General features: G+C 47.2%; 1 protein-coding gene, 3 long non-coding RNA genes and 1 pseudogene across 6 annotated transcripts; 2 read left to right on the top strand and 3 right to left on the bottom strand.

Moving 5' to 3' along the window:
* Positions 1-30692: 30692 nt before the first annotated feature.
* LOC103548621 (uncharacterized) lies at positions 30693-32728 on the bottom strand. Its single transcript, XR_011532923.1, has 4 exons — positions 32517-32728; positions 32302-32425; positions 31101-31167; positions 30693-30985 (listed from the first exon to the last, which is right to left on the bottom strand). It is a non-coding gene; the product is annotated as an uncharacterized lncRNA (long non-coding RNA).
* On the top strand, positions 31906-42454 carry LOC139079353 (uncharacterized). Of its 2 annotated transcripts, none has more exons than XR_011532925.1 (4): positions 31906-32041; positions 39624-39737; positions 41753-41869; positions 42034-42454. It is a non-coding gene; the product is annotated as an uncharacterized lncRNA (long non-coding RNA). The 2 variants fall into 2 exon arrangements; XR_011532924.1 differs by lacking the exon at positions 31906-32041 and adding an exon at positions 32825-33146.
* LOC139079352 (protein CDV3 homolog pseudogene) lies at positions 38326-38992 on the top strand (annotated as a pseudogene).
* On the bottom strand, positions 42312-46000 carry FOS (Fos proto-oncogene, AP-1 transcription factor subunit). Its single transcript, XM_008516482.2, has 4 exons — positions 45421-46000; positions 44392-44643; positions 43878-43985; positions 42312-43753 (listed from the first exon to the last, which is right to left on the bottom strand). Exons 1-4 carry the CDS (start codon positions 45559-45561, stop codon positions 43112-43114), a joined length of 1143 nt encoding a protein of 380 aa, XP_008514704.1. The 5' UTR covers positions 45562-46000; the 3' UTR covers positions 42312-43111.
* An 11612-nt stretch (positions 46001-57612) lies between these two features.
* Positions 57613-76296, bottom strand: LOC103548617 (uncharacterized). 2 transcript variants are annotated; one of them, XR_544308.2, is made up of 3 exons: positions 76136-76296; positions 72524-72662; positions 57613-59689 (listed from the first exon to the last, which is right to left on the bottom strand). It is a non-coding gene; the product is annotated as an uncharacterized lncRNA (long non-coding RNA). The 2 variants fall into 2 exon arrangements; XR_544307.2 differs by lacking the exon at positions 57613-59689 and adding an exon at positions 71256-71748 and having other exon boundaries at positions 76136-76273.
* Positions 76297-112780: the final 36484 nt, after the last annotated feature.

Genomic DNA, 112780 nt, shown 5'->3' with positions numbered 1-112780 from the left:
GCCCCAGAAGCTGTGTGACCTTGGCCAAGTGATGTCATGTCTTAGTGGCTCAAAGTCTTCATCTGTAAAATCAGGAACGATGTTACCAAGTTAGATAATGCATGTGTAGAACATGAATGAGATGCACTAGAACAATGTTTAGAACAGCCCCCAGCACATAAGAAGAGTTCAGTGTGTTAATTACTGTTCCCAGATGAAGACAAGTCACCAGGTCTGGTTAATTTGGTCTGCCTCCTTTTGCTGTGTGCTCACCAACACCAGCTAGCTGTCTGGAAAGCCACGTGGCTGGTGACTTCATCTCTTCGGCCTCATGTGGCCACCAGCCATCATGTGGCTTCTGATCAACACGGCTCACCACCAGCCTGTGCCTTGTTTAGTAAGAAAGGGCAGAGAGAAATTTCACTGGACCAGGGTCCTCATTGGGCCACAGGCCTCTTGCATCCATCCCACACGGCCCAGAAGGAAGCCTCTGTAAATGTGTGCTCAGGGCAGCAGCACAGGGCAGACTGGCTGTTAAGTGAGTGCCAGAGTCTCAGAGTCTTGGAGGGGAGAACCGGTTCTGTTCTCCTAGGAGCGCTTCCCCCTAGGTTTGGAAGATGAACCCTGGGCTGAGATGGAGATAAAAAGCCTGGGAAGGGTGCAGGACCAGGACTTCATCAGGAATTGGAGGTGGTGGGGGCTTGGAGCCCCTGGGGACAGCCAGGGTACTGGCTGGCATGGCCCCTAGCGCTCTTTCCCCTAAAGGCCTGGAGGAAGCCCTCTCTGGCTTCAAAGGTTGCCTCTCCATGGGTGACAGCACCCGCAGCCTGTCCAGCTGGGAGGAGGTCAGACACGACTGCACCAGCCACGGTGGTGCCCTGCGCCTAGGCCACCACCTGCCCCCCGCCCGGGGAGCTCTGGAAACTGCCCACAGATTTACCGAAACACGAGGACCCCCTACATCCCCAGGTCTTCCTCCCCATATCTTGTGCTGCTGCCGCCCCTGCTAGCAGAGAGGCCGTGGGTGGGTGCTGGGGCGTGCCTTCTGCCGGACCCTGGGGCAGGGGCTGAGCCCTGTGCAGAGCCCGACAGTGGGGAGACAGCTCCTTCTCAGCCCCCTCCGACGCCAGGACCAACCCCTCTGGCAAGGCCCTTCTCCTTCCTCTTTCTTTCTCAGTATCAGCCCCTCTCCCCTCCCACCTCCTTCTCTCTCTGTCTCCTGCTCCATCCCTTCTTCTCCCACTTTCTCTCCTTTGGATGGATGCCTCCTGCCTGCTAGGGACACTCGGTGGGGCTGAGGGGACTCCCTTGGCCACCTCTGGGCTTCACCTGGCCCCACAGGCTGCTAACCTCTGAATTTGCCTCCTGTGCCACCGCCCTGCACTGCCCTCTGTTCACTCTGCCCTTCTCCAGCCCTGACCACCCTGGCTTGTCCAGTGTGGTCTGGTTGAAGACATCAGATCTACACCAACCTTCAGCATCCAGAATTGCTACCTGGAGTACACTTCTGCGAGATCCTGGATCATCCGGCCTTAACAGCTCGCCAGCATCTTCAAAATGCCAGCTTATGAATTAGTGTTCATTTTGCTGGGTGTGATAATGATATTGCTGTAATGTTTTTAAAGTCCTTATCTGTTAGAGATATACTCTTTGAAGTATTTATGGGTGAAATTATGTGTTGGGAGGGGAGTAAGATGATGGACGGAGAAGGAATGGCCTCTGGCTGAAGTTTCCTGGGATTTGGTGATGGGTCCCTGAGGGTTCATTATACTCTGCTGTCTCCTTTTTCCATAATAGAAAGCTAAAAATAATACTCTGGCCATCAAAAGAGAGAGAATTGAGTAACTGAACAAAGATTGGCAGAAAGTTAATAATTATTAAAGCTGGGTGACGCATCCATGTGGGATTCATTGTACTGTTTTCCCTACTTTTTTATGTGCTTGAAAACTTCCATTATAAAAAAAATGTTTAAAAATGTTTTTAAATGCCACCTTCTCGTGGACTCTTCAACTGCGTGAGGCCACTGTCCTGTGCTCAGCACGTCCTGCCAAGATGTTGATGCACAGGTGTTTCCTCAAAGGCCTCACGTGCAGCTGCTGCCTCTTCTCTGAGACGAACACATTGAAACGCTCCAGAAAACCAAGGACTTCCTTGGCTGGGCGATGCTGCTTTTACATCTCTGTGCCTTTGCACATGCTGTTCCCTCCGTGTGGACTGCCCTTCCCTAACCCACCTGCCTCACTCTCACTCAGCCTTGTTCCCTCTCCTGTCAAGCTTCCTCTGACACTCCCAGGCTTTGTGCCACCATTGAACCTTGTACATCCCCCCGTGTTAACTATTTGCCTTGAATTCCAATGTTCACTTCTATGCGCGGCTCCCACCCCACACTGGACTGCCAGCTACTCAAGAGCAGGGACAATTTTTTATGTAACTTTCTATCGTCATGACTTCAAATACCATCTCTATATATTCATGACTCCCAAATTAACATCACCAGCCAGACTCTCTCAAGCACGAGAGGCACAGATCCAGACCCAAACACCCCCAAACTTCTCCCCTTGGATGTTCTACAGACCCCTACAGTTCAGAGAATCCAAAACCGAACACATCATCTTTCCCCTAAACTGACTCCTCCTGCTGTTCCTAAGCAGGTGAACGAGACCGCTCTCTATCCCATAGCTGAACCCACAAATCTGAGCTCCGCGATCTTCCCTCTCCTCTCCTTCACTCCCCCTGTTGTTCCACACCCTACATTGTTCTCCACGCCACCTTTCGCCCTCAAGGCCCTTCATTGTTCAAGAGCCATCGTCTCTCACCCGATCAGTTGCAAAAGCTTCTTAACTGTTCTCTAAACTTGCCCCCTCCCCCCCCAGTCTCCACATGAGAGCCTGATCTTTCTAAGACGATCTTTTCTGAAGTGCCAATATAATCTTCTCACGCCCTAATAAAATTCTTTTATGTTTCCCTAAAGTCCAAATTCCTCAACATTTAACATGGCTTGCAAGACCCTTTGTGACTGGCTGCAGTTTTTCTCACTCCCTGCCGTTTCTCTCCCAGCCCTGCCTGCCAATCTCCAACACATGCACACAGTCACAATACACACACACAGTAACAATACACGCAGACAGTAAGCTCCAGCCGTCCGGAATGACTTGCAGCTTCCCAACAAGTTGTCCTCTCTCTGTGTGGCACAGGCAGTGACAACACGTGCTCCCCTTCATTTCTAGTCTTGTGGTAATTAGATGGAGCCATGTGACTAGTTCTGGCCAATGAGGTGAGAGCAGATGTTATGTGCTCACTCCCAGGCTAGAGCATTTAATCTCCTGTGCCCCCCTCTCTTTCTCCTCGTCTTCCCCGGCCACATGTTGAGATGATTCAGTCTTGACTTGAAATCACCCTGGATCGCGGAGTCACCCCATGGAGGACAGTAGCCCTGAACTTGCCTCGAGTTGACTTGAGTGAGAAATAAAGTTTCCTTGTGTTAAGCCGCTTAGCCGTTGGAGGGGTTTTCTTTTACCGTAGCATCTTCTAGCCTGCCTCCTCCAGTTCTTTGCACATGCTCTTCTCTGCCTGTAACACTTTTCCCTCCTGCCTCTCTACCACCCACCTCCACAGCCGGCCAACTCCTGTTTCTCTATCAGGCTTAGTTGCTGCTTCCTCCTGAACCCCGAAGTCTAGGCATGGAGTTCTTACTAAGAACATCCTTACCATCCTACGAAATCCCTCTTAGCACTTTGCACCATTCATTTGCCTCTTATTCCCCACTGGGTCTGCAAAGCTAGGGCACATGGCTGTCTCCTTCACAGCTCTGTCCCCAGCATCTGACACGGGGCCTGCATGTACGATTTGAACAAATATTTGCCCGATGAATAAACTTTGTGTTCATGGGAGCTAGCCCTTAGGTTAACAATATTTGCTAAATAAATGAGTGAATAAATGAATTTGCAACTCCTAAAATCAAACAAGCAAAAAAAAAAAAGATTTGGGTTCTAAAAAGTAGCCCAGGGGCTGGCCCCATGGCGTAGTGGGGCCACTACACCCCACTCTACTTCGGTGGCCTGGGGCTCACAGGTTCAGAACCTGGGCACAGCCCTACACACCACTCAGCAAGCCATGCTGTGACGGTGCCCACATATAAAATAGCAGAGGATTGGCACAAATGTTAGTTTAGGGCCAATCTTCCTCACCAAAAAAAAGCAGCGCAATCCTCACAAACAGCCTTGAATTATGAAAGTACACTCACAAGCAACTTTAGATATACAAATTAGCATACCCACCCTCAGCTCTGCCCAACACGAAAGGTCAATAATTTTAATGTCTTTAATCCCCCTTTTAGTGGTAAACTATTAGAAATAATTGAGGAATTGGGAGGGTGGAAAGTTCCCCTTTTTAATGACTTATACTCAGCTGAGGAAGCAAAATACAAAGGTTGAAAATCCATAGCCAGGTCCTTACTCCACCCTTGCCTCACTTTTTTCATGTTTAACTTTTCCTCCCCATTACCTATCAGAATAACAGAAGGCCCTGCTCCAGGCATTAAAACAGCAGCTACGTAGATAAGGGAAGCGTCTTAAGCTCTGGTGCCCTTTAAGGCCACAGCTGTCCCGCAAAGCCACAGGCACAAATGTCGAGTCAGGCAGCTGGGAGGGCCCAGGATGGGGTCTGAGCAGCCCCTCTCTTTAGCCGTCAGGTGCCCACGGTGGTCCTCAGGCCCTTCAGCTTCTCCATTTGTCATTTTCAGCAGAGCCAAGAGCTCAGGTCTCTGGGGACACGGGCAGGCTGCTGCAATTTTTCCCAAGAGTTTCCATTCAATCTGGGTGAAACCTTGAGAAATCAGCCAAAAAAGAGTCATCAGTCAGATGCATCTCAAGGCAGCAAAGGTTTATGGAGCATGTGCATCCATGAGTCCCTGGAAGGAACACGAAGGAAGTGTGTGTCCCAGATGGTGCCTTCGAGGAACTGAGCCTTGTGAAAAGAGCCAGCATTAAGTACATGAGAAAAAAACAAGAGGCCAATACAAGGCGGTATGTTATCAAGAGCTTCGTTATGCCGTGCAGGCTTTACAAGGACCAAAAGGCAAAAGAGTGATGTGACCAGAAGAAGGCAAGGAGGAGTTCATTATAATATTTGATGTTGGATGCCTGCTCCGGGCCAGATACGACATGCATTAGGGCTTAGTCTTTACAAACCCCATGAGGTAGGCTCAGAGAGCCTAAATAACCTGCCTGAGCTGACAGCTGTTGAATGGCAGAACCAGAATCTTACCCCAGATCTAACCTCAAAGCCTGTGTTCTAGCACACCTCATATATGCAGCTCCATAAAGGGTATATGTTTTATTTAATATGCCCGAGACCCTGAGCTGAAACCTTCACATACATAGTTTTTCGCCTTCACACTATCCCCAGGAAGGAGGTATTACTACTCCCAACTGACACTTGGAAAAACTGAAGCCCAGAGAAGTTCACAGGCCACAGAGCAGGGAAACGGGGAGATGCCCAATGGCAATACAATTCAGGTGAATTCAGGTTCAGGAGTCCCGTGCATTTTCATTTCCCCTGCCACCGATTTTTATTTGAGCCACAAAGATTTTAGAGGGGCAAGTGTGCCATGTTAGGAGTTGGGCACATTTCGATACTACCTGTTTCTCAAAGCCAAATTCACAAGTGGTGTCACTGCAGCTCAGCATTCCAGGCCTGTCTAGGAGGCAAGCACGGCCTCATGGGGACTCGTTCCTGGCCAAGAACATAATGCCCATCAGCCCCACACCGAACGGTATTGCTGTGAAATGTCATGGAGAGCCTTTTAAAGCCTGCCATTTAAAGCCTGTGCTTTTGCAGATCCTTGACGTTTTCCAGTTGCCATCAGCATTTGGCAGTCGCATCAAACACTTCTATATGCCGGGCACAGTCCTAACTCCTCTCCCCACAGAAACCCCATATTGTCGACGAGGAAACTGACGGTCAGGGAGGTTAAGCTACTTGCTCCAGGTCACCCAACCAGTCAGTTGCAGAACCAGATTTCCTGCCTCCAAGACCAGCCCATGTGTTTACATCATTCTCAGTAAAATTCTCACCTGAGTGGGCAGCCAGGCTCTCCTTAAGTCAAGTTTGAAAAACTTTTAAACCAGTAAATGTGCACTTTGTTCATATAAAAATACAAGAACAGGGATTTGTCCATTGATTGACTACCTTGCAATTTTTGAGAAGTAACGTAACCTCTCTGAGCCTCAAGCTTCTCGTCTGTAAAGCATGACTAAGACAGCTCCTGTATCACAGGCTCTTTATAAGGACTAGATGAGAGAGCGCATGTTAGACACCTAACATTGTGCCTGGCATATGGTACCCATTTGATAAGTGATACTTATTATCAGTGTCAATATTTATTTATCACATACTATTTGGCAGGCATTATGCTGTGTATTATTAAATAGTGCGTGTAATAAGATTCCGACATGTAAATGTGGAAAATTCCTACGTGGAAATATATATATATATATATGATTGGGAATATACAGAAAAAAATGTCTGGAAGGACATAAACCAAAATATTAAGAGTGACTGTGGGAGGTTTTAATTTCCTTCTCTGTCTTTATATATTTCCCAAATTTTTCTATAAAAAACATGGACGGGATTACTTTTGTAATCAAAACAAAGAAAATCTTGGGAAATCCATTTGAAGTGCAATGCCTTTTGGAATGGGAGGAATGCTTTATTTCAAAGGAGCAATAAAAGTTGAAAACCTTTTAAAAGGTGCACTAGTTTCATGGTCCCAGGAGGGAAGAAATAGCTGTTTCCTGGCAAAGCTGAGCAAACCCAGCTGACTTCACTGAGAGTCGCTGTGACACCCGTTTCTAGAACAAGGACCTTAGGTTTGGAAAGGGAAGACTTTTCAGTGGCAGCCACCTGTCTGGTGGCGACCTGGTAGAAGCCTCATATTTTGTTGTTCTGAGGGCACGCCCAGCTAGGACTCAGAGCCTCCTGCAGCCCCGGCCCCCTCACTGTGACCTACTCCTCCTTCCCAGGCAGAGCCCTCACACGGACGCAGGTGTCGCAGCCATGGAGGCCCAAAGCTCTCCCCACCTGGGAGGGCAGATCCAGCTGCTAAGCGAGGACCCACCTGAGCAGGCTGGAGCGATGGAAGCGGTGGGGTTTGGGAAGGGGAGAGAAGGGAAGAGGAAGTGGAGGTGGGGCAGCACGTGAGACAGGGACCGAGCACCGACTGCTTCCCCAGCACTTTCTCATCCAGTCCTCATCACAGACTCAGGGGGCCACTGGGAACCCGTCTTGCAGATGCAGGGGTCTCAGGGACGTGAAGTCCCACAGCTGGTGGGAGGAGAAAAGGGGCGACATGCGCTTTACTTCAGGTGGCACCAAAGCATGGCTTGCAAGAGTGGTGAGGACCACGGCATGTGGAAGACCCGAGCTGAAACAGGTCCGCTTCTCAGCTCCGGGACCGTGCCGTGCTGGAATGCAGGACCACTGTGTCCGGGTCCTCTGAATTGTTTTGTGAAATGTCTCAGTTTCTGAATGTTGGATTCATTTTAAAAAATAAAATAAAATAAAATAAAATAAAGGTATCTGCAGGTTGGACAGAACCCCCCTGCAGGCTGAGTGTGGCCAGCCTTTCCCGCCAGCCACAGCGGCTACCTGGACTGGAATCAGCAGCCCGGCCTGCCCCGTGGCGGCCCTGGTGAATGCTCTCTGGCAGCGGTTATGGGGTTTCAGTCTCCCCTGGAGGGGAGGTGACACTTCTCCCTGGGCTGGGGGCTAACCCCAGAGAAATAAGAAAAGATACACTGGCTTTCAGATTAGCAGTCAGAGAAGAACATGGGCTGGGACCAAATTAGCCATAGGAGACTAGAGAGCCGGATTTGGTATCTAGTTCTCTCTGACAATAGACCCTTTATTTCAGCAGACTTTGCTTAAGTGTTGACTTTACAACCACTTGTATTATTCTAGGTCCTGAGGACAGAGTGAGGACCAGAACAGAAAGAATCCTGCTCTCATGGAGCTTACAGTTGAGAAAGAAGAAACAGAAAATAACCAAGTGCATGATCCCTCAGTGGGGAAAGGCCCGTGAAGCAAGTTAGGCAGGATAAGGAAGTCAGGGCACACTCATTGAGGGCCACACTGGTCAGGAAGGCCTCTCTGATAAGGTGAGATTTGGACAGGAACCTGACTTCATTGACAAGCTTTTTAGACTTCTGGGGAGGAGCAGTCAGGGAAGAGTAGGTGCAAAGGCCCTGAAGCAGGAGGACGAAGGACCTGCTGCAGGAAAAGCCATGAGCCAGTATGGCTGGAGCAGGGTGGAGGGAGAGTGGTGGGGGTTTAGGTCAGAGGAGGTAAGCAGAGGTGAGCAGAGAGAGGAGTAGGCTCCACACCTGTAGAGCAGCATTGGCCATAATCAGGACAGGTTCTGGAGATGAGACAGTAATGGGATCTGCCCCCAGCCCTCAAGGGGCTCGTAGCCTGAGCCTGTGAGCCACTGCATCCCGCTCACACCTACCTGTGTGAGCTCAGCCTCCTGAACTCTCCTCATGCCTCTGTTGGCCTCAGAGCCATCTGGCTGCAGGTGGGACACTGCAGGCAGCCCACTCAGCACTGGGCCACTCCCTAGCTCTGGACAGAGGAGCCAGGGGACGGGAAAGCCAGTGCGGGCTGCCCCTCCAGGACCAGTCCTGCAGGACTCCACCGTTAAGCGCCCACCTCCGCTTCACAGGTTGACCCAGAGAACAGGAATCATTGCCTTACCAGCAGGACCCAGAGTTATTTTTGCATTAACAAATTCATGCAACAGGTATTTATTGAGTAACTCCTGAGCACTAAGTCCTGACAAATACTTGGGGATCCATAGTTGAACAAGACGACCCTTGCCACCACAGAGCCCACAGTCCGGAGGGGATGCAGGCAAACAAACAGGCACTATGAGCACAGCAGGTGAGTTCTGTGATGGAGGTGGACAGGAGACTCCAGGCAGTCATTTGCTGGTAAATGTTTAACAATTGGGTCTCCAGGAAAATATGTGTGTGATATACATATTTACTTTATTGATATAAAGGATGCATAGCACATAATTTGTAAATGATAACAAAATACACAATATTCTTTAGTGGAAATTCCATATAACCTATTGATTTTCACAGAATGCTTTTGTTGATTTTTGCTGACACTTGGGCCTGGAGTCAACCTATGGTTGGAATTGATGAACAGATGTAGTCCCAACAGAATATTAGATATTGTTGATTATGTTAATAAGTAAGACAAGTGTGAGATAAAAACGTATGTTGGAACTTCACTCACTTGTCGATGACACGAACAACTTCTTTGCTGAGTTGGATAATGGTTTTTGAATACTGAATTAACATTTCCTCAACTTTTTGTGCTATCCACAACGTAGTGACTACAACACACTTTTAAGTTTAACCTGCATTTTTTTAAAAAAGATTTTATTTTCTCCCCAAAGTGCCCCTGATACATAGTTGTATATTTTTAGTTGTGGGTCCTTCCAGTTGTGGCATGTTAGACGCCGCCTCGGTGTGGCCTGATGAGCGGTGCCATGTCCACACCCAGGATCTGAACCAGCGAAACCCTGGGCCACCGAAGCGGAGCGTGAGAACTTAACCACTCTGCCACGGGGCTGGCCCATAATCTGCATTATTAACATTTTCTCCATCACTTCCTTAAATTCAGACAACCAACACGACAGCAAACTAATCCCTGATTTATAGCATTTGCCTGTTTTCATGCTGTAAATATATCCACGAAAGCTGGCTTCAAACTACCCATGTGTCTGAATGTTTGTGTCCCCCAAAAAGTCATATGGTGAAATCCTAACTCCTAAAGATGATGCTGTTAGGAGGTGGGGCCTTTGGGAAGTGATTAGATCATGAGGTGGAGCCCTCGTGAATGAAATTAGTGCCCTGATGAAAGAGGCTCGGGAGTGATCCTTGCCTCTTCTGCCACGTGAGGACATGGAAGAGAGAAGATGCCAGCAATGAACCAGGAAGAGGCCCCTCACCGGAAGACAACTGGATTGGCTCCTTGATCTTGGACATCCCCACCTCCAGAACTATGAGAAATAAACTTCTGTTGTTTATAAGCCACCCAGTCTGTGGTATTTTGTTATAACAGCCGGAAGGGACTAAGAAACGGAATGTAATACCACTGAAGAAGATTTGGGAGGAGATGCACAGTAGTTTACAAAATATAAAGTATCTCCATCATATGGATACAAGAGACATAAGTAACCTCAAGAGCAGAGGTAACAGTAAAATGTACTAAAGTAACTAGGAAGTAGCGAATTTTGAATACTTATTACCATCTTTGAATTTTTTTTTTTTCTTTTAAAGATTGGCACCTGGGCTAACAACTGTTGCCAATCTTTTTTTTTTTCTGCTTTATCTCCCCAACCATCCCCCCCCCCCACATACACAGTTGCATATCCAAGTTGCACGTCCTTCTAGTTGTGGGATGTAGGACGCCGCCTCAACGTGGCCTGACGAGCGGTGCCATGTCCGCGCCCAGGATCCGAACCCTGGGCCGCCGCAGCAGAGCGCGTGGACTTAACCACTCGGCCATGGAGCCGGCCCCATCATCTTTGAATTTTTAATAATGGCTGAGTTTAACAACCAGCTCACAAAAATCCTGAAAATTTAAACATCAGTTCTTGTGAGGCACATGGATGAGGCCAGCTGAAACCAAAGGGGTGGGACTTAGCAAGGCCAAGTGGGACCAGGTGTCTGGGCAAAGGGAACAGCATATAACGAGGTGGAGAATGAGTTATCTCAGCAGCTGAGCAGAGAGAGTCATTTCTTTTTCAAGCAATGGCCTTGAATTTGGGCAAAAGCTGAACCTCTAAGTCCAGGACATCTGGTAGCCCTGAGGCTGTAAAGGAAGTGGGGAGTTACTGTGCATGATGGAGGGAGGGGCACCGGGGGCTTGCAGAGAACCCAGGTGGGGAGGAAAGCAGAGAAAAAGGAAGGGGTGAGCTGGGGGCTGGGGACTGCACAACAGGACCTGCCCGAAGACAGTCCCCTCCCTCAGACTTCAGGAAAAGCCACACTACAAAGAGGCAAAACACTTGGAGTGTTTAATTTCTTGTGAAAAATGCAGTGAAGAGACCGAGGTTGTGTCTGGGTTAGTGGATACATAGGCCCAGAAGTGAGAGAGCACAGGGTATCCTGAGAACTGAAAATGATGCATGCCCCGGAGCCCAGGGTGTGAGGCGGGGAGTGGGAGGAAGATGGAGCACCAAAGCCAGGTGGCCAGCGATGGATCCTGCCTTGTTCTGCTCAAGGGCCCATGGACTTCACTCCCACACACGGTTCGGGGCCTCTTTGCCTCTCCTCTGTGGTTACTCCATGTGTAGGCACCCAACAGGTGACCCAGACCCTGCAGAGCCCCACATCAGAGTCAGGCTGATGCCCTTGCCAGACAGGCCTTGATCCCCTGTTCTTGACCCCAATAGCCTTCCCCAGCACCCAGAGGCTGTGGTGTGACAGGACCCAGGCAAAGTTCCCTGTGAAGAGGCCACTAACACCTGCCCCTTTGCAAACAATGACCTTTAATGGGCATCGGGGGCCCAGAGCAGGACAGCAAGGATTTTCCCCCAGCTGCAGAATGTCCTTCCCTTGGGCTCTTGAAATTCACCCTGTGGTGACACAGCCAGCTCCAGGCAGTGACTAATTTGTGTTTGAGGTGACTCTTTCCATGATGGGGCAATGAAGCCTTGGAAAAAGCCCCCTCCTGCAGGGGATTTTTCTTCTACCATCTGCGGTTGGCTCATCCTGAAGTCACAGAAGACTTGACTTCCTCTTCTCGATTTTCTAAAGCCCCTAGATATGCTGTTTCTGTGAGGAAAGGTGGACAGGTCCCGCAAGGCCCAGAATCCAGCCTTTAATCACTCTGATCTTCTGCCCCTGAGCTCCTGCACAGCTCCTGCCTTCGAGGGGCTCGATCTGCAGGGCTTGTTCCTACCACACATTCCATCTCCCAGAGCCCCGTGGGCTGGGGCACAAGTAAACCGACGGTAGCAATGCAACACAACATGCGCCCGAACAGAGATAAGGCCAAGGCCCTCGGGGGCCTGGAGACTGGGGCACCTAGTCCAGCCTGGCAGGTTGGGAAAGGTCACCCAGAGCTGGTGGCAGGGGAGTCTAGCATTAAACACCCAGTCGAGTTGGCCTGGCTGCGAAGCCAGGACAGGACATCTCCAACAGATGCAACAGATGTGCAAAGACACGAGAAAAGAAGGTGCACTCAGGGCCTTGTGAGTGGGTTGGTGTGGTGAACTATTCCTGTTTACATTTCTACACCCCTATGAACTCAGGCATGGCCAGGGGACTGACTTGGCCAATGAAATTTGAGCAGAAGTGACACCCATGTCTTTTCCAGACAGAAATACATGGTTCAAGAGCCTGTGTCTTCTGTCAACGAAAATAATCCATAACCAATCTATAAATGAAAATTTGGGTGAGTTTATTCTGAGCTTAAATCTGAGGATTATAACCCGGGGCCTTTCTTCCTGAAGGAAGAAAGGGCACCAAAGAAGTGGGGTGCACAGACTGGTTATATACCCCCAGAGAGGATGTTTCACATAGGATTGAAATGTCCCTTTCACAATAGTCGCGAGACTGCTCTGTCGGCACAGCGATTGATGGAAACAGCAGGTAGGTCTTCTGTCTCAGTGAACACAGCAGGGTGGCAGTCTGTTGTCTCCAGCTGGGTGGTCACAGGTGAGCTGGGTGGTCACAGGTGAGTGCAGCAATCAGTTCCTAGCCTAAGGAAAGATGCTTATCCCTAAGGAAATGCCAATGTGGGAGGGGGAGGGAAGTTGCACCTTTATCTCAAGGGCCTTTGTTCTGGCCATAGGAAATGTCTAAGCAGATATGCAATGCGAGCTCAACAGCCACAGTCAGGCCCTTTTGAAAAAAAAAAACAAAGTCAGGCCGAATTAGGTTTATACCAAATGGCTTCCTCATATACTCCAATATATCCTATTGCTTGCCATTTTTATTTGTCACTTCTTTCCCTACCTCTCCAGTAGTGGAAATATGTCAAGACAGAGCTTCCATCAGCCCGGATCCCTGAGTGACCACAATGAAGAGAGCCTCCTGCTGGTCTGAACATCCATGTAGTAGGAGCAAGAAATGAACTTGGTGACTCATTCCTTCCTGCAGCAAAACCTAGCCTGTTCCTGACTGATGCCATTGGCCTGGCTGAAGCGGAGGGCTTAGACCAGGAGGTGTCAGGAGACAAGCCTGCCTACGTGTGCAGTCAGCTAGATCTGCCATGCTTCTTTCTCCAGATCTCGGAGAGCAGCACAGGCTCTAGTTAATCGGGTCGGAAACCCAGCTCTGCCACTTACTGGTTCTGAGACGTTGGGCAGTTTAGTTAAACCCTTTGAGCATAAGTTTATCCATCTGTAAATTGAGAATGATGAAAATAATATTACCTACTTCACAGGGCTGTTGTGTTTCCTGAATAAACAAATGCTGGATCTTCCCTATCTGGACCACCTGCTCCCATCACCAGAGTGCTTATTTAAAATGCAAATTCCTCGCCCCAATCCCAGACCTCCTGAGGCCGAATCTCTGCAGGGGGTGCCCAGGCATCTGTGCTTTTAGAAAGCATTAGTGCTTTTGGAAAACAGTAGTGTTTTTGCATGCTAGAGTTTAAGACCACTGCCCTTAAGGTTTTGATACATAGTCAAAACCTCACCCTGAGGGAGAATCTTGCAGGGAGGCTGGCTTGGTCTGAGGCCCAGAATCTTCAGCGGGCCTGCTGACCAGGTGGATATGCTGCCCCACAGCCAGAGGCTTAAAAGCTCTTTTACTCAGGGATCAGGTAGCTCGGAGCCAGCTCAGCTTGTGCAACCCCTGCGTTCCTCAGCCCTCTGCAGCCAGCCTAGCTCTGCTGTGGAGCTTTTTATGAGGTATTCTGCTCTGAGCGGGAGCCTTCAGCAATGCACCTCTCCCCTCCTTTGCCCACCCCCAGCCCGGCTTAGTGAGGCTTACCTCTCAGGGATGTGGTACCAGACCCTCCTCCTTCAGGACAAGGCTGACTCTTTTTTTTTTTTTAAAGATTTTATTTTTCCTTTTTTTCTCCCAAAGCCCCCCCTCCCCCACCCCGCCCCGGTACATAGTTGTGTATATTTTCAGTTGTGGGTCCTTCTAGTTGTGGCATGTGGGACGCCACCTCAGCATGGCTTGATGAGCGGTGCCATGTCCGTGCCCAAGATTTAAACTGACAAATCCCTGGGCCGCCAAAGCAGAGCACACGAACTTAACCACTTGGCCACGGGCCTGGCCCCAAGGCTGATTCTTAAAAGAACGTAGACTCCGTAAGATTGAGGCCAGCGAGATGGCTGCAAAACTAGACTCTGGGGAGCAGCCTTCTGAGTCTACAGAGCTGCCCGAAGGCCACAGAGGAGAAAGATGCTTTAAGCTGGCTGTATTACTGCCCAGACCAGGCCCATCAGCATTCCTTGCCTGCAGCTTCCTCCCAGCGCTTGCCTCTGCCATTCGGCTCTTCCTAAGCACCACTCCAGATCACATGTGTGCTCCAGAACACACCGTGGCTCCCTATGGCTTCTAAGAATCCCCATGTCATCAGGGCTTAGCTTCTTGCTCTGGCTTTCAGACCCCTCCAAGCCATCCTGCACCTTGACTTGCCAGTCCTTTCCCCACTACCTTCCCGACCTTCTAAGTTCTCTCTTCCCTCGCTTGCCCCTGTAACTTGCCTGGGAGAGGAACTCAGACTGATTGCCTGCAGCAGATGCTGCTGGTGCCTCACCCGGGCCCCATTTGGTAGGCTGCTGAACCCCTTCTCAGATACAAGGTACAAAAGGAGGGCCCTCTTGCCTCAAGGAGGCCAAACCCAAGGTATCGTCCCCGCTCCAGAGCTCCCCATGGGATGGGGCTGAGGTCATACTTCACTGGAACCTCATCGTTGCTTGGCCTCCTCCCTTCTCCCAGCCTGTTTTCCTCACCTCCTCGTGGACTTTTTCTCCAGAGACAATTCTCTCATAAATCACTTGCACCAGAATCCCTGTGTCAGGCTTCGCTTCCAGCAAACCTGATCTAAGACTCCCCCGGTGTTTGGGAAGTTACCTTGAGGCAACGGTAGCCTCCGAGGACACTTCCAGGCAGGCTGTCCCAGAGGTCACAGAACAGAAAGGCTCACAGTCAGATCAAGATGTTTGAATGACACCGTTTATTTAATCAATGCAACACACAGTGAGAAGCAAGGACAGAGATGGGACAGGTGAACACACTTAGGACAAGTGCAAGCAGGTGGAAGGACACCCTCCCGAATCCCGGGTTACACAACATTCACGTACCTTGTTCTCTCTGCTGCATCCACCTTCACTCCTGACAGTGCGGCTGCAAGGACCAGGGCTGAGCGCAAGCCAAGGGGAGCCGCTGGAAGGTGGTGCCTGGAGTCCACGCACAGACTGCCTTTAGTGGGGAGACTCGGGGCAGGTACACCTGGTCACACTGCAGCACCCCAATCAATCTGCGGAGCACCTACGGATTTTACCTATATTTCTTGGATGTAATGAGTGTCGCCGTTAGGTGGCCAACTTGGGAGTGACATTGCTTCAATCTGGAAAAGACATGATCCACGCCTTATAAATATTTAAGCCTTACTTAGTCTTTTCATTCCCATCTATGAGTAACATTCTCATATCTTTCATCATTTTATCTATATTCAACACATGCAAATTCTATTTATTCTATTTGTGTCTAAGATCTCATCAGCTACTTGCTTCTATACTTAATTTCTCTCCTTTTCTGTAGCAGAATTGAATATTCTTAAATAACACAGCAAACACGTGATACTTCCCTTTTCCAGAATTATCGTCTCCTATCCATTGGTCCCCACAGCTCTTTCTGTGACTCCTAATAAAACCCACATCCTTGTGTAGGAGAACTAGATGTCTAAATCTGGAGCACCCTCCACCGTGCCATGTGACACGTGTTTTGGGAACATAGCTCATCTCCCCTGCAGACAGTTGGGACCCTGGTTTCTTATCTCTGTATTTCAAGCCACTTCTCTTTCTGTCACCTTCTCTCTCTGTCATACACACTCACGCACAGACTGCTTGCCCATGGTGGGCATTCAAATGATGCTTGTGGGGTTCAAGTGATTCCATTAGCATTTAAGAGAGAGAAGCCTGCTTTCCTGTGTCACCATCGCTTGACTTAAAAAGCCAGATGACAGAAGCAGGCTTCCCAGTCCAGCAAAGCTCTAAGCACGGCATGTGCAAGATCCTGGTTTTCATTTGCCACATACAGACTGTGAACACCAGGGTCCTGACGTCTCTCTAGATGGAGAAAACAAACTCCTGCCCCCATGCGACTGTAAAACCAGGAGCCTCCATCCCTTTCCAATGGGTCCACCCATCACAGCACTGAAGCTGAGCTTTCATCTGTGACAAGTGCCTGCCAAATTCCCAGAATAGCCATGGCAAAAAAAACCTGAATAACAGGGCAAAAGTGTAACCTTGTACTACACCCTTAACGCTGGAGAGGAGGAGATGCTACAGTCCATTAAGAAGGGAAAACCTGACTGTTGGCTGGTCAAGCTCATACACAGAGCTTTTCCTCAGGTTTAAGTCAGCAATTCCAGCCCACACAGAAGGCCCTGGAGACAGGGGTTTGAAGACTCCTCTGCTCTACTGAACACCCCCTCCAGCTTCCCTAAAGGAGTGGGGTCTACGTTTCTAGACTTTCTGTCCCATGTGGTCACCCTCTCCCAATTAGCAGGGAAACCTCTCCCCTCTGCACCCTTTCTCTTATTTTCTCTATCGCTTGGGATGCTTTTGCGTCGTGATGATGATGATGATGATGACGATGACGATGACGATGATCGCAGCTAACATTTATTGAGTCATGGGTTGGGTTTCTGGGAGGCAAACTCAGAGACCAGCATGCAAGATGTGCTCTTTGGATCAATATCTGTAGAAAGGGAGGGAAAAGAAGCAGGGGGCAGAGGGAGAAGTTGAGCTGAGACGGAAGCTCAAGCAAGGCCTCCATCAACCCCATGGAGAGCTCTAGAACTAGGGTGACCTTTCCAAGTTGCCCTGAGTTGAGGTAAGTGGTCCAGCCTTTACAGCTCCTCATGAATCAGTCACTGGATGCCGACTGCTCCCAGAAAGAGGCTGTGAGTTTGCACAATGTGGTTCTCTTCAAGTGGGGCATCCCTGTAAAGGACTGACAACCGTCCACTCCCGGTCGCCAGGGGAAATAAGTCCTCTGTTCCCAAAGGGTGATGTGGGTGGGACATCACAGCTCCCACCACAAGCACATACTGTAGGTATTGTCCTCGCCCTTCGTTATCTCATTCAATCCTCACAACAATCCTATGAGGTAGACACTGGAATTAGCTCCTTTTTGCATGTGGAAACTGATGCACAGAGAGGTTAAAGAACTTGCCTGATGTCAGACAGCCAGGCAAAGGTAGAAACAGGATTTAAACCCAGGCAGTCGATTCTGACGAACATCTGCCCGCCACTCCTCACATGCTAGGAAAAGAAAAGCCAAGAAAAACTGGACAGGGATTTTTTCCCAAGCATGTAGAACAGTATCTAGCACATAACAAGCACTCAAATTGTTTTGAATGAATGAATTGGTTCACAAAGGGAAAAATCCAGTACAATGGGTTTCAAGAGCACTTGGGACCCTGGCTCTACTCCTCTGCTCTCTGCCCTCTTCCATGTGTTGGTTTTATTGTCAGGATGGCTTCCATCAAGGCCACAAGATGGACTGAGAGGGGCCAGCCCCGTGGCTAAGTGGTTAAGTTCGTGGGCTCCGCTTAGGCGGCCCAGGGTTTTGCCGGTTCGGATCCTGGGCACGGATGTGGCACTGCTCGTCAGGCGATGTTGAGGCGGCATCCCACATGCCACAACTAGAAGGACCCGCAACTAAAATATACAACAATGTACTGGGGGGATTTGGGGAGAAGAAGAAGAAGAAGAAAAAAAGATTGGCAACAGATGTTAGCTCAGGTGCCAATCTTTAAAAAAAAAGAGAGAGAGGCCAAGAGCTGCCTGTATTCGTGTCTACACCAGGAGGGGAGAGAACTTCTCTTTGTATCCATCAGGAGACTCAAGCATCCCACTTCACACTTCCCAACCTGCACCAATCACTTAGGCAAAGGATTGGTATTATGCTGATTGGCTAAAGACGGTCAAGAACCCCCTGGCATCCCACCCAAACCCGGAAGGAGAATCTGGGTTAGGAAGTGGGAGAAGAGGAATGCATACTGAGTAGGAACCAGTGAACACCCACTACACTCTTCACCCCGTGAGCCTCCCAGCCCTTCAACCCCTTGGCTCCCCTGCCCAGGGCCTGCCTCCACCCTCTCCTCATGCCCTGCCTAAATGTCCATCATGCCCCCCCATTCTGCAGCTGAGGGTTTGGGGAAGTGGGTTACCCTCAGATCCTGTGGGAGGAGAAGGGGGACAAGAAGAAAGCAGCCCGTGGAGAGAGGGGCCTAGGCTTGGGATGGAGTATGTATAAGATAATCAGATTTTTTATGTAATTGGATTAACCTCTTTGCAGAGCCTCAGATAAACCCCTGTGGCCACACTATCTAAAATATGCCTCTACTCCCATCCCAGTTGCTCTCTCTCCCCCTTTCCCTGCTTCATTTTCTTCATAGCCCTTATTTTTTATCTTGACTTGTATGCATTTTGGGGGGATTTTGTTTGTTTGTTTGTTTTTGGTGAGGAAGACTGGCCCTGAGCTGACATCTGTGCCAATCTCCCTGCATTTTGTATGTGGGATGCCACCACAGCATGACATGACGAGGAGTGTGTAGGTCTGTGCCGTGGATCCAAACCTGCGAACACCGGGCACCAAAACAGAGCATGGGACCTTAACCATTACTCCACCGGGCCAGCCCCTGGACTTGTATGGTTTTTATGTTTACTCAGTTGTTTGATGTCTCTTTTCTCCACTGAAATAGATGCTCCACAAGAGCGACTACTTTATTTCATTTATCACTGAGTTTTTGACATCTAAAACAGCGCCTGGCAAATAACAGGTTCCCAATGAATATTTGTTAGATGGAAGGATGGATGGATGGAAGGATGCATGGATGGATGGATGGATGGATGGATGGATACCCACCTTCTTTATGTTACTATAGTGACAGGCTCAGTCTCCTTCTCTGCCTTGAGTGGCATTACCAAAGACCTCCTTCTGTTATCCTCAGCTTTAATGTGACAGGCGCTGAAAGGCAGTTGGAGAAAGACAAGAGGGGAAATGCGATCCTGTCTCAAAGAAATCACACGCTGTCGTCATGCCCTAGAATATCTGATCCATACATACTGGTCATCTCCAGGTGGCCCCCAGGTTAGAGGGAACAAGTTAATGAAACCATTTTGTTCATATACATTTCATAAATGTGAAATGTAAGATTTTGACAGCATTCCTTTTTGATTCTTCATAATCATTAAGTTGATAGCAATCACACACGCACTACCAGGTCAGCAATGGCCAGCTCCCCCCAACTAATGTTTAACGAAGGGGTGCTGTCTCAGCCAACATGTGTGCACGTTGTCCACACGCTCTCCAGAGAGGAGAACAATTCTATCATTTCTCACATAGTGATCTGCGATCACCGATTAAGAAAAGAATAAAAAACACAGAATTTGAAGCCAATCTCCCTGGGTTCAACCCCCAGCTCCACCTTTTACTCTCTGGGGGGTCTAGGGCAAGTTATTGACCTTTCTGTGCCTCCATTTCCTCATGCATAAAGTGAGGGCACTATTACCAGCCACTGCCCAGCACTGTTGGGCAGAGGAATGAGTTATTAAACGCGAAGCACTGAGAGGAGTGGCTGGCTCAGAGTGAGCGCTGAGTAAGTGTCGGCTGTTGGAATACCTGGTGTTCAGTGTTGAGAAATCAGTCATCACGCAAGTCTCCCTCACTTACACACCCCACTCCCATACACGTAATACACGCTGAACACACATCCACACAAAACTAAACACACATAACACATCCACAACACATGCAACACACACAGAACAAAACATACAAGACATACAACACACACCATACATATGTAACATGGCCAAGCATTGTTTCAGACTCTGTACTTGGTGGTTTCATCCATCTTTGGAGCCAAATCCCTGATAAATACACACTCATGATGCTTATTGCCCTTCCCCTTCGTATGTCATCATGACATCATGCAATGTTAGGATAAAGCAACTTACCAAGTGCTCGTTCTAATTGCTCTCAGAGCAGAATATTCTGTACCAGTTTTGTTTGACAAGCTTCTCAGCAATAGTCTTCTCCAGCATAGTGTGGGGTTCCACCGCAGACCTTTGGAATCAGATAGACATGAGTTCAAATCCTGACATTACTACTTAGCATCTGTGCGACTTGGGGCAAACTGCACGACTTCTCTAGCTGTAACGTGATTCTCGTTTTAGGGATGAGGAAACAAGGAACCAGAAAGAAGAAACTGCTAAACAGGAGCCTCATGTGGTCATTTATAAAAAAGTTTCATCTTGCACGGTTCTTATAAGGAGTGAAAAGATAAGGCAGGGACCACATTTAGATCCAAGCTTGGCACATGCTAATATATGCTAATATGTTATATCCTATATATCAATGCTATATATGCCAGTATACCATACGCTGGGTAAGTGATGGTGGTGATGCGTGGTGTATTTCTTTAAACAGAAAAAAAAGGTGCTTTGAATAATTGTTGACAGTTAATAGGACTCTGATGGTGATTTGAGTTCCACCCAGGCATTTGGGTTCCAGATCCCAGAAGCTTCGACCCAGCACCGTGTTATAACTGTAACATTTCCCTTCATGAAATTTGAGAGCTGACGTTTTGACATTGTTTCATTTCGTTTCATTTCCTCCTGATGGGTGGGTTTAACTTGTTTCTCAATTTAGGCAGAGCAAAAGGGAGAACTGTTTTCATTGGCTGTGATAGTCTAAGTTGGATCTTACCTTCTGGCCCCTGAGAAGAGCCCAAAATTCTCTTCTACTCTCCTAAGGCATTTCGGGCTTTTTCCAATTCTTTTTTTTTTTTTTTTTTGAGGAAGATTAGCCCTGAGCTAACTACTGCCAATCCTCCTCTTTTTGCTGAGGAAGACGGGCCCTGAGCTAACATCCATGCCCATCTTCCTCTACTTTATATGTGGGACACCTGCCACAGCATGGCTTGCCAAGCGGTGCCATGTCTGCACCCGGGATCCAGGCCGGCGAACCCCAGGCCACCGAAGCAAGAACGTGCGAACTTAGCTGCTGCGCCACCGGGCCAGCCCCTCCAGTTCTTCTAATTGCCAAATATAACCCTTTCCTTAGTTTCCTCCAAAGCTCCCCCTTTCTCCTTTCACCTTGCCCCTTGGCATTTGGTACCTTAACAATGAATTCTGAAATATCATCTTAATCACCCAGCGCTTCTTGGTTCACCTCTCTGAGCCTCAGCTGTGTCTCCATAAAGTGGACTTTAGCAAATAATGGAGAATGGACGTGAAAGCAGTCTGGGTGTCAGCCTTCAAGCATATGCCCCTGAGTCCTCGTACAACAAGAAGACAGTCTTTAACTGATGGACACTTTTTAAAAAATTGTGGTAAAATATACATAACTTAGAATTTGTCATTTTAACCATTTTTATGTGTACAGTTCAGTGGCATTAAGTATATTCACATTGTTGGGCAACTGTCACCACCATCCATCTCCAGAAGCCTTTCCATCTTCAAACTGAAACTCCATACTCTCGAAACACTCACTCCCCATTCCCGCCTCCCACGGCCTCTGGCTACCACCATTCTACTTTCTGTCTCTACGAATGTGACTGCCCCAGGAACCTCACATAAGAGGAATCACACAGGATTTGTCCTTTTGTGTGACAGACACTTTTGCAGCAAGATTTCTGGAGGAAGGTACCAAGATTCTTTCCTCCACGGCATTTGTTTTGGCCAATGTTGCGCATTAGCCAGAAAGGGGGTCCATTCTTTACCTAAAGTCACCCACCCTCGTGGACACGAACACCTCTCAGGCCTGCCCTGCAAAGCAGTTTTCCGACGTTTTGTTTTACACTGGATGCTGTTCATTCCTCTTGTCCTCCAGGTTATTACCTGAATTGTGGTCATCAGCAAAAAAAAGCTCCTGGAGAGGGACATAAAATATTTTCACGTTTCACCTCTGAGGTTCCCGAAGGCCCCTCTCTCCACCACTGGCCACTGTTTTTTTGTCTTAGAGAACTCTGTGATCCACTTCAACTTATGCTTTGCCCAGAAAGCTAACACACCTGCAAATCCTTTCTGCCCGGAAAGCCTTCCAGCCTTTCCAGAGGCCTCTTTGCTGGTTCAGGGGCCACTTCCCTCCTGCTCAGGCCGGCCAGCCTCTCCGAGCCCACTGCCCCCCAGACCACCTGCCTGGCTCCTCAGAGAAGGCACTGCTCTCTGGAAGTGGCTATGCCTTCTCTGTGAGTTTCTCTTACTCGGAGAAGTGCAGGCCCCCTGGGAACCCCAGCCCCCTTCCTTGGGCTTCACCCTCAGAGAACTGGCTCTGCTGCCCGCTGGTAAACGGACTGGCCGTCACCATGACAACAGCCTGGCCCAGAGCCTGGATGACGCCAGACCTGACTCCCCTCCCAGCCTCACCCAAGTCTGTTTGTTTGGATTCCAGCTGCTTTTGTTGGGCTTCATTTTGCTTGTCAGTTTGAGGCAGCTCCCTTGCCGATGGGCTGCACGGGGCTGGGCTTGGAATCCCTGGGATACCGGGAAGTCAGCTCCCTACTCGGGCAGGAATTTCCTGGCAGCGTGGGGTATTTCCCCATCACAGTAACGAGATCTAGAAGAGCTCTTTGGGCAAGACAGAGCCCACAGGAAGCAGGGGCATCAGATAACCCGCTAATGCTCTGACCCCACAGCCGACTTCAATCAAGGGCACTATTACTAATCCATGTTGGCTTCTTGATGCCACATTCACGACGAAAGGCCAGCCTGTTGTTTGAGAAAACCAAAGAAGCAGTGTAACATGTTGACGGAACAGTCTAGCTGTGCAGAAACATCAAAAAGAAATAAATCTAGGAAGAAGAAGAAACAATTATGTGGATTTTGAGGAAGGCTTAAGTTTATATGGTGATGGACAGCCAAGCGAATTTTCACCTCAACATTTGGGGTGGTTTTGCTCCTACTATTTGGATAACTGTAGAAGGAAGAATCTGGAACATTGTATATGACTAATGTGAAAACACGGCTTCTAGCCTTTTGTCACTTCATCAGGTTTTTACCTCCCAAAGAACTCATCTTAATAACATGGCTGGCCTCTGGGGCTCCTGAATTTACCCCACATGCTCTGACTTATGATATAAAAGATGCTTCTCGTTCATTACCCTTTGAAGGTGTGTCGGGGCAGCCTCAGCTTCTCATCTATAAAATGGGGGTAAGTGATGCCGACCAGCCAGGTTGCAGAGTCCTGGCACTTACTGAGCTACCATCTCCATCACTGACTCCCACCTATGCCTTTTTTCTGAGGATCCTGACACTCTTCATTAGAATTACATCACTGACTAATTTAACAAATATTTACTAAGTCTCAGTGGGCCAGCCAGTGCACTAGCCACTAGGGATAAAATGACAGACACAAACAGACACGGTTCCAGCCCTTTGGTAGCTTCTGGACTTGTGAGGGAGACAGACATTAGTCAAGTAACCACACAAAATGGAAAATTACATCTGTGTCACATGGGTGAAGCCATTTCAGACCCTCTAGACCAGCCCATCCCCCAGCTAAGTACCACGGAGGACATCAATCTTGGCCATACTGAGCAGAATTTCCCAGCCAATTCCTGTCTTAATTCCTGACCCACAAAATCATGAGATATAATAAATTGGTTGCTGTTTCAAACCCCCTCAAAGGAAAAATAATTACATCTGTATGTAGTAAGTGCCTAAAGCATCAAGAGAACATGAAATAGCGGAAATAAACCACATTTTAGCCTCTTTTCCTGGTTAGGATACTTGACTTAAGGTAGGTTTAGATATAAGCATTTAGAATGAAATGATTTGACTTCCTAAATCCTAAAGCTTAAAGCAAAGCCCAGGGATGCAAATTCTCCACGATCTCACAGAAAGATCCTGGTGGTTCCTCTTATCAAACCTCATTTCACTGAAGAGCGCCCTCTTCTGGCTTGGGGACCTTTCTCCAGCCACGATGCCTCCTCTTGCTGCGGCTTTTAAAGGGACTTCTAGAAGATGACATCCATTCCCTCATTAATGTGTGCTGAGCACACAGGCCCTGGGGATACAGTTGAATCAGACACGGGCTCCCCACTCTTATGGGGCTGACAGTCATGTGAACTTCCTGACATCTCCGAGAGTGGAGGGCAAGCTTCATAATTCCTATCTGGTAGACAAGAAACTGAGACAGGGAGGGTGGACAAAACTTTGCTACATCATTGATAATTTACGACTAGGTTTTAGGGCTCAAAGAAACAAGAACCTACCACTGATTGGGCCCCAATTCCTCACCCTCCATAGCCACACCCTTTGTCCTAACTTGCGTTGCCTTGTGCTTGGGAAGATTCTCTCCTCGTGGTCCCTGAACCAGAGGACGCCACCTCCACGTGTTTGTGGTCTCAAGTGTCTTGCCCTGCCATTTCATCTCTGCGATGACTGTTTCTCCAAAGCCAGCCTCCAGTCTCCCTCTTCCCTAAGACACTCCAGCCCCCCTGACACGTTGCCCCTGGGAGCCCTGACATGGTAACACACATTGGGAACTTACATCCAGGCTGCACCTCATTGTCTATCCTGTCACATCAAGGGCCCGGCCTTTGGAGGGGATCACACAGACTCGGGGTTCAAATCTCAGATCTGCCACCTGCAAGTCCTGTCATGTAAAGGAAGTGACGTCACCTTCTCCACTCTGGTTTTCTCATGGGAACAACATGGATAGTAATTCCTACCTCACGGGGCTGTTCTGAAGCTTGAAAGATGTGTTTCAAGCACTTGGCACATCAGAAACACTCAGGACATTATAGGTCTAAGTCATGTAACATGTCCAATCTGGTTTCCTGCTTACAAAGCAACATGGCCCTCGAGGCATCCAGTACAGCCTTGGGTATGTGTAGGGAGATGTAACTCGGCGACCACACAGAGAACAGGACTGATGCCGGAGGCACAGTGCTCAGGGCCCACAATATTTTTAGGAACACATGGAAACGTTTTAATTTCTTTTAAAAATCAGAAGAAAACAATTAATTTTCCATCAAGAAAAGACTTAAATATTATATATTAATATATTCACCTGTATACCAATGCAGTCATAAAATATAATCTTTAATAAATTTTTGTAGAGTAAGGGGCCCAGAAAGTTCAAAGTTCCTAGGGCCCACGGAAGTCATACTGCAGCCTGGATGAAGAAAGGCTTGATATTTTTTTTTTAAAAGAGGTAGGAAAAGGGGCTGGCCCCGTGGCCGAGTGGTTAAGTTCACGCGCTCTGCTGCAGGCGGCCCAGTGTTTCGTTGGTTCGAATCCTGGGCGTGGACATGGCACTGCTCGTCAGACCACGCTGAGGCAGCGTCCCACATGCCACAACTAGAAGGACCCGCAACGAAGAATATACAACTATGTACTGGGGGGCTTTGGGGAGAAAAAGGGAAAAAATAAAATCTTTAAAAAAAGAAAAAAAAAGAGGTGGGAAAAGCAAACAGTGACAAAAGAAGAAAATCTCTGACTAGATGAGTGTGAGTTCCTCCCAACCCTAGCATCCTTCAGTTTCGGGAAGAATCCTTTACAGAGTGTATTCTTAAGAATAAGTTTCCTAACACTATCAGAATCTGTGTGCCTATCTGCTTTTAGAAGGAGATCTTGTCCCCCAAGAATTTTGTGTGAATTTTAAAATTCATGCATGCTGCCTTCGTCAACCTGGTCAAAGATTGTCATGCCCTGCAGTGGTCAACAGAGGGCGCAGCGACTCAACCCTAAGCGTGGGAATCACAGTGAGTGTAGAACAGGAGGTTGCAGTCTGGAAGCCTTGCTGCTCAGAGGGTGGTCCCGGGACCAACAACATGGGCATCACCTGGGAGCTTGTTAGAGATGCAGAATCTTGCACCCTACCCTAGACCTCTTGAATCAGAATTCTCACGTTAAGAAGATCCCCAGTTAATTTATATACACAATAAAGTTTGAGAGGCACTGGTTAAAATTTCTAGTCTTAGAAAGGGAAGCCTGCGTCCACAAGGGAAAGGAGGTGGGAGAAGAGCTGGCCAAGGCATTCCTCACAGCTCCCAAATCTCCTGTTCCTCTCTCTTTTTTTTTTTTTTTTTTTTTGAGGAAGATTAGCCCTGAGCTAACTACTACCAATCCTCCTCTTTTTGCTGAGGAAGACTAGCCCTGAGCTAACATCCATGCCCATGCCTACCACAGCGTGGCTTTTGCCAAGAGGTGCCATGTCCGCACCCAGGATCTGAACCGGTAAACCCTGGGCCGCCGAGAAGCAGAACGTGCGAACTGAACTGCTGTACCACCGGGCCAGCCCCATCTCCTGTTCCTTCAACCAATCAGCCAGCATCAACCAAGATGGAATTGAAGCCACAGGAGGGGATGTAAAAGCATTTTGCAGATCACAAATCGACTGCCTCATTCTTCTTCCGTTCAATAAGTGCTTATTGAGTGTCTACTATGTGCTGGGCATCGGGGATACAACAGTGGACGAAAACAGATCCTGTTCCTGCCGTCGTGGAGCGTTCAGCCTCGTGGGGACACCAAGGGAGCATAACCACAAACACATAGCTACAAACCTGGATATTGCTATGCGGGGAAAAGAGGGCCATGAGACTAACAGGAGTAAGGGGGGCTGGTTTATCCCAAACCGTCAGGGACGGCTTCTCTGAGGAAGTCAGCCTGAAGATCTCTTGACATCTGAAGGGTGCATAGGAGTTAACCAAGAAAGGAGTAGGAGTTCCTGGCAGAGAGAAGAGAATGTACAAAGGTCACACAACAAGAAGGAACGTGGCGCACTCAAGGAACTGAAAGAAGACAGGCATGGAGTGATGCAACAGGAGGCTGAATGGCAGAAATCAGCCTCGAGGGGCCCAGGGACCAGAGGACACAGGCCCCACCTCAGATTTTACAGACGTGGCCTCCCAGGCTCCAAAGTGACTGGCAAGTGGCTCTGTTTCCAGGGGTCCCTGCTCCAAACGGTCCACGTGGACATCTCACCCCTGTCCACTGAGTTCTCGTTCTCCCCCACAGCCCACCCTCCCTGCTAACCTCTCCTCGCCCTCCCCAGCATCAGCCCCTTGTCCACTTCTTGTCCGTGTCTGCCTTCCACTCTCCAGCGTCTTCCCATTCACCGCGGAAACCTGCTCAAGTTCTCCCCGCAACTTTCCCAGACAACCAGACTTAATTTCAAGACAACTTCTCCTCCTGAAGAGAAGGCGATCCCTAAGCGAGAAACAACCACCATTTGTCGAGGCTCATCACATGCTGTGCCAGGCATCACTTTACACATCTTTTGCATCCAGTCCTCACAATCTTATTGGGTAGCTACCGTCACGCCAGCTTTACGGTTGAGGAAATTGAAGGGTAGAGAGGGTAATTTCCTCAAGATGACACGGCTAGAAACTAGTTGAGCCAATAGTACCTTCCTGTTTGCAACAGGCGCTGCGCACTGTACTCTGACGCTGTACCGACGGCACAGCTACATTTCAAAAGACTTAAAAAGGAGCATGCCCTTGGCCTGCCTCGAAAGAAAGAATCTTGGATGCACACAAAAATTTAGCTGCAAAGATATCTGCAGCCTTGTCTATAATAGCAACAAAATTAGAAATAACCCAAAGATCCAACAACACAGGATTGGTTCAATTGTTGGGTGTTTATAACAAGAATCCTATGTGACTAGCTGTTAAAGTGATCGTGTAGAAAAATGTTTTATGTTCGTGATGTATGGTGCAGAAGAAGAAGTTGCAAAACGCTATTATGACACGGTCCTATTTTCATAAAAACTGCTGCATATAAACTCAAGAGTATAAAACTAAAGTGCGTATTGGAGAGGGAGAATGAAAAATGTTAACAGTGGTTATCTCTGTGATGGAATTGAAGGTGATTGTTATTTGTTTTTATTTTGGTTATCTGATTTTTCAAAGGTTTCACCATGAGCATCTATTTCTTTTGCAAAGAGGAGGGAAAGAAAGAAAAAAAAGAAAATCAGGAGGTGTTGAGCCTTCCCATTTATTATGTTCTGTTATCTATTAAAAAAACAAACATACTGCTCTGCTGGGAACATTTAAAAACATTTTTCCTGGGGCCGGCCCCGTGGCCGAGTGGTTAAGTTCACACGCTCCGCTGTGGCAGCCCAGGGTTTCGCTGGTTCGGATGGCACCGCTCATCAGGCCATGCTGAGGTGGCATCCCACATGCCACAACGAGAAGGATGTACAACTAGAAATATACAACTATGTACTGGGGAACTTGGGGAGAAGAATTAAAAAAAAAAACCACATTTTTTTCTTATTACAAAAGCAGTATGTGCTTGCCAAAAACAAAAAATCAGAAAGTACCAACAAGTAAAATGAAGATAAAAACACCTTCTAGTCTCCCCAGAGACAACGGATATTAGCACCTTCGTGACTGTTCAGAAGCCACATTTTTTTCCATATTTCCATTTCTGGAAACACAACTTTGGAATGAGGCTCACAGGTCCTCTGTGATCCCCAAATGCTCCTAAACTGGATTTGTCCGGATCTCGGACTGCATCTGGGATCCTGGAATAACAACTTACTTGGTGTAGACCCTGGCCTGATGGAGAGCACACGAGTCCCCATGGGTCACGGAAGACAAGAGCCATCAAGTGCAAGGACGGTTGGAGTGATTCCCACCGTGTTTGGGATTGCAACACCTGCCATTGTTGGATTTTGCAATCCTCCTTCCCCCTTGAAAGAGAACTCAAAGGAACATACAGTATTTGCATACTCTCTTTAGTACTTTTCCACACATGCAGCTGAAGGGAATTAAGCTTAATTTGGCTTTAAGACTGTCGTAACCCTCCTTTCCCCAACCCCTTGGACAATTGTTGGCAATCAGCCTGGAGCGTCCTTGGTCAGGGATGGGAATGGCAGCTTTGAGGCGCTGTGCAGACAGGTTCTGCCATGAGGGAGGCTACACTGGGCCTGGGAGTCCAGCTCCTGGGGCAAGATGTCTCTGGGCCATTCCCACACGTACACACTCAACAACAACGGGTTTCCAGGGCCCACCCTCCCCACGCCCTGTCCTCCTAAAGTCCCCCCTCCTGGGAAGGAGAGGAGGGAAGGCCCACAGCTGCTGGCACCTGGCCCCACTGGGTCCCCACCCTCCCCGCAGCCCTCGGGCAGAAAATGTTCCTAGAGCTGATGTGTGAGTCACACCATTCCTGGTTTCTTCTGATGTTGTGCTATCTGGTCAGGGCCCAGATCAGGGCCCACCGTCCCACCCCCAAACTCCGTGAATTGAGCTGAGCTCATTGCTATTCAATACGTTCAATCTTTCTTGAAACCTCAAAGATTTTAGAGACTCTATTCTCCTTTATCTACAGCTCTCTTCTCATAGATAATAATAATCAGAGCTTCTGTTTATTGAGCTTCTTACATGCCAGGCATTTTACAAGCACGGAATGCACACAAGTCTTTTGAGGTAGACACAATTATCCCCACTTCACAGAAGAGAAAACTGAGGCTCCAAGGAGAGCCATCTGCCCCAGGTCATGCAGGTGCTAAAAGAGACAGGAGTCAACCCAGACCTGTCTGACCGCAAAGCTCATGCACTGCCCCGGAAGGTCAGCACGGGAGAGAACTGAGAGATCATATAATCTTCCCCCATTCCATTTACAAGACAGCTAAGCTGGAAAACTCATTTACAAACTGTTATATAGCACTTACTATGTGCCAGACACTGTCCTAGCACTTTGCAAATATCAAGTCAATTTATCCTCATCATATCGCGATAGGATGGGCACTTATTTTTACAGAGGAGAAAAGCGAGGCACAGAGAGAAGAGTAAACTTGTACAAGGCCACACAGCAAGTGGTGGAGTCTGGATATAAACCTGGCTTTAGAGGCTGTGCTGCGTCGCTGAACCCTGGAGCAGAGATCCCCTCTCCTAATTCTTCATCCTTCCCACATCGCCACCCTCCTCCTCATCTTTCTAACAGACCACTCCAAACTTCCTCATCCCTCTCTGGGTGGTGGTGGTGTTCTCTTGTGAAACTGCTTTGTGAAACTACTTATTGTGCAAGGCTATATTGAATTACATCACTATCTAGATTCCCCCAAAGAGCTAAGAGGAAGATTTATCAAAGCAAAGGCTTGGAGTTGCTTCCGTAGAAACTAATTGATTAATTAATCCATTAATCAACAAGGGCTTGCCAGCAGGTTTCATCCCCAGCTCTGTGCTGGACCTTACGGGCGGGGTCTGTGAACACAAAGGCCACACAAACCTGGCCCCCACCCTCAAGGACACAACAGTAAAGCCAGTATGTGAGTGTGCACTCCGTGGGCCGGGTCTGTGCATAGCTGTATTTCAAAACATTCACATAGGAGAGGAGAGTCAGAAAGGGCGTTTTGGAGGAGGTGGACTCTGAAACAGGGCTTGAAAGGGGCCGGGTTTGGCTAGCAGGAAGGAAAAAAGCCGTCCAGGCAAGAGAAACAACAGAAATGTTTTCTGCATCCAAATAGATCAGATCCTCAGAAATAAACTAGAGAGAAAAAAAACCTGGGATTTTTATTCCGCCCAGTTTTGCTGTTTCCATCAGAGTGAGCCAAAAAATCTCTTCCCCCCAGCACCACAAGGGCGCTGCATCTGGAACAGGAAAAGTGCGGGCTGCCTCACGTGTCCAGCAGGGGGCAGAGCTGCTGCTTCTGCAGCTATGGCTCCGCACGATCAGAGAGAGAGGCGAAGGATCCCAGACTTCCCAACTCCGCCAGGAGGGATGCCCGGAGGCGAGCGGTGGGCACCAGTCTTCTCGGTCTGAGCTGCCTTCATATTCAGCCTAGAAGTTAGGGAAGAAATAGAGGAGAGCATGTAAGAGGAAGTTGGGTGAGACTGAAAGGGAAGCGAGCGCGACATTAAAGCGCATTCTCCCACAGGATCTAACCTCTATGTACCATGAAAAGACGTTCCAATGGGGTTTCCATGGCTTCAGGTTACTCATGCCTTCTGCTGTCGACTTGGCTGAGAAAAGGTTAATGCAAGGCTTGGGTAATTGAAAAAGGACCAACTGATCGTCTAAGACTGGTTTCAGGACAGCCAACTCAGGTTCTCTGGACAAGGGTAGCCATTCCAGCCACTACAGTCCTTCAATACAGGAGGAATGCTGGTTGTTTGGGGAGGACACCCCTCCTGGCCATCACCCCAGGCCCTAGTGTCATGCTGTGGGGCTGTGTATGGCTGTAGACGTGCCACTCGCATCCTTTAGGAGCCCTGAAGTCAGTATTTAGCTTCATTGTACACCCCACCATCTGAGCCAGGCAACAGGGTCCCGCAGCCACAAGAGCACAGGGAGTTAGAGGTGAGGTGCAAGGGACACTAATATGAAGCCCGGAAACCTGGCTTTCACCTGTCTCTAACTAGCTATGCAAGTTTGGAGGGGTGAACCAACTTCTCTGGGCCTTAGTTTCTCCATTTGTGAAACGGAAAGGCTGAATTAGAGAATAGTATGATGTGCGTTCCAGCTCTGAAATTTTGAAAAACAGACACTCCTCTGGCCAGAAGAACGGGGTAACGGGCAGGGGGATGGGGGCAGTGAGCCCGCGAGCCAGCAGCTTGAAGAGTTAACCCTCCGCCCGCAGTCGGCTCCCCAGCTGAGGCCACTGCGGCACTGCCCGCCCCGCCCCCGCCCTCCTGATCCGGCGGCACACACCCACGGCTCCCTCGGAGACTTCTGGAATCTCGCTGGATTCCTCCTAGGAATGCTTATTGCCCTTTACATCTGCAAATCGCTTTACATCAGCAACCCTGCTGCGCGATTATTAATCATCGCAATATTCCTCCTTCCGCCTATAAAAGGAATTGCGGGGGTCCGGATTTATGAAGGTGAACTCCGAAGGTAATTTGCCTGGGATTCATTCAATAATCAGTTACCTAAAGTTAATTAAACGCCTAATATGAGCAAGGCGCAAAGAGACACAAATCCAGTTACTGGGGGTCAGAATTGTAGGGGTCCTCAAAGAACTTCACTAACATTCCAACTATGTCATGGGGTAGGGGGGTAGTTAGAAGGTGAGGGACGGTCTCCCCTCACAAACCTGATGACACTGCTGCAACCATTACGCCTCCCCCCACCTCTCCATCCCCAGTTCATTTTACCAGGCTGGGTAAAGGGAAGTGACCTTTCCAAGGTCACTTATCCCCCGAGGGGGCAACTCTGATCCCACAACCTCGGACTTCAAAGCTTTCCACTGCGCCATGGGCGAGAATTTTATGTTCAAGCCTATAAAATATAAAATAGAGTTCGATGAGGGATGGCTGTTTTCATGATTTCCGGGCACAGAGTGGGAAAATCGTGATCCCAGCTCACCCACCCGGAAAGACGAGACAGCCCCAAATCTCGACTGCAGCCTCAGCAAGCAGTCCGAGTCCGGGAATGCTGGAGATCTCAGCGCTCCTCCGTCAATCCCCCACGCCCTCTCTCGGGGTCCCCAGCGCCCCCGCCCCTCGCCTCGGCTGGGGAGTCCGGGAAGGGGCGGGGGTCGCGCGGAACCGGCCGCCCGCGGCATTCCACGGGGGCGTGGCCGGGGCAGGGGGCGGGGCGGGGCGCGCGCCGGGCTCCCAGCCTCCTCCCGACGGGCGGCGCGGCGGCGGCGCCGAATATGGGCAGAGCGGAAGCGGCGGGCAGACGTCACGGCGCCGGGTGGGGGCCGCGCTGCTGGGCCGATGACGGGAGGCGCTGACGGCGCCGACGTGTCACCATGGAAACCAAACAGTAAATAGCAAACTCGCGAGCTCCTGGCACAGCCTGACCCAGCGACCTGGCCTGGAGCAAAGGGCCGGAAGCTGGGAAGGGCCAGGAGAAAAAACCTGGGCCTGGTAGACGGGGGCAGGGGCGCGGCGAGGGTGCCGAGAGGGCAGAGGAGGCGACGGCGAGGGAGCACCCTTTCTGGGAGGTCCCTGGGAAGCCAGCTCTCCCTCAGCCCGGGATCCAGCAGGGGCAGGTCAGGAACAGAAAGAAACCCTCCTGGATGGAAAGAAACCTTCCTCTCCTTTTTGAAGGGCTTCCTTCGGGCTGCAGGGGTGTTGGGGATATTGGTTTTGCTTCCTTTTTGCTTATTAGTGGCTAAGAATTCAGGCATTGGAGCCACACTACCCTGGACTCAAATTCCAGCTCCCCCACTCTACATGGATGGTCTCAAGGCGATCACAGTCCTTCCGTGCCCCCATATTATCTATGAAATAAGGTTGATAGCAGGACTTACCTGCGAGGTTGTTTTAGTGAATTACTATAGGCGTGTGTCTATGTGAGTGTTTTTGGAACAGTGTCTAGCACATTGTGAGCCCAAATTAGTGCTAGCTATTTATTTTTATTCCTAAGCACAGCAGTGGCTTACCTAATATTAGGCAACTACTAAATCATGTGACTGATGTAATGTTTTGTTTTTTGATTCATTTTTTAGTTTTAAAATAAATAATTTTAAAAGAATTTTCCATTTAAAGTTAACATTAAAATTTAATTAAATGTTTCCTGTATTCACTGAAATGTGCACTTACCAAATAAAAACATTACATGTCTCAGTTTGCACTGCTTCACTGTTGTAGATATTAAACATAAAAACTCTAAATGGTCGTATAGAATAACAGAACTGAAGTGACTCAAGGTCAGTATCTTTGTCTTTACAGTCACTGTGTTGTCTTCGTTTGTTTCAAATCTGCTGTTCAAACACAGTATTGTATACTCCCTACCATAGGGTTGGAGACACACACAGCCCCCTAAAAGATCTCAAATGATTCTGAACCATTACAAACTCACCCTTAAAATGAAAGGACATAGTTAAGTCCATGGTTTGGAGACCAACTGTTAGTAGAACTGGGCGTTTACTTCCATGTAGAATACAATGCCTTAAAAGATAAGTCATTTTTTAAATGGAGCTTACATATACATTGTGAAAACTCAACAGTAACCCCAGCAACTGTTGAGAACTTAAAACAACCAAAGATTTTTTCAGGAAGGAGTATTTTGTCACTGACAATGTCTAGAATTTCCAGCTCATGGTCTTAATAAAAACTAGATCAACTTTAGCTGGTTTTATTATTACTTTTAAATTCTCAGCAGTTAATGTGACCCCTTGTGGATGACAGACCCTAGGGTGACCCCCAATAATTCCTGCCTCCTGATGTCTATGCCTTTGTATAATTCCCTCCCCTTGAGAGCAGGTGGAAGCCGAGACTTGCTTCTAAGCCATAGAATATGGCAAAGGTGATGGGATGTCACTGCTATGATTGTGTCACGATACATAGAGAGATATATATAAAAGACTCCATGTTGCTAGCACACACTAGTAGGTTCTCTTGGCGGGCTTGATGAAGTGAGCAGCCGTGTTGAGGAAGCTCACATGGCAAGGAACTATGAGCAGCCTCTAGGACCTGAGGGCAGCTTCCAGCCAACAGTCAGCAAAAAGCAGGGCCTTAGTTAACAATCATAAGGAAGTAAAGTCTGCCGACAACAGGAAGGAGCTCAGAGGTAGACCGACCGCTTCAAGCATCCAGCTGAGAAAGCAGCTCAGCTGACACCTTGATTGCAGCCTTGTGAGACCTTGCATAGAGGACCGAGCTGAGCTGTGCCCAGACTCCTGACCCACAGAGACTGTGAGATGATAAATGTGCGTTGTTTCAAGCTGCGGAGTGTGTGGTAATTTGTTATACAGAAATAGAACTTTAATCTGTCCTCTTTGCCTGCACCTGGGCCAGACTGCTCCCACCTCATGGCGCTTGGTGGGCTGCCGCACAGTGCCTGCACAGCTTAGGCCTTCCCCCAAAGGATGCGGTGTGGGCCCTTTCAGTGCGTCTCCACAGAAGCCATCTGATGTCAGAGTTTTGAAGCTGGATAGGGAGCTTTGAGATTTTTGAAGCCCACTCCTGATGTGGTAGAGGAAACAGTCTCAGAGAGGTTAAAGTCTCACCCTAGGTCACATAAGTACATATTTAGGGGCAGATTTTAACATTCTAGCCAAGCAGTTAAGCACTTTGGCCTTTAGAATCACAAAGAGCTGATTTCAACTCTCAGATCTGCTAATTACCAGTTGTGTGACCTTGGTTAACCTATTTAACCTTTTCTAGATCATTGTCCTATCTGTAAAATGAAGATCCTAATAATATCTGCTTCATAGGATTGTTGTGAGGACTAAATGAGAGCATCCATTCAACAAAAGAATTATCGTATGCCCATTATGTGCCAGTTACTAGAGGTAAAGTGATTAGCAAAGCAAATATGGTCGCCAATTTAGCATTCCCTGTAAAGCACGTAGCACAGCCTGACCCAGAGCAAGTGTGTGCGAAATGTTAGCCTTATCAATATTGTGTCCTAAGGCTCCAGCTTCTATCCCAACCACATGCCTCCAGACAAACTCAATAAATTCACATCATAGAACCTCTATCATGTAATTCCAGCTGCTTACATTGCCCCCCTGGGTATTCCACAGGTGTCGCAAACTCGACATGTGCAACACAGAACTTATCTTCTTGTCCCCCAACCCGCTCTTCTTCCTATGATCACAAAGTCATTGGTGGGACCACAAGCGTCCTTGTGTGTCAAGCCTGGCAAACCTGGGAGTGAGCTTGGATTCCTCCCTCTCCCTGACCTCCCACATCCACTCAGTCACCAAGTCCCGACAGTCCTACCCCCTAATTACCTCTTGTTCCCTCTCCATTCCCACCACCACTGCCTTGGTTCAGCCTACACACAACTGAACTAAGTAAATACCAGGCCCTTCATGATCTGGCCGCAGTTACCTCTTCTTGACCCGTCTCCAGCCCCCTCTGCTTTGATGCTGCAATATTGATGTAAATGAAATCAAATGTACTTGTGTGATGCTCTATAATTTACATCTCCCACCCTCTCCTCCTCCTGCCCCCACGTTTTATAGTCCAGCAAAACCAAGTGCATTGTTTTATGAGTCTGTGCCTTCACAGTGCTATCCCTCTGTCTCCTGGAGTTCTTCCACGTGCCACTTGCTCATCTAGCAAACTCCATCTATCTTTGAAGCCCAGCTCAGAAGTCACCATCTCAGAGGCTCCCCCAGATGGAGTTCATCCCTCCCTCCTTCGTGCACGCCCTGCGCCTTGTGTCAGTTTACATTATTTCAGTGTAGTACGATGGATATGTTTATGTGTCTTTGTGCCTTACTAGACCATGAACTCTTTGAGGACAGGACTGTGCCTTCCTCACATCTGAATCCAGCACCTGATACATAGTAGACATCCAGAAACTTTCTGTTGAATGAGATGAAGCCCATGCTTGCTCCAGAGGGTATATGTTTTCTCCCCTGACCCCCTTCTCCCTAAATTATAAAGATGATAAATAACAGCTAACACTTCTATAATACATCTGTGTGCCCAGGCACTGTAATAAGTACTCTATGCATACTAACTTATTTAATGCTCACAACCCTAGGAGGTGGGTACAATTATTATCCCCATTCTACAGATGGGGAGACTAAGGTACAGAGAGGAAAAGTAACTTTCCCAACGTCGAGGAGCCAGGATCCGGAGCTGAGTCTACGCTCTGATTACTCTCCGCTATTGGAGGCAATTCCTCAAATCCAGATTAACTCGTCATATTGTTTTGATAAGTTTGGCTATGATGACAGTCTCATGATTGACTAAAAAGCCTGAAAACAAGTCATTGTTTCTGTAGATCTGACCACGAATCGCTCCCCAAAGTAAACGTGGCAGCATCTGGGGGCTGTGCCATTTACCCTTCGGATGATGGTGCTGCCCCTGGTTCCACCGCCTTTCACAGAGCTCCCCTCCTATGGGCCTGCTGCTAATGGAACCGACGGTCAGACCCCTCTGGGTTCTTATCCAAATCAACTGATTGAACCAAATCTAAGTGCCATGTCAGTGTGAGCTGAAAGTATAAAGGGCTTATTAATTAAGAAGAGCTGATGGCCACCGGGCCAGACAGCCTCCTTGGGACAATGACCGGAGCCCTTTCTGCTCTTTGTCCCCTTAGACAGCTGAACAATGCTTCTTGGGCAAAGGAAAGGTGGCTTAGTTAAGTCCTTGAGTGGGTGTGTGGAGCCATTGAAATGAATTCTGTTGCAACTAAACCGGTTTATGCTTCTGTTGCTTTCTCCTGTGTGCAAAGAAAGGGGAAACCTCCCCTGCCAGCACCCTTCGGGCACTTTGAACTCATTCATTAGGGTTCACTACACTTTATTCCCGTCTGCTTTTCCTCAGGTCTGGGCATATGCTTGGTAAATAAGGGTTATGATAATGACATTGATATTGATAACGATAGTGATAGCAGCTAACCTTTATTCTTCTATTCTAATGCAGACCAAATTGTAGGTTTTATAATTTAGCACACCAATTGCTAGGAACCCATGAATTCAAATGGATTTGTGTGGTAGTCTGAAAATTTTATAGCCATAAGAATGAAAAATATAGTTTTGTTTGTTTCTTTGAAGATGATTATACCTATATTTACATATGCATCCATTCTTCATTCGATATTGAAACAAATTTCTCAATGTAATTAGTCGAGAAGTGTGACTGATCTGCAGTATATTTGTATTTTTTGTACCCCTTAAAATTCCTTCCCAAGCTAGCTGGTTCCTCATCTTAATGTTGTAGAACTCTTGACGAGAATTTTTTTTAAACAAGGGGGCGTGCCCTTCCACTCAGGAAGAACTCTATAAAGTGAACAGTCGTATTCACTGTTAAGTTCTAGTTACCTCCCTTTAGACATTTTTGTAATTTTTATCTGCCTTCATTCACTCGTCCATCTTCATTCACTGAACAAGCATTTGAATGCCTAGTAGGCATTGGGGATACAGAGGTGATCAAGACAGAAAAGGTCCCTGCTCACGTAGAATTTGCGGTCCAGTGGTGAAGCACAGAAATTTGTTAAAACGGAAAAGAAAAGCTATATTACGTGTTGCAGGTAGTGAGATGTGCTGTGAACAATGAGGCAGGATAATGAGACAGTCATGGGGCAAGGGTGTATGCAGAAGTTACTCTAGATAGAATGGCCTGCGAAGGCTTCTTGGAGGGACTGTCCTTGACGCTGAGTCCTAATGACAGCAAGGAGCCAGCCTGAGAAAAGGGGCCCCAGCAGAGGTACAGTAAGTACCTGCAGCAGCAACACTCGTGCTCTGTGTCAGGGATGGAAGGAAAGCCATTGAGCAGAGTGCCTGTAGGGGAGGAGGCATGAGTGGAAAGAATCTGAGCAAAAAGAGGTTGATTACGTTGGCCTCAGAGTTCAGGTAATGCAAATAAGTGAAAAGGAAGAAGACGACAATGAGAAAAGAGAAGATCCAGGTGATAAACTGGGAAGAAGGTGGAGGTAGTGGGGTGGTGTAGAAAAATCTTCAGGTCCCTGGAATTAAATAGCTCCAGTCTGAGCACCTCCTGCTCCAGGAATTGTTACAGAAACCCCAGAACCAGCAATGACGTGACGGTGTGTATAGACCTCCTGGGGCCAGGTTAACCACAACAAGGAAAACACCACAAGGACCACTAGAAATATATAGTGATGCATAGTTCCCCTCCCTGCCGTTCACTGCCAAGCACATAGAAAGCCAGAAGGATAAAGAAATGGAGGAGAGCTTTGTAGTAGTCAGCCATAAAACGAGAGGTAGGAATGAGGTTTCAAAAAACCAGGCCTTTACACTTCAGCTAGACAGCCAGTATGCTGTGCTTGAAAATCAGAAAAGCAGCCACACACAGTACAGTTAAGGAATGGTCTTTGCTAACCCTTCTAAGATACCTAGACCACAGCTAACCAGCATGAACAGCCATTTGTTTGTTATCTGATCTCTGCTGGACCTACAACCAAAGCAGACCACTGCATATGAGTGACCGGCCCTATTGCACTACGGAAGTTTAACATGTCACAACTGCTCTTGATGTATATTGGATATAGGGCGGGGTTCATTGTTATGTAAGTATGTGAGCTAGATTCAGCAGTCTTCTTTCATAATTACTCTGCAAATGCAAAAACAACAAAAAAGAATTAACTCTTTAATATTTACAGCCAAACAACACGGCTTAAAGGACTCTGATAGTCAACATTCAAGTAATGCTCATATCTCATTTATTTTTTGAGGAATTTGATTATTCTGTGTTTGAAGGAGGTCTCATACACAGTTTAAAGGTTGATTTTTTGTTTGACTTTTTTTAATTTAAAAAACATTGAAACTTTAGATATTTCCTTAGAGTAATCATTTAAGAACTTTTACTTTGCTTCCGTCTCTTCTTTGTCCATTAATTAAAGATAGCATAATTGATTTACTTTCATTCACACGTGGAAAGTTGTTGTTGATGCAAAATTACTGTTATGAGAACAAATTGTTAAATGCTACCCTTTAATTTTGATAATTATGCAAGATGCAGGAATGTGCAAAGATGATGCAGGATCTACAATCCACTGTCATATGGAGATAAATATTTATTTTCTTCTACCCCTTTTCCAGCCAAAATTAATTAGCCGGAAGCACAATGGCAGTGCATTCACTCTGAAGTTGAATTGGCAGAAGAAAGCCAGAGGAGGCAGAGGAGGAATTCCAGGAGCCAAAAATGGAAGTGGGGTATGTGTTTGAAGCCAGATATAAAAGATATGAACTCGCTATTGCTCAATATCCTAACAGGGCCTGGAATAGGAGAATTTTGAGAATACCTGAGGAATATATTTCTGCTTGTTGAAATAGTACAGAATTTATTCCTTCATCCACCCGGCAAATATTCATTAACCTTGTATTATATACCAGGCACTGAGCCAGGTGTGGGGATCAACTGCTGAGCTAAACTAGACATTCTACCCATCAGGAAATGACCCCCTTCCATCCTTATTCCCATCCCCTGCTGTTATATGTGCATCTTCTGCATCAGTCTTGAACATGCTGCCCTGAGACAGTTATTTTGTTGAGACCAGTGTAAGGCCATATCTTGTGGGTGGGGATCAGAGTCTTTCCCAAAGGAAGTTGAGGTTCCCAGTGTCAGTCATCCATGGGGCTTGTTGAATCCTGAGTCAGGAAAGGAGGATTTGGAAGAAGCCCTTCAGCTGGAAAGATAGGCAATTCCTTTTTTATCTTGATCCCATAAGAATGGTCAGCAGGGGGCTTGATGGGATGTCAACCCTATGGGGGACCCTATAACAGGCCTCTGAGAACACTATTAAAGAGATACCCTGTGGGGGCTGGCCCCGTGGCCGAGTGGTTAAGATCGCGCGCTCCGCTGCAGGCGGCCCAGTGTTTCGTAGGTTCGAATCCTGGGCGCGGACATGGCACTGCTCATCAAACCACGCTGAGGCAGCGTCCCACATGCCACAACTAGAAGAATCCACAACGAAGAATATACAACTATGTACCGGGAGGTGTTGGGGAGAAAAAGGAAATAATAAAATCTTTAAAAAAAAAAAAAAAAAAGAGATACCCTGTGAACAAGTCCCTCTCCCTGGACCTTTAATGCAGTCTTGTTGATTCAGCAGGCTGATCTCAGCCGGGCTATGGTGAACCAGAGGAAGGGTCTGGGTCCAGGTCTAGACCAGGGCTGTCAAATAGAAAGTGGCTGACCATGGCCATTAGTCAGGTCCTCAGGAGCAGTCCAGTGTCCAGGGCTAGAGGTCCAGCCTCCCTTCTCCACCTGGGAAATCTCCTTTCTTGGGTTGTTATTACCATACATGTAAGAGAGCCAGCTGGTTCCCTAACAGGGTATATCACCTTGTTATTTCAGATCTGGGTGTTAGTTACAGTAACTCCATATTTAGTTGAGGTCATATTTAAAGGCTACAGAAAATTTACCCTCTGAACAGCAAACAGGCATCTAAGGCCACGTTCGTTAATCCCAGACAGACAAAAACAATATGCAAATGGTGTGCGATCTTTCAGTGCTCTTAAGAGTCTAAAGTAAGTTGCTTTCAAATGTCAATTACTAAGTGAGGAGCAGGGAGAGCACAGGTGAGAACATCAACCTCCACGGAACTGTCATTTTAAATTAAAACTTTCAGCTGGACAGAATGTGACACCCCATAGCCACTCGGTGATTTTCATTATCACCAAAGCATTAGAAGGCTGGCACTGAAGCTCCTTGCCCACCTAGCATGTGTTCAGACCTGGTCTCTGGCTTGCAAGCCTGGAGCCTGCAGGAGACCTGAGAGCAGGGCAGCAAGGGCGCCCCCTCCTTTCTTGGCGGTTTGTACATGTGCGTGTAAGTGCCCCATTATCAGAGGTGTCCAGACAAAGGTCATGTTCTTCTTTAAGATGATAAACTTTCTAAATTAAAGCTTATTCCGAGTTGTGTTGACTTCTTATTGAGCTATTATGTAATGTTTTATTTACTGAATGATTAACCATTATTTGTACTGTTTGAGCTCCCTTTCCACTTCTCAGCACCAGCGTTTTCTTCTCCCAGTAAAAACTGAATGTCAGGCATAGGATGTTAAAGAAACTTCAGAAATTACAATGCATTTGTCACTAAGGGATGGGACAATAACCCTCCTTTCCTCCTGAGAATGAAAATAACCCAACTAAATGTATGTATGTTAGAGTTAAGGACTGAAAAGTTGCTTTTTTTCTAACCAAGTAAACACTTTCTTTTAACCAAGACGCAGGTCAGCCTGATGGATGTGATAATAAGTGAGGAAGTTACGATTCCAATCCTAATAGTGAAATATTGAGAGAGTCTTTCATTCTAACCATTCTTCAATTTGCTCACCTTTAAGGTAGGAGGAAACCTTCACTTGACTTTGTGGGAACAAAAAGTTACAATGTGGTTTGTGCAGAGCTTAATTCTGTTTGCTAAAAGGATTTCTCTAAGATCAAGACATTTAAATTTAATATTAGCACGACTAGATTTAAACATTCCCCCCTTTGACTTTCCAAACAGAAAAAGAAGCAGGAAGACGTGTTCCCGCAAAAGCTATTGTACAGCGGGTTCCCGCCCCCACAATCTCTAATGAATCTCAGCATGAGCATTGCAACGTGAAGACACGTATTCATAAAATATTCCAGCATCAGCTCTAGAGTTTCCTTCTCTTTGATAAGGCATCCAACAAAGGGTGTGTCTCCCTCTAGGAGCTGCCCTTCTTGACAAACTGGTCTGCAACAAATACCTTTCCGAATCTTGCAACACTTCCAGAATGAAAAGAGCATGAGTTGATCGCATTCAACTTAAATGCTTTTATTGACAATGTCTTTGAACAATAAGCAAACAATGCTTAAATTTTTCATTCAAATTCACTTTCCACATGTCAAAAGACCTCAAGGTAGAAAAAAATAAAATAAAAATATAAATATCTGAGAATCCATCTTAATAAATAAATTAAAAACACAATAAAACGTTTTCATGGAAAACTGTTAATGTCAGAACATTCAGACCACCTCAACAATGCATGATCAGTAACATTACAATGGACATTGATGTTGAAGAAAAACTACAGTACATGGATATAGCTATTTATTTCTATCTACTAGAAAATAAAGTCATATCTTTTCTTAGTTTAATATTGGTCATTGCTAATCAGAACACACTATTGCCAGGAACACAGTAGTTATTGTTAAAATCAGCTGCACTAGATACAATTTGAAAATATCCAGCACCAGGTTAATTCCAATAATGAACCCAATAGATTAGTTAATGCTATGAGAAGACTAAAGAGAAAGAGAAAAGAGACACAGACCCAGGCCTGGCTCAACATGCTACTAACTACCAGCTCTCAGATGTGTCACTGGGAACAATACACACTCCATGCGTTTTGCTACATCTCCGGAAGAGGTAAGGACTTGAGTCCACACGTGGATGCTTTCAAGTCCTTGAGGCCCACAGCCTGGTGTGTTTCACGCACAGATAAGGTCTTCCCTAGGTCTACCGGAACCCTCGAGGGAAGACGTGTTTCTCCTCTCTGTAATGCACCAACTCGGGCAGTGGCGCTTGTGTGTGCCTGCTGCCTCCCCTCCCTGCCTGCTCACAGGGCCAGCAGCGTGGGTGAGCTGAGCGAGTCAGAGGAGGGCTCATTGCTGCTGCTGCCCTTGCGGTGGGCAGCCGCACAGCTGGGGAAGGAGTCAGCCTCGGGGTAGGTGAAGACGAAGGAAGACGTGTAAGTGGTGCAGCTGGGAGTACAGGTGACCACCGGAGTGCACAGGGGCTCCAGCTCTGAGGCCAGGGGCCCCATCCCCAGGGAGCCACCGTGCAGGGGCTCCCAGTCTGCTGCATAGAAGGAACCAGACAGGTCCATGTCTGGCACAGAGCGGGCGGTCTCAGAGCCACTGGGCCGGGACGATGCTGGGAACATGAAGTCATCAAAGGGCTCAGCCTTCAGCTCCATGCTGCTGATGCTCTTGACAGGCTCCACTGAGGGCTTGGGCTCAGGATCGTTAAGGAGGGGCAGGGTGAAGGCCTCCTCAGATTCAGGGGTGGCAGCCTCAGGCAGGCCCCCACTCAGATCAAGGGAAGCCACAGACATCTCTTCTGGGAAGCCCAGGTCATCGGGGATCTTGCAGGCAGGCCGGTGAGCTGCCAGGATGAACTCTAGTTTTTCCTTCTCCTTCAGAAGGTTGGCAATCTCGGTCTGCAAAGCAGACTTCTCATCTTCTAGTTGGTCTGTCTCCTGTAGACAGAGGGAGAAAGCAAAGCATAAGACACAGTCTTACTCAAGGACACTGCACCTCTGTGCCCCATCTCCAACTTTCCCCTTAAGTTTTAAAAAGGAGTGACTCCTGGGCTCTACCTACCGCTTGGAGTGTGTCAGTCAGCTCCCTCCTCCGGTTCCGGCATTTGGCTGCAGCCATCTTATTCCTTTCCCTTCGGATTCTCCTTTTCTCTTCTTCTTCTGGAGACAACTAAAAGAAAAAAAGACCAACATTCAGTAACAGTGTCTGCCATCAGCTCCAATCACCCGCCCCAGGGAAACTGGCTCCTGCAGCTTCCCAGCTTCCTGGCACTTTTTCTGTGAAGCCATTTCTAACCTGCAGTTGCAGGCTGGGTGTGACTTGCATTTCAAATAAGATCCTCAGCAAGAGAAGAGAAGGAAGAGCCCAGGATAAAAGCATGAGATAGGAACCTATTAGGGCATTTCTCAGGGTGCGACTATCAGAATACGACTTGGGATGGAAAGGGCTTGAAGCCAGTGTTCCCTGTTCAGGATGTGCGGTCAGTTCCATCCGAAGCTTCACCCTATCCACTGTGCTCCCCATCTCCACCAATGCCTACCCCTCTGCAGAGAGATGGTGCAGAAGAACTCCTCACCTGTTCCACCTTGCCCCTTCTGCCAATGCTCTGAGCTCTGCCTCCTGTCATGGTCTTCACGACTCCCGTCCTGGAGTAAGCCCCAGCCGAGGGGGTGGGGACTCCATAGGGGTGAGGAGCTCTGGTCTGGGATGGGGCTACCGAGGAGACCAGGGTGGGCTGCACCAGCCACTGCAGGTCCGGGCTGGTCGAGATGGCAGTTACCGTTGGGATGAAGTTGGCACTGGAGACGGCCAAATCCGTGCAGTAGTCCTAGAACGAAACAGAAGGGGAAAGCTGATGTGAGCAAGCAGGTGCCAAACACAGGTGGAGCGGAGCGAGTTGAGTTCCCAGTGCCGCATGCAGCAGGGAGAGAGAGGGAGGAGAAACGGTCCTGCCAGGGACTGCTCATGTCTTTTTATATGCCCCTCATCCTGGATGAAAGGTCTCCCCCTTTCCACCCAAGAATTCCGCAGCGCAGCGCCTTTCTCCTCCATCCCGCTGCCGCGTTCCCGTTATCCCTTCAGCATCACTCGCTTGAAAGGGGGTTTGTTATAAATATCCCTGACGTCTGCGCTGACGCAGGCGCCGCTCCGGAGTCTCCTGAATGAACTCGCTTTTTATCAATGAAACTGCCTTACACACCCGCCTGCTTCACCCTCCTCCCCCGCCCCTCCTCCCTGCTCCAGGCTGCGATGGGAGGGGGGATTGCCGCTTTCTGCCGCCTCCCCGGAGGAGCCAGGCTCTAGTTAGCGAGTCTTTGCTCGGGATACGTTTGCCCCAACTAATGTCAGAGACCAGCCAGAGAGCACGGGCCGGCAACAGCTCAGAAGGAGCCTGCCGCGGGAAAGGAGAACCAATTCCTACTATGACAAGCGTGCCTGCGCTCCGAACGAGTCCCGCACTCCCGAGATAGGGCTGCTCCAGCCGGGGCAGACTCCCTCCCGAGCGAAAGGGGTCCCTGACTCGTCTTCCTGAGCGTCCCGCCCCCGAGTCTCCTCCCCGGTAACCCCGAGGCCGGGCCCGGCCGGTGCGCATAGCCAGCCTTACCTGCGCATTGACCGGAGAGCCCATACTGGAGAAGGAGTCGGCCGGCGAGTGGTAGTAGGAGAGACTGTCCCCGGCCGGGGAGGCGCTGCTGCAGCGGGAGGATGACGCCTCGTAGTCGGCGTTGAAGCCAGAGAACATCATGGTCGCAGTTAGTCAAAGCCGGGGCGAGGGGCTGAGGGGCGGAGACAGGTAGGAGCGGTGGGGCAGAGCTGGGTAGGAGCGCGGTCACTGCTCGCTCGCTGCGCCGCCGCCGCCGACTCTGTCTCAGCTTCTCGGCTGCTCACTGCAGATGCGGTTGGAGTACGAGGCGCCGCAGCCACTGCTTTTATAACAGCATTTTATGAATGAGCCCAACACGTCATGGGCGCAACCATCGCGGCGCCGCAGGGGTGGCTGGCGGACCTGGACACTTCTGCCACCTCCTTACTGCCTTCGCCGCCCTCGCAGCCCTCTGCCCCCCGTCTTGTTGTGTTTCTTTATCTAATGGGCGTTTAACAATCTGGGTCTTAGGGGTCTCGTGGACCCCCCGAGATGAGGGATTTCGGGGATGTCTCCCCCCACGCCCGCAGGGAACGGCCGTGGAAACCTGCTGACGCAGATGTCCTAATATGGACATCCTGTGTAAACGGGGGGAGGATATTGACGGGAACTGCTTGCCGGCTGCAGCCAACACCAAGGGTGCAGCGCGGGGGGAGGCGGGGGCCGCGGCCGGGGGAGGGGAGGCGGGAAAGGCGGAGAACGCGAGCGAACATTCGCACCTGGTTCAATGCGGACCCTTGTTCCCCCGTGGGGTGGGGGATGGGGTGGGGGGTGCCTTTTTACCAGTGTACAGAAACCAGAGAACAGTTCTTGAGGCTCAGGTATAGGAGAAACAGGTACACCGCCCCGAGGGCTTAAGCCTCGGCCCCCGAAGGAATGCGCCTCCACCCTCATTCCCAATTCTAGCCCTAATTCGGCGGCGCAAACCGTGGAAGCAGATACTTACGCCCTTCCCTCAAGCCCCCGGGCTCGAGCAATACTGGGACTGTCAACTGCGTTTGGAAGCAGAAAGTCGGGGGATTCAAAATAAGAGAATACGATAACCTACTTTATCTACCATGCTGGGTATTTTAATTTTAATTTTTTTGTTTTTAAGGAAAAAGGCGCATTTTTTTTTCTCGGCCTTATACGGGATATTAGTGTTACTGTCAAATGCTTGAGACTCTGGCCAGTAAACATTGTGCAGAACCTCCATGCAAGGATGTCTGAAGGGTTCGTCTGCCTGGTTGTGAGGGGGGCCCGGGGCATGGGGTGGGGGTGGGGGTGTTATGGTGACAAGGTCGTCAGTTAGGGGTACCAAGTGAAGTGAGCTCTTGGGGGCCCGCAAATCTGAGCTGGGGGGGGGGGGTCAGTCCCCCAAGAAGCTGGACTTACACTGAGCCCGCAGCGGGTGATTTTCCAGCGCGGACTTGGAGGAGGGAGGACCGGGGGCGCTGGAAGGACCGTGCCCAGCAGCGCCCAGGCCGGAGACCTGGGTCACTGAGATCTCAGGCGCTGCTCCGTGGCCTGGAAAAGGGGGCTTTGGGGCGGCAAGGTGCTCGAGGAGTGAGCTGCGCCCCCAGACACCCCCAGACTCCCCCAGCTTCCTGCTCCTTGCAAAGGACAGCAGGGGTCACACTGCCCCGGCTGGATCCTAGCGCCCCGGCCACCTCCGGGGTGCGAAGCCGCAGGTTTCCGCAGAACCTCTGTGTCCCTTCCCCCACTCTTCGGGCCCCGTAATCACGGTGGGCACCTGGAGAGGGCGAGGTGGGATTAGGGCAGCGGACAGATCCTTCGGGACGCGGGGGGAGCGGGACCGCCGACCTGCCTCCTGCCGCCGCACCCCGGAGCCAGGCGATCCTGCTATAGATAGTAACAGGGAAGCGGCTGTTTACAGCAACACTGCGCCGCCAGGGCCGTCTCCAGGCGACGCCGCCCTCCCTCCTCGCTCCCCCGGGGCCTTGGCCTCCCCGGCCGGGCTGCGGCCACTCCCGCCGCCTGACATCATCCGCCGGGTCCGGGGGCTGAGTGCGGTTCGCGAGCTGCTGTGCGCTACCCTCCATTCTTAGAGATGCGAACCCGGCAGGAGCCGGGAGCTCAGGGAGGCGGGGATCCGTGGAACTGGGCCACTAGCTATTTTTGCACTCCCTGTCACAGGCAGAGGTGAAAACAGAATTTCATCATTGTATGTCACTGGTTTATGTTGGTGGGAATTAAGGCCGGTTTTTTCTCCTCACTTTAAAAAGGGGGAAAAGGAAAAACACATAATATATAAACACAGACTTCTCAGAGCTGCTCTGAATCCTAAACAATTCTGTGGCCTTCAGTTCTGTCATCTGCCAGGCCTCTTTACTGTCCTTGATTATTTAAGGAAAAAAATCATAAAGGCAAATCTCTCTCTCTTATTATTAGCTTCGGACAAAGTAGGTCAAGCTTTGAATTCCTGGGTCTCGGTTTGCCTTCCATTCATAACTGGATCTCAGGCCACTTAAGAGAAAACCCAGAATGATTTCATTTACTTCCCCTTCAGAGTCTGGAAGCAGCTCAGGCCAACACCTAAAGGATGTGTCGAGATTTTATATGCAGGATTTCTCTCATATATCACTTGTCCTGCCTTTGCCAACACATAAAAAGGGAAAGGGTGTTTGGGTGAACCTGTCTCCTGGAGAAAGCTTAACTCTTTCCTTCCTGGCACCATTATGACCAGAGAGTTGGAGACAATAAATCCATCCTCTGAAAAGGACAGAACCATTCTTTCTTTCATTCATTCTTTCTTTCTTTAACAAAGGACTGTTGAGAGGCTCCTATGGCCAAGCACTGTGCTGGGGGCTGGCACTCACTGTCATGAACAGGGTGGACATGTCCCTACCCTCAGAGAGACTCCAGCCTCTCGGAGAAGATGGACAAATCACTAGACAGTTGCAGGGCAGCAGGAAGTGGTTTGACAGAGGTAAGAACACAGAAGAGGGCTTGGAGACAGGTACCAGAGGAAGTGACTGAAATACGGTGATGAGACCTGGATCCACTGTCCTCTGGGAAATGACGTGATAAAGATTGAACTGCCAGAGCATTATTTAGGGAAGCAAGGGCTCAACCGGAAGCAGTAGTATTAGAGGATACAATCTCAGACTCCCTCTCCTGCCCCACTAACATTTGAACCTGTGATCATTCTAACGTATGCTCACATCTCAATCTACTTGTGGTATCCGTGTCAGGACTGCAAAATCACATTTTTGATATAGAGCTCACATGATGTAGCCTTAAAATAAAAGGAAATCAGAACCAACATGTGAAATTATCTTTGTTATTTGAAAGGTCAGGGTTGTTACCAGAACATTGGGTTCTTGTTGTCCCCCAGGATAGAAATCAAGAGAGACAACAAATGGGAGTAGAACAGTAAAAGTTTATTAGCTTATGCACAGGAGAGGCACAAGGGAGCCAGTGCGGAAAGGAAAGGGGCAGGTGACTGGCTTGTTAGAGAACATGATTTTGGGGTTTTTATTAGGCAAAGGCTGAGGAGGAGTGCCTTGTCACGGCACGTAGAGGTGGGGTTGTGCCTGTGCTTGTGCTGTTGTTCAACGTGCCACCTCAGGCGACGCATGTATCGTTAGCATGCTAGCTCTCCACCCCTGGGTGTGATTTTTACTGTGCTGATTGGGCTAGGGTCACCTTCAGTGGACTGCTGGGTGCTAGGGTGCATGCGTAAGTCCAAGCAAGTCCAGAGGCAGCGGAATGTGGACCTTAGGGGCCTCTATCTGATTCTCCTAGCTTGCCGATTGGTTAGGAGCCTTATCTTGTTAGGCCAGGGGCCTTGCAGATGGCCCTGTCTTGTTAGGCTGGTTCCTGTCTCAGGGCGACTACGAGACAGACGAGTGTGCCTCTCTGAACATAGTGCTGCCTTCCAGCAGGGTGAGGATTCCGTGTTCTGGACGAGTCTGAGCATATAAAACCAAACTTACACAGTTGGCAATTCTCTGTGTGATGAGTTCCTCCTATCTGGAGATCCAAAAGTGAAAAGGAGGGTAGCATCCCACATCTAATTTTAACCCAAATTGAAAACAAATTCCTTTTTCCTCAGCAGGAGTTCCTTATCAGATAGAGGCTTTTCCTATTTTGCACTTCTCTGGCATTTGAATTAAGAGACCTGATCCGCGTCGAGTATTTGTTCAATAATGCTGAAAGTCAGTGCACGTTGTTTAGCCTGATGTTATTGCAACATTAAGTGAAAGGCTGCTGTCTGTGCCACCTACGTAAATGCTGCCGCACACAACCCGCCCCCAGCATGCAGCAGTAGTTATTTATTTGGGGAAGTGTAGTCTAGTGGTGAAGCATTGTGGTCAGAGCACGGGACCAGAAGTCAGGAAGATGCGTATAGCAAAATCAACTCCTTCAGGGACTTGGGGAATTCACTTCTCAGACTTATTCAACATCTACATATTTCTAACCTTTGTCTTTTTCATGTACTGATGTTCACTTAGCATCTAGCACAGTGCCTGGCCCATAGTAGGTATTCTCTAAATATCTATTGAAGGGATGAATGAATGAATGAATGCCCTCATCCAAGCAAGGTGAATATATATTCTTGTCCTTTATGGGCACTTTGAAACCAAATAGATAATGTTCTTTAAATCTTTGGAAAGGCTGAACAGGCTGAGTCTTTTATTCTTGGGTATGAATAGGCAAAAATTGGGGAAGAGAAAATAACAAGATGTTAGGGCTATTTTCAGCTGGTGCAGTTTCTGCGTATAAAGAACACCCCAGTGGTTCGTGATGAAAGATCAAACTTACCCTTGTTTTTGAGCCCCATGAGAAAGACAGCCAGTGCCCATACATAAATGCCACATTGTCTGCAATGACAATAACCGTGTTACCACCACCCTCTAATTTATTCATTCTAAATGTCTGGACCCAAGGGGGAGAAGCCTTCCACAATTTTTGCAGGACTCACACACACGTGAGCCCAAGGAAGGGTCTTAGAGGTCGAAGTTACTCACCCTGTGGCTCAGACAGCGAGCAAAAAGACTGCCCCTATTTTAAAACAGTGGAGGCTCGGGATTACCACCACCATCACCATCCACACACACACACACACCCTACCACCACCACCACTAATCAGTACTAGGGATTTACCCTCTTTAGGAAAAACTGTTTTCATTCTGAACAGCTCTTGGCTTTTTGACAGGAGATGATGATTCAATGGGATCCCCGTCCTTCTGCTAATGCGAGCATTTAAACAAAGCTCTGTGTGGTCCCTGGGACACACTCCATCTGGAACTGAGGAAACTGGGGAACAGCTACGGTGCCTAAGAAGAATACATTTCAGCCCAAGCCCGCGGCATCTTTCACCACAACCGGCAGCATCGGACCCTCATTCTGTCAGTCATGTTGAACCTTGCTGCAGAAACCCGAGCTCCCCATCGGCAGACCAGCGAGTCTTCTCCAGGCTGTCAGCTCCCCAGATGTCCTGAGCTGAACTTCTTCGGCTCTGGTGGACTTCTTAGCTACTGGAATTCCAAAGGAACCTCATCCACGTCACTAAGCCTACAGGACAACAACACACCCTCACTAAGAAAAACCTCAATTGCAGGGCTCCCATCCAATGGGAAAACCCCACAACCGGCATGGACAGGACCAGGGATGGCTAAAATGGGCTGGCACATTATGTGCTCCGATGTGTCAAGACATCTCAAGCATAGTTTACACCATTTTATCCACCACTTGACTCAATAAGAAAGATCTTTAAAAAGAGATGTTAAAAATTATAATGCTGGGGCCAGCCCCCGTGGCCGAGTGGTTAAGTTCACACGCTCTGCTTCGGTGGCCCAGGGTTTCGCCGGTTCGGATCCCGGGAGCAGACATGGCATCACTCATCAAGCCGTGCTGAGGCGGCATCCCACATGCCGCAGCTAGAAGGATCCACAACTAAAAATATACAACTATGTACCAGGGGTATTTGGGGAGATAAAAGCAGAAAAAGAAAAAAAAAAGATTGGCAACAGTTGTTAGCTGAGGTGCCAATCTTTAAAAAAGATAATAATTATAATGCAAAAAAAAAAATTCCCCTTTCCTAAACCAGGAAAATCCTGACTGGTATGGAGGAATTCAGAGTTACGCTGCCTTCAAATCTATAGATCATAGTTTCATCCTCAGATGTGAATACTTTTTGTCTTAGTTTAATATGTGATTGTGTTGTACAAGAAAACTCAGTTGCAACTCCCAGGTGAGGTCTGATTTTCTTCCCTGATGTTTGACCTGGAGTGTCAATGAGTTACAGATCCCTTGTAAAAATCCAAAAAATGACTCTACTGAAGAATTCCACCTTCAGACTCTGACCCTCCCAAGATTGTAAAGTAATCAATTAGATAGGGACAGACCGAGACCGTACACTGAACACTCTCCCACTTAGTGGGCCTCTGACTTAAATCATAACACTAGACACTAAATCAAAAATCCTTCCAAACTTGTTTAGTGGCTGATTTACAGAAGCACATTTAGAAAAAAATCTAGACTCCTTACCAAGGTCTGCCAAGTCTGTGTGACCAGGCTCCTGCCTAGCCCTCCAACCTCATCTGGAACTACTTTCCCTCATTCATTCCATTTCAGCCACACTGGCCTTCTTTCTCTTCCTCAAATATGCCAAGCTCGTTCTGCAGCTGGGCCTTTGTACCCACTCTCCCACTCCCCCCAAGATCTTCATGTGTTGACTCTTCTGCATGATCAATATCTGCTCGAATAGCACATTCTCCAGGAAGCCTGTCCCATGCCCCATCCAATTTTGTGTCCCTTCTCCTTGCCCCTCAGTCACTTTCTGTCACATTACCCAGTTTATTTTCTATCTAAGACTTACCACTATGTTACCCTGTTTGTTTACCTATGACTCTTTCATTGTCTGGCTTCCTCTACGAAGCCATAAGCTCTACGAAAGCAGGGGCCTTATCTGTCTCGTTCAGTAGGTGTGTATCCTCAGTGCCTAAGCTTCTTGACATGAGTAGACACTCAGTAAATGTTTGTGGAATGAATGAACGTTAAACAGAAAGGTCATCAGCTTTTGTCCGTGAGGCTGAGAAGGCAGCATAGATTCTCTTTTTGGAGAAGGGGGCTTGATGGGTGACTTCTTGCCTATCCCCTCCTCAGGTGAGAGGAACCAAAATCCTGTTCAGCACCTTCTTTACCAGGCGTAAGAATTTAGATGCTCATAAACCAAGGAGCACTCCCATCTCTAGAACTGTACAAGCCCATCATATCTGCTGTCCAAAGGCTTCTGCAACATGCCATTCAAGAGGGTAAGGGTGCTGTAGTTTTAAATCCACAACCACCCCACACGGAAACAGTGATCAGCGAATGAGAAATTTCATCTGGTGTGGGTCATCCCCCAGATCCTTTCTTTTCCACAAACTCAGCCTAAAACTACAAGCAACTTTTTAGAAAATATTGGGCATAAAGGTAAAAACCTAACCAACTTTTATTTTAAAAGTGCTGGGAATAGTACTTTTATGGCCCCCCATACTAAAATGATTATGGTACCCTCCCAAGTAATTCAAAATAAAAACAATATTAAATTGCAAACTAAGTTTTTATTTGAAGAAATAAAACTTACAAGTATGTTGAAATCATGCCAGGATGTAAGTTCCATGAGGAAGGGAAAAATTGCTGGTTCCCCAGTGCCAGGAACCGTGCCTGGCACAATAGCAAGCACTCAATAAATAGAACAATGGATACAGTTTTCCTAAATCTTTCTTGAATGCCCCTTACCCCGACCCCCACCCCTGCCCCTGCCTCTGCCCCAGCACATGCTTATCTGACTTCTTGGGCAATCCAGCCATGATTGTTTGACTGTTGATTGTTTGACTTGCACTGGGCGGAAGGACTGGAGTAACCACAGGATCACCTGAGGCCTGGATGCAGTGCCTCCATCAGCCCCGTCTGGGCTGGAGCAGATCTCAGCGCTCACAAAAAGAGCACCGTGTGCCCCCGACCAGTTCAGATTGCTTAGCACTGAGGGATGGGATCAGCCCACAGAATTCCTCATTTGAATCAAGTGGCAGAACCGTTCTATTCCTTTCTCCAGATTAATCAAGTGGTTTGGACTAAATCATGGGTTACCTGCCCAGAGGGTGTCTGTGGGTGAAGAATCTTGGCTCCCCCTGTCTCTGTTTGCCCCAAATGGGAAACTCCACGGTAGGTGGGGATTTTGGAGTTCGTTTGCTACTAGTACTTCACCATCCAAGTCAAGTTTATTTGAAGCCAGGGCTTCGTCCAGCTGATGTCTCTCTGAGCTTGGAACTTAGAAAAGAGTGAAGGAAGGAGTTGTGAAATAGGCTGGGGAAATTGAAAAAACCTGATGTTCTTCAAACAGCATTCCACTCACTGGCCTGCCAAATCAACAGCTCCAAGCCACAGTGACTATTTGGACACTTCTTACTCATTCCTGGCCCATGTAGTAAAATGACCAGAGAAGCAAGTAAAAAATAATAATGGGGGCCAGCCCTGTGGCATAGTGGTTAAGTACGGTGCACTCTACTTCACCGGCCAGGGTTCAGAGGTTTGGATCCTGGGCGCACACCTACACCACTCATCAGCCATGCAGTGGTGGCAACCCACATTTAAAGTGGTGGAAGACTGGCCCAGGGCTAATCTTCTTCAGCAAAAGTAATAATAATAATAATAGTAATAATAATAATAATAATAATGGAGAAAATTGAAGAGTTTCAAATTAAGTGATTGTAGATTGTATGTTTAGATAAGAAGCAGCCCTGAGGTGTTTATATCACCCATCTGGTTTGAGACATATTTAGTTCCATTCTTATCAGATATCTTTACCCTGCTTTCTGTTTTTCCATTGGTTTCAGAATTCCCTGCAGGGAGGAAAGGGGTTTCACATACCTCAAATTATTATTACCTTGCACAAGAGCCAGAAAAAACCAACTACCTATAGATACTAGGGTATGGCCTCTCCAAAGTTAATCCTTTCTTAAATCAAACTGCACAGAGTCAGTTATCCTATTCTTTAGTCTTCATTCAACACCTTCATTGGCACCCACCAGGTGTCAGTCACTGGAATCCATAGCAAACAGACAAGCTTCTTACGAACATGAAGCTCACAGTCTAGTATGTAATGTAACAGACAAGAAAATGAACAACCAAAAATGTCAGATAAAAGTAAGCACTGGGCAGGTAATTAAAAGAGAGGGATATGTTGTGAGTGACTGTGTTCCTGCTTTGGATTGAGTGGAAGGAGGTGACATTTATCATGAGAAGTAAATGACAAGAAGGAACCAGCTTTGGAAGAACAGGGAGCAGAACATTGCGGGCAGAGGAAGTGCTTCCCAGTATAAAGTTAAGTAGTGAGAAGCGTAACTCTTGATTCCCCCGCAGCTCTGAACCGAGCCACCCTTCTTTCCTTGCAAGGAGCACCTCAAGCCCTAGTGTCTAAGTAATCAACAAGCCATCTCCCCTCCCCTAGACCATAAACACCAACTTTTGGATCAATGCCATCAAATCTGGAAATGTCCCAGCTATTTCCAGTTTAGTTCCCTCCCTAGTTGTTGCTACACTTCAAACAGGATCTGGGCAGTTCTATTTCATTCTCGTACAGTAATAACCCATATGGATCCTTCTTATAGATGGCTCCACGCTAAAATCGCTGACTGGTAAGATCTCTCTCAGTAGATTAGGGAATCTTAAATGAAAGCACTGAAAAACAGTGACGTAAATTGCCCTAAACCAGGCTTTGAGGTCTTCCAGGGCCCTTTTTCACAGGAATTTGAAAACAGGCACATTCCATTTTGCCCTTTGTTAGGGAGCTATCAACAATAAACAGAGTTCAGCTTAGAATTTGCGCTGTAAAACAGCAAAACACGGAACAACCCAAGCTTTCTCACCCAGGGCGACACTCCCCTGGATTCTGTTGATACTCACCCAGGGTTCAAGCAAGGCCATTTGGGAAGTTTGTGGGGGACTAAACTCTCAAAGTATTCGTTTCTTGAATTCCTTGTTATTTTGATTGCACTGGAGACTATCCCACAAGCCATTATCAGAATCTGCCCATCTTGAGTTCCTGTAAATATTACGTCTGCACAGAACTATGTGAACTATTTCATAGCTGGAATATGAACCAAGCTGTGAAAACTCATTAATAGGAATGACATAAGAAGAGCATTAAACCTTAAATGAGAGAAAATTTAGTCGCAAAGGAAAGCTGGCTAAAGGATTATGTATGTGTTGGGGAAAGAGTGTAGCCCTCAGAGACTGATTATTCAGCCCACGCTTGATTATTTAAATCCAGCAGCAAATGTATGCTGACACACACTTCTGGGGGCACTAGGGTGACTTTCATTACAGCAAGTAGAAGAAGCTGAGTTCAGCTCTCAGAGGTCATTCTTTCCATAGTTGATACTAATTGTTCCAGTCAATGGAGACCAAGGGAAGCTGAGGCAGTGACCGTCAACTGTCAGTGATTCCTGGGAAGGAGCAAACTATAGGCAGCTACTGTCATGCCTTCTGGAGTTGAGGGCCAAGTGCAATCCAGTTGCCAACTTCTGAGGCAGGGGCTGTCTCCCATCTTTGGCAGTCCCAGCCTCTGGAAGACTTGTAGAAAGGCATTGTAACATGGAAAGCAGGAATTAAATATGAATTACTAGTATTACACATCTCTGCCCCATCTCCCACTCTTCTCCTCAATGAAGCCGACTCTTATCCAGACCTCAAACTGGAAATGTCATATCCTCATGGAGGACTTCCCTCATAGAGGGTTCCCGTTGAATCAGGAACCCTCCAGAAGCCCTCAGTCCACCCTAGGCTTTGCATTTATAGCACTTAACACCATTTGGCATAATATATACTTACTTAGAAAGCAACTGGGCTGATATCTAAAAGATAAGTTCTGCAAGATGGGGGTCTTTGTTCTGCTCACTGATGGACCCCCCCAAACCCCTAGAGAAGGGCTGGTATTAGTAGCTGTTACTGCTGGTTGAACTTGTTTGGTGTCTGTCTCTCTACTCCAGGAAGGCAGAAACCTTGCCTGTTTTACTCATCATTGACTCTCTAGCCCTAACATAGTAGCTGACCACATAACAGCTGCTCAAAAGATGCTTCTTGATGGAATGGAAATAACAATAGCTAATATTTACTGAGTTCTTCTTCAGGGATTATGCTGGGTGCTTTATAGATATTGTTTTGTTATTTAATATTCAAATTTTAATAATATAGGTATATATTATGCCATTTTGGTTGAATAGGGTCAGTAAATTTTTTTAAATAATTATAATTTATAATATAATTATATATTTAATCCACAATGGATAACTGAGCTAAATTTCTTCCCAGTCTAGTAGGTAGTGCCTTGGTGACCTGAATAAGTGAATTTATTTCCCTAAGTGTCTACTAGGGAGTGACTGATGAGAGAGCAACTCAGTTTTATGAGCCTTAATTATGCTTAACTTGCTTAGAATTAAATTATAGCCTCAGCTTCTATTTACATTGGGCTTTGGAGGGAAAAACATACAATATATTGTACATATGTAGTGCTGGTTGCATTGGGTTCATAGGCGACCACAGAACACTTAGAGTGTTTCTACCTCTGCCAGAGAAAACTGGAAGTAGGAAAAAAGTATGGGCCAAATCTTGCCCAAGATGCTGGTTAAACTGGTTCTGCCAGTGTCTCCTGCACCTGCCTGGGGCACCAGTGGAAAGGCAGGCTTGCCCCCTCCCCTGGGAACCATGCCAATCTCTACCATTCAGCCCCATCTGATCTGGCTGAACCAGGCGTGAGGCAGTCAATAATCCCACCTGCCCAGGTAAAACCAGAAGTGTTTGGGTGGGTGGGGCATGGTCCAAACAAGCATTAGACCAGGTAGAAACAAAGTGACCTGGCCTAGAGTGGAAGTAATTCTAAGGGAATTACTCAAAGTATTATATTCCCACCACCATATTATATTCTAATCCACCCTGGTGAGATTATGTTACTCTTCTTTACCAAAGAAACTGGTGACCCAAAGGTGCACAGTGCAAGAAGTGATCCGTGATCAGTTTGATTAGGAAAATTAAACAATCCTTCAGTTAGATTTTTATCTCTCCTTGATTTCTCTGTCTTCACCACTGTCAACACCACCCCATGGAGACTGAAGAAGTTAGACTGTCAAGAGAAAATGGAAAAAATAAAGACAAACTAGGGAGTTTTCATAAAGCTACATGTATTCAATTTCAAGGGGCTGTCCTTTTGTCTTAAATTATGTCCTTTTGACTTTTTTAGTGTTAAAATGTCCTCTCATTTATGAAATGATTGTGATAAGAAGTGGTAATTGTTTGGTAAAATTAAAAGTTGGCAACCTATGTCAGTTTGCTAACTTTTAAAACATTTCGCTGGCCCGTAAAATCCAGCCGTGTGGGCACCCCTGGACTACTGCACGGAGAGTCCTGGGGGGCTTTGGGTGAGGTGGTGGGCAAGAGTCCCCCCCTGTCGTGTGAGTGGAGCTACAGGTCTGCTGGGGGCGTCCCGAGGGCCCTCTGTCAGCAACCAGCACAACCAGCACACTTGTAAGGACTGACTTTGAGGAACAGGAACAGTCTTCTCTAGGCTCCCAGCGTGCTGTTTCTCAGATCTATCTAAGAGTCCAGCGCTCCTGTACGGCGCCATCTCACCTGTCGAGGAGGAACAGGTCTGATAACCTAATTTATGGTAAACCCTAGGAACTTCCTGCTCAGCAAAGGATCTGTATTTTAAAACTAAGTCCTGAAGAGAGTAGCAAATGCTTACTCCAAAAGCATATGTTGCTAGTAATGGAATCTCAGGGACAGTGAGGGAGCACGCCTTGATGTAGGATGTATCAGATCACACAGGTGGGCATTCAACCAGCCTCTATCAATTACACCCCTCACGTCCACCTTGACACTGCTCCATGTGCAGCTCACCTCAACTTCTCAAACATTTTTAAACCTGAAAATGCCTTCTGTTCTATGTTGATTTTTTTTTTGAGGAAGATTAGCCCTGAGCTAACATCTGCCACCAGTCCTCCTCTTTTTGCTGAGGAACCCTAGCCCTGAGCTAACATCCGTGCCCATCTTCCTCCACTTTATATGTGGGACGCCTGCCACAGCATGGCTTGCCAAGCGGTACCATGTCCGCATCTGGGATCCGAACCGGTGAACCCCGGGCCACCGAAGTGGAACGTGCAAACTTCACTGCTGCGCCGCCAGGCCAGCCCCTGCTCTATGGTTCTGAAAGTCCTTTCACAAGCATTACCTACCTAGTGTGACCCTCATAACAGTCCTGAGAGGTAAGCAGGGCAGGGAGCAATGTCTTTGGTTTTAAACCGAGGAAAGCCAGACTTGAGGAGTATGAACAGGAGAGCTGAATTTGTCATGAGTGGGATGTCAGAAGAGTTTCGGTGCACCTGGGCCTTGGAAGGCCACATAGGTCACTGCTCCTCCTGGCCTGGGACAAGGCCTCTGTGCTGTGGAAACCTCCACTGTGGGTGGAGGCTCCACTCAGCACTAAGCTGGAGAGGTGTTGGGGGAAATTGTACCCGCTGATAACAATCAGCATTTATACACCACTTGGTATTTCCACAGTGCCAACTAGCAATCACTGTATCATTACAATCCTCTTAGGTCAAAGCAACCAAGTGGGATCAGTGAGTTCCCCAGACCCCATTTTATAGACGAGGAAATAGGCTAGGGAGATTAATCATATTGTAGTTTGAGGAAATCAGCAGCATAGCAGGACATCACGGTCCTGAGGTTGGTCAGCTAAATGGAGTGGCTTTGCCGAACCACAGGGCAGGGAGGGTCTGTGCATATGGGTGTGCAAGCAAACATGTACGAAACAGTCTGTTGCCTTCAGTACCATCAAAACTCTAAGTTCATGGTATTTCCTCGATTAAAAATTCCCTGGGCTACACACTGTGGCCCACGACCATGTTTGCATCATAGTCAAAAGAATAACAACAAAACTAAGAAAGAAAGAACTAAGTCTGGGAAACAGAGAAGGACGTGGAAGCTTGAGGTTAAACTGATGCCCTTGGACAGAATCATAAAATCCAGTTCATGTGCTGGAGTCAAATCCAAGCTCTTAGAGATTCTGTTGTCGTCCATCTTCCTCCCCTCTTCCTCATCCACATGGAGAAAATGCCCTCAGTCACCTCTTCAAGCTTTTCAGGTCATCTTCAATGTACAATGCAAATATTGCCTCATTATTCCTCTTTCGGTGTAACCCAGATATATTGGCTCTCAGAGACCAAGACACTCTGTGTTCCTGGAAACGTAAAGAGAGATGATAGAATTAGAAAGGGATGTTTGATGGTCTAAAAATGATCTTCTATCAGACTTTCAAATATTCCCTGGCAGTGTCAGGCCAGGAAGGGAGACTTGCCCGGCACTTTAATATATTTACTGGGTAAATAGTAAGCACTTGCAGCCTCTGTGACTTAATCAGAATGAAGTTCATTACAATAAAGAGCTGTGCCCTTTAGTCCTATTTGCATTAAGCAGGGCTCCCAATTTCGTTTAATTTCACTCACATCTTCCGAGGAAATTGTAGGCTATGAGGGGGCCGACGGAGGACAGTCAGCAAGGATATTCACCAGAGCAGATAAAGGAGAAAGGAAGTAGTGGGCTCAGATTACAGCAGAGCAAACAGATACCCTCCTTATCAACTCCAACCTACGAAAGTAATTTCACTTTCTTGTTTTTAACTTGAGGTTTGCATCAGTGTCTCTCGGTTTTGCAAACATATTATCGGGTCATCTAAACCTTTTATGAAACATTTCAGACTTGTATGTGCATGAGCTGCTGAAGATTTATTACTTTTGACACCATAACTGAAGATTTTAAGGCATTCTTTTCAGCACAACTTGACTGAAACCCCTGGGGCTAGATCACTATCTCTTGCCAGATGCTAACTTGGTTTCGCTGATGGGAGCCCAGGGTAAGGTTAAAACTGTTTCTGGAGACATTATTTATGCCTCAGAATGTTTAACTCCATCAGTACACGACTATTATAAATCAAGAAATCTGAGATTTTAAGACTAGAATTCTCCCCTACCCCACGCCCATCATCTCTGTCCTCAGTTTATTTCCCTTTCTTTTGGAGAAGGCAAATGGCCCCCTCGTTTTGAATTAAAATGGGCAGAGATGAAAGCATGAGATTCAGTGAGTCCGTGAATAGAAGAACCCGTGTCCTTTGGGATTCTTCGGTATCTGCTCAGACTACAAGAAATCTGGGCATCTCTGGTTGGGAACACGGATAAATGACGTCATTCAACAGAATTAGGACCAGACAGAAAAATGAAGCCAAATCCTGCAGAGGGTAGCACTGAATTCTGGCAGTAGGTATGAAAGGCCCCCACCTGCGCCTGAGAGAGAAAAGAGTGTAACTGTGAAGGCAACACAGTCTCTGGGATGAGGCCGAGAGGATGAGATTTCTGAGATGTGATGCGAGGAGCGGTCGGGGGTGTAACCGCAAATATTGGGCTGTGACAGACGCCGGGCCTGAGGGCCGTGTCTCCCACAATGGACTTGATCACAGTGGAACTATGTCATCTATTGGGCTGTAATCGGTAGGCACAAGCTGCACGTTGAGCACGTTTTCTCCTGGATCCCATCCTTGGCGACGGATCCAGACCTTAGCCTCCAGGATCTGTTTGAGAAATAAACAAGTGGGAGACAAACAACCAAAACAGCAACACAGTAGAGCGGGCGCGGGAGACCGAGCTCCGCCTTTGGAAACCTTGGGCCAATCAGAAGCCTGTTGCTGGGGCCGGTGTTTGGCCGCCTGACGTTCCCATGGAGACGGAGGAACGTTACACACTAAACACTGGGCGACGTTGACGTCTATGCATTATATCCATGGAGACGACAGAATAAACGTCATCCCCCTGCCTCCCCGCCCTCCTGAAGCGCCAGGGGCGGAGGGAGCGACGCAGGCGTCGGCGTCACGTGCTGCAGGCCCCGAGCGAGGCCGGGTGGGCGGGGCTTGTTGCTATGGCTGCAGCTGCGGCTGTTGATGTTTGGAGCTGGATTTAGAAAGTGCTGAGGCGGCAGTGGAGCCAGAACCCATTATGGAACGGCGGCTCCCGCCCCCGGGCCAGAGAGGGTTCCCCAGCCCCTGGAAAGCCAGGACACCCCCTAGGCTGTCCCAGCACGCCTCAGCCTCAGGTCCCGAGCCAAGATCTGTCTGTGCTGCCTGTGACTCCAAACTGAGGGCCAAACCCTCACCACTCCCTCCACCCTTAGCCGGCCATAATTGTCAGGGTGACCTCCCGAACCGCCGTCTCCTCCAGACAGCATCCCACAGGACAACCACTGCCCAAACTGCCTTGCCCATGGGACAGGAACAAGACCGGCATAGACAACTTTCCCCCTCCTGGAGTAAACTCCACAGTCGAGGGGAATCGGAAAGGAGTTTGGATTTGTTTTTATACTTTAAAGGCAGGAGAATGTTATACATTCATTCCTTAGAGCTTTGTTGAAGACTTGAGGGAGGGGTGCCTAGTAACCCCATTCAAGAACATTCCCTTCTCAAAGGAAGAGAAAATTTAGAAATCCCAGAAGACTGTGATTCTGAGAAATGGGCAAGCATGAAAAACGTAGGTCAGTAGGAAGGAAGCTTTGGTCGCCACACTGCTTAACTTTGTCTTGTCGTACAAGCTAGCGGAGCGTGAGGAATCTCAGTATGCTAGTCTCCTCCTTCACACAGCTCTGGAAACAGTCACAGGAAGATTGCGGCAACAAACTGTAAACAAAAGCAGATCCAGTAACAGAGTGGAGGGTCGGGATGACCATGTGAAGGCAACCACTGTGAACAGAACGTCACATTTGAATGATAGGGCGCAGCTGAAGGGCCCAGGACTTTGAATTTTTTCCAAATATCATCAACTTCCAGCCTGGCTGAATTTAAATGGTCTCTTATTTTTGAGAGACAGCAGAGGAGGTATTATTTGCTGGAATTAAAAATAAGCCATTGGGATGAGTACACAGCATCTGTTTCCCATGGCAGAAGCATAAAGAAGGATTTCATTAAAATGAATGGCACCTCGGGTTGGTCTGGGATCCCTCCGTTCCTCCACCAACCCGTATCCAATCCCATTTTCCATCTTGGACAAGTCAGCACCTCAGGGTTGCCTCCCTGTGACTCTCTGCTAGACCTCCCTGGGCTCCCATTCAGATGGTTTACCACCTGCCCACAGAGCGTATCTGTTTCCTTTCAATATTCCCTTGCTCCATCCTCTGACCTACCTCTTACTCACTTCCCTGACACCCTTCTCCACACAGTTCTCCCTCAACTCCCTTCCCTGTCTGTTGCCACTCCCCAGGTTTCTACCCAACTGACCAGCACTCCCCAAACCCTTGCCCCATCCGCTCATCTCCACCGTAATGTTTTTCCTGTCTGGCCCTTACTTAATGGAAGAAGGCAGCCTTCTGTAAACGTAGGCCAAATACAGGAGGAAGTGCACCGTAAGTTGGACGAAGTCGTCATCTGCACTTAAAAAAAAATTCTGGATAATAAGATTTATGCCACATATCCAAGTATTATGCGGATTCTGCTTATTAAGGACTATGGGCAAGGCAGCAATGTACTAATTCTGACATTTTCAGGGAAGTAATGATAATTTCTACTTTTTTTCTGTCGACCGATGGTCAAGTTAGACCCCTTTGGGAGTGTCAGTTGCCCTCCCCCCACCCCCAATATTCCACTTAGAGCGTAAGGCAGATGGAAAAGACAGAAACCTCAAGTTCAGGTTAATGGGAAGGCCTGACTTGAGGCTGGATTAGATTGAATCAGTTTTGGCATGGGAATGAAGTGGTTTGTGTTTTGTTTCAGATGGGAAAGTAAAAGCATTGATATGATTTATCCCCAGGCGTATAAATAACCTATTTTGCCGTCTAGAAAAAGGTGGAGCAGCAGTCTTGCTTATCTTCCCCATTTTAAGCTCAGAGTAAAGTCAGAGTGAGACAGTTTTGTTTACAGTAAGATTCTATCTCTCTCTAGGTCTCTCTTCCAATTCTTCAGGCCAGTCAAGGACCTAGCAAGCCACTGCCAGAGAGTGTGGGGGAAGGGAAAACTGAAGGCAAGATTGATCTAGTCCTTTGATGTGCCAGAGCTATGCAGAGTGCTCTCTCACATGGTGTCTCATTTTATCCTCCCATCATCCCTGAGTTAGGTCTTCTTATGCCCATTTTGGCAACCAAAGAACCTGAAACTCAAGCCAAGTAACTTCCCAAGGATGTAGGACAGAGCCAGGCTTCCAGCCCAGGTGTCCTTTTTCAGAGTTTTTGCTCTTCCTGCATCCCCACGATGGGGTGGAATGCACAGGAAACTTCCACTTGGATCAGTCACAAGTTTACGTTTCTACAGGGAACTCTATCCCCTTTTTCCACGTCTGTTAAAAAGAAAAGGTGGACGGGAGAGGGAAGTTCTTTTTGTGAGCTCTGCTAGAACTCCGTGAAAAGGCGCTGACACCACAAAGTAAGAATGTGGCTTCATCCCTGCCTCCTGAGACTAACCCAGGTTTCCTCATTGGCCCAAGATCCGAGAGGCAAAGAGAGACATGCCCCAGAGCACATGCAGCAGCAAAGTTTGGGCGAGTTCTGGGAGACTCTGACCTGCCCTAGGGTAGGGAGGGCACTGCTTGAGTTCACTGGCTACCTGGAGAGCTCTGCCCAGATTTATGTGAAGCTGTCACTTAGACTGGCCCCTCCCTCTTCCCTTCTCTCCTCCCCCATGCCTGACCCTGCAGAGAAGCACGTCCAGCACGAATTCCTCCAGCCCTCAGATGCCTTTAGGATTTTAATGTGTTTAAAGAGTTCCCTCCTTGACAAGCAGCATTAGTCAAGAGAGTGGGTGGGAAGGGCATTTCCCCGAGATCCAGGGCTTGGAGGAAGGGAGACCCTCCTCCCTGGCTGACTTGGCAAGCCGCGCCTGGAGAGATCCATGTGGGTGGCAATGAGTACAGACAAGCGAGAGGGCTTCTTGCCGGGCAGGAATGCCCACGGGCCACACCTTCTTCAGCCCTCCGAGCACTCATCTTGTCTAGACCCGCGAGGGGGGTGGCGGTGCCAGGGAGTGGGTTCTCCTGTGTCTGGCTCCAACAACGAGTTATTGTGATGATTCTATTTGTGTTCCCTGAGTTCTGTTTGACTTGGCAGCTGGGAGGGAAAGGGCAGCAGGTTCGCTGGGTTTGCACTGGGTGGTTCCCACAGCCACACCCAGGCATGAAAGCCAGCGGCTCGCACCGGGGTTGCCTTCACCTGGGGGCCCTCGGTGTGCAAAAGCAAGGTGTGGGAAGTATTTCCTCTTTATGGGCCAGCCAGGTGTGGCTGGCATTTCACCTATTCCTGTGTTACTAACGTCAGCCAGATTCAGGTCAAAGGGCAGCCTTCTCAGACTCTCATGGCCCTGGGATCCAGGACTAGGCGATGGTTGACCGTGTCCATTGGGGCTGGATTAATCTGAGTCCCTTACCCGTGGGCGTCTTAACTCCAGGATCTAAAACAAAAATCTGAGGTCTGACAATTGCGTTCTACTTCAGGTTCCCAAAGTTGAAATCTGAACTTTTCTATAGCATCCAAATTAGAGATTCTTTTCACACAAGGTGGTAGCATTCAAACAGAACAGACTTCAAGGTCAAACAAATTTAGTCTAGAACTCTGGATTTGCCCCCTTATTTACCCGAGCCTCTATCTAAGATAGAAGTAAAATCTCTGGCACGTGGGAAATCACAGCTAGCACTTATGCTATCACATGCCAGGCACTGTTCTAAGCATTTTTATGAAACTCACTTAAGCTTCAAAACAACCTAAAGAGGTGAGTAGATGAGTACTACTATCATCGTTCCCTTTTACAGATAAGAAACAGAGGCACAGAAAGATTAAGCAGTTTGCCAAAGGACACCAGCTAATAAGTGACAGTGCCAGGATTCTGCCACAGGTAGTTTGGCTCCGAAACCCATGGGCTTAACCACCGTGTGGTAGCACTGTTCCTAGAGAGCCAACACTGTGCCAGGGCCTAGAGTTGCCATGAGGAGCAGACGCAGGTATTGCCCCCAGTCCCCACCCTGTCATCTCCACACTTTACTCTCGAGGCTCCCAAGTCAACTTAAAAAGGGTCTTTCTGGGGCTGGCCCAGTGGCATAGTGGTTAAGCTCGTGTACTCCACTTTGGTGGCGGGGGATCACTGGTTTGGATACCAGGCACAGACATCTGCACCACTTACGAAGCCATGCTGTGGCAGGCTTCCCACATATAAAAATAGAGGAAGATGAGCACAGATGTTAGCTCTGGGCTAATCTTCCTCACCAAAAAAAAAAAAAAAAAAAAAACAGAACAGGGGGCCTTTCTACCAGGTCTAGAAATTGCCCTTGCCCTGGACCCTGGGATAGCCTTTCCTTGAATACAGGCATTTCCTAGGTGAAGGTGACGGTCATGGTCATCCAGCCAGGTCAATAAAAGGACCTTCAGAAGAGCACTAGCTCTCATGGGATCCTCACCTGCCCCAGGGGCAAGAACAAGGCCTTGCACAACCACACCCGGGGCTGTTGTGAAAGAGCATTCTACTGGACAGGTGGGCGTGTGGCTCTCTGTGCTCCTTTGCACACTAGGGGTGGCAGAGCCAGGCTAGGGTGTGGGGCAAAATCAAGCATGTCCAACAGGCAAGGCCACAGAGCCCTTCTCTGAAGAAAGTGGCCGTGACCCAGAGAGTCGGGTGATGAAACCATTTCCTCTCCAAGAGAGGCCCTAGCACATGGCTGCAGGGCCTGGCAAGGCCACAGGCTTTGCTCACCAGGCCGCTCCCTACCGGATGTGATAACATACACTGTGGGTTTGAGACAGTTAGAATTACTTTTTAAATGAAGACAAGGTGTGGATAATTACCGTCGCCCGCAATTATTGATTTATGTGTGATATGGTTTCATTATTTAACCCTTAGAACAACCCTGTGAAGTAGGTTCTATTCTTATCCCCATTTGGCAGATGGAAAACTGAAGGCACAGAGAAGTTAAGTTCCCAAGTGTGCACAGGCAGTGAGTGAAATGCAAACCCAGCCCTGACTGGCTTCCAGGACTGAGCTCTTAACTCTGTACAGCAAAGTGGAGGCCCTGCTCTCAGAGTCAGTGGAGACACGGGACCAGGGAGGGGTCTTGAGACATTTGCATCTTGGACGGGGGGATTCAAGGCCCCAAAGTCCAGTTTACTGGGGATCTTTGGGACCACTAGTTCCATGCCTCCAGAAGTGTCATCTGATTCTGGCCCCTAGGCTCTTTTTGGCCACTCTGGAGCTACATGAGCCAGAGATGGCTCCAGTAATTCCCTTTGGCTAACTAGATCCTATACTACAAGTCTAGAACCTGGCTGACCCTACAAGAACAGAAAAGGATGCGGGCAGAGATTAGGTACAGAACTATGACTGTCAAATTTCTGGGCATTTGTCTGGATATGCCCTTATCCATCTGGGCTTGGGTTCTGTTCTCTGCCTAGGACAGCATCATGCAAGGCTGAAGCCAAAGCCCCCAAGGCACCCTTCTCTTCCTGGCCCCTTTATAACACTTCCTCTCCCTCCACCTCCTCCAATAAAACACACATACCTTGGGGGTATTTAACACCACCAGCCCCGGAGCCAGACTCCCTGGGTTCTGATTCTAGCTCTGCCACTCATTTGCAAAAATATATATTTATTTTCCAAATTATTTCATCTTTCTGTGCCTCAGTTTCCTCATCTGCAAAATGGGGATAACAATTGTACCTTCCTTACAGTGTTGGTGGGAGGACAGTGAGAAAATGTGTATGTATGTCAATTGCCCAGTAAATGTCAGGCATTATCGTTGGTGTGGTAGTTTGTTATTTCTTTGCATCTGTCTTTCTCTGGATATGAGATAATTTGGTTGACAACTGTCTCTACCACTTACTACACTATTGTTTATGCTACTCCTGCTATGTCCTCCTGCTGTCAGTCCTTACGTAGTCCTTTCTGAAGAAATCCAGGAATGAGTACCCTGAGATTGGGAAAAAATCCTGTTAGATTAGGTCAGGGGTCTTTGGGAAATTCCTTAAAGCCAATTTTCTTGAGAATTTGAATGGGTCAACTTGGGAAGGGAGCCAAAGCTATTAATTCGTAACAGCTGCAACACCACAGTACAGCTCCTTCCTACTGGGCACAAAGGTTAGGTTGAAAGTCATGAAACCTAAAATAATTATTGAGCAAGAGCAATTTAGGGGATTACTGATGGCCAAATAAACAAGCTTTAAAAAAGTCCACCGCCCTTGGCTGCGTCCCCCTGGAGACTCTCACCTCCTTTTCTTAGATTATCATCTCAGTCTGACTACAAACATGTCTTAATAGATTTCATTTCTATTTGACTTCTAACATAAGGGCAATACAAACTCACGCCCTTCTAAATATAAGCTGCTGATGATATGGGCCTAGGATAGAAAGTGAGGGACTTAATGGGTGTGTTAGTGCTGCAAAGGACAGTCAAGGTGAGAGGGTGCTTATCTCAAATCTGAACAAAGGAGTATACTTCCTGTGAAGTCTGATGAGAAAAAGAAAAAAAAAAAATCTGGTTTGACTCCATCACACAAAGTAAGTTACAGTGAGTCCTGCGCTGCCGGAGAACTTTGAAGACCTGAGCAGCGCATTTGTGGTTTGCTTGTGTTATCCGATTCTGGGGCTGATACTCGCTGCTTTTAGTTCACGGCTGTAGAGTTTCCAGTCCTCCTTTGGGCTCTTACGTTATGGTTTCAGGTTGGCCACACATCTCTCTCCACTATTCAGATGGAACAGCTGCAAGGTACCCCCACGAAGAGACCGTATCAATAAATAGTAGCTGCACTGCGGGCTCACCGTGTGCCACACCCTGCTTTATCTGCCTCATTTCATTCATGATGCCCATTTCACAGGTTAGGAAACTGAGGCTTAAGACAAGTAAAATAATTGATCCAGGATCACACAAGTAGAAAGCTGTCGAGCTTGGATTCACATCCTGGACCTTACGATGTGACTGCCCAAACTGAGTGCTTACACACCAGATTATACAGCATCATCCTCTTCCTTCCTCCTGTACACTCCTTTGCTTACGCTGTGCTTTGCCCTTTCTCCTGCGCACCTATGGAGGATGTCACCTCCACTCTACCCATTCCTCAAAGACCCTCTCCTCCAGTCCGCTGTCCCACCATCCCAGCCCAAAGTAGTCTCTCATCTCTCTGAACTTTTTCTTGTGGACCATTTACTTTGGCACTTAATTATGCATTATCTTGTATTATTATTGAAATGTTTTATTGCATAGGCTCTGCCTCCGCAACCAAACTACAAGCTTTCAAAAGTCAGGATCAGGATATTCCCTTCAGCCTAGAACTGTGGACGCAGTAGATGCTCACTAAGTGTCTGAACAAATAAAAGAAAACTCAAGATAAATATTCCAAAGGTGGCCTCTACGCAGAGGTCATTTTCAACAAGTGAGAATCATTTTGAGCTCAGCTGCTTTCAACTGTAAATCTTTTTGTAGTGCCTGGCCCAATAAACAGGTGACTGATAAATATTTGAGGAATGTAAGATTGTAACTCCGGCTCCATCACTTATGAGGCACTTGGACAAATTATCATAAGTCCGCCAAGTCTCCGTGTCCTTATCAGTAAAATGAAGATAGTTCTTGGAGAGCTTATGTGAGATTAGAGACATGCGAGGCAGGTCCTCTCACAGTCCTCAGCACGCGATAGCCACCATCATTATCATGATCACCATTACTATTTTCCAAACCTGTCTTGGGAAATGGTTCCAGCAACTCAAAAATGGAGGACCTTGGTCGCTGGTCTAATGAACATGAGGTGGAAAATTGCTCCAGGAGATGATCAAAACAATCCTAAGCAATCACATGACCCATGGTCTTCTGCATATTGCTATTTACCAGGTTTCGGAGTTACCAGGTTTCGGGGTTACTCTTTGTTTTTGTTTGTGGCCAAGTCGGAACCCCCATGGTGTCTTCCTATGGAACTCAGTGCACCGTTGCGGGGGCCCGCTTTTCCTTTCTTTATTAAGAAAAGGAAACAGGAAATCGAATGTAAAACCCTCCGACGGTTAGTGTCACACTGAAGTTGTGAATTTAACCACACCCCCGCCAGGAAATGAAAGTGCAGTTCTCACAGCGATGTTCCCTCTCCTTTCGTGGCCCACACGGTGTTTTTCAGATTCTAGTTAGATAGTGTAGATGAAAGGGCTGAACTTTGGGCAGTGGGCTGTCATTGGGTGTTTGTTGATCTGGGCGTAGATTTACACACAGATTTGATGTTGCACAAATGGAGAAGGGACTTTCATTCTCTCTATGACAATATGGATCTATCAGATTACATACATTCGGGGGTCCACAATCAGATTCTGGCCCATTGACGTGTTTTTCTGTTCCGACCCACATAATGTATTTTAAAATTTGCCTCGTTGCCAATGTTTAAAAACAGAGAGATTTCACACGTGTGCGCACGCACATCCAATCTGGATGTACAGCCTTCCTTGGGGGAAAAATGGTGCTGGGGGTGACGGCTGCCCCCTTTAAGTGGGCACGTGGCTTTGGTTCTTTGCAGCAGCCCATTGCCCTCATTTGCTTGATCTGCCTGCCCCGGGGCATCTGAGATTCCAGGCTTATATTATATGTCTCTAAAAGGCAGTCACAAAGCTGTCACACCCTTGGACACAGGGATAGGTTCCTGACCCCTTGAGTTTGGCCTTCTATATATTCGAGCCTTTACTTTCACATAGTCCTCCCTGCGCGATTCTCCTGATTCCAGGTCGCTAGTCCTGGCTACTCCCCATATAGATGTTTCTTCATAATCAGCCCTAGCCTGAGCATGAGGCACGTTTGTCGTTTCTTCACTCTACTCCAGGGTGGGTCTGATGTGAGGGGTATCTACAAGGAAACTTTCAAGGAAACAAATCAATTGGGGAGATATGGCCCTCCCCCAACTGTACCTTTTCCTCTTGTTTTGCCACCCAACATTCGTTCATATTTCTCCTGGTAACTGGACTCCCCTTTTCCTCCAGGGAATCACCCATTCCTGCTCTTACAGCGCCCCCACCCCGAGCTTTAAGTGGAGTTGACTCTACCTCTCACATCCTAGGTGGGTCCTAGAGCACCTAGATGAAGACTTGCCTGACACAGACTCCTCCTGGACTTTTCAGTTCCACAAGCTGCTCCCTAGAAACTAGCCCTAAACTTTTCTATGTATTTATTCTGTATGTTTAAACCACCGTGAGTTCACGTTACACATGCCGTTCACAATTGCCTGTCTTAGCCGCCATCTTTGACACCCTTCCATGTCACTTCCCTGACAAGAAATTCAAGCTCTTGGCAGACCCCTGGGAAAACATTTCTGGACACAGGTGACTCTCAGGGATGGCAGCTCCTCAAGCTGATGGTTGAGCTGCCCCTGGGGCCTCCAGCAAACAGGAATTACCCACACGTCTGAGGCAGGTAACAAATGGACAACAGGTGGTCATCAGCCCTTAGGATATTGTTACACCTTTTCCCCGTTGGCCATTGGTTGAGAGATGTCCATGTATCACATGCTCCTAGAGGGCAAGGACTGGGCCTTAGTCTCGGTATTTTTCCCTAGAGCCTAGTACAGTGTGTCCAAAGTGCCCGGCACAGACTAAGTGCTTAATAAACATTTATTGAGTGACCAGATGAAGGAATCGCTCGTTGAATACTTTGGGGCAGCGCATCCAGAAATGAAACTCACTCTGAGTCCTGTGTGGATTTGCTGCTCAGCCCTAAAGGTGACGTGACTGACCTGGTCCATAAGCATTTATTAATAATGATGTCATGGTGACACTCATACAGGATTTCCACATAGTTTCTGTCATTGTTATGCATTGAGGCAAAACATACACCCTGCATACCATTGACAGACAGTTTTGGGTTTTATTTTAAAGATTAGCCCTGAGCTAACATCTGTTGCCAATCTTTCTTCTTCTTCTTCTTCTCCCCAAAGCCCCCCAGTACATAGTTGCATATTCTGGTTGCAGGTCCTTCTAGTTCTGCTATGTGGGCCACCTCAGCATGGCTTGACGAGCAGTCAGCACCCAGGAGCTGAACCGGTGAAACCCTGGCCGCTGAAGCGGAACACGGAACTTAAGCACTTGACCACGGGGCTGGCCCCCTACAGACAGTTTTAAAAGGGTACATGGGCTACTACAAAGGTGGCTTACAATAGTGATTACAAGTTTGGGATCTAGAGCCAGACTGCCTAGGTCAAATCTTAGCTCTTCCACTGACTGGCTGTCTGGTCTTGGGCATGTTACTTCATCTCTCTGAGGCTTCATTTCTCCATCTGTAAAATGGAATATTAAGAGTACCCACCTCAAAAAGTTGCAAGGATTACGTAAGTTGATGATTAGAGAACATTTAGAAGAGCAATGAGCATGCAGTTAGCACACAATAAACATTAGCTAGTATCCTCACTGTGGAGAGCCCTGGTAGGTGACTTTTAAAAGACACCAAAATAGGGGCTGGCCCCGTGGCCGAGTGGTTAAGTTCATGCGCTCCACTGCAGGCGGCCCAGTGTTTCATTGTTTCGAATCCTGGGCGCGGACATGGCACTGCTCATCAAACCACGCTGAGGCAGCGTCCCACATACCACAATTAGAAGGACCCACGGTGAACAATATACAACTATGTACTGGGGGGCTTTGGGGAGAAAAAGGAAAAAATAAAATCTTTAAAAAAAATAAAATAAAAAATAAAAGACACCAAAATAAGTGACAAATACAAGATCCTCTATAATTTCTGTCTTATCATGCCCCTAATAAGCCAGATGTGCTACTAGTGTTGAAGTATTTTCCATATCGAGCACAGAATGTATTGTTTTAACTTGTTCTCATCCCTGGACAGTGTTCCAATTTATTATTAGTTTCTTGGCAATTAAAGCACATGCCTTTCTGGGTGATGGTAATAGTGCCTAATACAGATAATCCGTTTGATAGCCACCCACCCGGTAAACCGAGCGCCCCCGCCCCCCCCCCCGCCCTCATCATCGGCCGTGGAATCTTCCCTCCCTTTCCCCTAAGTGGCCCAGCGTCATCTCATTCAGGGGGAGCTACTCTTACCACTGCAGCTGTTCCAAAACTGTGAGCACGCCAACAGCCGTCCTCCCTTCCTCTCCGTCCCTCTGGCTCCCATGCACGCAGGTCTCTCTCTCGCTCCCTCTTTGTCACAGCAGGGCGTGTGTCTATCAGATTCATGAGCCTAAAAAAGGCATTGTTTAAAATTCTGAAACTTTCCCAGAAAATGCCAATTATGTTCCTATTTCCCCCATAGCCAGTTTATTCCTGGGTTAATATCATCAGTATTCTGTTCTGATGGGGCCACTCTGAGAACGGGGACAAGGACTTAGGATAACATGCGTGTGTGTACACGCACATGGATTGCTTTTTGGAAAACCAGTAGGCAGTTTCCAACACTGTATGAAGTGAAAATATTTGGGGCAGTGATGCCCTGAGAGTATAGACAAAGTAGACCCTACTTTAATAAAGCCCAATAAATGAAAGTGCGAACATTAAAATAGATGAATTAAGTGGTGATTAACCATATTCTAAAAAACTATTTCCATGGGGCCAGCCCCATGGCCGAGTGGTTAAGTTCACATGGTCCACTTCGGTGGCCCAGGGTTTCGCGGGTTCGAATCCTGGGCGTGGACATGGCACCCCTCATCAAGCCACGCTGAGGTGACATCCCACATGCCACAACTAGAAGGACCCACAACTAAAAGTATGCAACTATGTACCCAGGGGACTTTGGGGAGAAAAAGGAAAAATAAAATCTTTAAAAAAAAATTATTTCCCATAACATGGCAACATCAAGGATTTAATCGAAGAGCCTCTCTCGGTACATTTGACATCTGATTTATAGTATGAGGCCTCCTCTAATCCTGCCTCTGTTTCTTCAAAAATCTCAAGTGTCAGCTACCACCAGAACTGCTGAGCTGAATTCCCTGACCCAAGGTGGCCTCATCTATTTCGGTCAAGTATAAGCTGCTCAGCATGCTGGCTTCTCTCCTGTGCCCAAGGCCAGTCTCTCCAGGGTGTGGCACAGCAGAGTGAGCAGCCAGCCCAGTGGGATGGAGTGGTGAGGTTCTGATGACCACGGTAGAATCACAGTGGCCTTGGCAGTTCCTTGGAGGGACCACGGGGAGGGCACGGACGGAGGCCTGTGGTCCTCCGTGAGGGACACTGAGGTCCGTATGCAAGTCCCGTCCCTGTACCTCACAGATGCATGGTGGAGTGGAGGGCAGAAAAAGCAGACCCTGTGTAGACTGTGGGAAAGATGCTGAGCAGTGATGGCTGACCACCGTGATGGCAGAGGCGTCACACTAACTGCTCTACCCTGAGCCACAGTCCTACTTGCCTGACACACGGTAGGGCAGGAGAGCCCTATCTGTCTCAGGCTTCGGAGACAGACAATTGTGGGCCCGCTGGAGTTGTTCATGATTAGATTTCCCAGGACCTGGCCTTTCTTCTTCAACTTCATCAATATTTCCCACCAACCCTACCCCTCATGCCAAGTTATGGAACTTTTAGCTCTGAAATGTGGCTTCTGCTCAAATTCAGTCATTCATTCAACAAACACGTGCTGTTGCAGGCTGAGCAGTGGGGCAGGTCTAGTCCCATCGTCTAGACAGGACAGACTGCAGAGCATTTAAGCACTACGACAGAGGTGAGTGAAGATGCCAGAGGAGAGAGCCCTGATCCAGACACAGAGGGTTAACACAACTTCCTGGAGAAGGAGATGCTTGAATTGAGGGCTGAAGGAAGCTCAGGGAAAAAAAAAAAAGACTGGAAAGGCATTCCATATAGATGGAATGGTCCATGCTAACACATAGAGGACAAGAGAGTTAAGCACATTCAGGGGATTGCAAGCGGTTCAGTAAAGTTTAAGGTGTCAGAGAGTAGAATGAGGGGGGCTGGAGGAGGCCCACGTCGGGGAGGGTTGGGAAGGCTGCTATGTGACCTAAGCCAGAGAGATAAGCAGGCTCCAGATCACAGAGAGCCTTGTCTGCCTGCTAAAGCATTTGGGTTTCCTCCAGAGAGAGAAATGAAAAGACTCTGGAGCAGTTTACAGAATGGGGTGATCAGATTTACGTTTTAGAAAGATCACTTTGGGGGGCAGGGGAGCATGGAGGGCAGCGAGGAGACCACCAAGGAGCCAGAGGAGTGAGCTCCTGCCCCCAGCCGGGGCGGAGGGAGGGGCGTGCGTGGTGAGATTCTGCTTAAGTCAATTATTAATAAAAGAGACACGCAGTGATCATTTATGCCTTCCCCGTTCCCGGCTTCATTTCCCCATCGGGCCCCTCCAAGCTCTGTCTTTGGTTCTGGTCTGGTTCCCTTTCCTTCTTCCCTCAGCAGCTCCCTTCGCCGGAATGCTCTGAGGTGCCAGTTCCCTTCAGCCCTCGGTAGCAGGCTGCCAGATTCTTCTGGTTTTCTTCATAGAAATCTCCCAAGATTTTCTCTCTAAAATCCCTTACAGGCCCGGCCTGGTGGCGCAGCAGTTAAGTTCACACGTTCCGCTTCTCAGCGGCCCGGGGTTCTCAGGTTCGGATCCCGGGTGCAGACATGGCACCGCTTGGCACGCCATGCTGTGGTAGGCGTCCCACATATAAAGTAGAGGAAGATGGGCACGGATGTTAGCTCAGGGCCAGTCTTCCTCAGCAAAAAGAGGAGGATTGGCAGTAGTTAGCTCAGGGCTAATCTTCCTCAAAAGAAAATAAAAAAATAAGTAAAAAATAAAATCCCTTACAAGTGCTTTGAACAGTGGAAGAGAAGGGTCTTCAACGCCTTTCAAAGAGCAGCCAAGAAAGAGAGTCTCAGTCAAGTTACTAGAAACGAGAGTCCCACCTGCTGTGGTAGCTGCTGATGACAGTGACAGGAAAAGTCGAATGAGAAACACGAGTGCCATCCTAAGGCCTCACACTCTGTCAGGCTCCAAGAGCTGAGCTGTGTACTTGCCAAATCATCGTTCCCTTGGGTAATGCCTTATGGGCTCCATCATATCAGCCAGAATATACCCCTGGAGATTATATATGGGAGACACGTAACCCACCAAGTATAGGACATCTCCTTTCCTCTGCTTGTACTGGGGACAGGACAAATACCTGTGTAAGAAGCTCATCGAGCTCTGTTAGGCTTGTTCTGTGTGAATAATTTATATTTTGGGAAACGTGGTTCGTTCAAATTCATAGACCAATGAGCTGTATTATATCAGGATTCTGTTGTATGTTCAACCATCAAAATTTACATATCTAAAAATATTTATTAAGATTAAATACTAGGAGATAAATTGGATATCATAGATGACTAACTCCAGCCAGTACCTATCTTTACACAACAGTCACAATACTATCACCATAAGGCGTTTTTGATCTATGAGAAAAATTTTCCAGGTAAGATTTGTCCCCAGTGATGTAGGAAATGCCGTCTTCTGCCATCAACCCATCCCCAAATTCAGGCTTTCACATTTGTTCATCTAGCTGCTGTTCCTAATTCCAGGCCAAAAAAATCCTGCCATCCAGAGGCAGAGCCGTTTGTGTATAATTTATGAAACTCTTGGGTTCCTTCGAAATGAAAAGAGTTACCGAAATAGAAGTTATTCTTATCGCCATGCCAACAGCAGACCCACAACACCATCTCACAAACACGCTCCGTCCTAAAGCCCGAAGCACGTACACTCACGTTCCTCCATCAGAAAGATCTTTCCATTTCCTTCAAAAACAAACCTCCTTCACGTACAATGCCCCCTCCCAGTGGTATATGCAGGCCTCCTCCCGCAGCAAGCTGGCAGGAGCACACACACACTCCTTCAGCACACACCTCCCTTCTCATTCCCCAAGAGCCCCGGGGGGGGGGGGGGGGTGTGTGTGTGAGTGTCTGAACCGATGACATATTGTGACAGAACGCGCAAGAGTGAGGCACAGCCACAAAGCAATGCAGGTCACGGCAATAGGCTTTATATAACCCAGAGCCACAGAAGACCCAAAATAGCAGCCTCCCTGCTGCTCAGTTAGTCTCCTCCATCAACCAGGGATAAAATTAGAGCCGGCACTGACGCGCACCTGCGTCTGCAGCGGGACTCCAGGGAGACAGCGAGAACAGGCTCGACTCTCTGCCATCGGCCACGCAGACTGCCAGATTCTTCAGGCCCAATCTGTCACCAGACAGAGACGTGTGTGTGTGTGTGTGTGTGTGTGTGTGCGTGCGCGCACGGGCTGTATGTGTGCACCATGTGGAGCCCTGCTCTGAGGAGAACGTATCAAGGAAATGGCTGGGAGCTGGCTCAAGGAGCTTGGCTGTGTGGAGCTTTGAGAAGGATGTTCCAGGCTTTTCGGGAGGAAGTCAGTTCCCACACCAGTCCCCATTCTACCTCACAGTTCCTCCTCACTGCCCTCCACACCACTTCTCCCTGGCCAATATGGAGTCGAGGGTGGCTGGGATGCCCCCACCTTTAGAATCCCATTCTGCAAAACTAACAAACCGCAACAACAAAAACAAAATCCGACTATGTTTACTTTAGTCCAACCAAACACACACAATCTGGGGATAAGGAGGTTGTGCTAAGAAGTCAAGAGGAGTGAATTTGGCGACTGTTCTGTAGGCCTCAGGGCCTTGACCTTGTCTGGAAGCAATGAGCACTGCTCACAGGTATGAGGGGCAGAAATTCTGTCCAGCTGAGGCAGCTGAGTGATTTGTTCTTTTTCTGCTTGAGGGAACGCAGGGCAAAACATTTTTTCCCTAAAAAATACGTAGTTACAGGTTTGTTGTCTTGATCACTGGGTACCAGATATAAATTCCAAGGAAGGAAACACAGCTGACCCCAGGAACCAGAGGTTAGAGAAATTACATGAAGAGTACAGATAAGATGGAATGAAACTGGGTTGTGCTTTTTTGAAGAAAGAGTCATCATCCCCTACAATTACCTCTGAAATTCTACGAATACCTGTTCATTTCTGGAGGGTGGAGAGTGTTTCTGTCCTTGGAGCTCTCTTTTAACTAAATGCTTCAAAGAGTAGTAACATATTAAACTACGTCACATGAAGGCATCTGTGATTTATCAGATCCTTTCCTTTTAAGGTCACCCAAACCTGGGGTCCCATGGCACCCAGGATCTACACAGTATCATCTTCCAGAACAAAACCAAAAAAAACACGTGTACACAGGAGAAATAATCTAAACTAATTAAAAACTAATTTAAAAATTAATTCCTATTTTTATTTAAATATTGAGAAGAGGAAAAAAGGAAATAAAAACGAAGGATCTGATCAGTAGACACAGCCACTCTCTGAACCTCTCCTTTCCTCTCCTCTCTGAACCTTGTAGCTGCTCCGAGCCTCCTAGAACTTGCAGATGCCCAGCCCTCCAGGATATTTCTCTCTCTCTTCCGACTTCTCTCTTGGCTCTTTATTCTTATGTAGATTGACTAGCATCTCTGGCTTCTTCTAATCCTCTCCAGTCTGCCCACTGTTTGGCTTCTTCACACATGAAAAAAGAGCCTCCAGAGCTGACTCAGTAAGCAAGAAATCTGTTCCCCCTTAGAAGCCCGGAAGTAAGGGTCCCAGAAGAGTGTGGATATTCATCTTATTAGACCAGCAGAGCTGTGATGCACAGATAGATGAGGTCAGGGATCCCTGGAGAGACACTTCCGGGGAAAGGACCCTTCTAAAGGAGTTGGGATGTGGGGACGGAGAAATGCAAGTGAGGGAGCTTGCAATGAAATTTTTGTTATGTGAGAGTTTTTGTCTCCAGCCTATGCTGTACTGTCACCAGGTGTCGGGGCCAAGAACTCATTGAAAGAACATGGTGTTTGTGACTTAACAGTCTGTCTACCTTTTCTCAACCCCACCCTCAACCTATGGCCCCACTGGACAACTCCACTGCCACTCAACAGGTGTCTCCATGCCCTTGTACCCTTGTTTGTGGTCTCTTGTCTTTCCATGATGTCTTTCCCACACCTCCTTGTTCCCTACCGAAACGCCTCCCCTCCTTGGCAGCCTGGAGCACTTAAATTCATTCTTCAATACTCAGCTCAACAACGGTTACCTACTCTGTCACTTTCCTCTTCCTTCTCCCTCCCCACCCTTCGGAGGCAGAATGCTAAGATGGGCCCCAAGATTCCTGCCATCTGGTGCACATACCCTGTATACCCTTATATACCCTCAAGTGTGGGTAGGATCTGTGACTATAATGTGTTATCACTCCCTTAATTATAGCAAAAGGGGTTTTGCAGATGTAATTAAGGACCCTAATCAGCTGATTTTGAGTTAATTAAAGAGGAGATTATCCTGCATAGGTCTGACCTAATCAGGTGAGCCCTTCAAAAGAGGAATTGGGACACTCCCTGAAATCAGAGAGACTCTCCTGCTGGCTTTGAAGAAATAAGCTGCCACATTGTGAGAGGGCCTATAGAAAGGGCCATGTGTCAAGGACCTGATGGCAGCCTCTGGTTGCTGAGAATGGTCTTTACTGACAGTTGGAGAGAAAACAGGGACTTCAATCATACAAGCATAAGGAACTAAATTCTGCCAAGAACCACATGAGCTTGGAAGAGGACCTGAGCTCCAGAAAGGAATGTAGCCCAAAGGACACCTTGATTACAGCCTGGGGAGCCCCTAGGCAGTGGACCCAGCCAAGCCATGCCCGACTCCTGACGCACAGAAACTATGAGATAACAAATGTTTGTTGTTTTAAGCCACTAAATTTATGGTAATTTGTTATGGAGCAATAGAAAACAAATACCAGCCCCCTTCCAAGAATTACCTAATCATCCTCTGGACTCCCCAGCATATTGTACTTACCAGTACTGCAACCCTCTTGCATGGTGTCATAATTATCCTCTGCGTACCTGTCATCCCCATTATCACTGTAATCCTAGTCTCAGTCCTCCATGGGCCTGGCACCCAGCATCTGGAAGCTAGTAGCTAGTAGGTAGTAATAGTAGGAAATAGTACATGTTTGTTGAATTCATGTCATGCAAAAACAAAAATCACTTTTATCTCCACTCATTGAGTATTTTAAGCAAAGGTAATCTTCTCAGCCTCATGTGTGGGCAGGGCTGGCTCAGTTCTTCATGACATTTTGTATGTATATAAATAGATTCAATTATTAATGTAATGCATCCCATAATAGCCCCTAAAACAAGATATTGTTTCGGATCTCCCCTCTAGCTTTAGGCTATAATGTTTCCCTTGCATGTTTTGGGAATATCAGATCTTCCGTTACAGCATCTTTAAAATTACATATTATTAATGTTAATCATTAGTGGGCTGTCAGCAGGCCTATACTTAGATATTCAGGCCTCGACTCTTAGCCAAATCTTGTCTCTCCCAGAGGCCTCTTGGCCATCCCCAAAAGCACACCAGAGCTTCGCTGTTGAACTGTTAGCCAACAGCCTCCGCATCTCATGTGGATGGCATCACTTTCATTGTTGCTGTGTTATCCCCTCAAAAACAGTTGTATTGGCCAGTCCACGTGTCCTGACTTTTGATTTAGAAAATGCAGTCACTGAAGCTACATATGACCATTGAAACAGGGGGCAGGTCTATGAGGTTATTTGCCTAATTCCTACCCCACCCTCATATACACGCGTGTGCGCACACAGGCACAGACGTGCGTGCACACACACCCCTTCTTTATGGGCTCCACTGCTAATATAAAATACCTGTAACAGGGGACAGAGCTTTTTATTTCTGTGTAAAAAGGTTTATGGAGTAAAAGCTCCCAAATGGGACTCTGGGTACACCCAAGGCACACATTTCCTTCACCACCACTTTGCAACCCTGGCCAGAATTTCCTTTAGCCTTAGAAAAAAGAAGGAGAGATTTCTCATGGATCAAGGAATCTACGCCAAGGGCACTGGGGGCAGGGACAGAAGAGTAAGTGAGGGTGGCAGGGCAGGCACCTCTCTATGCCTTTGATTCAGACACTCCTGATGCAGACGGGTGTAGACACCTTTCTCTAGGCTTGGTCTCTTGCGTGAAAATGGGCGTACCAATCATGCTTACCTCACAGGGTTGTTTTAAGGATTACATGAAACAATGCATGCATGGCACACAACTCAAAGCTTGGCACACGGAAAGCCACTCAGTGCCCTCCAGCGATTATCATTATTTGACCCGTAATCAGACTCAAAGGGGGTTTTTTAGGGTCCCCCAAATTGAGTGGAAATTGGCCTGTCCCAGAGCTGCTGGTTGTTCATCAGGTTTGAGGGTCTCTGGAAGATGAGTAGGTCTGACAGACTCCTCATTACAGCCTGTTCCTGTCACCTCCCCCCCAACTGGGAGTGGCAAGGAAGGCATTTGGCAAGAAACCCAGGAGTGAGACAATAGGTGGGAATGATGAAACAGGATGTCTGGATTGGAAGCGAGCGCCAGCGTAACCACTCGTGTGGAACAGCTAACTCAGGCTGCTGATTGGGTGCTGAGCCATCACTCAGCTCCCGCTTCCACAGGAAGTTTGTATCAGCACCCCCAAATTAAAGAATGCGGCCCTGCAGGTCACCCGGGAATTAGACTTTGCTGGAGACCAAGGGCTCATTTGAGACAGCATACGCTTTGGCCTCCTGGGTTCAAATCTTAGGTCACCCAGTTATTATGTGACCTTGGGCACATTATTCAACCTTTCTGAGCCTCAGCTTCCTTACCTTTGAAAGGGGCAAGGCTGTTGGGAGGGTTAATTAAGATAACATGCAAAGAGTTTAGCACAGCGCCAGCCCACTCCAGAAACGTGTCCTCCCTCCCACTTCCCCTCCCAGGCATCTGGGACACCCCTCCACCCCTTCCTTGTCTCCTGGCTGAAGACAGTTGACTATGCTGCCTGGGGTGACGCCGGTTCTTGGTTATTTGATATTGCCACACATCTGGCCTTATCACGGGTTATTGACTATAAGACTGGCTGCTCTGTGCTCCACCTGGCTCCTTCCTGCCAGGTGGCTTCTCCTGACGCACTTGGACAATGGTGAAGGGTTGGGCCAGGTCACCTGAAGGCACCAGGATTGATGTGAAAAAGTTTCTGTTTAATATTCCAAACTTATGGGAAGGAATTACTTTAAAAATGCATATGTATCCATGTGCCTGTAACACACACCCCTCGGCAAGTCCATCCTCCCTGTGAATGCCCTTGCCTGGTCCTGCCTCCACCATTTTTGTGGTTCCCAGCCTTCTGTTCAGGATTCTCTGTGAGTTCCTCTTCCTTAGCCCATCTCATAAGCGTTGGGATTCCAAGGGTTCCACCCTCAGCCCTCTCCTCTCATCTTCTTCCACATGCACCCTGGGTGATTTCATCCAGGACCTCAACCACAATCATACCCTGTTGATTTTCTAATCCATCTGTCTGGCTCAGACTTCTCTCTTCTGACCACAGATCTGTATACACAGCTGCCTCCAGAATATTTCTACCCAGTGGTGCCACAACCCCTCAGACTTAATTTCCTCAACACCCATCTATCTATTCTGTATTTTGTGCCCCAATAAATGGCACACTATGCAAACCCAGAAGCCTCAGCAAATCTTCTAATTGGTCTCCACCTTCCTTCAACTCTACTTCCTTAGTCTCTCCTGACTGCCTCTCCCCCTTTCCATCTCCATTCTCCCAAATGTAGGCTGTCGTCTGTCTCCCCTTGCAATACCGCAAGCACTGCCTGAATGGATTCCTTGCCTCCAGGCTTCATTCTCCATAATTGCCCCTAGAGAGAGCTTTCTAAAACATAAATCTCCTCTTACTTAAAATTTCTCAAGGCCTCTCTATCATTCAGGGTCCAGTCAGGGAACTGAAATCACACCAGCTATTCTAACAAGAGATATTTTAAGGTTTAAGATTCTTTTCAGATCAATTGTTTAATAAGTCTAAAGTTGTCAACCAGGAAACTGAGAAGACAGAGAGAATGCTAAGGTATCACAGAGGTAGCAACTATAGGAAGGGGCCCTCGCCCATCCCCAGGACTGCGGGAACAAAGGGAAGAAGTTGGGATAATTAATTATTTCCATTACTTTAATGATAACAAACAAATTGGTTTGGTATGCAAAGCCCGCTGTCTGACTCCTGCTTGTCTGCCTAGCCTCTCCTTAGCCACAGCGCCGCTTCTGCAGCCTCAGCCCGAGTCTGCTGTCATGCTACTCTCAAACCTCCACGACTGTCTACACGTGCTGCCGTGTGAAATGGGGCTCACCACCCTTTTCTGGTAACTCATCAAGAAAGGCTCAGAAGGGCATCGTAGCATTCTGAGAGCCTTTCCTGACCACTGCCCCCACTTCAGGAAGCATTCAGTAGCCCCTTTCTTAAGGGTTCCCGTAATGTCCTGGTCATGTCACTATCATAGCACGCTGTATTGTCATTGCCAGTTTAGCCGTCTGTGAGCTCCATGGGGCAGGACAGAGGCAGTCCTATTTTCCTCTTTGCATCTCCAGCTTTCAATACAATGCCTGGGATGTAGTATGTGCTCCACAAATTGCTGAGTGTTAAAGTTGGACCCACATTGCCTCTCACATAAATAATAACCTCCTGCTTGCTTTCCCCGTCAAATCTATCCTTCCTAAGGGCAGCTCTGATCATATCTCTCCAATGATCACAAAGTCTTCAGTGGCTCCCCATTGTCTGAGGAATAAAGTCCAAACTCCTTAGTATACAATGCCTGGCGCTTGTCTCTGATCTTCCTATCTAGGCTTATTGCCCTCTACACCCCTGTGCGCGCCATGGGCTCCTCCCATGCCAGGCCACCCACTACTTCCTCAATAGCTTGAACTCTCTCCTTCCTGCTCAGAGTTCGCTCGATTCCCTTCACCAGGAATGCCTTTCGGAGCTACCTTTGCCTGTTGCAATTCCCTCCAAACTTCAGAGGCTCGTTCATAGGTCCCCTACTTCAAGAAAGCTTCCTGCGTCCTCCTAGTGGTGAAGGAGAAAGTCCCCCATGTTTAAGAGGACCTACATATCCCTGTGGAGTCTGGCCCCTGCTCACTGGCCTAGCCTTATCTCTCTCTGCTTTCCTCCTTGCTCTGCCTGCCCTAGGACGCTGACCTTCTTTGGCTCCTGGGATGAGAGCTTTTCTCTCACACCGCTAAGCCATTGGGCAAGCTGTTCCTTCTGCCTGGGAGGCTGTCCCTGCCACCTTTCACCCCACTCATGTTTCTGAACCCCAGACCCAGTGAGTGCTCTCTGTTACACACTCTCCTGGCACCCTGTGTTTGTCCTTTTTTTCAGCTACTGTCCCTATGCCTATAGGCTGGACCAGACACTGTATGAAAGCAAACCCTGTGTGCATCTCAGTTATCATTACATCCCTGGTACTTAGCACAGCACCTGACACACACTAGATGCTCAGTTGATGGAGTAAGCATTTACTCACTAACAAGCTCCCTCATTTACAGCATTCTCAGCAGTCTGCAGCAAAGTAGTTATTTGTATCCATTTCTCCCCATTTCATCATAAGCTTCTTTAAAAAAAACTTTTTATTTTGGACACTTTCAAAGATCCCCAAAAATCAGGAGAATAATATAATAATCCCCCATTTCCCATCATGCTGACTCAATCATCATCAACACTTGGTCAGCCTCATTTCATCTGTTCTCTCATTTTTTTTCTAGATTATTAGCACATCTCAGACATCATGAATTGCTCTTTTTTTTTTTAAAGATTGGCACCTGAGCTAACATCTGTTGCCAATCTGGTTTTTTCTTCTTCTTCTTCTTCTTCTTCTTCTTCTCGCCAAGGCCCCCCAGTACATAGTTGGTATATTTTAGTTGTAGGTCCTTCTACTTGTGGCATGTGGGACACCGCCTCAGCATGGCCTGACCAGCAGTGCCATGGCTGCACCCAGGATCCGAACGGGCGAAACCCTTGGCCGCCGAATCGGAACGCACGAACTTAACCACTCGGCCATGGTGCCGGCCCCAATGAACCAAACACTTTTTGATGGTCTATGTGTCTTGTTCATCTTTGCTTTTCACACAGCCCTTAGCTTAGCGTCTGGCCCCTAACAGATGATAAATGTTCATTGAATTAATTACTTAGAGAAAAATGTCATTCATTCACAAATTCATTCAGCAGAGACTTATTGAGCAGCCACAATATGCCAGGCACTGTTGGTATTGAGGATAGATTGTAGCGGAAGGAAACAGGAAATGAATGATGTAATTTTATAAGTGTCACATAGCGGTAAGTACTACGCAGTTCATTAAAACAGGACGATGTGATAGCAAGTGATTAAGTGGCTACTTAGAACAGGTGGTCAGGGAGAACGTCTCTGAGGAGGTGACCTTTCAACTGAGTCCTGAACAGCAAGAAGGAACCAGCATGGGTAGCTGAGGGGAGAAAGCTGTCCAGACGTAAGGACCAGCCCCTGCAGTGCACCTGAGGTGGGAGCCAGCTGGACTGTTTGAGGAACAGAGAGAAGGGCAGTGTGGCTGGAGCAGGGAGGCTGGGGGAAGTGGCAGGAGCTGAGACCTGAGGAGCAAGCAGGCCACGTCCTGTAGTGTTTTATAAGCCAAGGCAAGGAATCTGGGTTTTGTTGAAAGTTTGTGGGGAATCCATTAGATGCTTTTAAGAAGGAAAGTGGTATGATCTTTTAAAAGATCATTTGGGCTGTGATGTGGAAAATAAACTAAAAGCAGCAGGGCAATTGCAACAGTTTAGGAGAGAATGATGGTGTTTTGGACCAGGGTAGGAGCAGTGACGAGGGAGAGGCGTGGAAGATTCAAGAGATGTTTTGGAGTTAGAGTCAACAGGTCTTGCTGAGGGACTGGACGTGGAGGTGAGAGAAAAAGTCAAGGGTGATTCCTAGGAGAAGAAAGGTCATTCTTACAGAATGAAGGAGAGGCGGGGGAGGAGGCAATCAGGTAGTGCCAGCCGGTGAACCCCAGTGTGGCCATACCTGACACCAGGTGGAGCCAGCTATGCTCACATAGTTTTATTTTAGAGGCTTCGGCACCAGCCTCAGTTTTCCTCTTCTATCAAATGGGCACGATAATACCATCTTGAGAGTTTCTTTTGAAAGTTAAGTGAGAAAGTGAGTAAAGGGCCAGAAACATCTGGCAGAGTCAACGCACAATGAATGTGAGTTCTTATCCAGTGCCCTACCCAAGAACACACCCCTCAACCCATCAGCCTCTGTCTGTCTGAGGATCCATCCTGGGGAGTGGGTGTATTTCCTTCCCTCCTCTGGGAGTGTCAGAATTCCCAGGGAGAAACAGTTCACTCATTCACTTGTTGGGTAATTCTTGTAGTTTTGGTGTTTCCAGTAGCAAGGGCTGGGAAACAGGGAAATCGTCGCCCCGGGGCTAAGGTTTTCTTGGGTGAATGAGACCCAGAAGCCTTGGGGGACCTGGACGTCCTAGGAGGGTGAGAATGAGAGGGTAATTGGAGGAGAGGGAGACTGTAGTCACTTCTCCTCTGTCCCGTGGGACCCAGGGATGCAGGACCCCCAGGGACCCACTGCTCTCTGCTCAGGTCTCCTCCCTTGCCTCCGTGACTCAACAAACACAAAGGTCCCCAGGAACTTGCCTCAACTTGCCCTTAGGGGAAATGCTTCCAAACCTTCCATAACCAGAACCCATGAGCCAGAGCCCCGGCATCCAAGAGTCACTCCTTCCATGGCCCCTTTCCCGACAGAGCACAAGTGCTAATCTTTTTTTAAAGTTGTGTGTGGGTATATGACATACACACATACATAAATGTATATTATATACGTCTGTGCTTTGTCAGTAACTATATGCATGGGAAGACTAAAAAGATATACTCCAAAATGTTAAAGGTGAATTTTCTGGTGGCTAAACTGTGATTGATTTTCATTTTTATCTTTGTGGATAAAAGATAAATTTTATTTTATTTTTTGGATTTTCCACAGTGCAGTGTTTTCCAATGAGGGCAAAGTATTTTAGCTAGAGAACTTCTAAAATATCTTTCTTTCAAAGTGCTCAGAATCTTCCGTGATTCTAATCTGTTCCTGAAACTGTCTCCATGGGAATGTTTGTGCGAGAGTGATAATAGAGAGCATTCATTCATTCACTCACTCATGTCATCCATTCTTTTTTTGTTGTAAAGATTGGCACCTGACCTAACATCTGTTGCCAATCTTCTTTTTTTTTCCTTCTTCTTCTCCCCAAAGCCCTTCAGTGCATAGTTGTGTATTCTAGTTGTGAGTGCCTTTAGTTGTGCCATGTGGGACACTGCCTCAGCATGGCCTGATGAGTGGTACCACGTCTGCGCCCAGGATCCGAACCAGCGAAACCCTGGGCCGCTGAAGCGGAGTGCGAAAACTTAACCACTCGGCCACAGGGCTGGCCCCCTCATTCATCCCTTTATTATGCAAATTTTTGAGTGCATATTGGGTGTTATTACTGGACCCTATGGTAACATGAGATGTATAAGATACAGTTCCTGTCCTCAGAAGCTTTTAAATTCAGATTTAAAACAATTAAATATGGAGACCAGCTCTGTGGCCTAGGGGTTAAGTTCAGTGGGCTCCACTTCAGTGGCCCGGGTCCATGGGTTTGGTTCCTGGGCACAGACCTACACCACTCGTTGGCAGTCATGCTGTGGCAGCAACCCACATACAAAACAGAGGAAGATTGGCACAGATGTTAGCTCGGGGTGAATCTTCCTCATCAAAAAGAAAAAAAAAATTAAATACTGCAAGGAAATGAATGAATGACAAATGCAGAAAATTCAGGGTCTGGTGAGGGGAGGCAGGGGGAGCATGACTTCCAGCTGGAGGCATCAGAGGCAATTACATGAAAGAAATGGGATTTGAACCAGGCCTTAAGGGGTGGGTAGGACTTAAATAAGCGGAGCAAGTGGAAGGGTATTCCAGGCAAGGTGAATGACGTAAGCAAAGGCACAGAGGCAGGGAAGTGTCAGGGGTGTTTCAAAATAGCGAATAAAGGACACTGTGTCTCTTGGTTACCATAGCCAATAAATAAAGGTTTATTTTATATATACAGTCATGTGTCACTTAACAATGGATAAGTTCTGGAAAATTCATCATTAGGAGATTTTGTCATTGTGTGATCATAGAGTATACTGAAGAAGAACAAAATTTGCCACCCCAAAATGTGTCTCTCTAAGAGGCTTATTTTATGCTGATTATTTAAGAAACAAAAGACTCAGAAAATTTTTCTTGTTAGCTCTCTTTTAACTGCCTAAAAGAATCTGGATAAAAACACCTGTCTCAGGAAGTGAGCTAGCTATCACCTTAGCATAACATGAACTAGGTGGTAGACAGGTAGGAACCTAGAAGAGCCTGTTTGTTGGGCTCCCCTCTGTGTTCTTCTGTTTCTGTGTGGCTAAACACTTGTTTTCCAAACATTTGCTCCTTTTCACCTACCTGTGAATTGCCTTCCTTCCCTTTGAAGTCCCTGACTCCCCACCCCTAACACCTTCTTTTGTCTTTAGCTGAGGATAGTATTTAAGGTGAGGACTTTGGCCATTTTGGCAGGTTACTTGGTTTTCCTCAGTTTCTCCCATGTATATATGTTATTAAAATTTTTTTTTTAGAGATTTTATTTTTTTCCTTTTTCTCCCCAAAGCCCCCCAGTACATAGTTGTATATTCTTAGTTGTGGGTCCTTCTAGTTGTGGCATGTGGGACACCACCTCAGTGTGGTTTGATGAGCAGTGCTGTGTCCGCACCCACGATTCGAACTCACAAAACACCAGCCCACCTGCAGCAGAGCACGCGAACCTGACCACTCGGCCATAGGGCCAGCCCCTGTTATTAAACTTTTTGTTTGTTTTTCTCCTGTTAATCTCTCTCATGTCAATTTAATTCTTAGGCCAGCCAGCAGAACGTAGAGAGTAGAGGCAAATTTCTTCCTCTCCTGCAGTACTTATACAAATCTAGATGGTATAGCCTACTATATACCTAGACTATGTGGTACTAATCTTATGGGACCACCATTGTCTATGCGGTCCATCATTGACTGAAATGTTGCTATGTAATGTAGCACGTGACTATATATATATATATTCACTTGGAAGTTTTGCTTTGTTAAAAAGATGAAATTCAACTGAGTAAATGTAAAGATCTAATTGGCTGTATTCAAAGATTTGTAAATTGGGCAGCATCCCATCTAGCAGATAGAAAGGAGCTAAACAAAATGGAAGACTTCTATACGCAGAAGGGGACAGAAAAGGTGGTTTTTAGCAAAGAGTGGAGTTTCAGGCAAGGTCACCTTCCTTTGGGGGAAGTTAGGCGTCTAACAGGCAGATTACCTCACTAGTGCTGACCAGGTACTTCCAGACTGACTGGTTAAAGGTCACATTCCCAAGAAAGGCTGACACTGCAATTAGGCTAGGTATTGAGTTTTGGTGTGCTGACATGGGGCTTAGCACAAGTGACTCCATCTTGGGCCCATTGTTTCTTTTTTAACAGCTCAGAGTAGTCCTGTGAAGTAGATGGGTCAGTGGCATGCTCCCATTTCATGGTTGGAGAAACTAAAAGTGTGAGGAGATAATGGCTCCTATCTCAGGCCTCCAAGTAGCAATGGAAGATGGGGAGAGAGAAGGTTATCAGATCTCCTGACCCTGTGGATGCTCACATCTGGGAAAGAATGTGTGGATAGAGATAGAGAGTTTCTCATCAAGAGAGGAAACCAAGTCGCTAAGAATATGGAATGCATTCCATTACTCATAGACAAGTGACCAAATGAATCAGCCCTCTATGTGTGTAGGGGCTGTGCATCATTGCTTGGGCATAGAGAAAGGTGTAGACAGGGGCCAGCCCGGTGGCGCAGCGGTTAAGTGTGCATGTTCCGCTTCTCAGCATGCCAGGGTTCTCTGGTTCGGATCCCGGGTGTGGACATGGCACCGCTTGGCACGCCATGCTGTGGTAGGCGTCCCACATATAAAGTAGAGGAAGACGGGCACAGATGTTAGCTCAGGGCCAGGCTTCCTCAGCAAAAAAGAGGAGGACTGGCAGTAGTTAGCTCAGAGCTAATCTTCCTCAAAAAAGAAAGAAAGAAAGAAAGAAAGGTGTAGACAAATATACACCATGCTGTCAACATTCACTTGGGTGGAGGAGGGTGCAGGAAAGAGAGAAGGAAGGTGGAAAAAAGAAGAAAGAAGATGAATAAAAAGTTGTAGAGAACACAGTTGGGAAAAGCATAAGAATTTGTGGACAAATATGTTTGTTGCAGGCATACTTTATAATGGCAAAAATGTGAACAACTAAAATGTTTCAGTATAGATTTTAGTTAAAATAATTATGGCATATTCAGACCATAGGAAAACTTTTTAGCCCTTAAAAATGATAAAGAACATATATAATTATTAACATAAAGTAGTATTTAGAAGACATATTTTTAATCAGAAAAAAATCATGTAATAGTATATGTAATATGAGCCTAGCTCTTTATGTTAATTTGCACATGGAAGGCACTTCAATAACGGCTGTGGGATTATATATATTTTTACTAAATAGATTGTTTTCTAAAATTGGGAAAATTAGGAAGAATTCTAATCTGCTTTTAAATTGCATTTTATTTACTGGACTTAATCTCTGTTTTTCTTTTTTCTGCTTTATCTCCTCAAATCCCCCCAGTACATAGTTGTATATCTTAGTTGCACGTCCTGCTAGTTGTGGCATGTGGGACACCGCCTCAACGCAGTGCCATGTCCACGCCCAGGATCCAAACCAGCGAAACCCTGGGCCGCCCACTTGGCCACGGGCAGGCCCCCTGGACTTAATCTGAGGTGTTGTCCTTCCTTTATTTTCCTAACTGATCTAACAGCCCCCTGGAGCACCATGGCCAAGGGCTGCAGCCAGGGCTGCATTTCCTGAAATGCCCCACGTGCTGCAGCCCATCCTGGGGCTTATTCACAACAGATCCTCAGCCCCAAAATAAACGGCCAGGGTGTTTCCTCTTCCTAAAGGGGAAGCAGAAGGCCCTGGTGAGCAGAGGGAAGGGTAGGCCCTGTCTAGACCATCATCCAGGGGGAATTCTGTCCACACAGTTCCCCCTGGAAATCCCCAAACCGAGGCAGGAGCAGCTCCGCTGACTCAGGCCACTCATTCTGGTGGCGCCTCAGATCTCAGCCCACCTTCCTTCTCCAGCACCCTGCTCCCTTCCACCCCCCTAAGGAAGGGCAAATTGTCCCAGAGGCACATGCTGCAGGGTGATCTTCCAAAGGAGAATTTTCTCAGATAAGGTAATGGGTGCAATTAAAGCCTCCTTGATTGATGGACCTGTCAGGCCCAGCCTTGGGCCCTCCCTGGAGATAATCCCCTCCTCCCAATTCTGGGAACACTACTGGCTGGGGCAGGGCACAAAGAGACTCAAAGAACAAAGAGACATTTCACTAGTGGGAGTAAACAGGCCCCATTTTCACTTCTGAGTCAAAGAACCAAGGGCAGTGATTTTCAACCATGGACAATTCCTGTCCCCCATCCCCAACCAGGAGACATTTGGTAATGTCTGGTGGCATTTTCGGTTGTCACACCTTGAGAGAGTGTATGTGTGCTGCTGGCATCCAATGGGTAGAGGCCTGGGGTGCTGCTGAACATCCCAGAATGCACAGGATAGTACCTTCCCCCATCAAAGAATTAGCCAGCCCCAAATGTCAATAGCACCAAGGTAGGGAGACTCTGCTGTAAGGTGTTCTGTGCTTTATAGATACAAAGAAAGGGGTTCTGGGGAACCCCCAGACTTGGAGCTATCTGAAAAGGAAGACCTATTAGGAGGAGGATTTTCCTAAAATAAGAGCAATGTTTCCAAGCTGCTGGCCCCCATCCTAACGTGGTAGAGCTCTACTTCAAGAGTATTTCCAAAGTGATTGTTGCATAAGTACTTTTTCTTTTTTTTTAAGGTAAAAAGAATGTGGGAAAGGGTAGAGGACAGAAGGAGAAAGACCTGGGTTCTGGTCACTAGCTTTGCTCTGAATCTGTGCATTTGGCGATTAAAGGCAGCGTCTTTTATCAGGAACCTAGCAAATAAAGCAAAGAGTAGAATCCATATTTGTCACGTTAGCCCGTATAACTGTCTGGAACCTTGGAAAGACCTCTGACCATGCCTAAAAGTATATCACCACAATACAAAGTGAACTTGAAATTTAATAACACTCAAGTTAATTTAACTAATAGGTGGTCAGATTGAAGTTACATCAATGAAGATTTGAATTAATTGTATCTGTAGTGCTCATATCTGTCAGATCGTTGCTTTGCTTCTCCCCACAAACCCTGAGTACTCACTTGGATATCCTGAGCCTCTGGTAGGATGCTATTACATATCTTCCTCCTTGGACTCCTTTCCCAAGATCTGATTTGATTCAACAAGCATTTACTGAGCCCTTCCAATGTGCGCAGCAGTATGCTGCTGTGGATACACCCATAGTGCACAGATGCTAATTTGGGATTAGCATCTCTAGGATTCTGAGATTGAAGGCTTGAAAAGATGGTGTTGCCTCTAACGAGGTGAGTGAGTGAGAGCTGGATTGGGCCGGAAGATAATGACTCAGGCCATGAGATGATCAAGGACGTCCCCATGGAAAATGTTTGCGAAGTTGTTAGAGCTGGAGGGTCGTATCTCAGGTGAGAATATGAGCTCAAGATCTAAAGGTGGAAATCTTCCACGTAAAAATGAGTTGGCTGAGATGGATGGAAAATAGAACAGAAGCCCAAGGGCTGGAACTTGAGGTGCAATTCATAGTGAAAAAGTAGGAGGAGGAAGAGAATGCAGCAAAGGAAGTGAGTAAGAACAAACAGAAAAATAGGAAGAAAACCAAGAAAGAGCAGCACTATGGCAGTTGAAGAGGGAGAGCTTTCTGTTTTGTTTTGTTTTATTGTTTTTTTAAGGCACAGCCAAAAGGGTCAAAACTTTATAGCACGAACCCTGAGAAAAGGACCTGGGATTTGGGTGACCAACTGTCCTTGTTTGCCCGAGACTGTTCCAGTTTGGGTACTGAACGTCCCACATCCCAGAGAACATCTCATTCCTGGGCAAGCAGGACTGTTGGGACGTGCAAAGCCTTAAGCCAGATACTGACTTGGGGCAGTAGAGACGGAACAGTTCAGCAGCCAATCATGGCGATACATACGCTGGAAGAGACCACATTTTTTGAAAAATCAGATTCTGCATTTGCCACATCCTCTGAGCATGGCCCTGGTTCGGACACAAGCCAAGGTTAATAAACTGGACTAGTTAGATGCAGTCCTTGAAAACCTTTGATCACTTTTTGAGGTTTTTGGCCTGGAAGCATTTCCTATCATAAAATTTAGTTAGCCAAACTCTTATTTGGCTCAAGTCCTGTTTCTTGAAATTGACTTCACTCAAGTGAGTGCTTTTACTGGAAACTCAGCTGTCAAGATAGAGTTGATGGCCTTTCAGAAAGGAAAGGACAACACTGTAAACCCAAAACCTGCTGCACTTGGAAGACGGATTGAAGAAAACGAGCTCACTCCTTCAAAGCTACAGATCCAATTCTGAGGAAACTGCAACAGATTTGGGGGACTACAGTATACGTCTCTGGCAACTTGCAGAAGCCCATAGCTTTTCTGAAGCCCAAGCATACTGTGTTTTTGTGAGCGGTTGTCGCAAAGCTCTTTTTCCTGTAGTATCTGTGGTGCCTGGAGATCCGGGGAAACTGTGAATGATTCTCAGGTTCTCTGTTTTTGTTTTTTACGCTCTTCTGGTTCTGCCCATTTCCTTTAAGCTGGAGGCCAAAAGCTGGCAGCCTGTGGGCCGATTCAGCCTGTGAATGTGTTTTCTTTGGCCTACAGGGTGTTTTTAAAAATTTTGAATTAGTTGCCAGCATTTAAAAATCGGGAGATCTCACACACACACACAAAATCCAGATTTCCTGCTTCTCCTGAAAAATTGGAAGATTTGAAGACATTAGGGCTGCATGTCTATGTGGCAATAACCCACAGGAGCTGAGCGGCAGCTGCCCCCTTTGGATGGGGCCTGTGCTCTTCCTTGGCCCCATCCCCACCTGGCCTGCTACCTTCCTGTACTTTACCCAGCCCATCCCAATACTCCACAGAGAATGCGGCTTCCAAAATACCTTGGTCATTAGTTCTAAACCACTTGCCTTGACCTGTTTCCTGCACTACATCCCAACGTGTTCCCAAGCCTTGGAGGTTCTGACATCATGACTGATTTCCTGTTTGTGGATTCGATTCATCCCCCTGGCCCGACACCTGGCATCATTACCCCAGGTTACCTGTGCTTCCTGTCCCCCTAAACCGGGAAGACTCATTCATGTTCCATGCTGCTGGAAGCCACAAAAACCAAGCCACAGGAACCCCGCTTGGTTTGCGCCCACTCTGTATCTGTCCCTGCTCTTATTGCCTACTTGCCACTTCTTTCAGAGCCCATCTGGTTGCTGACCTTGGACTTTGTCTCCTGTTTCCATCCTTGAAATCATCCCTTGGACTCGCCTATGGAGTTCAGCTCTAGTTTCAACTCTGGGTCTCTCTCTCTCTTAACCTTTGCTTATGACTCTCCCTACTGACAAAATATTCAACTTACTCCAGCTCCAGCTCTTGGAAATGTATTAGTCAGAGTAATGTTAGCTGCTGTAACCAACAAATCCCCAACCTTTCAGTGGCTTAGTATAACCAAGGACTATTTCTTACTCTACAGAATAGTCAAATGGGAATTTTCTGGCCTGACGGCAGGACCCAGGCTCCTTCCAGCTCACCTCTACCATCCTGTCTTTATCCAGCTTCGGGGTAGCAAAAAGAAGAGAACGGCAAAGGAATCCCTGCTTCTTAACTGCCTTCCAGCCTCGAAGTGACACGTGTCACTTCCACTCATGTTCCATTGGTGAGAGCTAACCTTGCGTTTCCACCGGAATGTAAAAGGAGGATGTAGTCAGTGGGTGAGGTGCCATCCCACAGTGACAGTGCCATGCAATGGAAGGGAGAGCTTGAGTTTTGGGAAGGCAGCTGGCTACCTCTGCCACAGCACCGAGTCCAAGCAGAGGCCCACAGAGCTGGTTCCCTGCCTGAGCTGGTACCAATCCCCATTACGTGTGGGAAGGAAATTGCACATTTTTCTCCAGGATTCTAGAGCTCTCCATGGGAACTGGTAGAAACCCAAATCAGCCTAAGAAAAAAGGGCATTTTTTGGCTCTTGTAACTGGGAAGTTCAGGAGGATAAAGTGCCCTAAAGTACAATTGGATCCTGACACTTAATTACGGATGTTAGATCTCTCTTTCTCTCTCCATTTCTGTATCTTGACTGAGGCTCCTCTCTTCTTCTGCAGATTTTCTCCACGTGGCAGGGAATGTGGCCGACAGCCGCCCTCACATCACATCCCCTCAATTCTGTGCTCTAAAAGGCAAAAGCCCCTTCTCCTCTAGCTCCAAGCTTTCGAAACCACAGAGAAGACTCTGATTGGCCTGGTAGGAGTCACGGGTTTACCAGGGAGGCGGACAAACTGTGAATTCTTTTCCCACCCTGTTGGAGTGGGAGAGGAGCAACTTCCTTAGGGAAGCAGGTACTGCAGGACAGACAAAGCAATAAGTACGCAAACCTTTGACCACACAGCCTCTGACCATCCCTCTGTGGGCAGCCCCGAGCCTGGGCCTCAGTGCAGGTCCCGGGGAGCAGCCCCTCCTGAGACCAGAGCACACTCAACTGTGCACTATTTTAGTTAAAGTCATGGTTTCCATAAGAGGTAATAGGATCTTCATGACTTTCCATGAATTCACCAGAGTTGGAAAAGGCCTGTTGATAAGTTTTTTTTTTTTTTGCAAGACTTGAAGACCTCATAACTTCTGTCAAGTTCCACCAAAGGGATACATGTACATAATGAAATATAATTGAAAAATTCATGTTTTCCAGGCAGGAATTCACTTCAAATACTGAAGTACTTCCTTTATTCATCATGCAACAAATAATTATTAAGCATCTGCGATGTGCCCAGTTTGGAGTCAGGTGCTGGACATGCAATGATGGATAAGTTCAAGTCCATGGCCTCACTAGGCTTAGAGTCTCTAATAGATAAGGATCACAGTTGAGACAAAACGTGATACCATGACCAAGTCTGTAAGATAGTATTGCTACACAAACAAACGAACGAACGACACCCTGAATCCTGAGTACAGAATCAAGAAATCCTCAAGAATGGCAGAAATTCCTGATATGTTGAAGAAATGAAGGTAGAATATGGAGCAAACAGCAGTCAGAATATGTTGGAATTCATGATGCATGGTGAAGCACTTTTGGGATGTAGGCATTTCTGGTACGCTCCCTTGCCAGGTATGCTATGGGCACCAGCCACCTTCTAACTCCTCCTTTGATTGCTACTTAGTTTTGGTTGGAGATTTTTTTCCCATGAACACACATTTCCAATTTTTTATTGTTAAGTCAATGGCAATTGTTTTACATTTTCAGAAACTAGTATAATAGAGTGCTATTACACAAAGTAAAGAAAATCTATACAGTCTAGCTCTTGATTCTTTTAAGAAACTTCTTATTTTGGAATAATTTTAGATTCAGAAAAGTTGCAAAGATAATACAAAGAGTCCCCATATCTCCCTCACCCAGTTTTTCCTAATAATGTATTTGTCAAAACTAAGAAACCAGTTGGGAAAACTGGACAGTCACATGAAAAAGAATGAAAGTAGACCGTTATCTTACACCATATACAAAAATTAACTTGAAATGGATTAAAGACTTAAATGTAAGACCTGAAACCGTACAACTCCTAGAAGAAAACATAGGCTTTGACATCAGTCTTAGCAGTATCTTTTTGAATACCATGTCTCCTCAGGCAAGGGAAACAAAAGAAAAACTAAACAAGTGAGACAACATCAAACTAAAAAGCTTCTGCATGGCAAAGGAAACCATAAACAAAATGAAAAGACAACCCACCAGCAGTAATAAAATATTTGTAAATCACATATCCAATAAGAGGTTAATTTCTAAAATGTATAAAGATCTCACACAAGTCAACAACAACAAAAAGAAAAACCCAATCAAAAAATGGGCAGAAGATATAAACAGACATTTTGCCAAAGATGCTCATGACCTGGTAACCATCCGGCATATGAAAAGATGTTCAGCATCACTAATTATTAGGAAAATACAAATCAAAACTACAATGAGCTATCACCTCACACCTGTCAGAATGGCTATTATTAAAAAGACAAGAAATAACAAGTGTTGGAGAGGATGTGGTGAAAAGGGAACCCTCATATGCTGCTAGTGGGAATGCAAACTGATGCAGCCAATAAGGAAGACAGTATGGAGATTTCTCAAAATAGTTAAAAATATAAATACTGTATAATCCAGCTATTCCACTTCTAGGTATTTATCCAAAGAACATGAAAACACTAATTTGAAGAGATATATGTACCCTTATGTTCATTGCAGCATTGTTCACAATAACCAAGACTTGGAAGCAACCCAAGTGCCCATGAATGGATGAATGGATAAAGATGTGGTATATATATACAATGGAACGCTACTCAGCCATAAAAAAGATGAAATCTTGCCAGTTGTGACAACATGGATGGACCTTGAGGGTATTATGCTAAGGAAAATAAGTCAGACGGAGAAAGACAAATACCATATGACTTCACTCATATATGGAAGATAAACAAACTCATAGGTAAGGAGAACATATTAGTGGTTACCAGAGGGGAAGGGAGCGGGGGAGGGCAAAAGGGGTAAAGGGGCACAAATATATGGTGATGGATGGAAACCACACTTTTGGTGGTGAACACAATGCAGTCTCTACAGAAGTCGAAATATAATGAGGTACCCCTGAAATTTACACAATTTTATAAACCAATGTGACCTCAATAAAATAATTTAAGAAAAAAACAAAGAAACCAACATTGATCCATAACTAACAAACTAAATTCCCTGCTTTATTCTGATTTCACCAGTTTTTCTACTAATGTCCTTTTTCTGTTCCAGGATCCAATACCACATTGCATTTTGTAGCTCTTGATTTTTAAGGATCGTTATTCTTCAGGCGTGGGTCAACTCTGCCTCTTTTCTTCCTTGCTGCTAATGCTTTCGACATTTCATGGTTCATTAGCACCTGTTCTAGAGTGTGAGCAAGGGAAGGAAACAATTTTGAAATGCAAATTAGCCAAATGTTGTTATTTATTGGTTTGTGGCGGTTAGCTCAGTTTCTAATAAGGCCAAGGTTATTGGCTTCATCTCTGTAAATGAGTCAGCCGGCTTAGTAATGACACGGGGAATTTTGTCCTGTGGCCATTATTTGCACCCTCAACCCTGTCTAGCTTCTCTTAAATGCAAACTTTTTGCCACAAAGAGATAATTGTGGGAATGGCTATCCTGTTACCTTGCTACTCAAAGTGTGGTCCACGGACCAGCAGTATCAGGATCACTTGGAGCTTGTTAGACATGCAGAATCTTAGGCCCCACTCAGATCTAAGAATCAGAATCTTCACTTTAACAGGATCCCCAGAGTGACAAAGAAGCACAGCCATTCACCAAAAGTTTATAGAGAACCTGCCCTGTGTGAGGTGCTGGAGTTTCAAAAGACAAAGAAGCTATCTCACCATGGTACTCACATTCCTTCACGGTACTCACAGCCACTCACCTTCCTTCTCACGCGGCCCCATACATCTTCAAAGCAAAATGACAATTATAATTAAAAGGCAATTGTAATGATGGGGCACTGCCTAAGAACAAAAGAGGGCCTAATCTTGAACCGGAGGACCAGAGAAGGCTTTTCAGGGAATGTCATATCTGAGCTGAGACGTGAAGAATAAGAAGATTTAGCTGGTTGAAAGAGGGAGGAAGGTACAGGCAGTGAGCATGGATGAAAAGCAGGTTAGGGATGGAGAAACTCAGAGGCGAAGAAGACCATGGCATCTCCTGGGCACTGCACATAGTGCAACAAGGCTAGAGCATCAAGTGCCAACACTGTGAATCTTTGATGGAGACAATCCAGAGATTGCCTTCTCTCTCTATTCATCAGAATCATCAACACATATTATTGAGTACCAACTATATGCTAGGCACCATGCTAGATGTTGGGGATATGGGTAATAAATGTCACAGTCCAGTTAGATATGGGACTCCAGTCCAGGTCAGTTAAATGTTGGAATTACCCAACAGCTGGAGGGAAGAGGCACACAATACATCAGAGGCCTTGCAGGTATAGTTCAAAGATCCCCCAGATGGAACAGTCTAAAGGGAGCTAGGCCTGTGTTCAGATGGGGTCAGTAGAGTGTGACAAATATTGAGGGGCCAAGGGAAAGGGTCCCAACTAAAGCATCCTATAATAAAAGGATACAAGTCCATAGAGCCAGAAGGTGATGCTGAGTTCAACACTGGGCAGGAGATGGGAAGTATATTAGTTTTCTATTGCTGCATAACAAATCACCGCCAACTCAGTGGCTTAAAATGACACTCATGCATTGGCTGACAGTTCTGTAGGTCAGAAGTCCAGTAGGCTCAGTTGTGCTCTATGCTTAGGTTCTCATAAGGCTGAAGTCAACATATCAACCATGCTGAGCTCTTATCTGGAGGCCCAGGGGAAGAATGCACTTATAAACTCATCTAGGTGTTGGCAAAGTTCAGTTCCTGTGGTTATAGAATTGAGGTCCCTGTTCCCTGCTGGCCACCTGCCAGGGTCCACTTTCTGCTCCTGGATGCCTCTCACATTCCTTCTCACGCGGCCCCAGACATCTTCAAAGCCAGCAACAGTGCATCAAATCTCCTTCATGTTCTGAATCTTGCACTTCCTCTTCTGCTGCTCCTAAGAAAGCTTTCTGCTCCTACCAGCCATGCTATTAGATCAGGCCCACTTAGGCACTCTCCCTGTGCCATACAACATAACATAATCACAGGCGTGCTATCTCATCCTATTCAGAGGTTCTGGGGATTAGGACATCTGTAGGGGTGGGAGTATCAGGGACAGGGTAGAAGTGGATTCTGCCTTCTGATGACCTCCCGGGAGGTGTGCCTTTGTACTGCTCTGACTGCGCGCAGTCAGAGAAGGTCTCATTCCCAGCTGTGATTTATCTGATCTCTTGCGGGATTCTGGTGATCATGGTACTTCTGAGGCCAAGCGCCTACTTCCCCTGAATTCAGTCAATCTGAATCTTCTCACCATCCCCATGAAGGGTCCCTGCTCTGTCACATGACAGCTCACATCTGGAGCTCAATCTCATTCCAGTCTTGGCACAAAAAGCCACTCACTGAGGCCGTGGTGGGAGCAGCAGACCTTTCTGGGGTTTGAGAGCTGCACCGTATCATCCCCACATAGCACTAAGCATCTCTCTTCTTAGAGGTCCTTCATGATGCTCACCTCTCTCCCCACTCCTCTCTCCAATGTCCCTTCTCGCACTGCTTTACCTCTTCCTGCCTCTCAGAAGCCAACCCCATTTGTCCTTTTGTTGTGTGCAGAACAATTCCATTTTCCCCAGCTTCAGACCTTCTTTGCACAGCTGACGATTTGGTTAAAGCTTTGCTGTCACCACTTGTAAGGACCTACTAGATTTGGTCCTTAAGTCCAGACCACCCTTCTCCTAGTCTTGGTCTTTTCCTGGGAGGGAGGGTAAAGGTGATTTTCCTCTTCCAGCTTCACATGCGATGGACGGAAGTGCTGAGTGTAACAGGAGCAGAGGGTTGAGGCACCTCCCCAAGCAGGTTACAGGGAAGAGAAGACCTGACAGGGTGACTAGGAGGGTGGAAACCGGGTCCCCACTGAGGGGAATCATTTTTCCTAATAGAGGGAGCACGGAACGAGAGAGTAAAGCCTGTTTTAGGAAGTGAGAAAGGAGCACTGAATTAGACCTTGAAGGAAGATTAAGATTCAAGTTAAGTGGAGAGGACGAAACAGCTTTCCAAGCCGGGTCCTGCTGACAGGAAAGGCAGGGAAGAGGACTGCCTGGCTGCTTCTTGTCAGTTCCCAGACCTCTGTGACTGACGGAGAGGGCTGTCACAACACGCTGCGTGTTCAGGCCTGCTTGTAAAAGGCGAGCAACACGAGGCTGCTGCTGGACTGCCTTTCCACAGACAGCAAGGGGCCATGGAGGTTTCTGGCACCGCCTGTCAATTCGTGCTATCCAGGTCATTTTTATTGACTTAGCTGGTATGTTTGCAAGTGTATGCTTTCAGATTAGACAAAACCTGCCTTTACACACACACACACCCCCCTCCAATTCACAAAAGAGCAACTGTTTGGTAATATAAGAACCCACCTAGATCTTGTTTTTTCCTTCCGTTTACTAATTCCTTAGTTTACAGGGAATCAGTGGCAGAGCTGCCACAGACAGGTAGTGTGTTGGGTATGACTAACTGGCTCTCAACATCCGGTCCCACTTTTTACTGGGCCTTTTTAGAATTAGAAGCCAGAGAGCTATAAACTATGTTTCTCAGACCCCCTTGTGGCTGGGGTTCTGGATGGGGTAAATTATGTTCCATCAATTAGATGCACTTCTGAGAGATTTAAAAGGCAGAAGAGAGGGGCTGGCCAAGTGGTGCAGTGGTTAAGTTCACATGTTCCACTTCGGTGGCCCGGGGTTCACCAGTTCGGATCCTGGTTTGGACCTACACACCATTTGTCAAGCCATGCTGTCAGGGCAGGCATCCCACATAAAATAGAGGAAGATGGGCATGGATGTTAGCTCAGGGCCAGTCTTCCTCAGCAAAAAGAAGAGGATTGGCGGCAGATGTTAGGTCAGGGCTAATCTTCCTCAAAAAAAAAAAAAAGGCAGAAGAGAGTCAGAGTCACCTTCCTGATGCTTTGGCTATGTTCTGCTGACAAGCAATGTCAAGGCCATGTGGACACCTACAGCAGCTGTCCAGTGTTCAATTTCCAGATCCATGCGTGTCCAGTGGAACCTGTGGTGGAGGAGGTGGAGGTGGTACCTGGTCCCTGGATTCCCTGGTGGTGAGTTCTTAAGCCAAGCTGTCTCATTAGCCGCCTCCTGATGATGGAGGAGGTGCATTTCCCCTGGCAGGTCAGTTCTGCGGTGCTCTGGTAATCATTCCAAGAGGAAGCTCAGTCCTCCAACCCTTCAGATCATTATAAAATTATTAATTTCCTTCTTAGTTAAAATACCCTGGCTGGCTTTCTGTTTCCTGCTTTGAACCTTAACTCCTGCAGCAAGAGGATGTAAAAGCATAGTTTTCCACTAAATAGACCCTCAAACAAATATTCTTACGGTTGACATCCAAACTGTGATGAATTGAGGGATCTGGAACCACATGTTTCTTAGCACATGGGATTCTTTAGGATAATTTTCCAAAATGTGATACACATACCTCTAATGATACATATACCTCCCTCCATGGGAGGATTTTAGATAGTACATGGGTGCACATCTTCACAATTTTAATAGATGCATATTTATTTTAATATGTACTAGAAGAAAGTTTACAGGTTGCATATTAGACCTGACTTTGTGAATCAGTGACTTCATGAATATTGTTATTGTTCATGGCAAAGCTAGCATGGGTAATGAGCACTCCAGTAAAATATGTTAATTAATATAGTGGAAAATATTAAGTAAATAACAGATAGATGGCACACAGACTTGGCAAAACCCATGAGGATGGTATTCAAATGACTGAGATTTGGGAAGCTTTCCTAGTTACTCATTCTTATGAGTCCCCTCACTGTATGAATGGTGGCAGCAACTGGAGACCACAAATCCTGTTCTCCAACCTGTACCAGACCCCATTTCCAAAGACCACCGTTCTTTCTAATCCCAAATATTACTGAAAGCCTATATGCTCTGCAGTGTCGTAGAGAGAACACCCAGAGCCTGTGGGTTATCACACACCAAGGCTGGAACAGCCCATCAGTGGGACCAAAGGGTGGGTGGGGAGGAAAACCGCAAAGCGAGCCTGGCTCCAGGAACAGCATGCATGCAGCACAGAACCATAAGTTCAGAAATACCAGACTTGGGTGTGTTCGTTGTGGAGACTTACTATAGCGAAAGGGAGGGTGAGAACCCAGGATTATTCTCCTCAAAGGGAAAGCTGGCAAAGGCATCTCCCAAGAGTCCCTGTCAAAAGCCACAAGCCCCAGCCACACTAACAAAATAAGGGGACAGCTAGGAGCCACTTTACCTCTCTATCCTTGTTTACATCCCTCAGACCTCAGAAGAGATACTGCAGATACATGACTCTAAATGTAATGAGTACAAATTACAACCACGCAAAAGCTATTCTTTGATAATGCTTAACTGCAACAGCAGAGAGATAAGACAAGAAACTGGACTAGAGGACATTTAGAAAAAGGTCTAATAGGTCAATAATTTACAAATGCCCCTCTACAGGCCAGGATCCAGCTGGCTACAGAATATCACCTATATGGGGGATGGGTGTGTGTTTTTAAAATTTTTTCCAGCTTTATTGAGGTATAATTGACATATGACGTTGTGTAAATTTAAGGCGTATGACGTGTTGATTTGATATACTTATATATTGCAAAATGATTACCACCATAAGATGGGTGTGTGTTTTAAAATTATAGATTCCCATCACCACCCAGAGAGGATTCTGGTTCAGTTCAGAGATGGACTCTCGGGATCAGTGTTTTTAACAAGCTGCCCAGATGTTTCTAACGCTGTCTAGTTTGCAAACTACTTTTTGAGCCCTGGTGCCTCAAGTCTATTTGCTTCCTTCCACTGGCCCAGCCTGGCTCATTCCTTCCACATTGGTTGATTCTAACAGCTTGCTAACTCATCTCCTGCCTCTCTGTTTTCTTAAACACTTTAGAGCCAAACTAATGATTCTAAAGGACAGGAAAATAATACAGGAAAGAGAAACAGGATTTAGTGTCCCAAAAGAGCTTTGCCTCTTGGGAAAAGTCATGCAACCTTCTCAAAATTGCAATTTTCCTCATCTTTAAAAATAGGGATTAATAAATGTGCCCACATTACTGGGATGTTGTGAGGATAAATCAAAACTATTGATCCAAGCACCTAGTGACATGCGATCTAAGGTAATCACATCATTTCTATGCTCAGAAGCGTCCAGTGGCTACTAGAGCAGACATGTCTTGTCTCTCTGGCCAGTATCTCTTCCTGTAGGAACTGTCTCCCTCTTCCTGTTCTGCAGGATTCTGGAGGATGATCAATCCCAGATCCTTTCAGGTGGGCACATGACCCAAGTCAAGCTAATCAGACTCTCTCCTGGGAATCCAAATTTTGAGCGGGGATTCAGAGATCAAAGGCCGAGTCACGAGTTCATCCTCTGGAGATCCCCTCTCGCCTAGTCAGTTTTTCCTTCAATTCCGTAAACTCCCCAATATCCTTCCAACGGATTGTCCCCTTTTTCTTTTCCATTAACCCAGAATTGTTTCCTGTCTTCTGTAACCGAAGAGGCCTGACATAGCTCTCCACTGTCTACAGAAGGAAGCATGCAAACTTCTCATCCTGTGTTACAGATTCTCCACATTGTGTGTATATCTCACTTAACGGCCCTTCCCCAACTAAGCTTAAGGCCCTGGGTAACAGTCCCCTGTGAGCTGGCTGTTCGTTTGCTTGCATTTTATGGGCAAGGAGGGTGTCCAACTCATCTCTGTCCCAGTGCTAGGTGGCTCCATGTATTTTGATGAGATTTAATGGAGAGCTGGCTCTAACATTTAAAAATAAGAAAAGGTCCCCCATTTCTTCTATTAAGATCAAGAGAATCTGGGTATAAACCAAGTTCTAGGGACGTTTTTAAAAGGATGTTCTAAAGGGTATATCCTAATCCTTTGGCTGGAAATTAGATTTGGAAGTTTAAGACAGAAGGCCCAAATTAACTAGTCTACTGACTAAATAACTAGCCTCTGGGTTTATACATTATAACCCACTAGGCTATGCATGTTGGTGTTCAGAAAGGTTGATTGTACCTCCAGGACATTCTGATGACCCAGGAAATCTTATTCATAATTGTTGATTTCTAGGAACTTAAATCAAGCAGACTATAACATTTTTTTTTAAATAAAAGGAAAGGAGTGCAAATTCTTAACTGATCACAAATAAAATTAAGAAATAAGGTTGAATTTAAATTGATCCGGTGGCAAGACTATTAGTAAATTCTCTTTCCCTTCCTTATCTGTCCTGCGCTCTTTGCTAATGTTATTAGCTCCACTCACCAATTAGCCATTGCTCTCTCAGGTCGCATTCCCCAGAGGGTTTTTTATTCCCTGAGAGTGGAGAGAAGTAGTGATCAAGGTAATTTCTCCTTCAAGAATGATGCGATGAACAAGATAGCTTTGGAGTCCAATAAACTCAGATTTGTATCCCATTCTAGAACTTGTTGGTAGTTTAACTTCAAGCAGGTTATTTCCCCTCTCTAGGTCTCAGTTTCTTTCTCTGTAGAATGGAAAAATAATACTGGCCCCATCTCCAAGATTCTGATTCTGTCGGTCCATGGTGGCTGCAGACCCTTGGAATTGTGTTAACAGTGGGTTTTTGTGAGGATCAAATGTATGAAAAGCCCTAGAATAGTGCCTGGCACTGAGTCAGTGCTCAGTAAATATTCCTTTCCCTTCTTGGATGCCCTCTTTCCTAATACCGTCTGTTCCTTTCCACTCCAGACTTCTAATCACATTAAATGCAGCTACATGTACATAAAAACACATGATTTTAATATATAAACATATTCTATGTACACACTCACTCATTTGTTCAACAAATAGTTGTCGAGAATCCATTTGTGCCAGTGGGCGCTGTGATAAACCAGCTAGGCAGGTTCCTTGTTCTCATGGATCTTACTTTCTAGGAGGCTAGTACTCCTCCCGAGATGTGACAGGGAAGCGCAGGTGTGGGGAGGAGCGCCACGTGGACTAGGCAGGTGACGGAAGGTTTCTCTGAAAAGGGGCCTGTGAGACCCAGAAGATGAGGAGGAGCTAGCCAGGAACCAGACAGGATGAGCACCCCAGGCAGAGGCACAGCAAGTGCAAAGCCCCAGGGCAGGAGCAGCTTGGTGCCCTTGAGGAACAGAAGAGGTCCAGTGCCCGGAGGGGTGAGGGGGGATGCAGGGCCCTGTCAGCCGTGGTGAGGAGTTGGAATTGAAGTGTGACACACTGAAGTGGGGAAGGGATGGGATCCAATTTATGTTTAAAAGGCACCACTCTGTCTTCTGTGTCTCAGAGCGGATTGCAAGGGGTCAGGATGAAAGCAAGTCGAGGTGACCACAATACACACTTCATACCAGACATGTGGACTCCCAGAGTTTGAAAGGAGCACAGAGGAGCTCTGGCCCAGGGGTACAGGCATGCCTGGGGGGGTCACCAGCCTGGGGAACACTGGTCCTCATCCTTACCCACTCAGGGCACTCACCTGGAGGAACTGTTAACAAAATCCCAAGGATCCACAGCCACCACCATGGGCCAAGAGAAACAGAATCTCATAGATAGGGGCCAGGCTAATGGGAGTTTTTACAAAACTCCCCAGGATATTTTATATGCCTTCAGAGTTGAGAATTGTTGCATCTGGGTAAACTGTCCAGGACCCACGCTCTTGCTGCTGCCTGAGACGCCTTTCCAGTGTCCGACAGCACATTACTACAACGTTCTTTCTCAGAGTGGGCTGAAATCAGCCTGTGGTAGCTTTGCTGCACACCCGCTCTTGTGGGGCCAGCCAGCAACTCTTTCTTCTGCTAAGGTTACCCCTCCTGCCACGCTCACCATCACCCAAGGCAAATCCCCGCAAAGGGAAGGGAAGGAGCCCAGATACGGGGAACCCTGGATAGGAAAGGAGGAGTTGTCAGGCTTCTGGGCAACTCCCCCCTCTCCCCCATCCCCTCAGGGCCCCATCTAACAGCTCTTGCACCCACAGGCACTGCATGTGCTGCTCAGAGCCCAGCCTGGCCCAGCAGTGACTAAGAAGTCCCCAGGAGGTGAATGACTATCCCCTCCCACTCAGTCCACACGTATTACTAGAGAATTTGAGAACTGGAAGGGGCTTTGGCATAAGCAGTTTAATTCTAACTTAACCGTGGGTTGGCGGGGGAGGGAGCCAGACACTAAATACAGTCAGTCTTGTATTTCTGGGGCATTCCTAGAAGCTTGAGTGGGGGGAAGGGAATTTGATCATCCACTTTCTGGCAGGCTCTGTGTTCTGTAGTTTACAGGCCTCACAAAAGCTCCACAAAACAGATGTCGTTATTCTTGTTTAGAGATTAAGCAACTGAGGTTCAAAGAGGTAAAGGTCGCACAGCCGGTTGCGCGGTGCTAAGGACCCAGTGAAAACTGAGTCGGATCAGCCTCGCACCAAAGCTCAGGCTCTGTCCATAGCTGCACTGTGCTCCCTCTTGGTGTCCTTCTCTAGAATCTTCCTTCAGTGGAGGGATAATCAGCATCACCCTTTTCCCCATGTCACCCCACCTGAGGCCAGAAGCCACTCTCCAATTCCTGCTACCCGTGCCCATGGGTCAGTGCCCCCCACCCCCAGTGCCCTCTGCCAGAGCCCAGCCCCTCTGGCCCCTCTCTCCTCTTCCCCCCTCATGTTTCCTACAAACCGAGGCCAGAGCACAAAGCAACCCTAAAGTATTAAGAAAGAACCAAACACGGAGGTTGAAAGATTGTCTGTTTTGCTTGCATGTTTTGACAGAGGGGCGGAGGGAGGGACCTGTTGTACTCCTGTGTCTTGACATGCCACAGATTGCTCTGCCTGGGTTGCTGTGATTTTGCATACTGACTCCTCAACAGTGAGAAATTTCCCAACTACTGCAGGCCCACGGTCATCTCTCCTTTACAGGCTGTGCCCACAGAGTTAGCACTTGCCTAGGAAATCAACTTATCCTGTCCTGCTCTTTTGTTATTGCATACGGACATGTTACGACTAACCATGACCACCACCCCACGTTCAACTAAGGGACTATGTTTTGTATGCCATCTGTGTATCTGTGTTCCCCAGCATGTGAATTGCTAGTGCATTCTTATTGAGGGATTGGCTGACCCTGTCATGCACAGGGACCACTCAGTTTATACCTGAAAGGTGGCACCACACCTACTCTTAGATCTCAAAGGAGCAGGGACTAGAGAAAGGAGCCATTATTTGTGGCGTTTGGCTTTCAAGGCGCGATTCGGTCTCTGGAGGAAGCCACCCCCGTAACCACCTTCCTCTCCCACCTGAAGGAAGCCTGCTCCAGCTCCTGGCAGACCCCTCCCTCTCCTCATCCTGCTCTCCCTCTCCCAGGAACTCAGGAACTAACTCCTTATCTCAGGTGCTCTGCCAGGCCCTTTAAGGATCTTATCTCTGTTAATTCTCACAACAAACCTAGATGGCATTATTCCCATTTCATAGCTAAGGAAACTCAGGATCAGAAAGGGGTAAGTAGCTTGCTCCAAGGTACAGACAGCTAGTGAAGCAGAAATGGGATTAGAACCCAGGTGTGCTGGGCCACAAAGCATGGGGCATCTGATACTCATTTGTCTGCTTCATCCTGACCAGATTCAAGGCTCCTAGAGGTGGAGGACAGGTTTGGGTTCCCCCCAGGCCTACGCATAGGGCAGGGGCACAGTGAGTGTTTGCTCAGTGAATTGTCAGAGGAAGTTTACCCTGATTACCTATTGTGTGAGAACCAGTATTGGGGGAAAGAGGAAGTGTTTGTGTAGTGATAAGGCCTGTGTGCCTGATGGTGGCCCCAAGCCCTGGGCCAGGGACATGAAGTGGGAGGACAGGCAGCAGAGTGGGGCAGGGTGAGAGGCCCCTCCCTGACAGGGGCTGAGGGAAGGCCTGGGGGTGACCAAGAGACCTGGGATTAGCCAGGGATGGGCACCACATCCGAGGGGTGATTGGTTGTTGGTTTTCCTGGCATCCAGGCCTGCAGGTTTCCCCACCTGAAGGAGCTATGGAGACAGGGAAGGAAGAGGGCAGCAGGCTCTCAACGGACACAAGGGCCACATGGGGGTTGAGGGAGAAACCAGCCAGAGTGGCTGTGCGTGAGGGGACGGATTTGGGTTTGGGCAGATATAGGATTTAGAGGAGATCCCCAGGAAGGTGGAGGAGAAATATGGTTTGATTAAACACCTCTGAGAAGAGGACATTTTCTTGAGGGCCCTAGACCAAAAAAGCATGGAAAAGCATGGTTTGAAGGGATCAGAAAAGATGGAACTTGATGTGGGGAAGCTGTGTGAGGGGTGGTTTTGGGAGTTGGTTCAGAGAGATGGCTGGGCCTGAGGAGGGCACAGGGAATGCCTTCAGGGGCTGGCCGGGGTGGGGGGTGTGGCAGTAGAAGTAGAAAGAAGTGCAGGGTAGCAGTGGGGCTGGGAGCCCAAGCTGATACTTCACAGGCCCACCTCACTGTCACCAACTGTGCGACTTCGGGCAAGTTGCTTAACCTGTCTGACCCTCAATTTCCTTATCCATAAAATGGGAGATAATAATACCATCTGCCCATACCATTGTTGTGAGGGTGAAATGAGATAAAGCACGTACTGAGCTTAGCAGAGTGCCTGGAAAAGAAAAAGATTCATTAGATGTTAGCAATAATTGACAATGGTGGAAAGATCAGGGTATATGCCCAGGAGGGCAGGATCCAGGAATATCCTGAAAAAGAAGCCACTGCCAACCTGTTCTGTTTCATGACAGCTTCCACTTACTGAGTGCATGCTACGTGCCAGATGCTGTTCTCAGTTTTATTTCATTTAATCCTCACCACAGCCTTGTGAGGTAGGCATTGTAATTATCGTCGTTTACATGAGGAAGCGGATGCACAGAGAGTTTGGGTAATTAGCCTAAAGTCACACAGTCAGTGGGTAGCAGAACTCAGGCATTCTGACTCCAGACCACACACTTACATCCTGCCTCTCATCAGCTTAAATAAATGTAAGGCATCTAGAGATACAGCAGAGAACCGGCCATGGAGTTCACAGCATGGCATGGAACTTAAACCTCTGGTGTGTCAGAATCTCCCAGGCAGATGATCTAAAATACACACTCTGGGGCCCAAGGCCTAGAAAGGCTGACTCGGGCAGCAGTGAGAGTGGTAGGGGCTGGGCAGGGAAGACAGAACTTTGTATTTTTAACCTGCTCCTTAGGTGATTCTGATGATGGTGACCTAGAGGTAGGCGGAAAACACATGGACAGTGCAGAAATAACTAGACGGCCCAGTGGAGATAAGATCAGGGTGGCATGAAGTGGCAAGGTCTCCTAGATAAGGTGGCGTTTGACTTGGGCTATTTTTTTTTTTTGAGGTATAATTAACATAAAACATTATGTTAGTTTCAGGTGGACAACACAATGATTTGATATTTGTATACACTGTAAAATGATGACCTGGGCTTTAAGGAAGGATAGAAGTTTGTACATCCCTCTACGCTTCTCCATTTGGAGGCTGTATTGGATTGAATGGTGTCCCCCAAAAAGGTATGTTGAGATCCTAACCCCTGGGACCTGTGAATGTGACCTTTTTTGGGAAAAGGGTCTTTGCAGATGTATCTAAGTTAAGGATCTTGAGATGAGAGCATCCTGGATTATATGGGTGGATCCTAAATCCAATGACAAGTGTCCTTATAAGAGACAGACAGAGAAGAGACACAGAGGGAAGAGAAGTCCATGTGAAGACAGATGCAGAGATTGGAGTTAGGCAGCCACAAGCCCAGGAAAGCCTGGAGCTACGGGAAGCTGGAAGAGACAAGGAAAGATCCTCCCCTAGAGACTGAGCGGAGCATGTCCCTGCTGACCCCTTGAGTTCAGAGGTCAGGCTTCTGTAACTGTGACTGAATACATTTCTGCTGTTTTAAGCCACCGAATTTGTGGAAATTTGTTACGGCAGCGCTAGGACACTCATCCAGAGGCCTTCATTCTAGTCACCCCATTAGCCCTGGGGAAGGCTTTGCGATTAGACACTGAGCCGTGAGGTCACAGACTGCAGACAGCTCAGCTGTGCTTGCCGAATCCCCAGCCAGGACCCTGGGCCCTGCAGGAGGGTGGTGGAGCCCAGCCATTAGTGGTGTTGTGGCAGCATCTTTGTGAGCTTGTGACTTCTCCACTTCTCTGTGCACGCAGGCGAGTGAGATGTCAAAGAAGCTCTGCCTCCAGTCTCTGGCTTCACATTTTAAGAGGAGGAAGTCAACATCTAGAAAGCATAATTTCCAGCCCAAGGTCACCCCGTGAGTGGATGGCAGGGCAGAGGCAGGACCCCTGTGTAGAGCACACCTCTCCTGTGGGATGCCCCGTCCATGGCTCTCAGAGTGGGCTCCCACAAAGGCCTACTTATTATAATGCTGTAATGTTCTTACTTTAATTTAACTCTAAAAGAGCCAATTACCTCTAATAATTTTGCTTGGTGGTCGGTCTTCTTGCCCTTGACCAACATGTGGGTAGCGGCTTTTGACCTCTGGCTTAGAAACTCTGATGGTTCCCTTCCCCATAGCTGGGTCTTCTGCTTTGGGGAGGCAAGTTGAGCTATCTTCGGAAGCCACTGTCTGAAATGCAGAAGTTGACCATCTGTAGAACTGACAGCACTGGTTGCGGTCTGTGAAACACCAAATCTTGGAGAAGTACCTCTTTAGAAAGGTTATTAATACTTCCTTTGTGCACGTGCCACAATGGTTTTCTGCAAGGAAGAAGAAATGGGCTCCTTCATGTGCCTGTGGACAGCCTTCTCTTCAGCTGTTGGCCCTTGCTAACACTTAAGCTGGTAGAATGTGGCCAGCTGAGGAACAACCCTTGTCCCCAAGCTGGCGTTCCAGCTACTCTACTTACCAGGGACTGCTTTTGTGTCACCTTCTAGGAGAAAGGGCAGCGGCGCTTCAGCAGGAGAAATAAGAGATGTCAATCAACCTGAGAAGCATTTATTGAGAGCACGCTACTTGAAGGCATTGAAAGGTTAGGGCTGAAAGAGGAATGACAGGGGTAGGTCGGAGCCCTGGTTTTCAACCCTGGATGCTTATTGGACCACAGGGAAGTTTTAAAAATCCCAGTGCTCAGGTTGCACCCCATACTATTTACATCAGAAGGTCCTGGGGTGGGAGTCAGGCATCAGCGTTTTTTTAAGATCCCCAGATGATTCCAGTGTGCAGCCAACTTAGGGAACTACTGAAATATGCTATTCCCAGGGAATATAGCCAGATATTCTGTTTTCAGTGGTCTGGGTTGGATTCTAGGCATTGGCAGTTGTTAAAAAGATGCTCAAGTGATGCCAGTGTGCAGAGGTGATTCAAGTAAATAACAAAAGAGAAGTCATATGGGTATTATCAAGGTGCCTGCAGCTGGTGTTCTTTTTCTATGTGTAAGGTCCATATCTCTCACAAGATAGAGCTTTTATTGAAGGAGAATGAGTTTTGATGGATTTCAGAGATAGTTAGTGCTGGTGCACACCAGATACTGACTGCTTAGTGGCCTATCAAGGAAAATGCATTGGAGAGGACACCCAAAACTTTCTCATAACCAGGAGTGAAGGCCAAGAACAGTGTAGTCCTCTGCTCTAGGTTACCAAGCTTCAAGGTCTCAAAGCACTTCTGAATCCCAAGCCCTCTGAGGATCTGCATGTGGACAGGCTTCAGGCATGGCTGTGTCCAGGTGCAGAGTGTAGCTAACGTTTGGGGATAGATGCTGTTTGGCTCTCTATTAACCTTCCTTTGGAGGTCCTCAACTCTGGGGCTACTTCACAACATACTGAGTAATTTTCCCATTTCTTTCTTTCTTTCTCAATACTTTTTTCCTTCTTTGAAGTATAAGTAACTACAGACTTAAGGTAAATAGGAGGTCCCTGTGGTTCCCATCTTACCTCCCTGACCCTACTTCCTTCTCCCCTAGAATCCCGTCTTCACAACTCTTCTTTTTTGTCCCTCGGTTCCTCCACTCCGACTGGTCCAGAGGATTTCTTTTCATCTCATTCCTGCCTTGAGATTCTGCCTTCCTGGCCTCCAGGACTTCATCTCTCTGCTCTGGGCTCTAAGGCTTGTGTTCTCCATAAGCAAATAGTGCTTATGGGGCAGAGGAGATGCCTCCCTTCTAGTCTTGTCCTTTTCAAATTTGGTTTGTTCTCAAGACATGTGGGTAGTGATAATGGTTCACGTGATGGTTCTTACATTTTCTGAAACTTGTTCTTTTGGAACACGTTTTGCGTCTTTAAAATCATCTTTAAAATTCTTCCTAATAAATTTTTTGTTAAATCCAGACTTCTTAGTGCCCTCAGCTCACATATGTCACTAGAAGAACTTTGATCCTGGCAATCAGGATTTACAGGCCGTAACATATAAGGAAGGGTCCTGATAGTTAATCTCAACAATGTCCTATAGACAACATTGAAGAAGGGCGTTAATCGTCATGGAGAGTTGGTGAGGAGTTCCTGTTCCCCACCTAGGAAGATTAAAAATTAGCACCCTGAGAATCTGGAGAGGAAGATAAATCTTGTTTTTTCAAGAAAAGTGAATTGAGAGGAGCTGCTAGTAGATGCCACAAGTTTTGCATTAACTACTAACATCTTCATGGATGTTCTGGAAGACT

Source organism: Equus przewalskii, chromosome 25 (assembly GCF_037783145.1).
Source record: "Equus przewalskii isolate Varuska chromosome 25, EquPr2, whole genome shotgun sequence".
Classification (NCBI taxonomy): domain Eukaryota; kingdom Metazoa; phylum Chordata; class Mammalia; order Perissodactyla; family Equidae; genus Equus; species Equus przewalskii.
This window is presented reverse-complemented; position numbering and strand designations above follow the sequence as displayed.

Excerpts from the sequence above, each read along its gene's own strand:
- FOS (XM_008516482.2), bottom strand. The coding sequence starts at position 45,561 with ATGATGTTCTCTGGCTTCAACGCCGACTACGAGGCGTCATCCTCCCGC. Across the intron at positions 44,644-45,420 it reads GCTCTCCGGTCAATGCGCAG|GACTACTGCACGGATTTGGC; the intron begins GTAAGGCTGGCT and ends GTTTCGTTCTAG. Across the intron at positions 43,754-43,877 it reads TGACTGACACACTCCAAGCG|GAGACAGACCAACTAGAAGA; the intron begins GTAGGTAGAGCC and ends CTCTGTCTACAG.